This window comes from Cryptomeria japonica, chromosome 1 (assembly GCF_030272615.1).
Source record: "Cryptomeria japonica chromosome 1, Sugi_1.0, whole genome shotgun sequence".
Lineage (NCBI taxonomy): Eukaryota > Viridiplantae > Streptophyta > Pinopsida > Cupressales > Cupressaceae > Cryptomeria > Cryptomeria japonica.
Genome location: NC_081405.1, coordinates 173,384,874 through 173,529,052, shown reverse-complemented (window position 1 = coordinate 173,529,052; position 144,179 = coordinate 173,384,874).

The following is a 144,179-nucleotide window of genomic DNA, read 5'->3' as shown; positions in this document are numbered from 1 at the left end:
TTCTTTCTTCAATCTCCTTGGTCAATCTCATCACTATAGCTTCCATCTCATTCTTTTTAACTGTATTATCCCTGGCAAGTCTCTCACATTATTCTATCTTTTCCTTCAGGGCATCTTCATCAATGCTTTGACTCTCTTTCTCCTTTAACTTCTCAACAAGTTCCTTTCGCTTATCTCTAGACTTGTTCAGCTGATCTTTCAATGATTCAATAAAGTTCTCAGCATGTTTCATATTTTCCTTCAATTTCTTGACCTTAGCTTTGGACTAATCTAGATCAACAAGTGCAAGAAGTATATATTCTCTAAGACTTCTGGAATCTATTGATTCACTTGCAGGATCCACCTCGAGCAGTTAGACTTCTTCCAAGGATCTTAGCTCTGATACCAATTGTTGGAATCAATGAACACTAAGAGGGGGGGAGGTGAATTAGTGGTTTGCAACTTAAACCTCCATAAACTAATTCTTAATTCACTTCAAGAAACTAAAAGAAATTAAGGAGCAAAAACACAAAGAAAAAAACAACAACACCATAACACTAAGATTTTTATGTGGAAACCTGGTTAAGGGAAAAACAATGGTGGGATTCAAACCCATAATATTGATATACTCTATTAAAAGTATAAAAATATTACAAGAGGGGAATGCACATGCATTTAGGCACACTGGTCAATTACAAATAAGGGCAAAAACCTGGAAGGCTCACTTCCTTACAAATGCTTGTAATAGATTACAATGAAGTCTTAACTATTAGATAGCATCTACAAATGGTTGAATATATTTCTGGTTAAGTACAAAACACTATATCTCACTCAACTCTACAATACTACTTTATTTTGATACTTTGCTCCAATCTGGAATACCAATATAATGCTTGTGCACGTGAAACTGTGCACAATAAACCATATCCACCTCTCATGCATCCACATCACACCAAAATGATCAATTAAACCTTACTTATATATCTACATCACAAATTATGTCACCACATCATGTCGACTTCAAGAAAAAAATACAAAAAATGAAACATGCAAATGAGTTGGCTCAAATCCACCTTCAAAACATATGCGGACCAAAACAAAATTTCCACATTCTTTCCACAGGACAACTCATCAACCTTGAACACACAATCAATGACCAAAATTAATCCGCAAGATCCACAAAGCAAATCACCACACGCTATGGCTGATATGCACTGTTCATACAAAAAATGTGGTTATCGAATCTTCTAATTTACATGAAACATATTATCGGAGGCCATAATACAAGAACTTGGAAATTACACATCCACAAACCTTCTCCAAAATCCGCATATAAAAATATACTATCAAAATAATTCACAAGACAAAACTATTCACTATTGGATGACCTACTCTGCTTACTGGATCATACTGGATTGAATCAATCTTCACACAATCTACTAGAATGGTGAAAACATGAAGTGCTGATACCAAAACTGATATGAGTACTTTCCATCAATGACAACATCTAAACATACTTGCAGTGTCTCTTGCCAACATCTTGATCTATTAATGATTGGGAAAGGTGTATGGTCATAGCTACTTCTTCAGTGCTGATGTTTATTGATTATGTTGGCTCAATCAATATTGAGGATCTTTCTTGATAATGTTTAGGAAGAGTGTCAAGTCTCTCATCTTTTAGTACCTTAGAGAGGTTTCAATCATCATATACACCCTTACTTTTTACTTTTTTTATGATCTAATACTGCCATTGAGTGGTTTTCACCATTAGATAATTTTTTTAATTTATTATTATTGCAACTAATAGACTTGGCACTCTCTTGATTGAGAGCTTCATTATGAGATTCACTGGTGGAACACATTTCCAGATTTACTGAACAAAGGTAATGGGCAATGGTTTCATCATCTTGGAAGATAGGGATATTAAGTGGTTTTGTTTGTTCCCAATCAATGAGTTGGGGATGTATCAATGATAAGGAATCATCTAGTGGGTTAAGGTCTAAAGTAGTAAGGGTTATGATAGAAATATTGTCTAGGTTTGTAATAGCAAAGTCGAGGTCGATGATAATACTCTTCTTAGAACCGTCTATCTCACTCTAAATCTGATCATCTTCTCTAGAGTCATTGATATGTTGTGATCCAAATTCAAATGGTCTAGACCCTGAGACTTGTCCTTTGTAGAGCATTGGCATATAAGTTTGTATTACATCAATCTCTTTCCCATCATAAGATATTTCATTAGGTGAATCCCACTCCCATTCATTTGAGTCTGTTTCAAAACAAGCTTGCAATTTATGGATCTATTCATAAAGATTTTGAGTAGCTTCTTTTTTTATGGCAAGTTCTTCTTGTTTTAGTTCATACTCCTCTTCTTTTTGTTTACATGCTACTTCTTTATATTGTTGTTTCTGAGCTATTTCTTCTTCTTGTCTGGAAACTAAAATGTCCTGACCAAAGCCTAGTCCTGATTTATCTTTAGCATTTTGAGAAGGAAGTTGAATTGGTTCTAGGATACCTTCTTTTCTTTTTCCAAGAGGACCATTGCCATTATATTCCATGTTTTGCATGATTTTGAACCCTTTACCATATTGTTTTGTTTGGACCTTGGTATTAAAACCTACTTCTTTTTTTTCTACATCCTTGTATAGCCAATTTAGGATGTCTTTGTCATCAGATTCATCCTCTAGAGTTCCTTCTTTCACAAATGTGCCATCAAGGAGCTTGATGGGTTGTTAAATTTTTTGTTTAGATGTCGAGGATTGTCCATGGGATCTTGGTGAAGCTGGAAATTTTGATAGACATAGAGCATTTTCAAAATAATATTCTCACATACCTTTATCCATTAGTTTCATCTTCTTCTTAAAATCTATTGATAAGGAATTGAATTGGGTTCCACTACTTGATGACATAGAAGCTAGAGATTCCCTATTGTGTGGTACAAAAATATCTTGAACTGCCTTGAGATCATTGCAATACTGAAAGAGATTTGAATCTGATGAGATTGAGACCTCTTGTCCATTGTAGGGAAATTTCAAACATTGCTGATAGGTAGATTGTACTACCTACATTTCATGGATCCAAGGTCAACCCAAAAGTATGTTGTAAGACAAGTCCATGTCCAAGACTTGGAGAATTTTATCTTTCTAAATTGGTACCACTTGAATGGGAAGTACTACTAATCCTTCAGAAGATCTCTCCTCATCATCATAAGCCTTGATAGTTATCTTTTTCTTGGGGTCTATAGCATTTTATGAGAAACCCAATGCATATATAATCTTTAACATACATATATTTAAACCAGCTCCTCCATCTATTAGTAGATGTTTGACCCTATTGTAATCAATGAACACTAAGAGGGGGGTGAATCAGTATTCTGCAAATTTTGAATTTGTTAATCTGATTCTTCAACCATTGGATGAACAACAAAGAAAGAAAAGTGCAGAAACATAAAACAAGTAACCGTACAACCATAACACGAATATTTTTACATGGAAACCCAAATGGGAAAAACCAATGTGGGATTTGAACCCACAATATTATTCCACTATGGCTAGTAGCAAAACAATATTGCATAAGGGGAATGCACTTGCATTCAGACACACTACCTAAAGCTCATTGCTCAAGTTATAGAAATAGGGCTACAACCCCGAAGGAAGGCTCACTTCCTTATAAGAGATTACAAACTGATTACAATAAGTAGTGAACTAGAAATTAGCATCTGACTATGCCAAATATCAGTTTCGGTTGGCACAAAATGATCTACTGCATTATTCTGATAAACTTCTTTGTTTTGCTTTAGTGAATCAACACAATTCAAAGTGTGCACATGAAACTACACTCAATCACTCCAAGATCACCACCCACATTATTTTCGACACCTAACCCATTAACCCAAACAATCTTACATATCCAAACATTCAAAATTAACCTTCGACAAGTCGGCTTCACCAATTATCAAAATGTAAAATGTGTAGCTACAAGTTGGCTTAGATCTATTGCCTAACCATATATTTGACCTAAAATACATGATCACACACTTCCTATAGGTCTCACATATCATTTCAAACATATTTCCAATTAGTGGAATTAACTTAAAGAATCCAGACACACGATACACCATAGAACATGAAGAATACTCTATTTTACTGTTCTACAGGATACCAGACCTTCAAACATGCATAGAAATTAATACTAGAGGGTGGATTGTCATGAATATCTACTTTTATATACCCAACCAATTAATCACTAATCACCAAAATCAAAACTTGCTTCACCAAAAATCATAAAATTGTAAAATAAGTTGCATTGATAGTCTTAACCTAGAAATACTATATTCAAGACATTTGGTTAACCAAAAATCCATATTGAATTAGATTACTAGATTGAGTTTCCATCAATGACAACTCCTAATAATCTACAAGCATCAGGAACCAACAATCTTCACCGGAGCATCACCAAAACACCAAATGCTAACAATATCCCCCTTTGGCATTGATGACAACACAAGTGAAAAATGACAAGTATCCAAAATCTGCAAAACACCAAAAATCTGAATTTTGTATGCTCAATCTGAATGACTCCCCCTAAACCTCCTTCTTAATTTTTCACTACTTTATCTCTCCCCCTTTGAAATCAATGGAAAAGGGTGGGAATCCACCAAAACTTATATACAAAAGAATGAATGAATGAATGCACTTGATTACATGAACTTAAAGATTTCAGAGTAAGTCACCTTTAAGGATTTTAGACACTTCATCCTCTCCAGAAATAATCAAAGACATTTATTAGGGAACTATACATAAATGCATGAATCTCAACACTCTGAATCTCGGATGGCATCAGTTTACATAAGGTACTTATTGCATCTTGTTGCGCTCCCAACAAGGTATCCATCTGGGGGGTTATCAAACTCCTCAGTTCTCCTACTCTACTCAACATTCTACCCTTGTCATGATTCAAAAGCTTTATTTTATCAAAATAATCCAAAATTTGTGCTTGAAGGGTACTTAAGAAGACAGAATGAGGTGTAAAAAAATGACCGATAGCGACTAACTTATCCTCAAGATCTCTTATTTGTCGATCAATGTTTGTAGTAAACTTCCACAAAACAAGACATGATTTGAAAATTTTATTGCCTTCATCCAATGTCTCTTCTACACTCTTCATTGAAGACTTCAGGCTCACTTTATCTCTCTCTACTTCTTTCAACTTTTCCTCCAATCTCATCTCATTAAACCTTTTCTGTACAGATTCATCTACAGCCTTTTCCAATGATACAAAATTGGAGTTAACAACATTTAAGAGGTTCTCAAGCTTTCCAGAGGGAGAAGCACCAGAATCTTGACTAAAACTGGGTAAAAGATTTTCCAAAACCTTAGTTGCAAGAGAGATGACCTCTTTATCTTGAGACTGAGATTTCAACAAATCTTCACTTTCTAATTTTGATAATCTCTCAACTTCATCCCTAGAGATGACTGAACAAGTATTCACCAAAACATGCTCTTGCATTTCTTCATCTTTCCAGCAGGCAGCATTTCTCTAAATATCTAGAATATCATATAGCTCCTTGGGTAACTCAGATGATAACTCAATTAGAGCCCTACTGAAATTATATTCATATATAGTACAACTGCTTCCTCAATTTCTCTCCTCTCCTTATCATCCACATTCTCATAATATACACCAAGATTATTCAAATTTCCATCCTTAATGATTTCATTATTTATATCTTGTAAGGACTTAGGAGGAATAAACTTAATCCTACTAGACTCCAAGGCTTCATTTATCTTAGATTTCTTCTTCTTGGTTCCTCTAGGCTTTCTAGATGTCTCACCTTGAATATTTGTCTTCTTAGAGGGTGGAGCATCACTGAATGGCTTTCTAACTACTCAAGCATAAGTAGCAGTCTTCTTAACTTTCCAAACTTCTTCATCTGACTCTATCTCCTCCTTAGCAACAACATACTACCCTGAAGGCCTCTCCCTTTTCCTTTTCTCATCTCCACTGGTTGATATTGTAGGCTTGGGCTTGGGTGGAGGTACTAATTTCTTCACTCCAGAGATAGGTGCAAACTTACTAGGCTTTTCGCTGGGCTGCATAGAAGGGTTTTCCGGTTTGGGTTGTGGTTTGATTACATCCTCTTCCCTCCAAATATTTTGAGCTCTTTCTCTCTATACAACTTCCTTTGTCAATCCCATCTGCTCTGCAACAATTTCTACTTCCTTTCTAATCTTTCTCTTTCTTCTAGCATCTGTGAACTGTTTATGCAGACTTAAGTCCTTTTCCTTGAAAGTACCAAATATTTCTTCTTTTGGATCTACCGGTTGGCTCAATATGTGCTGAGTATATGCTTCAAGTGTGATAGTGTCAACATCTTACCTCATGGGCATGATCCAAATTGCACTAGGCTCAACCGCTTCCATCTAGAATCGATCTTTGTCAAACATGAAACAAATAGTTTGATCATACTTCTCTACAATCTCCTTAGGGATTCTTTCTTTGCTCTTCATGGAGGCTTGAAATGTCTTGAAATAGCCCCACAATTCAGATATTATCATTGTAGCATCTCCTATGCCCCATAATCCCTCCTTGATTTGCATTGCCACATGTCTATCATAGGCCCATTGGACCTTTCTTTTTATACCAGGGATCTCATTCAAGAAATATAAGGCCAGACAAATAAGAAGAGACCCATAATTAAAAGTGTGCTTCGTATCTTGCTTGATTTTATTTAAATTACTCACCAGTTCATTCAGAAGGACTATGCATAGATCATACATCTTGTCATCCTTGAGCATCTGATATGCTGAATAAGTTGTAGTTCTAGAGATGGAGTTCTGACTACTTGATTGATAGAATTTTTAACCAACCACCATCGATGCAAATCTGACATCATGCTCCAAGATGTCATTGATAGTTATTTCTCTATTGTCAAACTTAGAATTGGTAGTGGCTATCACAGTGTTATTTGATAGCTTTCTCAGGCTATGTACTTCATCGATTTCACCTAGGCATGTCACATCTTGAACTTCCTTCGTAGTGATCTTATGAGGCCTATCAAGACATATGAAATAATTATGGACTCGGATAAGGATATACCGGATCCATTCCACTTCATCAAACAATGAGAAATGGATGAATTGTGAAAAACCTTTATCTTGAAGAATCTTATATTCTAGTTTAAGGTTTCCCAAGTTTTCTACCAAATGTTTGTTGTATAGGGACAACATATCAGTAGTGCCAAGATCCTCAAGATCACAATGGACGTATGCCCTAATATCCTCATTGTGAAGAACCTCATAGGGTACCGAATAAAATGCTCCTTCTGGATCATCTTCAATAGACTTGAAGGGGTGTTTCTTGAAAAAAGGTCTAGCTCTATCCTTAATTTCAACAACCAATAGGGTATAAATTCCATATGTAGATGCCATTTAAATTTAGGGTTTGAAAATGGATAGCTTCACGAAACAAATAAATACCTTTTGATTCAACTCGAAACAAGAAATTTAGATTGCCAAATTTCTTCTCTTTACTACACTACTCTTTTCTCTTGATCGCAATGTGAAAAATAAGCCTTTGAAATGCCGTTTTTAACCTCTGAAAACCTAATTCTGAGTTTTAATAAATGCTCCAACTACTTACCTTAATTTTCATGAAATCTCTTACCGAAGCCTTAAATCTCCTTCATATCTTCTAGATAACATCTACACACATGATTTAAGCCTTTTGCAACCTACTGGAACCAGTTATAGATTACTGAAGAGGGGGTTCTATGAAGCTCCATGTAAAGCTCTCCCTAAGACCAAAAATCCCTAGTTACTAGATGAGGTTCCATCATTGGATTCAGGTGTGGAGCCATTATGCACATTAGAATATTCTTTCTTGACACACATTTTCTTAAGTTGATCTCTAATTTCATCTACTTTTGCTTTTCCTTTCTCATCTGATTTGTTCTTGTTTGTCAGACCATTATTCTTGCTTCTGCAGTATTTTGTAGCGTGACCAGGCTTGTTGCATGCATGTAAAACAACATTTCTCTACATAGGTCTAAAATTCAACTAATTTGGTCTCATCCTGCATTGGTTAGAGATATGTCCAAGCATCCCACAAGCATAAGATCTCATGTTCTAAAAATTATTCATTACTGCTCTGCACATGTTTGACTTGTGACCAAAATTGTTGCATATGAAACATTGACTGGTAAAGGTAGGACCATTGTTCACATTATTCATCTTACTTCTACATTGATTTTCCATATAACCAAATTTATTGCAAGTAAAACATTTACCATTGAATTTATAAGCATTAGGTTGTCTTACCAGAGGATTCTTTCTCTTATGCTTTGCATTGCTCTGTCCAGAACAAGAGGATTCTCCTTTATCATATCCAAGTCCTCTCATGTCTTTTCCATGTCTCTATATTTCCAACATTTCATCAAGCCTTGTTGAGATAACATTAAATTTGTCTTTGTATTCATCCACAGTAGCAAGTTCATCTCTAGTTAAGGCAACAATTTGTCTTTCAAGTTCTTGTCCATCATTCCTTGATTACATCAGCTCAAGCTTCAACTGATCATTTTCATAGGTAAGTCTGTAGTATTCATCTGATCTATCCTTCAATGATTGACTCAATATTTCTTCATTCTTCTTCTGGGATTCAATCTCCTTAGTCAGCTTCATCACTGTGGATTGCATCTCATTATTCAATACAACATTCTCTCTAGCAAGATTTTCACATTTATTAGTCTTGTCTTGATTTTCCATGCTTAGTTCTTCTTTCTCTTTCAGTTTGTCCATATGATCTTTCCTCTTGTCTCTTGAAGTGTTCACTTGATCTTTCAAATCAGTAATGAAGTCTTCAACTGCATTCAAGTTCCTCTTCAAGAAACTTATTTCATTTATTCCTACACCAAGATCTTCAAGAGCCACACAAAGTTGTCTCTGCAAACTGGAATCCATTGATTCAATCTCCCAGACCTTCCTCAAGTGGTTAGGCTTCCTTGAAGGAACTAGGCTCTGATACCAATTATTGGAATCAATGAACACTTAGAGGGCAGGGGGGTGGTGAATCAGTGTTCTACAAATTTTGAATTTGTTAATCCGATTCTTCAACCACCAGATAAACAACAAAGAAAGCAAAGTACAGAAACATAAAACAAGTAAACATGCAACCATAACACCAAGATTTTTACATGGAAACCCAAATGTGAAAAACCACAGTGGGATTTGAACCCATGATATTATTCCACTATGGCTAGTAGGAAAACAATATTACATAAGGGGAATGCACTTGCATTCAGGCATACTGCCTAGAGCTCACCACTCAAGTTACAAAAATGGGGCTACAACACCAGGGGAAGTCTCACTACCTTAGAAGAGATTACAAACTGATTAAAATAAGTAGTGAACAAGAAATTAGGATCTAATTATACCAAATATCAGTTCTGGTTAGGCACAAAATGATTTGTTGCACTGTTATGATAAACTACTATGTTCTGCTTTACCAGATCAACACAATTTAGAGTGCACACATGAAACTACGCTCAATTGATCCAAGATCACCACACACAATATTTTTTAAACTTAATCCATTAACCCAAATGATCTTATATATCTAGACATTAAAAATTAATCTCCCACAAGTCAGCTTCACCAATTATCAAAATGTGAAACATGTAGCTGCAAGTTGACTTAGATCTATTGGTGAGCCATATACTAGACCTAAAATAAATGATCACACACTTCCTATAGGTCTCACATATCACTCCAAACACATTTCCAATCACTAGAATTAACTTAAAGAATCTAGACACATGATACATCATCAGACATGAAGAATACTCTATTTTATTGTTCTATCGGATACCGAACCTTCAAATAAGCATATGAATCAATATTAGATGGGGGATTGTCATGATAATATACTCCATATACCCAACCAATTAATCACCAATCACTGAAATCAAAACCTACTTCACCAAAAATCATAAAACTATATACTAAGCTACATTGAAGGCTTAAACCATAAATACTATATTCAAGACATCCAGTTAACCAAAACTCCATACCGGATCAGATCAGTAGACTAAGTTGTTGTCAATGAAAACTCCTAAGAATCTACAAGCATCAAGAACCACCAATATTCACTAGAGCATCACCAAAATACCAAATTCTAAAAAACCCAATGTTTATAGATTAGAACCTCAATATGGAGAGGGATATTATATGGATGACTCAAAAAGACATCATCATTTTCATAAAATGACAGATTCTGAGGTACAACTAAATGTTCAACCATGGCTTGGAATCGATCAATATCCAAATTGTTTGGTACTATGGTGTCTACAAAAGATCTTTCTAGAATCTCCTTGTGCACAGGTGAGATTTTAAGAACTTCTAGTATGGATGTCCATGTCGGCATCTTCTGCAACTGATCTACTAAGTTGTATTGATTTGAAGGGATATCAAGTGTTTTAGGTGTGTTTCCTTTCAATACAAACTTAGATTGTGCTCGTGTGGTTACATTTTTCAGTTGGCACTCTTGTCTGTCCTTGATCTTAATGACATTTATTTGATTGTTCGATGTGGAAATGTGATTGATGACCTTGTCATAAATGTAGTTCACTTTGTTTCCTTTGTTTCTTGATGAAGATGGTTCTCTCTTGTTATAATTAGGAAGAGGATCTTTGAATGCTCTATGGTCATCATTTGTTTTGTGTCCTACTATTAAGTCACCTTTATCGATCAAGTCTTGAACTAAATGTTTTAACCTTTGGCAATCATTAGTTCTATGACCTTTTCTTATATGAAAGTCACAATGATATGTGTCATTCCACCATGTTGGTTTGACCTTTTGCTCAAAGTCTAGAGTATCCAACAATGTTATGAGTTTGTTTTCCAAGATTTCTTTGAATGTTGATTCAAGTGATTGCCCTAAAGGTGTAAATTTTATTCGATGTGGTGTTGGTGTTGGTTTAGGTCTAGTGTTATTGGGATTATTTACGAGTGTAGTACCTGATAGGTTCAAGATTGGTTTGTTTGGTCTTAAGTTATGCACATCTACTACACCATCATTAACAATATTTTTGTTCCTTGTCTAGAATTTGGATTTTTCATTGTTATTGGGATTGTTGTTGTTGTGATAATTATTGAAAGGACCGACTCCCTCTTTGTAGAGTTTCAACACTTCTCTTTTCATGAAGGCTTCCTCAATCTTGTGGCCATTTTCTATTAACTTTTGAAAAATTGGTGAACATTGTAATTTGAGTTGATAGCTCATTTCATCATTTAGAGTATTAATAAAAAATATCCAGTTTTTCTTTTTTCGGCATAGGATGAGGATATTGTAAAGTGGAAAATTCGGGGCTTAGTAAACTCACCACATGGAAGGGAGAAATCACTAAGAAAATTTTCACTTGGATGACTTTACATTCAAAAGAGGGGGATGAATCTACTAGATCCAATCCTAAATGATGCAAGGAGTAAATACTAAGTAGATTGGTTGTATTTAGAATTTGTTTGACACTCTTTTGTAAGTTGACTAGTTGAACTAATACTAAGTGCTGGAAATGAAGACAAATTATGAGAAAACAATGAGCTATAGATTCAATATTTTGTCGTGCACTTTGATCTAAGAAGTTTGAGATGATTTGGAGTTGTTTTGCAAAATTTGCCAAAAGTTGCAGGGATGGTGTGTCCAAACCAGGTTTCCCCCCTCTTGGTCCTCCAAATTGTCCATGCATCAAAAAACGTTTCTCTGTCTCTACAAATAAAGCTTAACTCTTGAAGAATATTTGTGCACCTACTTCTTGCACACAAAAGGAAAGGGAAATGTGTTGGGAATAGGGGTTTGCCTTTAGGTCAAACCCCGATTTTGGAATTAACTAAGTGGTTGAAATAATGTAATTGAAATAACTGAAAGTAGAAATCATCCTCTTTGAGGGGATGTTGAATTGATTGAAAATGAAATTCTTATACCTCCTTGTGAACTTTTTCTTTCCTCCACATGGAATTATGATTTCATGGATTAGGATGATGATCTCCTCTTCAATGCTTGAAATATTGACTCTATTGTTTCTCTAAAGCTTGAAGGAAGACTAAAAATTATCAATTGCTCTTGAATGCTTGAATGCTTGATCTCTTGAGTGCTTAGATGCTTGATTGAATTTCATGTTATGTCAAATGAGAGGGGAAATCCCTCTTAAATACTTTCTCATAGGATTAATTGACTGATTTTCTAACATGAGCCGACATAGAGGGGATTTTACCACTTCAAATTTGAGATAGGTCAGGGGGAGGGGCCCAAGATAGGTCCCCATCAAGGGGGACCAGGCTCCACACCCTAGTCCTACCCTAATTTGGGGCAGGATTAAGGTTTAGACAAACAACATCATTGAGTTGAATGAGGTTTTTGACATGTGTGAGCATAGTCAAGTATCTGATCAGGCCAAGGGGTGAAAACATTAAGGCAAAGACCCAAATGTAGTCAAAAATTGCAAAGGGTGTAATTTTAGGACATTATAGATACCTAGGAAAGAATATTTGCCACCTTTTTAATAAGGTAAGTAAGTCTTCACTATTTTTCTATTTTGTATTGCTTAAGTCAAGCATGGTGACTTCATATTGAATGTTGTATGAGTATTGAGACACGAATTTTTCTACCAGCTTGTTGAATGCCCTGATACCTAATGCGATTTTTGAGAACCATTCCATGCTTGGTCAATGTAAACTTCTTGGAAATAATCTCATTAAGTGTCATTATGCACAAATTCCAAACTCATGGTGCTAAATTCCCTCACATGATCTTGTGGGTCATTTTTTCCATTGTATTTATCATACCTTGGAATTTCTCAATTGGGTGGAAATGGTATCATGTTTAAAGTTCAGTCAAATGGATAAGGGAAAATGTCTTCTTGTTGGTATTTTGGACATGTTGATATGGTTTTGTCATTGGTGCCAACACTTGTCAACACTTATCAGCAATTGGAGATCTTTGGTTATGTTCACTGGCATGTTCGGTGACTTATGCATAGTCACTGGTATCTGGTTCACTGGCAGGTTATATTGTTCGCCGACACTTGGAATGACTTGGAGATTAATTGGTTATGTCGAAGACATTGTTTGGACACTCAATTTTGGTGATTTATTCATTGGTCTAGTCAGGTTTGCATATTTTCTGTTATCGGCAAATAGGTCTAGGATATGCACCAACAAGCATATCTATTCTAGATCAGCATGACATGTCATGAAGATGATTTATTATTATTGTAAATGCATTGAGCCAACATGATGAATCGCATATTGATTCATTTGTAACTGATTTAATTGTAATATTCTTTGTAAAGCTGACCTACACATTTGGTTTTAGGCTTTGGTATAAATGTAAGATCTCATTTGTGAGATTATAATAAGGAAAGTGGAAGAGGAATATAATAAGGTATATACAAATATAAGAAGAGATATACACGTAGACATCATTCAAGATTGAAGGAAGGTTTAAAGAAGGCAAATCAGAGCTTAACCGATACTGAATCCAGCATATGAAGATGCTATTTTGAGTAGTACATTATCATTGGATTTAACCATCCAATTGTAGTCAGTGTGACTCCCATTTTGTGATTGAGCAGTGAGCTCTAGGCAGTTGGCCTTTCTGCATGTGCAAACTCCATATTGTACACACATACTATCTCCAGTAGTATCATCTAGTTGTGGGTAAGGTTTCCCACCGTGGTTTTTCCCCTTACAGGGTTTCCACGTACAAATAACTATGTTATGTGTTGTGTATGTTTTTGATTAAGTAAAAATAGGTTTTAAGGGACCCAAAACCCGATTATAGTCGATAGATAGCCAAGAAGGAAACAAAACAAGACAGTTGTAAAGGACCAGCAAAAAAACTAGCAGCAGAGAAAGGGACAATAAGAGGCCAGCAAGAAATTGGCTCCAAGCCCAACATTACAAGTTAATTAAAAACTCTTAATAGATTCCTCAACATTCTAAACCAAGAGCATCATCACCTTGGCCACTTCCCTCAAGTTGTTGTTTTCCTATCCCAGCTGGCTCTCTTTCATTTTGGTGTCCTTCTCAGTAGTGGTCTGCCTAGTTCTATGTCTAGGATTCTGGTGGGTGGGGCTAGAGGTTGGAGCATCTTCTATAATTACCAGGTTCTTATCCTAATTTTTCCTTTCCAAATGATCTACCAAAGCATTCATATTTTGGGAAGAAACTTTAAGGACCTGGAGGCTGTGGTTCATGAGGCTTTTCAAAGCCTTCTCATTATAGGTGATCTGGGTGTTGATGTTGTCTTTGTCCTCCTCCGCCTACTCTTTCAGAGTTCTGATAACATCCTCCAAATGTTTCAGGTCCCCTTTGATCAAATCTTTCTCCAGCCAATCCTCCATCTCCATTTCCTCCTCAACTTCACTATTTTCTGTATCCTCATTCTATTTCCCAGAGTCAGAATCCTTAATCAACTTATTAATCTTATCTTCTAGCTCCCTTTGCTTACCTTGCATACTGCTGATGTTTTCAACAACCCATTTCTGGAAATTGAAGGATTCTAGAGTGTAGTTATGGTTGGTGTTCAAGATGGTGTTTGTAGAGTCCTTTCCCTATTCAGTCTCCTTAGAGTTAGGGTTGTCATACTCCTTAGGATTCAGAGCAGCATTCTCACTTTCCGAGCCCTTAGGGTTAGAGTGAGGGTTTTCGGAGTTACCCCCTTCCTCCCCTTCACCATAGTTCTCATCCTTATTTTGCTCCATTTCAGTATTAGTGTTCTTATCCTTTTCCTCTTCCTCATCACAATGCACCTCCTTTTCCTCATGCTCTATTTCAGCTTTCCTTTTTTTGTCGGTAGGGGTGTTGGGCTGATCCCCATTTGAGTCAGAGTCTTTGTAGCTCTCAGAGATATGAGCGTTAGTGATCAAGGGGTCATCTTTGTTTGCCTTGGTCTTGTCCTTTAGATATTCATATATTAGCACTATAAGGCCCTGGTGGGCTAAAGGGTAAGAGTTAGGCATTTTAGCATGGTCTGCAAGGCTCTCATTTAGAGAGGATGCTAAATAGAAAGGCAGGGAAATTTTAGCCCCATGATGGAAATGGTTCAAAATAGAAAAATGGTAGTTATAAATTTTTGTAAATCTACCATCCACAGTCAAATAATCCATTAAAACCCTTAGAACTTTTTTCTCGAAGGGCTTTACCTACTGGGGAGTGTAGTAGGAGATGTTGTCCTCTTCACAAGCTTTCCCTTCTCATCCTTCGATTTCGAGAAGTTTTTGAAGGCTTCAGCTGCATACTTCCGATCCTTGTAGAATTTAGTCCCCTTTGTCTAAAGACCAGTGACCTCTGCAACTAGGTTTTCATCTATTTGCTGAATCTCCCCGAATAGGGTGACTTTGTTGTTAGTCCAACTTTTAGCAAAACCATAAGACATAGAATTTCTCCTTCCATGAAGCTTTTCCATATAGTTAGTAAAGCTATATCTATGGAGCCTTCTCTAGACTTTTCGTTCACTCTTCCAATTTCACATCTTGGAGGCTCATTCCTATTTAGGTTACCACCCATTCTGAGCTCCAAGTAGAGATACCTACTGCTACAATTCACAGTCTGCAGATGAAACCCTGAGAACTTGTTATTTTTGGAATTCCAGTGTAGAGACTCTTTTGTTATTTTGAAATTGTTTCTTATGGCCGCACAAACCCAACAATTATTACTATAATCTTTCTCACACATATGATCTTGGAAATAATGCCAAAAAACACTCATAAGATGACAGTTAATCTGCCCCCAAAATCTATCTTTGGAATTCATTCCCCAAAAACTAATCATGAGATTAGCTTGACCCATTGATGCGAACAAAGTATAATTTCTCTTTAACCTCCCTTTTGATGTGAGTTTCTCCAATGTATTTGACATCCTTCTCAAAATTAACCCCTTCATTGGCTAGGATATCTGCAACCTTATTGCCTTCTCTAAAGGTATGAGTTATACTAATACTAACATAGTTATTTAACATATACTTAGCACTTTTAACTAAATTAGTAGTATTCCAGGAAACAGAGCTTGTACCTTTGAGGGCTTGTATGATGTTTAAAGAGTCCCCTTCGAGCCAAATTTTTTTGAATTTGAATTCCTGAGCTAGCTGTAGGCTCTTTAGCATTGGCAGAGTTTCAGCCACATGGTTATTTTGGGCCCCAAAAGGAGAAGAAAAAGCAGCAATGGAAATTCCTTGAGCATTTCTAATAACTCCTCCACCACTAGCCTTCCCAGGGTTCCCTTTAGTCACCCCATCAAAATTTACCTTTATCCAGTCATAATCAAGAAAATGCTAGACAATGTTATCTCTCCTATTCTTATTTTCCGATCTGTAGACCTTATGTATTAGGTTCCATTTAGTGAGGATGTCTCTTTCCATATCATTCATATCAGTAACAGACCATTGCTAATTGTTCTTGTGAGGAATATTGATGTTCTCCTTTATGGCTCTGCAAATTTTTTCAAAGACCACCTGAGTATTACACTTAGCTTCCCTAAATATCCTATTATTTCTTTCTTTCCAAATGCCCCAGCAAATCATGGGGAGGGTCAAAGACCAAAGGTTCTTGATAAGTTGGCATTTGGTTGGAAAATTCCATTGCTAGATAATATCCTTGATACTCTTGTTCATAACCCAATTAACTTTCCATTTTTCCCATATTTTGCACCAAATATCCCAGGTAAAAGAGTAGTGAAAAAAGAGATGATCAACTGATTCCCCCTCCTTCTGGCATAGCTCACATCTATTAGGGAATTTGAAACCTCTTCAGATTAAATTGTCAAGAGTAAGGGTACTATTATGAGAAGCAAGTCAAAAGAAAATATTGACTTTAGGGATCAAAATGTTGTTCCAAACTTTACTCTGAATGGGATTACTAGTTTGAGAAAAGGTGTTTTTGTAGGCTGAGGCAACCGTAAATTCACCTTTAGGATCACTTTTCCAGAGGAACACATCATCATAGTCTTTGTTAGGGGAAAAGGACAGTAGCTCCTTCTGGAATAAGGAAAATCCAGAATGAATATCATCAAGCCTAACCCACTTGTCCTCCTTCCAGTAGTCACACACCATAAGCCCAAACCTCCTTTTACATTCCTCAATAATTTGACTGTTGCCTTGATCATAAAGAGCTTCATTCTTCATCTAGGGGTCTTCCCAAAACCTTATTCTGTCACCTTTTCCAAGGACCCATCCAGCCCCAGCTTTTGCCACTTTTATGGATTTAGTAATGCTATTCCAGATGAAGGATCCAACAGGGATGTCTTCAGAATTAAGGATCCCTTGGATAGGCTGATTCTGAATGTATTTGTCAAACCAAATTTGATTCCAATATTTCTTAGTATCATAGGCTCTCCATAATTGTTTAGCAAGAAGAGCTTTGTTAAAGGTTTTTAGAGCTTTAATCCCCAATCCCCCTTTGTTCTTTTGTCTACAAAATTTATCCCAAGCAACAAAGGATATTCTCTTTTTTTCTTCCACTCCTGACCATAAAAATCTCTTCTAGATTCTTTCCATTGCTTCAACAAATTTAGCCAGGATACCAAATAGGCTGAGGGCATAAACAGGGAGATTTTGAAGAGTAGCTTGAAGGAGCTGCAATTTCCCAACCTGAGATAAAATTGAACCTTTCCATATAGCAAGCCTTTTATTGAATTTATCAATAAGCATATTCCAAAAGGAATTTGGGGGAGATAAATGCAAGGGAAGAGCCAGATAGGTGGAAGGGAGCATTTCCACTTTGCACCCAATAATTTTAGCAATTTTCTGTTGTCTTATGACTGGAGTATTCAGGAAGTAAATAATTGATTTGTCCCAATTGACTTGCTGACTAGTAGCCAAAGCATAGGAGTTAAGAGAAGTTTTGAAGGCATCAACCTCCTTAACAGAAGAATATCCCATGAGGATAGTATCATCAACAAACTGTTGATGAGAGCAAAAAACATTGGCAGAGGAAGGTTGAAGACCTTTGATAGTTTTGCTCTATTTCAAATTGTGAATCAATCTGCTCATACTTTCAGCCAAAATGGTGAAAAGGATAGGAGACATGGGATCTCCTTATCTGAGCCCCCTTGAAGTTTTAAAAAAATTGGTAGGAGATCCATTAATCAGAATAGAGAACATAGGAGTGGTGATCAGCTCTCTGATTATTTTGGTTACCTTTTCATCAAAACCAAAAGCCCCCATGATTTTGAAAAGAACATTCCACTCCACTCTATGATAAGCCTTTTCCAAATCCAACTTTATCAAGAAGTCTTCTTTTTTAGTAGCACTGAGGGAATGAATGTTCTCATGAACAAGAATAATAGAGTCCAGAATCTGTTTGCTAGGAACAAAAGCTTTCTACTCCTCAGAGATGATGAAGGGAAGCACTACCAAAATTCTAGTGGTCAGAACTTTGGATATGATTTTGTAGAAAGAGTTACATAGGATAATTGGCCTAAAATTTCCCATAGAGTCCGCCCCAACAACTTTGTGGATTAGGGCTATAAAGGTGGAGTTGAGTTCCTTAAGGATTCTTCTAGATCCAAAGAATTCTTTGACCGCATGAACTGTGTCTTCCCCCACAATATGCCAGAATTCTTGGAAGAAAAACATAGGGAAACTGTTAGGACCCGGAGCTTTATCCCCTTGAAATGAAAAGATAGCTTTTTTAATTTCTCTAGTAGATGGGATACCAGAAAGGGCCTTATTCTAAATAGGGTTAATGATCTTAGGAATGATATTCACCAAATTAAGTTGGTGGGTTTGATCAATGTCCTTGTTACTTGTGAGGAACTGATTGAAGAACCTGATAGCTTCATCCCTAATTTCATCCTTATTAAGTAGAGTGTTGTTTTCAACAATCAATCTTGTGATTCTATTCATTTCCTTGTGTTTTAGAGAAGTCATGTGGAAAAATTTAGTGTTTCTGTCCCCTGCCTTCAACCATATAGCCCTAGATCTCTTCATCCAATAGATTTCTTCCCTAGAAATAATGTTGTGGAGTTTGACTAGAACATCATCTTCCATGGCTTTGGAATACTTTTTGTAGCCTTCTTTCCGTATTGAATTTTGGATCTGGTCCAATTCCTCCTTTAGTTTTTTCTTTGAATCAAAGATATCACCAAAGACCTTCTTGTTCCAAATCTTAATATTTATTTTGATGTTTTTAAGTTTTTTAGCAACTTTATACATGACAATTCCATTAACATCAAGATTCCACCAGTTAGCAATAGATTTTTCAAGATTAGGGTGGGAAGTCCACATCTTTTCGAATTGAAAAGGGAAACTCTGATTATTCTTAAAATTCTTAGCAACAAAAGAGATGGGATAATGATCTGACCCAATTCTATTAATAACAGAAAGGGAGCATCTATGAGAAAGAATCCAATCATTAGTAACAAGGGATCTATCAAGTCTTACTTGGATGAGATCTTCACCATCCCTTTGGTTAGACCAAGTGTAGGAAGCCCCATTGAGATCCATATCAATGAGAGCATTGACATTAATAAAGTCCATCAAGTCAGATCTGCTATTTGGTTGAGCTTGACTGCCTCCAAATTTTTCAATGTCTTGTAGAGGAGAGTGTGAAATCTCCCATCACAACCCAGCTATTCAATGGGAAGAAATTTCTTTTATGGTGAATTTTATTCCAGAATTTACTTCTAGCAGATTTGGAGTTAGGGGCATAGATATTAGTGATGACACATTCCTTACCATCAATGATGCTTTTAGCTTTTAGGGATAAAATTTTGCCATCAACATCAATCATATCTCCAGAGGTTGTGCTTTTATTCTAGAAAATAGCAACCCCTCCAGAGGCTCCATTCGAGCTACTGCCACAAGCCCCTCCATTTTTAAAGAACTTTAATTTCTCCACTTTCTCTTTACTCATTTTGGTTTTCTAAACCAAGATAATATCTGGATTTTGATCTCAAATGAGGTTCCTTAATATATCCTGTTTATTGAGACCATTTAGGCCTCTTATATTCCAAGATATTACCTTCATTTGGAAGCTTGAGGGTAGGATTCGTTGATAGTTCACTGCCTTCCATCAACCATGTTTTTCTTGCTCTCCTAATCCCTATGCCATTTCATAGTTTTGTGTCCCGATGGGGATCTTGAAGCCCCAAAATCAGCTTTGGATCTGGTTCTAGTTTTTACTCCATTAAGGCCTCCTACCTTCTTGGTTTTAATTTTCTTTCCATTTCCTATTGTGTTTTCTTCTTCTGCTGCTCTAGACTCATCTTGCATATTGCTCCATAGATCTTCTCTTTTCTAGGATGATGTAGTCATATCGACTCCTATGTTCTGGAATAAGGCATTTAAGTTTACCTGAGGTGATCCAAACTTGTTCCTTCCCAGTTTTATTTCATGTTCCTAAAAATCATCCTTTAGACAGTGTTCATCTTTTTTTTAAGTAGGTTTTTGAAAAGCCTCATGATGAGAATCAGTGATATTCTCAATCTCACCATCTTCAAGTGTCTCTTCACTGATTTCATTCTCCTTCACCTATGTCTATAGAGCCTCAAAGGTATTGGTTGTTTTAATCTCAAACTCCCTAATTTCATTCTTTTTATTCCCCTTCAAAGGGGGGTTCTTAGGAGGGTCAGTGCTATCTGCTTCCAGTGGTTCATATATATTAATTGAGTTTCCACTTTTTCCTTCTAACTTATTACAATCTTTGTTATTATTTTTTTCTTTCCATACTTGTTTATGGATATTTGTGATCATAGGTTTTTTAGGGTTGCTGGGACAAGCCTTAGCCCAGTGACCATCTTTTTTGCAAGAAAAGCAAACAAAGGGGAGAGATTCAAATTCTTTTGACTGTTCCCATAACCCAAGTTTGGAATTTATGTTAGTAGTGCTTGGGAGGTCCATATTCTATGATATGTTGACGCAGATATGCGAATACACCAATCTTTTATGGGCTGCTATCATTGGGTCTATCGGAACAAGCTCCCCAAAGGAGTTAGTGATTCCTGAGAAAACATCCTTCACCTAGTATTCCAATGGCAACCCAGGCAACCTAACCCACACTGGAGTAGATTCAAAGAAAGAATCATTGAGTTCCATGTTCGGAGACCATTTTCTAATAGAAAGAAAAGATTTGCCAAATATCCAAGGGCCACCACTTAAAGCAACTTCCATATCTTCCCCGCAGGAGAAAGAAAAAACAAAAAAACCTCTAGGCAAGGCAGAGACATCAACCTATCCTTTCATTCTCCATTTTCTCTTAACAAAGGACCTAACATCCTCAATATTAGGTTGAGGTCCAACAAACTTCCCCACCAAAGAAAAAGACATTAAAGAGATGCTATGATCAATAACTATATTAGGAATCTCAATCACAAGTTTACCCATTCTATTATCTGATATATCTTTCACAAAGGGGAAAGATGATTTACCAGTTAGTTTACCAGGTGTTTTTCTTGCAAAAAGACTATTCTAGGGTTTAGATATTCGCCCCTCCTTGATATTTTCTGAGTCAAATTTCACCGCCCTGGGGCTCGATTCTTGGGAATCTTTCAAGTTTTTGTGATCAGAAGGAGGGTCCCATAGTGGGTCCCCATCCTACCTCCCATCCTCATCATCAGATGCTTATCCTTGAGTTGCAGTGGATTCAGAACTAGAGGATCCAGCATCGCTGTTCCCTCCATTTCTCGATTTCAAATTTCCCACTGCAAATGTTGTTCCCTCCATTTTTCCTTGTTTATGATTTTATGCTATTTTATTGCTGATTTCAATTATATTTCTCTATTGAATTATGTGTTGTGTATGCTATTGCCTTTCTCTTTCATGCATTAAACCTTACTGGTACTGCAATTAATTGCTAAAACTGTCTACCGACATAAATTCTAGTTTACCAGTATTAAGCATTAAGTTTGGTTAAGTTAATTTTGGTTTGTATTTATTGGACAACTAATTCACCCCCCCCCCTCTCAGTTGTCTTTGGGACCTAACAATTGGTATCAGAACATAGTCCTCTTTTTGCAAAAGTTTAACAGCTTGAGGAGATCCAATGTCTTCTAACTATTTCAGGAAGGACAGTCCAGAACTTGATGGAACTAACTATGGCATATGGAAGATCAGAATGGAGACGCATTTGAATTGCATTGGGAAGGACATATGGGATGTTACAAAGAATGGATATGTTGTTCCTACTTAAGGTCAACCAAATCCACCAACCTTGGCTAAAGATGAGGAAAATGATTGCAAAGCAAAGGAAGCACTTTTGAGCACATTGTCTGATCAACAAATCATGGGATTATCAGATAGATCTACTGCTAAAGCTATTTGGGACAAGTTGGAAACATTGAATGAAAGTGATACCAAATTCAAAATTGAAAAAATGAAATGCTTCCAGGTCAGGTATGAAAATCTAAAAATGGAAGAAGATGAAAGGATTTATGCTTTTATGGAAAGAGTAAATGAAATTGTTTTGGGTATACAATGTTGTGGAGGAACCTTAAGTGAAGATGAAATTGTTTCTAAAGTTTTAAGAGCATTGCCACTATCATATAAAATGAAAGTAACTGCTATTAATGAATTGAGAACAATGCCTAATGCATCAGTATCTAGAGACACTTTGGTTGGAAAATTTTTAGCTTTTGAACTTGAGGAATTTCGTCCTGTTGCTACTTTTAAGATAGATTTAGCTTTCAAGGCATCATCATCATCTAAGAAATTTGATTGGAAAGCATTTTATGCAAGAGAACTTGAAGAAATTAGAAAGGAAAATGAAGAAGTGGAAGAGCTTGAAGCACTATTTGCAAGGAAAATGCCTAAAGGTCCAGTTGGAAGTAAGTATGAAGTTAAAACACCATTTAAATGTTTTAACTGCAATAAAATTGGTCATATGGCATCCAAGTGTCCTGATAGACATGCAAGATTGAAAGAAGAAGCTAAAAGAACATATAAGCCTAACCCTGAATATAAGAGATACAAATTTAAGAAGAATAGAGACAAATCTTGTTACTATGTTGATGAAGGAGTTACTGATGATTCTGATGAAGAACCGACATACAATGGATGGGTTTTTGTTTCTATAATAGAAGATCAACTGACACCTACTGTTCAACTGGTAGAGCAAGCCATGCCAGCTAAAATTGAAGATAAGGTTGAATGGATCATTGATTCTAGATGTTCACATCATATGACTAGTGATAAAAGGAAATTCTTAACCTTTCAAGAATACAATGGAGGTCTAAAAAGGTTTGGGGATGATAAAGCTTGTTTGATCAAAGGCAATATATCTTTTGATGGTAAGCATAATAATGATAATGTTTACTATGTTGAAGGTTTGAAGCATAATATTTTGAGTGTTGGTCAATTAGTTGAAAAAGGTTTTCAATTACAATTCAAGAATGGTAAATGCAAAATCATGAATAGAACTGGTTTAGAAATTGCAACCAGTAATCAAACTAGAGGTAATATCTTTCATTTGAATAACAATGAGAAGGTATGCTTAATTGCACATATTGATGAAAGTTGGTTATGGCATAAGAGACTTTGTCATGTAAATTTTGATTACATTGTGAAAATCAGTACAACTAAGGTAGTAAGAGATTTACCTAAGATTGTTAAACCTCACAATTTGGTATGTAAGGAATGTCAATTTGGAAAGAAAGTTAGAGCATCTTTTAAGAGTATACCAGAAAAATCCAATAATGTTCTTGACTTAATTCACACTGATTTATGTGGTCTAGCAAGAACAAGAAGTTTACAAGGAGATAGGTGTTTTATGCTAATCATTGCTGACTATTCTAGAATGTGTCGGGTTACTTTTCTAAGGGAGAAATCGGAAGCTTTTGGAAAATTCAAACTATTCAAAGTCATGGTAGAGAATGAAACCGGTAAGAAAATCAAATGTTTGAGATCAGATCAAGGAGGTGAATTCACATCTAAGGAATTTAATACATTCTGTGAAGTGAATGGAATCAAAAGATAGTTATCAGCACCTCGGACACCCCAATAGAATGGAGTTGTGGAAAGAAAGAACAAAACTATTTTGGATGTAGCTAGAAGTATGTTATCTGAAGAAAATCTACCTCATGTATATTGGAGAGAAGCAGTGAGTATAGCGGTTTACACATTCAACAAAGTTCACATCAAAGGTGAAACCGGTAAGACCCCTCATGAACTATGGTTTGGTAATACTCCTACTCTTAAATATTTCAAAATATTTGGAAGTAAGTGCTATATTAGAAGAGATGAGTATATTGGAAAATTTGATCCTAGAAGTGATAAAGGAATATTTCTTGGTTATTCATCTAAGAGAAAGGCATATAGATATTTTATTAAGAGATTGCATAAAATTGTTGAAAGTGCAAATGTGAAGATTGATGAAGAATTTAGAGGTAATTCAAGGTACATGGACTCTGAACTGGCAATAGAACTAATATCAAATGAACCTAGAATGAGTACACTAGTACAGAATGTTAACCCAGTCACACCAACATCATCTAAAAATTCCACAGTGACTAAGGAACTGCAGCAAGTGAAAACACCCCGGTATGTAAGATTGAATCACTCTAAAAATCAGATAATTGGGAACAAGTATCAAGATGTTATGACTAAAGGAAGACTAGCGAATGAAGAGGTATGTCTTATTTTTTAAATTGAACCAACATTAGTTAATGAGGCATGTGAAGATAAACACTAGATTAAAGCTATCGAAGATGAATTGGAACAAATTGAAAAGAATAACACATGGACATTAGTTCCCCAACCTAAAGACAAAAATGTAATTGGAACTAAATGGGTATTTAGAAATAAACTCAATGAAGATGGCATGGCAATCAGAAATAAAGCAAGATTAGTGTGTAAGGGATATTCACAGAAAGAAGGAATTAATTATAATGAAATCTTTGCACCGGTAGCTAGAATTGAGGCAATTAGATTATTCTTAGCTTTTGCAGCACACAAGAGCTACAAAGTATATCAAATGGATGTTGAATGTGCATTTCTGAATGGTGATCTTGAAGAAGAAGTTTACATTGAACAACCTGATGAATTTTCATTGACAAATGACAAATATATGGTTTATAGGTTAAGGAAAGCTTTATATGGACTAAAGAAAGCTCCTAGAGCTTGGTATGCTAGATTGGACAAATATATTTTGAAGATTGGTTTCACTAAATGTAATGCTGCCAACAATCTATATTACAAAGTGACTAATAATGACATATTGGTTATAGAAGTTTTTGTTGATGATATAATCTTTGGAGGTGAAGATGCATTATGTAACGACTTTTATAAAAAGATGCAGGAAGAATTTGAAATGTCTATGATTGGGGAGATAAAATTATTTTTAGGATTACAAATTTCATAGACTGATAAAGGTATATTCATTAATCAATCAAAGTACTTGAAGGAATTACTTAAGAAATTTGGCATGGAAAACTCTAAACCGGTAAGCACACCTATGACTGCAACTGATAAACTATAATTGAAGGATGAATCAACACCTGTTAATCTGATTAGGTACAAGTCATTGATAGGAGGTTTATTGTATTTGACACAAACCAGACCTGATATTATGAATGTAGTATGTATTGTTTCAAGATTTCAGAATAATCCTAAAGAAAATAATGAATCTGCAGTGAAAAGTGTTGGTGTAAATAAATATTCATTATGGATATTATTACACTTTACTTAAGTTAACTTAGGATAATGCATCTCTTCGTAGTTTGAATTTAAGACACTTAGGGAAGTGTGCACATAGGGATAGAGCTTGTAGGAGAAATTCCACCTTTTGTGGTCTTATTTTGCTATTACACTCCATATTCAGTGGGTCATCCACCTCTTGTGGAATATTATATTATTTCTCCTACCTACCCCTAGTATTTCTTACCTACCCTTGTTTCTCATTGAGCCACATGTCATAATTGTGTGCACGTACATCCATATGGCCTTGCCTATATAAGCAGGCCTATATTCATTGTATTGGTTAATCCAGTTGATCATTTGCATATTGATGAGAATATAGTTTGTTCTTGTCATTCTATTGTCTCTCTTTTATGCTTTTCATTATGCCCTTGATCTTGGCAAAATCCTACATGGTATCAGAGCCTATAGGGCTTTATTGATTAGTCTTTTGGAGACATTTTGGAGGCTTCAATTTTCAGATTTGGGGATCTTCATTTTTTTGGGGTGTCGTACAGCAATTTGGACATCACGGTTGAATCTAGGAGGCCGTTTCCATGAATTTCGACTATAAAGTCAACCCATTTTAGTGAGAAAGTTTTTTTTTGCCCATTTTGGCTATTATTGTATGGATTTCGAAAAAAATTTTGAAAATCAATTTTAAAAAAAAAAAATTCAAAAAAAAAAATATATATTTCGAAAAAAAAAAAAATCGAAAAAATTTAATTAAAAAAAAAAAAGAAAAAATCAAAAAAATCTTTTTTGGGGGGGTTCACAGACCCCCACCCTGTGCTCTCCATACCTACATGTGTTGCAGGCTCTGCAAGTTTCACCGACCACTACTGACCGTCGTACTCTATCAGCTTTTTGTAGGGCCCGCAACCCACCGTCATCCGTGATCTTCGTGTCGGCCCGTACCTCCATCGGCCACTGGCTCTGTTCCGACAACCGTAGACTGGCCCCTTTGCCGGCTGCTGCTCCCTTTCCGGTGGCACCTAGTGACCCTTCAGACCAATGCCGCTATTGCCTTTGGCAGCCGTGCAGTCTACCCCCACCACTTTCCGGCTCGCCGGTCACTCCTTCCGGCACCTTCACCTCCAGCGATTGCTATACCTCCCAGTGATACTTACCCTCCTGTCGGTAGTTATTTAAACTAGTGGACCCATGCTCACCACGTGGCAGGTAGCCACTGGCCCACGGTCAACATCTATATGCCAGTTCATTGCCCAGTCACATAGTGCCAAATCAGCCTGTCCGTACGGTATGGATGCCATGCAGAGGGGAGATGAAGTTTTTGTGATAGCCAGATAGGCATCAAATTTAGGCCCATCATCTACTAACATCAGCAGTTTTTTGAAATTTTTTGACACCCTCTTCTTTGAGCTTTTTAGTTTTGCAGTTCAACTTTGAAAGGCCATATCTTGCTCATTTTTTCTCCTTTTTTGGTGCAATTTCTTTTGAAATGGGCTAAAATTTCATGCTCTTTGTAGTGGTGTGGTTATTTTTTGATTTTAGTGCATAGATTTTTCAGAATTTTTGGATTCTCTCAGCTGTACCTATCCAATCCCCAATTCTGCAACTTCAAAGGCCTCGTTTGAGCTCATACGACCTCTTTTACAGGTGTCATTTTTTTTGAAAGTGCATGTTTTTTCATCTGCTTTCATATTATATGATCAAATTTTAGAGATTTTGAGTGGAAGTTGTACTTTTAGATATTGGTCTTATTTAGCCTATTAGGTACTTGTAAAGTTCTTGGATCTTAGTTTAGATCTCTTGCATTATTAGTTTGAGTCTTTTTTGGCCTTATTGAGGCAGTTGTAAAATTAAAATTAGAAGCCCACTTTGCCATTTTTTGCAAGTGGCCCATTGTACACGCACTAAGTATAAAGTGTCAAATCATCACTTTTGGGGGGGTTCTTTGATTGAGTGAATTTGGGGGGGTGTCTTGTGTGATTGTGCCTCTCTTTGTGCTCTTTTATTTTTGTTGCAATGAGTCCTCATAAATTTCCACCTTTAACTCCACATAATTATGCATCATGGAAAATTAAAGTATGGAGTAAATTAATGAAAAGGGTCTCACGCATTACATAGATGGAACAATACCAGCACCACCTAATCCTAAGGCTGATCCTAATGCTCAATAAGAATGGATCACTAAGAATTGCATGGCTCTTGGAACTTTGCACAAGTATGTATCAGATGACCTCATCTTTCATATTGAAAAGTGTACTACAATCAAAGATGCTTGGGATATGTTTCGAAAATTGTATGGTCAAGGTGATGAAATCAGAGGTTATAAGATTGACAATGAGCTCACCAACTTGGATCCCAAGAGTTTTGATACAATCCAAGATTATGTCACCAAAGCAAATGAGCTAAGAGCAAAGCTTAAGGATTGTGGAATTGACAAAAAGGATGCTTAGTTGATATTCAACTTGTTGGACAAGCTTGCACTAGAATATGCAGCATTTGTGTCTAGCTTCCAAACTCATCATTTGACAGTGGGGAGTTCCTATGTTATGCCTTCATTTGATGCTTTCATAGAAATGTTGATATTGGAACAATCTAAGTTGTTGAACATGGGACTTCTCAAGTCTTCAAAGTCTAAGGCTTTGGTGGCTAATCAAGGGAATCAAGGAAGTCAAGGCAAAGTTTCCAACAAGAAGAAGAAGCAATCCAAGTCTAAGCCACAATAGGAAAAAGGACAATCATCCTCTCCATCACAAGGCGATTTTTCATCCTCTTCCAAGAAGGGGACACCACCTAAGAAGGATAAGCCAACTTGTGCATATTGCAAGAAGTATGGTCATGACGAGCATCGATGCCACACAAAGCAAGTTGATGAGTTAACTAATCTTCTTAAGAAAAAGAACATCAACTTGCCATCCACCTACACAAAGAAGGATTCATCTCTTTAATCTTCCTCACATTCTAAGGGAAAAGGGCAAGCATTTGTGGTTACAACAAGTTCTTCACAACAATGGATACTTGACTCAGGTGCTTCATATCACATGGGTTCTACAAAGGAGCAGTTTTCTTCATTGGAGCCATCTAAGGTACCTCACATTTACATAGGTGATGATACACAAGTAGAGGTTGAAGGGAAAGGTTTAATTGACATGGATGATGGAACATTTGAGAATGTTCTCTATGTTCCTAACTTGTCTACCAACCTTCTCTCTATCTACCAAATCACTCACTATGGAAATGGGAAAAAGGTTGAGTTTACACCAGATTCAGTTGTGGTAAAGGAACTTGATGATGATGCTTTGGTAGCAATGGGACAAGTGAATGACAACTCAAGGCTTTATTCATTCTCCCACTTTATGCCAAGTTCACCTTCTAGGGCCTTGCTTACTCATTCAAATTCTGAAAGTAAGCTATGTCATGAGAGGTTTGGTCACCCCAACTACCGCTATCTTCAGCAGCTAAGTACTAAAGACATGGTCACAGGTCTACCTCGAATCAGTTTTTTAGAGGGTGTATGTTCAGGTTGTTCCATGGGCAAGCATCCCGAAGAGAAGTTTGATAAAGGGAAAGCTTGGAGAGCTTTGGAAGTTCTTCAACTTGTTCATAACGATGTAGCAGGTCCATTTCCAGCACCTTCATTTAGCAAGGCCTGCTATGTCCTCACCTTCATTAATGACTACTCCCGCTTCACTTGTGTGTACTTTCTTATTCATAAGAGTGAAGTATTTGATAGATTTCAAGACTTCAAGAATCATGTGGAGAAGCAATCTAGGAAAATGGTGAAGATTCTTTGCACAGATAATGGAAGGGAATATGTGAATAAAAGACTTGAGGATTTTTGTACATTTGAGGGAATTGATCTTTAGCATTTTGTCACATACACTCCACAACAGTATAGAGTTGCAGAACGTAAGAATAGAACTCTCAAAGAAATGGCTAGCTATATGATTCATGCACGTTCTCTTGATCCCGCCTTTCGGGCTGAGGCTATCAGTTGTGCCACACACATCCAGAATCGGGTTCCTCACAAAGCTTTGCAAGGTATTACTCCTTTTGAAGCTTGGGCTGGTAGGAAACCGATTGTGAGACATTTCAGAGTCTTTGGGTGTCCAGCATGGGCTCACATACCTCTGCAAAAATGCAAGGCATTGGAACCATAGAGTCGACCTTGCATATTTGTTGGATATCTTGAGGGTGTTAAGGCATATAGATTGATGGATCTTGAGGCACATGAGGTGTTCATTGAGAGGAGTGTTCACTTTGAGGAAAGCTCTTCTAGCTTAGCCTCTCTACCTCCTCCACCTTCCTCCATTATGGATAGTGATGCTAGTGATTCAGATGATGAAACTCCTTCAACTCCAATTCGTAGGGTTACACCTCCATAGGGTCCACTTGTAGTTGAGGAGCCTCGTTCTCCACCTCCACCTAGACCTCATTGGGCTCGACAGACACTTGAGTCCACGGGCTCTCTTGTTGGGAATCCTTCAGATACATGGAGAACTCAATCACAACATCAGGATCTACCACATGCATTCATTGCTACCACTTCTGATCCATAGACATTTAGGGAAGCATCAGGGGTTCCTGAGTGGGACCAAGCTATGGAGGAAGAGTATAGTTCCTTGATGAGGAACAACACATGGGATTTATTGCATCTCCCTAAGGGGAGAAAGATGGTTCAATGTAAGTGGATCTATCGGACCAAGTTTACAGAGGATGGTAGTGTGGATAAGTATAAGGCTTAGCTTATTGCGAAAGGTTTCTCTTAAGTTGTAGGTGTTGACTATACTGAAACCTTTGCACTCATAGCCAAGATGAACTCCATTTTTTTGACACTTGCTATTGTTGGAGCTCATGGTTGGGTTGTACATCAGATGGATGTGAAGAGTGCTTTTCTTCATGGTGATCTTGATGAGGAGATTTATATGGAGCAGCCAAAAGGTTTCATCCAGGATGCTTCCTTGGTTTTTAGACTAAGGAAATCTCTCTATGGCCTTAAGCAGGCCCCTAGGGCTTGCTATGCCAAGATGGATTCCTTTCTTCTCTTAGCAGGGTTCACTAGGTGTCATTCTAATCCGAATGTCTATATTTTTTGACAGGATGACTCTCACTTGATACTTGTGCTCTATGTTGATGACTTGATCATTACAAGGAGTACTGCATCCATCATTAGTAGGGTCAAATCTGCTTTGCATGACAGATTTGCTATGACTAACTTGGGTCTTTTGCACTACTTTCTCAAGATAGAGATTTCACAGTCACCTTCTAGGATTACACTATTGCAGCCCAAGTATGCTCTTGATCTACTTGCACGCTTTCATATGGCTGATTGTAAGTCTACACTGACTCCCTTTATTTTTGGAGTCAAGCTTGAGGCTCAGTGTTCTTCTCCACCAGTTGATGCCACTTTGTATCATCAGCTTGTGGGTAGTCTCATCTACTTGACCCATACACGCCCTGATATTTCATTTGCAGTTGGCATGGTTTCCCACTTTATGTAGGAACCACATGAGCTTCATTGGAAAGTCACCAAATGCATCCTTCATTACATCTAGGGTACACATCACTATGAGATTCACTATGCAGTAGGCATAGGACTTCACTTGGTTGGTTACATAGACTCTGATTGGGTTGGCGATCTTAATGATTGTAAATCTACTTCCAATTACAGTTTTCACCTTGGTTCGGGCCCCATTTGTTGGTAGAGCAAGAAGCAACATGCTATTGCTCTCTCTTTGATTAAGGTTGAGTATCAAGGTGCTGTTAATGTAGCGACTTAGACCATTTGGCTCCAGTAGATTCTCACAGAGTTTGGATTCACCACTCCATGGCCGACAGTTCTACATTGCAACAATCAGAGTGCTATTGCAATCTCGAAGAACCCCGTCTAGCACTAGCGGACCAAACACATCAAGATTCATATGCACTATATCTGAGAGCTCATTTAGGAGCAGGTCATTGATTTGCAGTATTGTCCTACAGTGGAGCAGGTTGCTGACATATTCACCAAACCTTTCACCGAGAGTAAATTCCAGTAGTTGCGAGCTCTCTTGGGGGTGCAGGATGTATCATTAGGGGGGGTCAACTGACTTCTCCTTCCTCTCTTATGGGGGGGACTTTTTCCTCTTTGAGGTTTTGTCCTTCTTCTTTGAGAGTCTTTTTTACATTCATCTCTCTTTTGGGGGGGAGTTTTTTCCCACTGGGTTTTCTCCCTTTTTTCATTTGTGAGAGATTGCATTGCATAGTTTTTCTTGCATTTGCATATTGTACATGGGTACCTATCATGGCCTAGCAACTAGGACCCATCTTGCATTGTTGACTTGAGTCTGCATTCCCCTAAGTTGCACTTAAGGGGTGTTTTCGGGAATAATCATTATGTTATGTTATATTATGTTTATGTTGTCGTCGGTAATAATGAGTTACGACAGTCAGTTAGTTAGCCAACGGGTAGGTAGTTGGAGTCGCGACAGTTGTGTCGTACCCCTTCGAGTATTATATATTGTGTACCTTTTCTTCAAAGTGGGATCATGTTAGTCATGTCAGATGTAATCTTATAAGCACTTATTGTACATGGACTATGGAATTAATACAGAGGCTGGTTATTTAATATATTTCCATTATGTTCTGTGCATTTACTTTCTACATTTAACCGTTTACCCGAGACGGAAAACATTTGGCGCCATTGCCTAGAGGTACTCGGGAACGGAAGACACAGATGGTGCACGGACACAACGGGCCTACCCGTTGATGAGATTGACCCAGAGGCCGATGACGCGCAAAGGGAACAATCATTGTGGGACGCAGAGCATGATGGCAAGAGGCGAAGGGGAAATTGAACCTTGTAATAATCCTGACACACTGCTGATATAAATTGTGGCCAAAAGGCAAAATAAAAAAAATAAAAATAATAAAAGTTTTGTTTTTTTTGTGTGTACATGGCGTGTGTTTGCTGTGCATGGAAATGACTTATGCCCAATAGACTAAATAAGGTCAAAAATAAAAAGATACAGAGTGACGAATGGGAAGTTGCACAAACCGCGTTGAATCTCAGACAGCAGATAGAACGAAGGCATAGGCTAAGGCAGCTTTCCAAGGGACGACTAGCTGAGGGGTTGCCCGAAGGGAACCCAAGAGGTGTCACGGAGGTTGCAGAGGCAGAGATAGATGGAGAGAACTACACTGTCTACACTGTTGTAGGGCTGCTAGAAGGAGTCACAGAGGGTGCCAAAGGAGAACTCTACAATTCGCCAGAATACCACCGTAGGGTAAGAAGCCGCGAAGAGTTGGTGGAACAAACAAGGTGAAGTCTAAACCTGATTGATGCTACCAAAGACTTGCTAAAGAATTTGTCCATTTCAGAGGACAACCGAAGGGAGACAACCAACCGGAGGGAGACAATGGAAGGTGACGGTATGACCAAAGGTGCCGAGGGAGCACAAGGGTACCGTAAAAGAAACAATTTGTTCAGTTCGGTGTCACCAACTTTTTCTGAAGGACCCATGAGTGGAGGTTCAGTTGCAAGAGGTGAAGGATCGCTAGGTACAAGCACACAAGGAATTAGAGGAGCGAGACCCCGCGGTGGGATGGCAAGTAAACAAAAATTGCCAAAATTCACAGGGGAGGGCAAGGAAAACCCCTTATGACACTGCCGTACATGTGAAACCATTTGGTCCACCAACGGAGTAACAGACCAGGATGACTGGGTACAACAGTTCCCAGCCACGCTATGAGGAGTTGCCATAGATTGGTACTCTGATGTGGACAAGCAAAAAGTGGCCACGTGGGCCAATCTACAGAAGGAATTCATGGGGGAGTTTCGGTTGCTCCATGATGACAATGAAATTGTAACGGAGATATACAGTACCAAACAAGGTACCAGGGAGATAGTATGGGCATATAGTCAGAGGCTGAAAGAGCTCTTGGGTAAAATGGAAAGCCAACCCATAGATGGATTGAAGAAATGATGGTTTGTTGAAGGGTTGAAATCCTCCCTATGGAGGAAGATGAAAATTGTACCCCCGATGTCATATGACGATGCTTATAATAGGGTGATGGACCTGGAGAGCGAACAAAAAATGTCAAAGAAGAAGAAAAGTAATAAATCCTCATCCGAGGACGATGACTCTTCACAGGAAAGCAGCAGTGACGATGAGGCTGGCAAACGGGTGAAAGTGCTCCAGAAAGACATGGAGCGAATGAGAAAGGAATTCAAAATAATGAGAAGCATTGGTTGGAACGAAGGGGACATATGGTGCACTGAGTGAAAAGAGGAAGGGCACACAAAGGGTACTTGCCAAAAGAAGGCATTCTGCGAGATTTGCCAAGTGATGGGACACTCCACCAGGGAGTGCCCATACAACATGAAAACCTGAGGTACGCAAATGAACCAGGTGATGTTCACGGAGCAGGCCACAACATCCGCACCAGCGGGTACTGGCCAACATACTAACACAATGACATCATCTGGAGGATACCAGGACAACAAACGCGGCGGTGGAAGGAATAGCAACAATACCAATAACGGAAGCCATATCCAGTATGATGCCAAGGGCCGGCCAATTATCCAATGTAGGGCCTATAATCAGTGGGGGCACTTTGCCCGTGATTGCACGAAGGAAGCCACCCCTCAACACCTCTGCCGTTGGTGTGGGCCAGGCGACCATGAGGACACAAATTGCCCGAAGGCAGGGGTTAATCTCCTCAAAATTGAGAAGGCTGAGAAGACTGGTGAGAAAGAAGTACTGGCGATCACCCACACCTAGATGGAAAAAGCCACTTATCCCGACCCCCATACGAAGAAGGAGAGATTACGAGAGGCAAAGGCCAATATTGAACGTGAGATGAGAACTGAACGACGAGACAATGAGGTGGCGAGTACATCATTCTGTACGGAAGCAAAAAATAATATCATTGGGCAAATCTTGCAGATAGAGGTGCCGATAATGGTAAAAGACCTTCTAGACTCTATGCCACAATTGAGGACTACCACCCTCACCAATGTGCAAAGCACCACATCATTGAGTGCACCATAGGTAGGGGTTCCCGCCACTGCATCGTCGAGTGCACCACAGGCAGGGGTTCCCGCCACCGCTTCGAAGAGTACACCACAGGTGGAGGTTTCCATCAGCCCTTCGACTGACCCGATGTTACTAGCCTTGAGCAGTGGTAGACACCCAACTGTGGTAGAAATGGGTATCCATGGGACCATTCTGAAGGACACCATTGTGGACGGGGGATCTGGGGTGAATGTACTACCAGAAGAAACATGGAAGCGGCTGGGGAAGCCCACCCTATGGCCACCCACATTCAACCTAGTGGGAGCAGACCAACATGACATTAAGCCACTCGGCCTGTTGATGGCCCAACAAGTGACAATTGGTACGCAACCATTCTTGTTAGATTTTGTGGTTATTCCCTCGAAGAAGAAAGGCTATGACGCCATCTTGGGGAGAGCATGGTTGATCAATGCAAGGGTAAACCACAATTGGAAGAAAAATACACTTTCCATGGAGAAGGGAGGGCAGAAATATACCATTGACCTACACACCCAAGATGTCAGCGAAGAGCTCGCCTCTTCCGAGTCGGACTCAGAGGACTCTAATAAAGGGGAAGGGAGTCCTGATGAAAGCAAGGGCAAGAACATGATGGAGCCGAACAGTGAAGGGGTGCTTGAATTGGAGGGATGTTCTGAAGATGAGGTATGCTCACTTAACGGGTTCTTCCACTAGCAAATGGAGGATTATGAAATGTTCCAAACCTATAGGCTTGAAGTAGAGGAACCAGAGCAACCAAAAAAGGTGTACCTATCGGAATACAAAGAATATTGGAAGGGAGACACCCCAAACCCTAGCGACGTAGATAATCCAAAGAGTGTTGGCAACGATTGGAACCTTGTGTGGAAGACCACAATCTTCAAAATCTTTATTATCCTTCTTCTTCTTATGTACGGGAAGGAGACCATGGTCCCTGTAGAATTTGTAGTTCCAGGTCTTCAGATGGCCATGGAAAATAAACTTGCCACCAATAGGTTCAAATTGAAACCCTACCATGAGAAGTGCGTAGGGGACCCGAGAGGTCGAGAGTCAAGAGGGGGACCCGAGAGGATGGAAGGGGACCCAAGAGGCTAGGCAGGTGACTCGCTAGGCACAGGACCAAAACGGGAGACTCTCGAGCGAGGTAAACCGAGAAGGATGAAGGGAGATCCCAGAGATAGGGGACCTGGGCCGAATACTCTCTAGACAACTAAATTAGGAAATTGAAAAAAAAAAAAAACAGAGAGAGTACTGTATGGCCGTACGAATCCGTACGACAGTTGACCGTACGACTGAAAAAGTTATATAAAAATTAAAAAAAAAAAAAAAATTAAAGAAAAAAAGAAAAAAAAAAAGAAAAAAAGAAAGAAAAAGGAAGAAATCCATAGTGGAACCACCATACGGTAGCACCACCGTGCGGTGGCAACACTGGCGGTGGAACCACCGTGCGGTGGCAACATCGACGGTGGGGCCACCGGTGGTGGAACCACTGTACGGTAGCACCACCGTGTGGTGGCAACACTGACGGTGGAACCACCATGCGGTGGTAACACCGTGCGGTGGGACCATCATGCGGTGGCAACACTGACGGTGGAACCATCGTACGGTGGGACCATCGTATGGTGGAAACACTGATGGTGGAACCATCGTATGGTAGCACGTCCACCACCGTGCGGTGGAAACCACCGCTATTGCGGAGCATGAAGACATAAACGTAGCCCTCGCACAAACAAACACAGTCGTATTGTGGAGGGGTGTAGGCTGCATGGGAAGGTGGCCGCATGATCGAAGGTGGCAATGCTGTTGTTGACTGTACAGGGAGGTTGTATGGCCGGGGTGCCATCGGTGACATTACAATGCAAAAAAAAAAAAAAAAAAGATGATGACCAATGATTCGCTAGAGTTTGAAGCCAGGACACACTACTGCCCCAGGACCCCGCAAGGGGCGCTACCCCTCGACCCCACGGGGGCGCTGCCCCTTGTCCCCGTTGGGGGCGTTGCCCCCAGACCCCCAGTTTATTTTTGAGCTACAGAATACCACAAGAAGTGTTGTGCTTGTCTGTACTGTGAGAAAGAAGCCTGCAGCTAAGCATTGGCGGGGAAGCCATAAGCTATAGAGGGAGACGGATTTGGAGGTTGGGAACAAACAGAGTTTGAGGGAAGGCATTGCAGGTCCGTGCAGTTGTATGACACTAGGGAGTTATTCAGTTCAGTTTTTAGCCTTTGGAGAGTGTGATGGAGGATTTGAGGTGTCTCCTAGCATTTGTGCCAGCGGATTGTGGCCACCTCTAGGCATGACTGGTATGCTTTGAGGAACTCAGAGTATGTCTCGGTTGGACGTGAGGTTTCCTTGGTGGATGCACTGAGGGCTTGGGAGGAGCTGACCACCAGGTTGGAGGCAATAGTCACGTGAGACTTAGTTTAGCGTACCTAGGAGTTGGATGTCGGGAGAGCAGCACGGGTGGCTATCGAGGACAACTTGGCTAGGGAGACAGTATCATTTGAGTAGCAGTTGGTGGAACCTGAGACTGAAAAATGTGTTTTGCAGACAAGTTTGGGTTAGGCACAGGAGGACTATGATGGCAAAGGAATAAATATTGGTGAAATCCGCACTTGAGCATCGGATGGTAGCAGAAAAGGGTTTTTCAGGTGAGGACGCAACAAGTGTATAAGATCCGAGCCCGACTGGCATCAGTAGTTCCTGTCGTTCATCTCTATTTTGTATTAAGTCATCGGAGTCGACTTATTTTCTTGGGGGGGATGATGTTGCCGGGAATAATCATTATGTTATGTTGTTATATTATGTTTATGTTGTCGTCGGTAATAATGAGTTATGGCGGTCAGTTAGTTAGCCGACGGGTAGGTAGTTGGAGTCGCGATAGTTGTGTCGTACCCCTTCGGGTATTATATATTGTGTACCTTTTCTTCGAAGTGGGATCATGTTAGTCATGTCAGATGTAATGTTATAAGCACTTATTATACATGGACTGTGGAATTAATACAGAGGTTGGTTATTTAATATATTTCCATTATGTTCTGTGCATTTACTTTCTGCATTTAACTGTTTACCCGAGAGGGCAAACAAGGGGGGTGTTGGTGTAAATAAATATTCATTATGGATATTATTACACTTTACATAACTTAGGATAATGCATCTCTTCGTAGTTTGGATTTGAGACACTTAGGGAAGTGTGCACATAGGGATAGAGCTTGTAGGAGAAATTCCACCTTTTGTGGTCTTATTTTGTTGTTACACTCCACATTCAGTGGGTCATCCACCTCTTGTGGAATATTATATTATTTCTCCTACCTACCCCTAGTATTTGTTACCTACCCTTGTTTCTCATTGAGCCACATGTCATAATTATGTGCGCATACATCCATATGGCCTTGCCTATATAAGTAGGCCTATATTCATTGTATTGGTTAATCTAATTGATCATTTGCATATTGATGAGAATACTATTTGTTCTTGTCATTCTATTGTCTCTCTTTTCTATTGTGCCCTTGATCTTGGCAAAATCCTACAAAAATGATCTTTCGGTATCTACAAGGAACTACAAATCTTGTTTTATGGTATCCTAGAGATGAAAAGTTTGATTTATGTGCATACACTGATGCAAATTGGGTAGGAGATGTAGATGACAGAAAAAAAACCACCAGTGGAGCATTCTTTCTTGGTAGTAGATTAATCCCTTGGTTAAGCAAGAAACAAATTTGCACATCTTTATCAATAGTATAATCAAAATATGTTTCAGCAGCAACTAATTGTACACAAGTATTATGGATCAAGCAAATGTTGAAGGACATAAAGGTAAAATGCAAGGAACCTATAGCAATTTACTGTGATAATATGGCAGAAATTGATATATCTAAGAATCCAGTATTTCACTAAAAAACTAAACATGTTTCTATCAAATTCAATTTTCTAAAAGAGAATGTTGAAGCAAAAGAAGTGAAATTGGTTTATGTGAATACTATAGTGCAGATTGTAGATTTTATCACTAAGCCTTTGCCTAAAGAATCTTTTGAGTATCTTAGAGAGAAGCTTAGGGTTATACCCCCACCGGTAGAGACTTAGATAGTTGATGATTGTCATCAACTGATAGAATTAACAGAGAAATCTTTTTCCATCTTTGATGAGGAGAGCTACTTCTCAGGGGGAGTAGTTGGATAAATTGATAAGTTGGTATTTTGCAATAAGTTCTATGAACTATTTGTATTTGGTTTTGTATTGCTTTGGCATTTGATGTCAAAGGGGGAGAGATATCTATGGAAAAAAACATTATCTTTGGGGAGAGATTATTCCTAGGGGGAGAGATATAATGTATTTTGATTTTTGGTTAATGATCTCTTTGGGAGATTGTTGGTTTTGGGTTTTTGGCATTTCTGTTTTGGCACTTTGATGGTTTTTTTATCTTGTGTTGCCATCAATGCCAAAGGGGGAGATTGTTTGTATTTTGGATATGTTGATATGGTTTTGTCATTGATGTCAACACTTGTCAACACTTATCAACACTTGGAGATCTTTGGTTATGTTCATCGGCATGTTCAATGACTTATGGATAGTCACCAGTATCTGGTTAACCGATAGGTTATATTCATGTTCACCGGCACTTGGAATGACTTGGAGATTACTTGGTTATGTCGAAGACATTTTTTGGACACTTGGTTTTGGTGATTTGTTCATTGGTCTAATTGAGTTTGCATATTTGTTGTCATCGACAAATAGGTCCAGGATATGCATTGACAAGCATATCTATTCCAGATCAACATGACACGTCATGAAGATGATTTATTATTATTGTAAATACATTGAGCTGACATGATGCATCACATATTGATTCATTTGTAATTGATTTATTTGTAATATTCTTTGTAAAGCTGACCTACAAATTTGGTCTTAGGCTTTGGTATAAATGTAAGATCTCATTTGTGAGATTATAATAAGGAAAGTGGAAGAGGAATATAATAAGGTATATGCGAATATAAGAAGAGTTATACATGTAGACATCATTCAATATTGAAGGAAGGTTTAAAGAAGGTAAATCAAAGCTTAACCGGTACTGAATCGAGCATATGAAGATGTTATTTTGAGCAGTACATTATCATTGGATTTAACCATGCAATTGTAGTCAGTGTGACTCCCATTTTGTGATTGAGTAGTGAGCTCTAGGTAGTTGGCCTTTTTGCATGTGCAGACTCCATATTGTACACACATACTATTTGCAGTAGTATAATCTGATTGTGGGTAAGGTTTCCCACCATGGTTTTTCCCCTTATAGGGTTTCCACGTACAAATAATTTTGTTATGTGTTGTGTATGTTATTGCCTTTCTATTTCATGAATTAAACTTTACTGGTACTGCAATTAACTGATAAAACTATCTACCGACATAGAGTTTGGTTTATCCGTATTAAGCATTAAGTTTGGTTAGGTTAATTTAGGTTTGTATTTATTGGATAACTGATTCACCCCCCCCCCTCCCACCTCTTAGTTGTCTCTGGGACCTAACACTTCTAAGGTATATCTCTTGTTTGTTCCCCTTTGCATGTCTTGCATTCATTGTTAGAGAGCTTGGATTTCTTGAGTTAAAGCATTTAAGGGATTGTTGTCATTAGTTCTTGTCTCAACTTGTGTTCTCCTAGGCTCTTCTCTAAGAAGGTTTATATCAAAATTGGTGGGTAGTTTGGCACCTTGAATTTCCAACATCAAGAAGTATTTTTTTTGGTTAGTTTCGAGAAGCTTTTCCATAAATTTGTGGAACTTGGGGTCTTGTTGAGCTTCTTGAATTAGCTCCTCTTCTATTTTGATATCTTGATATAGGTAAAATGGATCATCCTCTCTTTTTGTCTCTAACATGATTGTTTATGGTTCTATTGCCTTTCATTTGAGTTTCTATTTCTGGGCTCTAGTTGAAATGGGCATGTGTGTGGTTGAGTCTAGCTATGTGAATGACTCAATAGGTGATCTCTTGTTGAGGTAGATATGATAATGAGATTGGACAATGCATCTATTGATATATTGAGACAAGGCAAATCTTTGTTGAAAGACACAATCTTGTATAGATTCTTCGACAAACTCAGTTCCACGACCGTGTAGATAATCACGTAAATGATGTAGGACTATGCGTTGTTTTAGCAAGAGTTTGCGGTTTATGTAGAGAAATATTCTCCTTTTCAAGATTGCCTTTTGACTAAGTTTTCTCTTCTTTGATTGATGGGGAATGGTCATACAAGTGAAGGTTTAAAACTTTGATCATTGTTGTTAGTGCTAATTGGATATGAGATATCTAAGTTGAAATAGGAAAGATCCTTCCTATTGATAAGACTAAGGTAATATGATTTGTAGATTTGTTTCATGATGAAGGATGATGTATCCTAATAAATGAAACTCGGCTAAATATCAGAATTATAATTGCACTATTTTTTATTGATCTAAGTTTAGTTGAAAAATCACACTTGTGATAACCTGATTCTCCTAAGCTGGAAGTGATGTTTCTGATGACTAAAAAGGACAACTCAGAAAAAGGTATTTGAAAATGTTTTCAATTTTCTAAGAAAGTTTCTAATCTGATCTCTCTATGAGGTTTTTTCTTTATGATGCACTAAAACAAACAGAGCATGCACTAAAATATCAGTTTAATTTGCTACCCTGATCCTCCAAAGCGCCAAGTTATCATGTATATGCACTAAGATGTTTTGAGTATGCACTAATCTTGATTGCTTGGACTATGTTGGAGTTCTGAAAATCTTACTGGACCTATGCACTATTGTGTTCACTTTATGTGCTAATGTTTGCTTCTGAAGTGCTACCAAATAGATTGTATGCATTGCATTGATGATACAATGTGCTAATACAATCTGTTTATGCCCTAGACTACCCTGTGGTTGAAAATTTTGACAAACTTGACTATGTTTTTATGAAAATTATAATTTGAAACACCACAACAAGAAAGAAGACAGTTTGTTTTAGTCTATAATCTAAACATTGAGTGTATGTTTGACAAGATCTTTTCAAATCCCCTCTTTTTTTCACTAGTTTAAATGAAAAGACATGTCAATCAGACTATTTAATCTCAAGGGTCATTAATAATACCATAGCTCACATCCTAATACTCCTTCAACTCAAATAGTTGTGTCACCCTCGAGGGTGTGCACATTTTTTTGCCTTTTGCCAGAAGTTGAACCAAAGATAATTACTTCTCAATTGGATTATTTTCTTGGGAGATGTGTGGTGATTGTCTTGTGGGCAGATTATTCCCCACCCTTGCACTATGATATTAGAAATGTTTGTATAACTGACTTGGAGAGGCTCCTACTCTTAAATATTTTTAGTAAAGATTTTGTTCATTCTTCAATGATAAACTCCCTCAAGAGGCTTCCCAACCTTTAGAAAAAAGTCTTTACATATCACAAGGATACTGGGAGAAGGCTAATCAGCGAGAAAAACTATTGGATGTGATTTTCATCATAATCCACATTTGATTATAGTGGGTTGGAATACTTGGTGTTAGTTATTCCCCACTTAGGTCATTCCTCTCTCACCGAACTTATGGGCTTCTCAGGAGGGCAGACTTGCTAAAAGATTGTATCCTAATTGAAATAAAAGAAAGAAAGCAAAAGAGTGAGTCTAGCTTTTTGATCACCCAATTAAGGGAAGAGCATATTGTTACTACTTATCAAGTTGCCATTAGTTTTATGTTCAAAGTTATTCTATATACTCTAGTCAGTTATCTCTACCGAGATACTCAATCGGTATGCACAATCTAGTCGGTTATTGAAGAAAGTAGTCTCAGAGCATAGTATACACCAAACTATCTACCGAGTATCATTCCATGTCTATTGAGCAGCAAAGATGACACATCGAGTGAAACGTGTTACCAGATTCATTGAACCTAGACATACATATGAAAACGTGTTACAAAATCGAGGAACATCTAACCATTATCACATTGGAAATTGCACTTAAAGATTGTGTATGATTTTTAGGTCATCTAACCAATGAAATATTTTGCATGGTTATTCATTCGATAAAACATGTTTGTAAGATCGAAGCAATGAATGGATCACCGACATAAGAGATCTATTTATACAACATGGATTAAGATCAAAAATATACATGTAGCATGACAGAAAGGAAGATATAGAGATATATGAAGCAAGACATGTGAAAGCACTAAATGTTATGACTGTTACAGAGACACAGAGGTCACCGAGAAGGATTTCAGAGAACAATCAAAGAACAAAGTAAACAAAAGGGTTTACCGAGTTACTATATGGGTTACCGAGGTATGCTATAAGAAACGTAATCTATTCTGAGTACATAGAATTTTCTATAACATTCCAGATGTAAAGTTGCAGATATTTGTAATGATTTTATTGTAATATTTTGAAGTTGTAAGAAAAACCTTTAACAGGGTAAAAGTTTCTAATCAAGTCTATAAATTGTAAAGCTTCTAACTAGGTGCAACATTTAGTATAAGTGTTGTAAAATCCTTTAGCAAGGTAGATCTAATAGATCTTGATACTCCTAGAGCTATCAGAAAGAGCTAAACATGTAGCTCTCACTAAGCAACCTTTATTATTGTAGTAGTGAAGTTGTGGGTGCCATCCCCACCATAGTTTTTCTCTCTAACTAAGAGTTTCTGTGTAACCAAAATATATGTGTTATGGAGTGAATCATGTCTGATTGTTATCTATTTGTTTTAGCTTTATATTATGTTACTGCACTATTCAGTTTATGCATAATAGTAAAGTTATTGTTGAAGAAAAGTTTTTTGGAGTACTGATTCACCCCTCCCCTCTTAGTACATTAGCTTTCAATATTGGGCCTAACAATTGGTATCAGAGCCTCAATCTTGGAAAAGGGTTTAACTGCCTAAAGAGAAAGATATTATCAATGGAAGGCTATAAACAATCTCAGAGGATTGTGTATTTGCAAGAAGAGATGGATCATGCTAATCAAGTGATTGCAGACATGCAAAGACAAATGCAAAAATCTCTGAAAGTGAGAAGAAGATTATCTGATGATTTGCAGGACTCTAAAGAGTTAGTGGAACAAATTGAGACATCATCTGAGAACAGTATATCTAAAGAGACTGAAGAAATGATTGGAGTATTGAAAGAAAAGAACAAAGCATTGGTTGATCAACTAAAAGCAATGAAAAGAGAACATGAACATTTCAGCACACAGATGACTGAAAATCTTGATTCATTGAGGACAACTGAGGATAAAGGAAGAGATCTAGAAAGAGAGAAACAACAAATTGAAGCCTTAGTATCTGATAAGAATGATGAAATCACAAGGATGACTGGAATTCAACAAAACCTGTCAGATCAACTAGGTTATGCACATCATGAAGCAAATCTGAAAAATGATGAGAATCAAGCATTGAAACTTGAAGTATCAAGGTTGACCGATGAACTTGAATCAGAGAAGAAATCCAAAGAAACACTAAAGAAGAGTTATGAAGCATCAAAGATGTTGGATGAGCAACTGAATACAAGAAGACCCAACAAAGATGTAGGACTCGGTTACAAAGGAAAAGACTCTACCCAGAAGGGAATTCATACTACCGAGAGAGGAGAATCATCAAAGCAAGCTGGAAACAAGAATAACATCAAAGGAAAGAAGCTTAATTGCAACTACTGTGGAAATCAAGGTCACACTACCAACATGTATCAAATCAGAAAAGGTAAGCAATTGAATGTCACTAAGTCCAAAGGTTATTGTTACAATTGCAATAAATATGGTCACACGTCTAATCAATGTAGGACAAAGTCTGTTAGCAATTATCAGAAGGCAAAATTCAAAGGGTTTTGTAAAAACTACAATAGATATGGACATAGTACCGAGAAGTGTTGGCTTAAGCAAAAGAACTATATGTGGTATGCACACCGAGAAAATGCTAGAGGTTACCGAACTCACACAAAACCTTACCGATAGTATTCTGCAGTACCATGGGACTACAATACAAGGATATGGTGTGAATGTTGTGGAAGATATGGACATATAAGTGCCAACTATTTTATAAGGTTTGGAATGAACAACCGAAGATCATGGAGAAATCCTAGTATGACATGTTTTCATTGTCACAAAGTTGGACACTTGGCTGGAGATTGCAGAGATCAACCTAGAAAAGACACTGAAGAAATAAAAGATAAATTAAAGATGATTTGGAAAAAGAAGGAAATTGTGTCAAATGAAGAAAGCACCTTACCTACTGAGTTAGGTTCACCTATTCCAAATTAATCCGTAAAGGTATGAAGGGACTGCATTCTCTCAAAATCTACATAATTAAGATGTAATAGTAAGTTTGAAATTCTATCAATGTCTTTTGAAGCACTATACAAGAAACCTGTCAAGTCGATGTATACAGGAAACCTGTCTAGTCGGTGAATGAAGGAAGTTTGGTTACTCGATCAAAGCAGAAAAAGGAAAGAAAGTTAAGTGGAACCGAGTGCATTTAATGTTTTTGACCTAACCCGCATGGAGCCCAATAAGGCATATTGTGTACTTAAAAGCATTTTCATGATCATTTTTACTTACCAAGTTTTCAAGAGAGTAGAGCAAAGCAAATCTAAGGTGATCAAACCTCCTACAAAGCAAATTCAAGGTATTTACATCAATTTCAATGCATTGTTAAGCCAGTTTACCAATCTTATCAAGCTATTATTATCTGCTAAGTGTGAAATGTCAGTCGTTTGAAAATCCTAAAACCCTAAGGATCCTTTGTTAGCTTTTATCTAAAATCTACAATGGCATCTAAGATCCAAGATCCCATCATTGTTAAGAATGTAGAAAATCCTAAATACTCTTTGACTCCCAAAGTTACATTTGAATTGGATGACAAAACCGCTTTTTCACTCATCCCGGATAGAGTGTTGTTAGTTGGGGATGTGAGATTCTTCACCAAATGTCGTGTTGAAGAACTTGGTCATGTTGAAATTAAAGACACCTATGATGAATTATGCACAGATGGTAAATTGAATAGCAAGTATGAGCACATTAAGATCAAGAAATTAACTTAAGCCCTAACCTATCCCCATGTGTTCAAACCCCAGTGGGTCAATTTTGTTCTGAGTAGAGTTCACGATGATTTCATGTGGCTAGAAGAGCAACCATTTAAGATTACCAAGGAAATCATTCATCTGATTACCGGTTACCCCATTTATGATCAAGCCCGAGCCCAAAAGATGATATCACAGAAGGAATTGATCAGTTTAATTAGAGTGGAATTTGATTACAGAGGATTGAAACTGAATAATGTCATAGATGAAGAACTAAAATTTTCCATTAGAGTAATTGGTTACTGTTTCTTCCAATCGGCAAGGGAAAACTGTGTACCCTATGCAGTAGTAGACCTAGCATACAAAATTGTGAAAAAGGGAATGAAAATTGATCTATGTGAGGTGTTGTTGAAGAACCTATTTGAGAATTTGAACACCATTAGGAAGCCGAAGAAGAACAACTCAGTTAATACACTAAAGTTTGGATCATTACTTGTATGCATGTTTTTCTATTTTGAAAAATTCTTTCCATCAGTCGGTAAAGTTGTTTGGGAACTACACCGACCGATCACCCATCAGATCAATGACTTCATTAAGAAGTTAGGTGATAATTTCAATGATATTATGGATGATTACTTCAGTAAATTTCAAGAAAAAATGCATAACAGGTACCAGATTCCACCCCAGCTAGTGGAGAAATACAAAAATGACATATATTTTGAAGTAGACACTGATTACTATTATGTGAATGCCGTGGAACTGAGAACTCAATCTTTGTCACCTATGGGATACGAGATTGATTTTGACATCACACAACAACAAATTGATACTTTTCTCTCATTACCGAGGCATGCTACCGAGCTAAGGTATGGAACCTATGAGGAAGTGAAGGAAAAGGTAAAGATGAGCATTGTAGTACCCAAAGCTACAAGAAAGGCAACAAAGATGATAAAGGCATTATCGAAGAAATTCAGAGAAGACTCTTCCTCTACACCTATCAAAGGCACCATTACCATTACTGAAGAGGAATCTGAAGCTCAAGAGGCAGCTATAACACTGAGCACTCAATTTCCTAAGGGCAAAGTGTTGAAAAGAAAGAAAATGGATTCATCAAAGGCCTCACCGACTTCACCTCCAAAGAGACCTAACACTAGAGCATCTACAGCGTCACTGAGTAAGAAAAAAAAGAGTGTTACTATTCCCAAGGTAACAAAGACCTACAAGAAATCTACTCGGAGACTCATTTTGGCAAAAGAGTCTAGTGATACCGAATCAGAGGATGCAAGCAAATTTCAGATTGTCAAGAGCAAGAAGGTAAATGTACATAGTGTTGAAAATTTTTGTGCTAATCTAAAAGAATATGGAGGATTTGGATCATTCAGATATGTAAAGTATGAAACCAGAAATAATGATGAGAAGAGATAAATTGAAGAAGATGTCATCTGCACACTTCTAAAATTCCAGTTAGCTCCATTGGAACTAGCTAAGTCACTTCTGAATGAACTTTATTTGCATATTGATAATAGGTGGAAGTATGCAATGGACTCAAAGAAATAGATCAGAGAAAGAAGTCTGGAACATCTCTTTCCTGACATGTCAATAGCTAAAATAAAAGAACATATAACAACCTACAACTCAAAGTTTCTCATCAAATAGAGAGCTTTAAAACTAATGAATGGGCTGTATATTGAAGTAGAAAATGAGACAAAAGCAAAGTGGCAGGAAATCTTTAAAATCAAGGATGCCGGTGAGCAAGCTACATTTGAAATTGTTGATGTCACCGAGCAAGATCCTGATGTTACCGAGCAAGACCCTACTGACACCATTCAAATAGATGAAGATGTCATGGATACAGAGGCACCGGAACAGGAAATGATAGAAGGCAATGCATATGCAAAGCTTGTATCTAGTGAATCAGTCTTGGAACAAGTTCAACCTTATCCACTGGTCAAACAACCCATCTCAACCGAAACCCCTCATGACACAGATCAAGGCATCGAAGGTCACAAGTCTACAGTAGGAGAAGGTACTACTCAAGAACAAACATCTCAAGCACCTTCTAGCATTGAGAATGTTGCAACTAAGACACCAAGTACTGAGACACCAAAGGACTCTACAGAGGCAAAAGAAACCGACCAAAGTGTTGCCTCTATTGAGCAACCTATCGAGGGTCATCAAGCCTCACAAGCCATTGTCTTAGTTCCATCGGTGAAAGGTAAAGAAAAGAAGATGAAAAAGCATAGTTTTAAAGTTGATTTGTCAACACTAATAGTGTTGCCCAATTTAGACATATCAAAACTAAAGGGGCAAGCACTCATTGATTTCGGTGAACTATGCAAAGCAAAGGCCAAACAAGAGAAGCAAATGGTGATTCAAAAGAAAAATAAAGTACTTCAGAAGGTGAAAGCACTCTTAATAGATATGCTACCTAAAGCTACAGTGTAAATAGATGCGGCCATCCACATTCAACTAGATGAACTCCTAACAAAGATAGAGACATCTGGAGTAAATGCATCAGAATATTTGAGCAAGCTAAAAGACAAGGAGCTCACTACAAAAATGATAGAAGAGGTACAGAAAGCTATAGCTATTGACAAAGTTAAACTTGTCAAATTTATTGCTGAGTTGACTCCTCAACTCAAGCACATTCTTTATTTATTTCAAAAACTCTACACATTTTCTTTATTCATTAAAGACATCAAGAATAAAATAGAAGCAATTGAGAAAGAGATCACCGATCTCTCAAATAAGTTGACCGCAGAGCCAAATTCAGTTCATAATTTTTATACAAAGTTACAATAGCTCATGGCTCAACAGTTGGACCTAAGAAATGAAGAACACAAGACTAGGATGGACATAATGACACTTTAGACATTATTCCTTCCTCATCTTTCAGCCGTCCAAGAACAGATCAATCGAGCCACCTCCTTATCTACTACACAAGAGGGAAGCACTCTAGATGGCTTAATATCATTATTGGCTGATATTAAAGCATATAATTCTTTAATGGATAGTGTAAAGGATGCCCTCTCTATCTCTCTCACCAAAGCACAGACCAAGTACAAATCCATTTTTGACCAGTTACCTCCACCAAATGGTAACTAAGTCTTGATGTTTCTCAAAAAGGGGGAGCGATATAGTATTAGAGGAGTGATATAGTATTCAAAGAATCAAAGTATAAAATCAAACAACAAGAGTATAGTATACAGGGTGAGTATACCGAGCAGAGCAAGCAAAGTATCCAAGAGAAGTGTACCGAGCAGTGAACAGTATAGTAAGCAAAGATCAAGAGCAGCACACAGAACATTGATCACCGAGCATGCAAAATCAGAGTTTTGTACAATATATCGATAAGGGGAGTATATCTGGATTTACTATTTCATTGACTATTGTATATACTGTTAGTATAGTCAAATTTTGCAAGTATATAGATTATTGAGTTATAACTTTGAAAGTAGTTTTTGTCAAACATCTCAACTAATGTCAAAAGGGGAGATTGTTACTACTTATCAAGTTGCCATTAGTTTTATGTTCAAATTTATTCTATATACTCTAGTCGGTTATCTCTACCGAGATATTCAGTCGATATGCACAGTCTAGTTGGTAATTGAAGAAAGTAGTCTCAGAGCGTAGTATACACTGAACTGTCTACCGAGTATCATTCCATGTCTACTGAGCAGAAAAGATGACACATCGAGTTGATATACACCGAGTGAAATGTGTTACTAGATTCATTGAACCTACACATACATATGAAAACATGTTACAAGATTGAGGAACATCTAACCATTATCACATTGGAAATTGCACTTAAAGATTGTGTATGATTTTGAGGTCATCTAACCAATGAAATATTTTGCATGGTTATTCATTTGATAAAACATGTTTGTAAGATTGAAGCAATGAATGGATCACCGACATAAGAGATCTATTTATACAACATGGATTAAAATCAAAAATATACATGTAGCATGATAGAAAGGAAGATATAGAGATATATGAAGCAAGACATGTGAAAGCACTAAGTGTTATGACTGCTATAGAGACACAAAGGTCACCAAGAAGGATTTCAAAGAACAATCAAAGAACAGAGTAAATAGAAGGGTTTATCGAGTTACTATATGGGTTACCGAGGTATGTGTAGCATCGTAAATTGTACGCACTTGCTAGGGTGGTACAATTTCACACCTAGTTTAGCACCCGCCTTGGCGCATTTTGCATTTTGCATTGCATTTCCCCTTTAGCACTTAGTTAATCAAATTAATTAGGTCTAAGGTTTTATTTCATCATCGTCCACATCATAAAGTTGGGCCCTTTCATTAAAGTGTGCCCTTTTCATTTTATTTCTCAAATACATCATTTAATCAAAAACCCTAATTAGGTCCTATTTTGAAATTGGGGGCTTGATTTTGGGGGTCAAAACATCTCGAAATCACCTATAACTTTGGGATTCTCTCTAAAATCATCATATCCGATGGCCCTAAAAATTTGGTGAAAAATTGTCGAGACCATGGCGCCCGGAGTGCACACGGTCCCGAACATTTTTCCCAAAATTTTAGGAGCACGATCCAATCATAAAATAAAGCTTAACCCCAAGAAATTGGTGGGAGATTCAATCTCTAAGGCAGCCTAAAGTTGAAATTAAGACCTAGGGTTTCATATATAAGAGCTCTCTTTCTTCATTTGAAAGGATCCGAATTTTGGTTTCAGGGACCTTCTATGCAGCGAAAGAGCAGATCTTTGAAGACTTCAACAACATTCAACATCCATCCATCAAGAATTCATCAATTTCATTCATTCATTTAGGGCTTTGAAGACATTGAAGAGCAATAGGGGATTACCAACTGAAGATTGGCTTGTACCCCTCCCTTGGGGTTGGGTATGATTTCATGTTGTTTTCATGTCTTTGCATAAGCTTCATTACATCATTTGTATTCATGCTTTAGATCACTTTGCATCTTGATTTGGAGCATTTACATTATCATTTACAAGCAATTAGGGTTTACTTTCTAGGTTGCTCTAGTTTGCTTACTTGCATTTTAGGATCTTGCACACACACAAGGTCTGCACACACATTACTATTACAATACAACTTGGCTATTCGTGGAGGTGGAAATCACCAAAGCGGGGGTTTGACTAAGGCAAAACCCTATATAGCCACCCACCATACCCTTTTTAGATATAAGTGCAGGTTTCGGGATTTGGATGATGCCGCAAGTTGCAGATCCGACGGAAGCAGACTGAGATGGAACTTCACACCAAATTTCAGAGAAAAAGACTAGGACAGGGGCATGGGGTGCCCTGGTCCTGCCAGGACAGGGGCGCTGGGCACCCTGGTCCCTAGGATAGGGGTGCTTGGCGCCCTTGTCCTCCTGACAGACAGCAGTTTTTAGCATTTTTGACAGCTTTCTAGGTTGCAAAATAGCAGTTTCCGGAGCAGTTTCAGGGGCAGAATCAGGACAGTGGCACCCGTGCCCCCGTCCCGAACATTTTCACTCAGATTTTGACTCCGAGTATGCATTTACATTCTTTTCTTGTCCTTGTGTTTACAGCTTTCCATTGTTTAAGTTCAATTCTGCAATCTTGTTATTAGTTCATACTTGCACTTTGGGGTTAGGGATTGAACTTGCATCATTTTATCTTTCAATTGCAACAAAAGAATAGAAATCCTAATAGGTAGCCCATGGCTCTCTCTTCCATAAAAATAAGTATCCAATTGTGTGATACCTCTAGGCTCTTTCGTATTCCACAAGTGTGTGGTTGAAAGTGAGATTAGGGCATGTTTGCTTAGTGTCACTTTTTCTCCTACACATTTTGGTGAACCCGACGTGAACTCCAATCTTCTCTAATTCTGATTTATGTTTTCAAATTTGAGTGTTTATGCTATTTCAAATTCAAATTTGTATTTACAAGTTTTAATTTCTTGCTAGATTCAAAAATTTAGAGGAAATTTTTGCTAAAACCCTAATTTTTCAATTCAAAGTTGAACTTGTGGATAGCTTAATTGGGATCAATAATTTCAAAACTGATTTAGGAACTCATTTGAATCATAAATTTCATTTTCTAAATCTACATTCTAAGTGCTTGCATTGGTTAAAATTAAACATTTCCTTCTATTTTGAATGTGTTATCATTTGAAAGAGGAAAATTGTTGTCATGATGCATTCATCTCATAGATGTGATAATGGGTTAGCTTCCCTTGTTTCAATTTTTCCTTCTCCTCAAGAACCTCCCCCCATCTATAGCAACATTTTAGTGCTTAAAATAGTTGCTATCAATCCCTTTGAGACTCTCCCATGCTCTAAGGATGAAGACTTTAAGAGTGATCTTGACAATTCTCCTAAAAAGTGCCCTTCCTATTTAGCTATCCTAGAGGAAGAGAATGATATCATAAACATCTTTCTTAATGTTACTTCACCTTCCCTACATGATGCCTCTCTAAGTGAAAAGGTATTGATGGACATTTAATTATTTTCTCCTAAAGTTTGTCCTTCCAATGGGGGCATGTTAGTGCAACAAGAGGTTATGAACACTTCTTTCAAAGATCTCCTTCCTAAGCATGAATCTTTGGAGAAGTCTGTTCATGTTCCTCCTAAACAACACTCCCTTCATGAGGATCCTTTTGTGCAAGAAGATGACATTATCCCTAAATTTACTAGTGATGGCATTTTCTTTTCCAACAAAATTCCCACTAGAGATGATGAATTAATGATAAATGCTTACCCTTCTCCTAAAGTTTGTCTTACCCATAAGCATCCCTTAGAGAAAGAAGATGAAATAATAAGCAATTTCCTTAATTCTATCTCCCCTAAAGATCATATTGAACATATTTTGAGGAAAGAGGATGAGTTTAACACATCTATTGATGCTCTCCCTCCTAAGGATGAGGAATTAATAAACAATGTTATCTCCTCTCCCGAAATTAACAATACTTCAAACATTCCTTTCGACAACCTCACTATTTGGGATACACCATTAGAAGAAGGTGTAGATTATTCTCTATCCCATGAGAGAACCCTATCCAAATGAGGTGAAATCAATATTGAAAACTCCCTTGATAGTTTCTCACCTTCCTTGAATCTCAATCATTCTCCCTCTAAAAATAAAGCATCTCCCTCTCCTCAACTTGGTTCTACTCATAAGGAAACCCTAGTTCAAAACAAGATGGTTAACATCTCTTTCAAAGATCTCCATCTTAAAAGTGAGACTTTAGAGAGTAATGTTGATCCTTCTCCTAGAGAGTTTATTCCCCATGTAGATCCTTTGATGATAGAGGATGATATGACCTTTCCTAGTATTACTCTTCCTACTAGAACATCAATGCCTACCCCTTATCTCTCTCCTAAAATTGATTTAATCCATGATGAGATTTTAGTGCAAGAGAAGACTATCAACAATTCTTCCAACACTTTTGTTCATTCCTCTAAACCATCCTCAATCAATTTGATACATGTGAATGAGACACCTAACAAACCTCTCTTCACTATCCAAGGTGCTTGTCCTTCTCAAAATTCTCAACCTTTAAATAAGCCTATCTTAGTGGTTCAAGGTGGTTATGCTAATGATTCTTTTTGCACTCCTAAGAAACCTATTATTACTGTGCAAGGAGGTTATTCTACTAAGAGCCCTTATGAGTATGCTAAGAAACTGACTAGAGAGAGTTATCATGCGGTTGCTCATACCTATAACACAAGAAACAATAGGCGACCTAATCCTCCTCTAGTTATCCCAACTTCACTTCCTCCTTCCCAGCCTCTTCTTCCTCAAGCTCCCCATATTTCGCAAGTTATGGGTAAGGAATATGATCTCATAGAACAACTTAAAGCTACCCCTGCTAAGATATCCCTTTGGGATTTGATCCAAACTTCTTCCGCTCATCATGGAATGTTACAAGATGCCTTGAAAGATTTGAATGTTCCTCCACCTAATACATCTAGTAATATAGTGTCTTTGGTTAACTCTGTGATGAATCCTAAAGCTCAAATTGTGTTTACTCAAGATGAGTTGCCTACTAGCGAAATTCAACATCAATATGATCCCTTGATGATTGTGGTTATCATAAATGACACTGCTATAAGACGAACACTGGTAGATAATGGCTCTGGCCTTAATGTGTGTAGCATTAATCTATTACATAATATGAATGTGGATACATCCCTTATTGAGCCTGAATCTCGTCCCATTCAAGGCTTTGATAATGTGGCTAAGTCTTCATTAGGTATTATCACCTTATCCATCATAGTGGGACCTGTTACTTTGCCTACTCCTATCCATGTTATGTCAGGAAATCTAACATACAACTTGTTATTAGGGAGACCTTGGATTCACAGTATGCAAGATGTCCCCTCTACATTGCATAGAGAGGTTAAATTTATTTATAATAATAAGACATATACCTTGATAGGTGATACTAATTTTCAAGCTTGTTTGCAAACATCTACTTCCAAAGGGAGTTCTTCTAAGCCTTCCTCTTCTAGTGATGATGCGTTAAACAAGATACCTATGGATGAATCATCACCCTTTGATAATCAAAATTCTTTGGATGAGTCTGAAGTTCCTAAAGAAGATTCTTCTCAACTTGAATCTACACATGAAAAGGCTTTTGATCCTGAGAAGGTTCTCGTAGAAGATGATTGGGGATCTCTTGATTTCAATCCCACCTTTGTAGGTGAGTATAGGGTTCCTTCTAGAGAGCTTAAAGTTAAAAAGAAGGAAAAAACTAGAGATCAATCAGTCTTACCTAAACCTATGAGCAATAATTTTGTGGCCACTTCTCAAACTTCTTCTCCTCACACCTCTAATTCTAAAGAATTTGATTCTTTGTCTTATGAAAAACCACCTTTTCTTTCTGAAATGGCTAATCTTTATGGTCGTGGTTTTCACATTTTGGCTAAGAGTGGCTATAGTGGAAATGGTTGTGGCACAAATGAACAAGGAATTAAAGTTCCTTTAGAACATAACATGCATGAATATTCATTTGGACTTCGATATAATCTTTCTAAGCCCACTAAAGCATCTAAAAGACCATCTCTCAATGTGAATGCTATATTTAGTAGTGATGATGATCTCACTTCAACTAAATCATCTTCTACTTCTATCAACTCTCATTCCCCTCATAAGGAAATCTCGGCGATGAACAAATCTCTTTATGACTGCCCTCAAATTTCTAAATCCACTTATGAATCTTTATCTCCTATTCATCATAAATTCCTTTCCTCTAGGGATAAGGCTCTAATAAATTACACTCATCCCTCTTCTAAGATTTCTTGTGACTTCTCTTCTTCAATTTTATACATGTTTTTTATCTCACTTACAGTTGAGCATTTAGCATGTCATATTCAAATACCTCATTCAATCTATCATGTCTTTAAATAACATTAATGGCTATTATGTTGCTCATCATTATGTGACATTGGTAGCTCATTTACTGGGGGCTCATTGTCATTCATGATGGTACAATTTCAAGTGCAATCATATTTTTGAAGCAACATAATAGCCTAATTTTTCTATGTTATCTCTTGTTCCTATGGGGTAATAGTGTGGAAATATTGATCATCTTTGCTTTAGAATTCTCTTTTCCTAGATATGGGAGAAGATGAGTATTCTATTTCTTATCCTACCCACTTCTTGTGAGGAGAATTTTACATACACTAATGTCTTGCTTGCATGAACCCATGTGAGTATGTAGTACATTTTGTTTATGTCTAAATCTCTCCCTAGAAGATTGTGTAAGTCCTTCTCATTGACCTTATCCTTGGGAGGCAATGATCTTTTCTTATTTTTATCTAAGGATCCACTTTTTCCTATTTCGTGGATGGTGTGAACTTTATTACTTGATGTTATTCCTTGTATGCATTTGTTGTTGTTTGTTCAAGGATTCTCTCTTACAAGAGGTGTAAGTCCTTGACTACAACCTCTTTTGCACTTGGTCAAATACATCCACAATGAATTCACTCTCCCAATTGGGTTAAAAAGAGCGTCATCCTTCATTAAGAATCACTTTCACCTCGCAAAAGAAGGAAGTATTGCATTCTTATTCTCTTCTTTGTTTTATTCTAGAAGATGTTATATTTATCTAAGATAATTCCTCTCAGGGATAGGTGTCTTTTGTACAAAGATCTCTTCTGCTCTAGGGATCTCCTTTACACATACTACAAGATATCCCTTTTCAACTATCTTATCCTTGCTTAAAGAGTGCAAAACTCTCTTGCTTGGATCTATGACATTGTTGCATTTTTAAAGTATCTTCTTTTGTGATGAAGGTAGGTATCCTTGTTCTACTTTGCTTATGACATAAACATTACACTTTTTGAGCAATGGGTCATTCTCGGAACCAGAGCACAGACTCTTAGAGCAAGATGTCTCCATTTTTCTTTTATGCAAGGTGATTATTCTCGGAACCAGAGCACAGACTCTTAGAGCGAGATGTCATGCTTTTGTACTATACATATACAGGTTGTAGCATACTCAGGCATGGACTCCTATGAGGTGCTTCTAACCTCACTTACACACACATGCACGAGCTTGAGTGGAACTAGCGGCATAAGGATAGACTTTCTCACTCTCCTCCCTTACATGGATCACCTGGACAGACTCTAGGGGCTAGTTTTCCATGTCCTTTTTCCCATGGATCACCTAGACAAGATCCAGAGGCGAGAAGTCCATGTTTTCTCTCTCACTATTCTTCTCATGGATCACCAATGTGTGTATTCATGCTTTTTTCCTTTCTTTTCTTCTCTTTGCATTTTGTTTCCATCTTGTGTTAGAGAACTCTCAAATCCTCACACTCTTTGTTGTGTTGGAATTGAGATTTAGTCCTCTTTCTTACCAAATGATTCTCCATTAGTTTTTTATCTCATATGAAATCTTCTTGTGAGCATTTGTCATCAATATTCTTTAACAATTCGAAGTGGTAAACATGATACCCTGTTTCAACTCACTAAAATTAGCAAGCCAAAACAGGGGGGGCATATAGCTACCCTCGAATTTTCATCACCTTCCTTAGTAAGCATTAGGTGATTTTGTGATCTAACCTGTGGTTTTGTAGGTTGTGGTTCCTAACTGAGTACTGCAGATACCGTTGGGGGCTTCATTCGACAGACTTATGGATATATCCTTTTTCAAATAATGTTTACTTTTCTGTACTTTAGCTTGCATATGCACGTAGTGTTCATATGACCGCTAAAGTGGGGGCTAAATGTAGCATCATAAATTGTACGCACTTGCTAGGGTGGTACAATTTCACACCTAGTTTAGCACCCGCCTTGGCACATTTTGCATTTTGCATTGCATTTCACCTTTAGCACTTAGTTAATCAAATTAATTAGGTCTAAGGTTCTATTTCATCATCGTCCACATCATAAAGTTGGGCCCTTTCATTAAAGTGTTCCCTTTTCATTTTATTTCTCCAATACATCATTTAATCAAAAACCCTAATTAGGTCCTATTTTGAACTTGGGGGCTTGATTTTGGGGGTCAAAACATCTCAAAATCACCTGTAACTTCGGGATTCTCTCTAAAATCATCATATCCGACGACCCTGAAAATTTGGTGAAAAGTTGCCAGGACCATGGCGCCCGGAGTGCACACGGTCCCGGACATTTTTCTCAAAATTTTAGGAGCGCGATCCAATCATAAAATAAAGCTTAACCCCAAGAAATTGGCGGGAGATTCAATCTCTAAGTCGGCCTAAAGTTGAAATTAAGACCTAGGGTTTCATATATAAGAGCTCTCTTTCTTCATTTGAAAGGATCCGAATTTTTGTTTCAGGGACCTTCTATGCAGCGAAAGAGTAGATCTTTGAAGACTTCAACAACATTCAACATCCATCCATCAAGAATTCATCAATTTCATTCATTCATTTAGGGCTTTGAAGACATTGAAGAGCAATAGGGGATTACCGACTGAAGATTAGCTTGTACCCCTCCCTTGGGGTTGGGTATGATTTCATGTTGTTTTCATGTCTTTGCATAAGCTTCATTACATCATTTGTATTCATGCTTTAGATCACTTTCCATCTTGATTTGGAGCATTTACATTATCATTTACAAGCAATTAGGGTTTACTTTCTAGGTTGCTCTAGTTTGCTTACTTGCATTTTAGGATCTTGCACACACACAAGGTCTATACACACATTACTATTACAATACAACTTAGCTATTTGTGGAGGTGGAAATCACCGAAGCGGGGGTTTGACTAAGGCAAAACCCTATATAGCCACCCACCATACCCTTTTCAGATATAAGTGCAGGTTTCGGGATTCGGACGACGCCACAAGTTGCAGATCCGATGGAAGTAGACTGAGACGGAACTTCACTACAAATTTCAAAGCAAAAGACTAGGACAGGGGCATGGGGAGCCCTGGTCCTGCCAGGACAGGGGCGTTGGGCGCCCTGGTCCCTGGGACAGGGGTGCTGGGCGCCCTGGTCCTCCTGACAGACAGCAGTTTTCAACATTTTTGACAGCTTTCCAGGTTGCAAAACAACAGTTTCCGGAGCAGTTTCAGGGGCAGAATCAGGACAGTGGCACCCGCGCCCCCATCCTAAACATTTTCACTCAGATTTTGACTTCGGGTATGCATTTACATTCTTGTCTTGTCCTTGTGTTTACAACTTTCCATTGTTTAAGTTCAATTCTGCAATCTTGTTATTAGTTCATACTTGCACTTTGGGGTTAGGGATTGAACTTGCATCATTTTATCTTTCAATTGCAACAAAGGAATAGAAATCCTAATAGGTAGCCCATGGCTCTCTCTTCCACAAAAAGAAGTAGCCAATTGTGTGATACCTCTAGGCTCTTTCATATTCCACAAGTGTGTGGTTGAAAGTGAGATTAGGGCATGTTTGCTTAGTGTCACTTTTTCTCCTACACAGTATGCTATAAGCAAGGTAATCTATTCTAAGCACATAGAATCTGCTATAACATTCCAGATGTAAAGTTGCAGATATTTGTAATGATTTTATTGTAATATTTTGAAGTTGTAAGAAAAACCTTTAATAGGGTAAAAGACTCTAATCAAGTCTATAAATTGTAAAGCATCTAACCAGGTGTAGCATTTAGTTTAAGTGTTGTAAAATCCTTTAGCAAGGTAGATCTAACAGATCTTGATACTCCTAACAGGGTAAGCTATCAGAAATAGATAAACATGTAGCTCTCACTAAGCAACCTTTATTATTGCAGTAGTGAAGTTGTGGGTGCCATCTCCACCACAGTTTTTCTCTCTAACCAAGAGTTTCTGCATAACCAAAATATATGTGTTATGGAGTGAATCATGTATGATTGTTATCTATTTGTTTTAGCTTTATATTATGTTACTGCACTATTCGGTTTATGCATAACAGTAAAGTTATTGTTGAAGAAAAGTTTTTGAGTATTGATTCACCCCTCCCCTCTCAGTACATTAGCTTTCCATATTGGACCTAACACATATACCTATCACTTTTGAAATACAGTAGATAATTCTTCTTCTTTTTAACCCATCATTGTAATTTGATCTATTTTCTATTTGGAAATGTTGTTCCAACAAAAATGTTGTTCTTTTTAACCAAGATAGAAAAATGAATTGTTTTTTTAAGCCAAAAATTGCAACAGTGAACCTTTAGAAATTTGGAAAACTTTGCAAGAAAAAGAAGAATTGAAACTTGACAAAGATGGCTTGTTATTTGTTACTTTGTAAATGAAATGTGGCTTGTCTTCTTTTATCTTGTTTTAATAAAAAGAAAATTTTTTTTGTGCTTTTTAATTTTGCACCTAAGGACAATGTGAGCTAACTTGCAAGAAAGAAAGGTTTGTTTGTTTATTTTAACTTTTTGCAAGAAAGAAAGTGAGATCCTTTTTAAAGAGCCAAATAAGTGATGAATTTATTTTTATCCTTGCAAGAATGAAGAGGATTATTTTTACCCTTTGTAAGATGAAACTTTTGAAAAATAAAGCAAAAACCTACTCTATCTCCCTTAGACCTAGAAAACCTTTGAAAAAGTTAGTCAAGATTGTGGGCTTGCAAGCCTAAATTTTTTCATTTTTGTATTACAAAATTTTGCATTTTTTTTGTAACTGATGTGCTAAAACACAAATCAGATGCACTAGAAGATGGAACAAATGCACTATTTTTGAGAGCATAAGAACTACTCTAGAGCAAGTATGTGCTACACTGGTAATTCTATGTGCTAATAGAGAGTAAGACATAATAGATTAGAAAAGGTCTCCTATGCACTAGAAAAAGTGTACATGTGTCGTTCTGGCCTTTAAATGCATTGTAGTAGAGGAAGAATGTGTTGGATTATCAGTTGTATGCACTACGATGTTTCACAGATGCGCTATTCTGAAATTCTTTTTGAAAATTGTCTTCAACCTGTGTACAAAACAATTAGAAATTTGGGGACAGGCCCCACAGTGGGCACCAAAAATGTATGCTATATTAGTGGAGTCAACCCATCAATTAGAAAAACAAGAAACTAACATACCAATGAAACATTAGATATAAAGACTAACTTAGTAAACTAATTAAATAGGCCAATCCTTCAAAAGAGTCTCATTTTTCTCTATCTCATAGGATTCCTCAAGTCATGGTTGCTCTCAAATCATTGAGAAACCGACCTTTAGAATGACAACTCCAAGAACAAGTGATATGTGATGAAAATGATCTATATGAAAATGCAACTAAGATCTATATGGATTGTAAATATGCTTGCTAAGATGAAAATTATGCTATGATAATGACACTAAACATGCTATGATGTTAATATTATGCTATGCTAACAAGATATATTCTATGCTAATGATAAAAATGGTTCTTAATGTTTAAGATTGTGATTGAAACAAAGAGAGGCAAAATTAAGACTTGGTGACCTTGATAGACCATAACCTGGATATATAAAAAACTTGGGATCCTGATAATGAGGAAATGAGGCCTATTTATAAAAGAAATGGGCAATTGGATGGTCAAGATTAGATTGGACTATGGAGGGTTAGGATTGCTTGAGAATTTGGTGATCCTCAATCCATGTTTTCAATTTTCACCAATGAAATGGTGACAATTGTCAACATGAAAAGTCTTGAGAGGAGAAGGGAGAGGCAATAAATGCTTGAGAAGACATGATGGTTACCCGAGGGGGTTTGGTTAGGGTTAGTTAGTGGATAAAGATTTTATCCAAACGATAAACTCTTGTGCAAGGGTTAAAGGATAACCATGGTCAAAGAAATGATTGCTTGAAGAAACTCATGAGTTAATTGGATGGTTGAGCAAGAGGGAAAGTCTCTAACCACAAAGGTGAGTTAACCATAAATGGTTTATGATGACTTTGGAGGTTAACTTGTAGAAGGGATAAAGCCTTTAATGGTTTATGAAGAATTTGCATGTTTTTGAGAACTTGAGGAATGTACAAATGTTTAGGAGGGAATTAGGTTAATTAGAAGGGATTAGAAGAATCTAGAAGATGGGTTAGTAGGCCAGTGGATTTTGTAGGAAAATACAAGTGGGAGGGATTTTAGGATTTTAATTGGAATTAATTTAAAAAATGTTTTTCATGCAACTTGCATATTGATAGATTTTTAAATAAATATTGATTTATTTAAATGGGAGAAGGATATTTAATTAAATGTGAAGGGGGGATTTGATTAAATAAATATGATTTATTTAATTAAAAGTTAGAATTTGGCTAAATGAATTAAATCAAATAAATTGAATAATCTATTTAACTTAATATAAGAAGGGAATTGGGGTGAATTAATTAAATATTAATTTAATTAATAGAAGAATTGTTAGTGAATTAAATAAACATTAAATATTTATTTAATTTGGAGGCTAGATTGATGTGTCTAGAATACTCATAAAAGAAACTATATAATCAATCCAAGTAGCCCACTTGGAGGGTTAATCTTTTTGCACCCATTGATTGTTATGCAAAAGCACTTTGGGGAAGTGTTGAGCACTTATCAGAGATGGCATAGGTCATCTTGTAACTTTCCATGATCAGATTGGATGCATTTTTAAGTACTTGATTTAAGGGGTCAGCAAAGATTCATTGTGTGGATATTTTCAAAAAAGTTTGAGTAGCCTACTTTAGAGGCTTGCGTTTTGCACCTAGTTGATTGTCATGACAAAATTCTTATCCCCCTGTAGTCCTAGAATTTTTGTGTACCCCCTTGTCCATTCTAAAATTCCCAACATCTCATTTGATATGTTTTCCAAGCCCAACCATTTGCAATTTGTCTTGTTTTGCAGATTGCATAGTAAAAGTTTTTCAAGAGAGCTCACTTTGAGCATTCATATCTTCCATCTAGATGTTTTCTATAGCCAACTCATATTTTTTTCTGATTCTTTGCATCGAGATGAAATTATGTGCCGGTTGGTAGGGCCCCCAGACTTTGTTTAATGTCTTTTCCAAGTCAAAATGAAATGCAAATCATTCAAATTTACTGGCAAAATCAGTGTTAAACTGATTAAATTTGCCTTGCATTTCAATTTTTATTTCTCAGCTCAATGACCTGTGCATCAAACCAACCAATTCCCATAAATCTTGGTAGTTCAATGATCTCCTTTGCAAGTTTTCAGAACCTCGTGACATTGTTTGCTATTTTTTCATAATGGATTTGAAACAGTTTGAAGATGATTCTGACAAGTTACAGTACAAAACAACTAAGTTGTCATCTTTGGCTATTAAAATCTCGCACTCTAGGAAGTTTCATGAGAATTTGTTTTGCAGTATGGTTCACAGTATATCAGTTTATGCTTTTGTTAGTTGCCATGGTCTCATGAGGTCATTTGGTCAATTTTTGAAGGTAGTTTTTAGAGGTTCTGAGCTTGGTTTGGCTATTTTGCAAGAGGTTGAAAAATAAAAATTTAGTGATTGCATCCTACATATTTTTCATCTAAAATGATATTGAAGTGGTTTCATGTCATTTTCAGGGCTCAGTGGTTTGCAATCGAAAAAATTTTAAGTCAGACCCATAAGGGACCTGACTTGCTTTATCAAGTTGTATTTTCAAAATGGATATTAGTCTCTTGTTATTTAAATCATTTTATGATTTAAATGATAGCGCATTTGTAAGAAATATGAGCATGGTTTTAGAATGTGTGGGATACATTTTTCATATCATATACCAAGTTTCATGGGGTTTAAAATAAAATTGAAAGCTATTATTTAATAATGTTTTTAAGCATTATTAATATGTATCACAAGTGCAGAGTGATATTTTAAAATTTTGGGCCCTTCAACCCTAATGCACAACAAGTGGTTTTCTTGGATGCTCAGCAAAGGTGTTTTTTTATCTCAGCGAGTGCCAAGGAGAAAGTTTAAAGGTAAGTTTTGTGGGCCCATGTCAAAATCCTACAATAGAGTGACAAAATTGGAAGGTGAATGTTTTAATTATTAAGTGAAATATTATTTCCAATGTTATATGTGGGGCTTGTGCTATTATTACATGGAAAAGTTATTTCTCCTCATGGTTGGTGAAAGAAGAAATGAGCCCTGAGTGGAAAACCAGTTCAGCAAGAGGTAAAAGAAAATTGTGTCAACAAGAACAATTATTCTTGGGATTCAGTGAATTGGGAAAATGCAACTCAGTGAGGCCCGAGAAAGTGAATGATTTTTCTCTAATTTGGTAGCGAGGAGAAAAGGTTAGGGTTTTGAGCTTTTTTTTAAAAATGCGATCTTAGAAGTGCTATGATTGCAACATATGCAAAAATAACTTTATAGACAATGCTTTAGAAGCCTCCAAACAAATTAATGGCAAGATACCTCACGCCTTTCTCAGCACCTCCTTAGGCTTGTGCCAACTTGATTTCAGAAATATAATATTCACACAAGTATGAAATGGATTTGTTGGATGCAATATGAGAACTTTGAAATAGGGAAGGTGCATCCATCAGAGTATTGAAGGGTTTTGTTAGATGATGTAGCAACTTGGAAGATATGAAAGAAAAGTATGGAATCATATATAAGGTGTATTGAACAATTTAAATGCCTCAAATGTAAGTCATCTCATGATGTCAATGACTGCAGGAAATGCATAAAATGTATTATCGATAAGGCTGTAGAAACTCTAACACATGCTATTGGCAGGTGTAATGTTGATTCATCCAAACTTTGTTATCATTTTCTGTGCTTATGTAAATTGATATGAAAGCTAAGGAATGGGTATGGACAACCATTAAAACAAAAAGTGATGATTGATTTTTGTTAAAGAATGTGTTGGTAGAAATAAGATGCAAAATGTAGAAGTATAAATATCACGCATGAAGTGTTACACCCTTCAGAAACATGCTCCTATGGGATTTGATGATTGGGAAATATAAACAAAAGAATTTGATGCAAAAGGTTTAGAAACTCCAAGAAAATGTAGATGGTGGATGTAACATCATAACCCACGATCTCTCACAACGTGCTCCATGCCTATGCCAATATAAAGGGAGCTCTCGAATGGGGTATTTACATCTACCAAAGCACAAATAATAAATGAAGTTCATCAAATTTTGTAGTTGCAACACTAATGTAAAATTTTGAAATGAGGTAGGGTGTTGGCATATGGACACTCCAATGAGACACTGTGTGTGATTGAAGGTTTTGTCATTGATGGCAACCTTGCAATCCTATGGCATCGACAAAACATTATACCAGCAAAGCATTACACAGGCAACCTTGCAATCCTATGGCACTGGCAAGACATTATACTAGCAAAGCATTACACAGGCAACCTTGCAATCCTATGGCACCAGCAAGACATTCTACCGGTAAAGCATTATTCAAGCAAGACATTATACCGGCATCAACAAGATCACTCTACATCGGCACCGACACAGAAGAAAAGATGTATACCAGCATAGAGGCCGACATGATTTTTGATATGTAATATTTTGTTTATTATTGTAAGCCGACTTGGCAAATTGTAAAATGACTCTTGTATATAAAAGAGATCATTATAGACATTTGTAGGATATGGATAGAAAAGCATAAAGAAAATTACAAGGCAAACCTAATGTGCGAATTATAGGTCAAGGGTATATGTAAAGAACAGAGCAAGAACTGGTACTGAATCTGGCATTGAAGATGCTATTGTAAAGCAGTACAGATCATTGGATTTGCATAATCCTCATTGTAAGTCAATGTGACTTCTTATTGAGCAGTGTGCTCTAGGCAGTTGGCCTTCTTGTATGTGCAGGCCCCTATTGTAAGTAATATTCTCTCATTGGCAAGTAAGTGAATATTGTGGGTCACAAATCCCACCGAGGTTTTTCCCATGCTGGGTTTCCTCGTTAAACATCTTGTGTTATGGTGTTCTTTTCATGTGGATGTTTTTTGTTCTGTTAATTACATTAATTCTTGCATATTGGTACACTGTCACTTTATGTTCTGCATGTTCTGTTTTAAGAAAATCACATTACCAGTCAGATACTGATTCACCCCCCCTCTTAGTATCTGTGGGAACCCTAACAATTTGTATCAGAGCCTGGTCCTCTATTTTCAGAAGCCTAACAGCTTGAGGAAGATCTTGACACTGGTAAAGATGGAAAATCTGATGAGGCAACTTGAAGGAGCTCTTACTGACTATGATGCAGAAAAGTTGAAAAATATCAAATTAGAAGATGATTTAAAAGCAGCTCAGGACATTATTCAGGCACTTCAAGAAAATCTTACTATTACAAGAAATAAGAGAAGAGAACTTTGTGAAAAATTGCAAAATGAGAATTATGAAAAGGAATCATTAAATGATATGATAAGCAAATTGAAACAAGAGATCATGACAACAAAAAATGAAATGCAGGATATGACTATGAGATTTTGTAAAGAGATTGAGGACAGAAAGAAGAATGAAGAAGAATTGACCAGAAGACTAAGTGATGCAGCAAATGAGAACACAAGACTTAGCTATGAAAATGACATGTTGAAAACAGATTTGATGCATACTTAGAGTGACTCGAATGAACTAATGAGATAAAAAGAAATCTTGGAAAGGGAATTGGAAATTGCAAATCAACACAAAGAAAATTTCAAGAAAAGCTCAGAAGAACTTGGTACCTTATTGAAGAATCAAAAACCCAAAGGTGACACTTATGGAATTGGATTTGAAGTTGGAAAAAGCTCTGGTACTGCAAATACCCAGGATCACAACAAAGTGGTAAGACCTTCTAAGACTTACAAATTCAATGGAAAATGCTTTAATTGCAATAAATATGATCATAGGGAAAATGAATGTAGATCTAGGAATTATCAGAATATCAATCCTCCCACCGGTCAATGCTCCAAATGCAACAAAATTGGTCATAACTCTGAAAATTGCAAAATGAATGTAAGATGTTATGCTTGTGGAAGATTTGGTCATTTATCAAATCAATGCAAAACACAAACTAGCATAGGTTATGGGAAAGCTATTCAGAAAAATAATGTAACTTGTTATGCATGTAACAAGATTGGTCATATTGCTAAATTTTGTAGAAGTAAAGGTACACTGGTAGACAACAAAAGTACTAGTTTGAAAGGTAAAGAAAAGGTTGAAGAGGTTAAGCAAGAATTCTCAAAGCAATGGATTAGAAAAGGTGATCTAAATATTAGGGATACTCCTCCACCGGTAGAACCAACAAATGCCCCACCAACAGGATGTTCTTCATCTAATTGAAGAAAATTATCTTGAGGGTTTGGCAATCTAATGACACATGTGCTATTATTCCCTCGATTAGAGAAAAGAAGTTGAAAAATCACTCATTACCGGCAAATAAAGTTAAGCTAATACATTACCGACAAGCAATTAATGTGGTAGGTAGCAGAAAAGACTTTATAAAATAAGGTTTTGGCTCCATTTCACTACATCGAGCATTCAAACTTTCAGAGAGCGTGAAGATTTCCGAGCTAAGGCATTTCAAGCAAAAAGGCAAAGCACTTCAGCAATCAATCCATCCAAAGGCAGAAAAAGGTATTTATCATCATGGCATCCTCCTCTGCACCTGAATTCATAGCAAACCCTATAGTAGTCAAGGTTATAAAATGCCCTAGGCCCGTGTTTGAGCTAGTTCCCGAGGTAGCTAAGAAAGATGACAATACAAGTGCTTTTTCCCAAATTCCAAAAGGTGTTTTTTACGCAGAAGACCCTAGAATGTATATTCATTGCAACATAGAGGAATTAGGTGATGAAGAAATTAAAAAAATATATAGGACTGTTATATGTGACAATTCTGGAAATGTGAAACCTGAATATAAAGTTGTTGAAACCCTAGGATTCATTGAAATCCTCTGCATTCCTGAATTTTCCAAGGAAGTGATTAGGATAGTTTTAAGTAGGGTACATGGTTCATTCTTTTGGCTTGATTCAGTGCACAAAATTACAAAGGAAGCTATGAAAGCAGTAACAGGGTTACCTTCCACTAGTAACAGACTTGACAAGACTAAGAAGGTCTCTAATGACCTAGTAATGAAGTTAACTGGTGCAACATCAGACAGAAGGTCTCTGAGGGTTAATGATGTGACCGATACAAATGTTAGATTTGTTAGCATGATTTTAGGGTGCAAAGCAACTCATGCAAACAGACTTAACTTAGTCTCTAGTTTATGCATTAAGAGTGCTCATGATATGGTAAAAGAAAATGTGAAAATTGATGTATGCAAATGGTTAAAAGATGAGTTGATTAATAACTTAGCCAAAATCAAGAAGGATAAGAAAGGAACTTTTAGATTTGGAAATTTACTTGTATGCATAATGCTACATATAACCAAACAGGTTCCTAGTATAGGCAACAAAGATTTTGGATTTGACTTACCGGTAGGAAAACAATTATCAGACTTATTCAACAACATGGGTGAAAACAAGGAAAAGAATATCAATGAGTATTTTCAAGCATTAAAGGTCAGAATGAGCAAAAGAATCAGACTATCATAGGAAATTGTCAACAAATACAAGGATAATATATGTTTTGTAATAAAAAAGGATGAGATCTGGATGGAAGCAGTCATCCCAAGGACAATTTGGGTAACAGAGATGGGTTATGAAAGCAGTCATCCCAAGGAAAATTTGGGTAACAGAGATGGGTTATGAGACCGATGATCATATCATTGAAACTTATGCTAAAGGACTTCTGGAAGCACCTAGGGAACCAAAGGAAGAAGTATTTGGTAGTGCTGAGACCATAGAAATTCAAATTCAATCTAAGAAGAGAGTGAAAAAGGTTGAGGCATTTGTGAGAAAAGGATCCAGACAAGCAAAAGCCATAAAGGAAGATGTATTAAAGAAAATCAGCATAACTGAAGATGAGTTGGCAGCCCAACAACTTGAAGCTCATCTATCACCGGTGGGTACTTCCTCAGAAGGAGATATGCCAACAAATTTCAAAAGAGTTGTTAGGAAAAGAGACCCCTCACCAGCAACCATTCCTTCACCTAGAAGGACAAGGCAGAAGCAACAAGTTGTGAGATCTCCGGTCAAGAAAGTCACACCTAAAAAGAAGCTGACACCTAAAAAGAAGAAAAAGACAAACACAAACTTGGCCCCTCTTGACATACTACTGAATGAGATCACAAAGGAAGGTAAACTAAAGAACATAGGGAAAATTTATGGCACCCTATCAGATGATGAGAAAGGGCAAGTTGAGGAGAGTGTAATATTACAAATGGACATGTATAAAAAGTTTTTGATGCAAGTCTTAAATGAAATTCTTGATGAACTATACAAAAGACTTGAGGCCAGAAGGCAAGGAATAATTGAATTAGATAAGAAAATTAAAATAGAAAAACTACTTGCAGTATACCCAGTTAACTCACCTAAACAAATTGATGATCTGATAGCTCAGGCCAACCGGACAGTTTTTTCCACTATACACCAGCAAATTTCACTGATGGCAAGTAGAGTTACAGAGGTTTCAGAGGAAACAGAAAATGGTTGGGATATATTCTTCGTTGAAAAACAAAAACAAGAAGAATATAGGAATCCCAAGCCCATTCTGGTATATCAGAAGGACAAAGGGAAAGGTAAAGTTGGTGGACCACCAAGTATCAAGATTAGAGACAACTTACCCTCACCTCCTCTAAATACTCCACCGGTAAAAACAACAACCACTTAAGATCAATTGACAGCTAAGAGTATGGATACAGAGGATAATAATCCTAATCCTGAAGTCTTATATACTGTGAATGTTGATACTCAGAAGATCAACATAGTGGTAGATAAGGATACAACAGATAAATTAGGTATAGCCAAAGAGCCTCCAATAATAGGAAACATAGAGCAACCGACAGTAGATACAGAGAAAAAGATGGAATCTGAAACACAAACAGAGGAACCAATAGAGCTAAAGGCTTCAGAACAAATGCCACCAGTAAGAAATGAAGCAGGAAAACCAGTGCCTAAAGAAATGCAGACACAAACAGACCTACCAGAGGTCAATACAAGCTTGGTCACTGCCACCAGTACTCAGTTTGTTGGGTCACCATCAAATGTGACTAAGGTATTACTTGAAACTATCAAGAAAATAATTGATTATAGCTCACAAGCTTATAAAGCAATAGATGATTCAATTCCATTTTTGAAATCAATAGCTCCTAATTGTAATATAGACAATAAAGATTCTTTAGGCCAGTTGGATACACTTTGTAAATATATTTCTCAAAATTTTGAGCAAACAAAGGTAGAATCTATAAAGGAAATTGTAGAAAAAGAGAAATAGAAATTCTTTGAGGAAGGAATAAAGAAGTGTAACAGGGAATTTGACACACTTCTACCGGAACTGTGTAATTTATTGAAAGAATACAAAACTCTGTACAAAGACACCTGTAAGACAAACTTTTTGACCATAGATGTAGACAAAAAGATGAGCAAGGTACAGGAAGAGATCAATAAACTTGCAGATAATTTTGTTAACTCACCTGATACATTATCAGTTTTTGAGGAAAAGATAACAAATTTTGAGGAAGAAGTACTCAAATTGGAAAGAGGAAAAGAGAATAATAAACAAGGCAAAACTCTTGAGATCTAAACTAAGTCCAAGATTGGACTATTTAGCATCTCTGCAGAAGGAAATCTTAGAGGCACTAACATAGGGAAGCAAAACACCAGCAGAGCACTTGTAGTATCTCACCGGTACAGTAAACAAAACTAAGACAATAGTAAAAGACAGTAAGAAGTTTATGGATGGCATAAACTTAATTTTGGGAAATCTTCTTCAGATAATAACTACCCAACTACAAGGTTGAGGTTATGGATTGGTACAACTACAAACTCTACTAACCCTTGTCATTTATGCCAAAGGGGGAGTAGTAGGATGAGAAAATTCAAAAACATAGGGATCATATGCTCAGGGGGAGTTCTCACATTTTTGGTAACATTTTTGGTCTACACATTTTTGGATATCTTTTTGAAATTTCTCATGAGTGTTTCCATCAATGCCAAAGGGGGAGATTGTTGGCATATGGACACTCCAATGAGACATTGTGTGTGATTGAAGGTTTTGTCATTGATGGCAACCTTGCAATCCTATGGCACCGGCAAGACATTATACCAGCAAAGCATTACACAGGCAACCTTGCAATCCTATGGCACCGACAAGACATTATACCGGCAAAGCATTACATAGGCAACCTTGCAATCCTATGGCACCAGCAAGACATTCTACCAGTAAAGAATTATTCAAGCAAGACATTATACCGGCATCAACAAGATCACTCTACACCGGCACCGGCACAAAAGAAAAGATGTATATCGACACAGAGGCCGACATGATTTTTGATATGTAATATTTTGTTTATTATTGTAAGCTGACTTGGCAAATTGTAAAATGACTCTTGTATATAAAAGAGATCATTGTAGACATTTGTAGGATATGGATAGAAAAGCATAAAGAAAATTACAAGGCAGACCTAATGTGTGAATTATAGGTCAAGGGTATATGTAAAGAACAAAGCAAGAACCGGTACTGAATCTAGCATTGAAGATGCTATTGTAAAGCAGTACAGATCATTGGATTTGCATAATCCTCATTGTAAGTCAGTGTGGCTTCTTATTGAGCAGTGTGCTCTAGGCAGTTGGCCTTCCTGCATGTGTAGGCCCCTATTGTAAGTAATATTCTCTTATTGGCCAGTAAGTGAATATTATGGGTAACAAATCCCACCGAGGTTTTTCCCACACCGGGTTTCCTCATTAAACATCTTGTGTTATGGTGTTCTTTTCATGTGGATGTTTTTTATTCTGTTAATTACATTAATTCCTGCATACCAGTACACTGCCACTTTATGTTCTGCATGTTTTGTTTTAAGAAAATCACATTAACGGTCAGATACTGATTCACCCCCCCTCTCAGTATCTGTGGGAACCCTAACATAGGGCACATGAAATACTTATGCACCTCATAGATTTCTCATCTCTCAACAATGGTAATTGACATTCATTAAAGTATAAAGGGCAGGGGATATTTTAACAAATATTATAGTTGAAAATGTTTTGGCTAAGATATATGCAAAACATGGAAGTAGTGATTAAATGTATGGACTGATTGGAAAATGCCTTAAAGAAATATGGTCTTATTGGTGTAGTCACTGGTTAGAAGGGACCTCAAAGAGATCATTTTGGACCAGGCAAAAAGAGTAAACATAATGGAAACAAGAGAATATAATGGAGGCAATGTAGAACTGAATGAATTAGATCATGAAAACTGATTACAGATAACCGATAACATCCAGAATACAAGATTTGGCTCACTGGCCTGCTACATATATGCTCAACTATAGAATTGGTCAACTTCGGACCTCTAAATCTTAAGATATGCCTTCTATATTTTTCCTAACTAAATTATGATTCTCAATTACATTGATTTATATGGTCTAGAGGGATCTAGTAGGCCTAAGAGGGATCAAATGTCAAAGAACAAGATCAAACATGAAGAACCATTAGGCCGGCCTCTGCCAAAGAGATTCCTTCAAAAAATCCAAAGGATGAAGTGCGGATCAAAGGGAAGGTCAGACACACACCAATGAACATCAATATCAATGAACCGAGGCTCCACAAGCTACAAAAAGGGTCCGCAAGATTCACCAATGCAAAAAGGTCCAAGCAGTTCCAGTGCCAGAAAATTGTCTCAAAATTTGGAATCGATAACTTGTCGGTAAATGATCCAAATGCTCCATGATTTAGGAATAAGGAAGATGATCATGTCCTCAAGAAAAATCTAGCTCCACAAGATCCGGTGAGCCAATGCATGAAAATCCAGAAATAAATGTTGAAACTATAAAATAGAAAATAAATTGGAAAGGAAACATTTTTGGTTGATACAATATTGCCAAGAACTGGGGATGCTCCTGCATCAAACATCCGGGGTTGTTGAGAAAGTGATTTTGTCACTTTGCTAGAGTCAGAGGAATACCAAGGCAGTCCACCTCTACCTAACAAATCCAAGATGAATCTTCAACTAGTTTGTTCTTCCATTTCACAAGATACTCCATGTACTCTGCTCTGAGTACTATGTCCAATCCTATTATAAAAAATGTCATCAATCTTCTCTGGTTCATTCTAGGGCAACTATTTCTCCAAGTTTGCAATATTGTCTTCACTGAATTCTGATTCATGATACTACTATAGATCAACAATGTTGAATATACTTGAAATAATCAAAATATTCGATAATTCTACTTCATATGCATTTCTGAAACTAAACTTCCTCAAGATCTTACAAGGTCCAAACTTCCTCATCTGTAACTTGTTATATGATCCAACTAGAAATATTTATTTTCTTAGATACACCATCACTTCATCACCAACTTCAAATTCCTTATATATGTTAATACTTACTAAGTTGCCATTAGTCTTATGTCCAAAGTCATTCTATATACTCTAGTCGGTTACTACTACCGAAATATTCAGTCGGTAAGCACAGAGCAGTCGATTATAGAAGAAAGTAGTCACAGAGCCTAGTATACACTGAACTGTCTATTGAGTAACACTCTATGTCTACCGAGCAGCAAAACTGATACACCGAGTTGATATACACTGAGTGAAATGTGTTACCAGATTCATTGAACCTAGACACACATGGGAAACGTGTTACAAGACTAAGGAACAAAGAACTGTTATCACATTGGAAATTGCACTTAAATATTTTGTATGATTTTGAGGTCATCTATCCAATGAAATATCTTGTATGGTTATTCATTCAATAAATCATGTTTGTAAGATCGAAGCAATGAACCAGATCACTGACATAAGAGATCTATTTATACAGCAGGAATTGGGATCAAATAGAAGAGATGAGAGGTATATGAAGCAAGACATGTGTGATACATAAGGAAGCACTGAGTATTGTGACTGTCAAAGACATAGAGGTCACCGAAAAGGATTTCAGAGAATAGTCAAGGAACAGAGTAAATAGAAGGGTTTACCGAGTTACTTTATGGGTTATCGAGGTATACTATATGCAATGTAATCTCATTTTGAGCACATGGAATCTGCTATAACATTTCAGATGTGAAGTTGCAGATATTTGTAAAGATTTTATTGTAATATTTTGAGTTGTAAGAGAAACCTTTAATAGGGTAAAAGACTCTAACAAAGTCTATAAATTGTAAAGCCTTTAACCAGGTGCAACATTTAGTTTAAGTGTTGTAAAATCCTTTAGCAAGGTAGATCTAACGATCTTGATACTCCTAACAGGGTAAGCTATCAGAAATAGATAAACATGTAGCTCTAACTGAGAACCCTTAATTATTGTAGTAGTGAAGTTGTGGGTGCCATCCCCACCGTAGTTTTTCTCTCTAACCAAGAGTTTCTGCGTAACCAAAATATATGTGTTATGGAGTGAATCATGTATGATTGTTATTTATTTGTTTTAGCTTTATGTTATGTTACAATAGTTTTTGGTTTATGCATAACAGTAAAGTTATTGTTGAAGAAAGGATTTGAAGTACCGATTCACCCCTCCCCTCTTAGTACACTAGCTTTCCATATTCGGCCTAACAATTGGTATCAGAGCTTCAATCTTGGAAAAGGGTTCAACAACCTAAAGAAAAAGATCTTATCAATGGAAGGCTATAAACAATCTCGGAGAATTGTGCATCTGCAAGAAGAGTTGGATCATGCTAATCAAGTGATTGCAGACATGCAAAGACAAATGCAAAAATCATTGAAAGTAAGAAGAAGGTTATCTGATGATCTATAGGACTCACAAGAGTTAGTGGAACAAATTGAGACATCATCTGAGAATAGTATATCTGAAGAGACTGAAGAGATGATTGGAGAATTGAAAGAAAAGAACAAAGCATTGACTGATCAGCTGAAAGCAATGAAGAGAGGAGATGAACATTTCAGCACACAGGTGACTGAAAATCTTGATGCATTGAGGATAGTTGAGGATAAAGTAAGAGATCTAGAAAGAGAAAAACAACAACTTGAAGCATTAGTATCTAAAAATAATGATGAAATCACAATGTTGACTGGGATTCAACAAAATTTGTCAGATCAATTGGGTTATGCACATTATGAAACAAATCTGAAGTGTAATGCCCCGCCAGGAAACCCCGAAGGGATAAGCCAAAATTACAAGAATAGAGTGCAAATTTTTTTTTTTTAAAGTTACAACACATAAGATGCAACAAGATAAACAAGATTCAGATTACATAGCGGAAGACATTAACAACAATCTCCTAAAGAGTTTCCCAACGAGATTACTTAATTCACAATTCATTTCACTCACACCATTAATCCAATAAGATGATTGTTTTAATAACGAGATAATTCATAAACAGGATAATCTTCCTTCAAAGGACGGAAATATAAATCACAACAAAGATTCATCATTTAAGATTCATTCATAAATTTCATTCAATCTTTTCATTTAAAATTACAAACCATACATATAACATTCTAACACACTAGGATTTTCATCGAAAACATAAGAGATCTTACCTAGCATATTTAAATTCCTTAACATCAACTAAGTACAATTCATTACTCTAAGATGCATTATTCCATGTTCCAACTTATTGCATTAAACGGACGATTTCACACATGCATTACGATAAATCGCATCTCAAGCAATTATGCATTCGATCCACATGGCATTCAAGATAGAACTGAATATAAGCATTTAAAGTTAATTCCAATTATCCACTTAATCATTTTACATAAATTAATCATACATGATAAAGCTGAGTAAAGAGACATAAGAGAATACACCACATAACACCATAATGATCTCGGAGTTCACCCCTAAAGGGCTACATCTCCGGGTCTGCTCAACTGCAAGACCCCCTCGGATAAATAATAAGGTTAAGAGTACAAGAGGTTACACTATACAATCCAGCCATCAAGGCGATACATAAACATTATACAAGCGACCACATCGGTCAATAAATACATAAACGATCCTTACAAGGAACAGGATCCAGCTGAACATAATCAATGCCAATAACATAAGAGTTCATGAGAGCATCCATAAAACTAAACCATCACCACCCAAGGGTCTAACATGAAACCGACACTCACAAGGGCAGAGACAGAAAGGACGACTCACAAAGGTACTCAAAACAGGACAAACGACAACCCACTAGCGAACGTAGGGACAAGTGTCATCACACAACCTGGTATGGATACCATGGCAAGTCTTCATAGGTCCCGGCCCATACACTGGTAACCCTGGCAACCTAATCCGAACTTCCGGCCCATCCAAGCCTCATGTGGACCCACACATCCTCTCGTGAAGACAAGGAAGGTAGTTTGCCATTTCAGGCCTTCTCACAGCATGTCGAGTCTATGCTAGCACTCGTCCCATGTGTGAGGCACATTATCTTATTTAGAGATTATTTTCTAATCTACTTAGGTTATCACTTATTAGACTCACTTTCGATGGGTTACCCAGCAGCCACTTTGGGCGCGGCCCCCAATCGAAAGCCACTTTCCCATACGACACTAGACTGACTCAAACGAACTCAAACCACGGAATACACATGGTAAGACGAACGGAGTTCAAGAAGGAGAACAATCATCTGGTCAAACACGACTCAACGGTAATCACTTACTGACGGTACTCTAATCTAGATACCTGACAACTAAGGTTAACCACGAATCATTATTCGACTCACTCAAAGAGGATATAACCAACTAAGTCAACATCACAATCCAAAGTCAACTCAAAATTCGAGGACTGAAACAGGAACACCAAATCATCCATACGACAGGGTCCTACTTACAAAGCAAATCATGTCATTTCATAATTAAAGCGAATACAGTAATTAAACTCGCAAGGCAATAATCAGAAAAGACATTATTCCCTCAAATTGATTTAAACATTTAAAACGATCAAGTTTTCTACATGATCTAAAAACATATTACAGTTATCTACCTTGTCAAGGGATAAGTTATACTTGGTTTTCTAGCTCTCTAAAGTTCAAGGCATCGAACAGACATATAAAGCCATAAAGAGTCTTAACCAATTCATTTTAATAAAATTGACAACCATTAAGCAATTAAACAAGGTATTTAATCTCCAATCAAAACGTCATAGACATACTGGTTCGAAGTCAATCTCTACAGATTCATATTTATTTTTAATCCCAGATGCACTATACGGATCACGTAAATTTAAATATAAAAAGGTAATCCAAATGAAGATAATCATTATCAAAAGCATATCGTTAAATATCTAATGCCCAACGATAAATATTTCACTACTTTTCAATTACTCAATAATATATTCTACGATCATATTCAACGTCATCAAGTAGGATTACATCGCCAATATTAAATTGCAAAAATACCAGTTCCAGAACTTAATTAGAATAGGTATCAAAGGCGTGAAATGAAACTGGATACTGATTAACCTATAACCCCGTTATAAAATTAACCAATACCAATTTAACATTTAACATGACATTCTACCTTTATTCATCATCAGGAATCTAACTTAAACTTAACATTAATAATACTTCCATTTAAGTGATATAAGTATCATATGCATTTTTTTCTTTTTTTTAAAAAAAGAAATACATAAAAAAAACAACTTTGATAAACTACGTTTAAAACAAACTACGTTCCAAAAACTACGTTTAACTAAAAAACGCGTTTAAATGAAACTATGATCTTTTTTTTTTTGAAACAAAAAGTAACGCCCTAAAACGCAGGCTAGGGCGGGCCGTGCCCTAACCCTAGCCGCAGGCGCGGGGAGCACGAGCGGCGCCCACGGTGGTGCCCGCAGGTGCCGCGGCGCCCTGCGGCCACCGCGGCCCCTGCGGCCACCGCCGTGAGCCGCAGGCTCTGCAACGGCGAACGGAGGTGAACGGGGGAGTACGCGCAGGGAGATAAGGACACGCGGGGTGCGGGCGGGGAAGAGGGGAGGAGGAGCGGGTGGAGCTCCGCTCCCCGCCCTCCACTCCAAACTTCGGTTTCAAATTTATTTATTTATTTTTTTTTTTTATAAATTCGACCTCGCCCAGTCGGTGATGAAGCGTTAACACAGCGCTCATCAAAATAAAACACAGCTCTAAACATAAAACATAATTCGAAATCTCCCCCATTGATTTTTGAAACAACAACACAATTTCTTATAAATTTCGGTTTAACATGAAATTCGTTTTCAACGAAATTAGTTTGGCCTCAAGGTTCTTGATGGAATTCATCCATTCCAAAACAGAACAAATAAGTTTCCAAACACCATACAGCAATGAGGAATAACACTCCTCAATAAAAATCCCAGCCAAACACATAATGGACAATCAAACTGATTTTATTTTATTTTGGAATCGAATGGTTAAACAAAGCCTACCTGATCTCGCATTCCTGGCAAGATCTGTCGAAGAGTCCAAATCTCTAGCTCCCAAATCCTTCCTCCTCCATCCAAAATCCTCCAATTCCATCTCCAAAATCTCCAAAATTCCTTCCCAACCAAATCTTCTCCAAATTTTTTTCCTCCTCTCCAATTTCCCCAAATTGGGTAATATGGAAGAGTTGACCCAAAAATTCCATTTTTTGGAATAAAAATTTTATTTACAAAATAATTCATAAAATTAATCCTTTCAACAATATCCACAAAATAACTTGCTTTTCCAATTAAAAATCGACTTCTTCAATTAATTAAATTTAACCTTTCAAAATCAGAAGCCACAGAATACAATCAATCCATTGCGATTAAATACAAATCCTTCTTTTTCATCAGCATATATAAATAATGCATTTAATAATCGAAATCAGTCATTTAATTCAAATTTACTTCCAATCTAAAACGAGCAAATCAATATCAATGAAAATTGCCTAACGGAAACCAGATTAATTAATCCATTAATCATCAATGCACTAACGCATATTTAATCAAGAAATTATTAAGGACTAATTAATCAAATTAACCAACACATCAGGCACGCAAATCGAGAAGATCAACCAAACAGACGACTCGCAAACCCAAGCAAGAAGGGATTACCGACGACGACTGGCGATGCTCACTTGAGCACGACTAAGGTCGACTAGGGTCTGACGACCACCTAAACCAACTCTAAGGCTTAAAAAAAGTATGCTCAAACCTGCAAAACCAGGTGACGACGAACCTCGCAATCATGCGACTTCGTACCTGAAATCTCCTGCAACAAAAGATCATACATGCATACATATATATAAAATTTACTGAAAGCGTTAGCTCGATGTTAATACCACGAAATAGGTACACTAAATAACCTGCATACAACTAGTGTGAGAACCACATCAAAAGCTCTGCGATAAATCAAACATCTGACACTAATCATAATATTACGATAAACTAATCCAGATTAAACCAAGGTTAGAAATAGACTAGGGTAGGGGTACTACATGAAGGATAATGAGAATCAAGCATTAAAACTTGAACTATCAAGATTGACCAATGAACTTGAAATAGAGAAGAAATCCAAAGAAACACTAAACAAGAGTTATGAAGCATCAAAGATGTTGGATGAGCAATTGAATACAAGAAGACCCAACAAAGATGCAGGACTCGGTTACAAAGGAAAAGACTCTACCGAGAAGGGAATCCACACTACCGAGAGAGGAGAATCATCAAAGCAAGATGGAAACAATAAAAACATCAAAGAAAAGAAACCTATTTGCAATTACTGTGGAAATCAAGGTCATACTACCAACATGTGCCAAATCAGAAAAGGTAAGCAACCGAATGTCACTAGGTCTAATGATTATTGTTACAATTGCAATAAATATGGTCACACATCTAATCAATGTAGGACAAAGTCTGTTAACAATTATCAGAAGGCAAAATTCAAAGGGTTTTGTAAAAAAAATAATAGATATGGACATAGTACCAAGAAGTGTTGGTTTAAGCAAAAGAGCTATATGTGGTCTGCACACCGAGCAAATACTAGAGGCTACCAAACTCACACAGATCCTAACTGACAGTATTTTGTAGTAGCATGGGATTACAATACAAGGATATGGTGTGAATCTTGTGGAAGATATGGACATATAAGTGCCAACTACTTTATAAGGTTTGGAATGAACAACCGAAGATCATGGAGAAATCCTGGTATGGCATGTTTTCATTGTCACAAAGTTGGACACTTGGCTCGATATTGCAGAGATCAACCTAGAGGAGACATTGAGGAAATAAAAGGCAAATTACAGATGATTTGGAAAAAGAAGGAAATTGTGTCAAATGAAGAAAGCACCTTACCTACCAAGTTAGGTGCACCTATTCCAAATTAATTGGTGAAGGTATGAAGGGATTGCATTCTCTCAAGGTTAAATCTTAACAATTCCTATTTTATCATGTACTTAATTCAAAATCTGCATAACTAAAGATGCATTAGGAAATTTGAAATTTTATCTAGTCTTTTGGAAGCTTGTCTAGTCGGTAAATACAACAAGTCTGGCTACTCGGTAAAAGCATTAAAAGGAAGTGGTATCGAGTGCATTTAATGTTTTCTGACCTAACTCCACGAAGCTCGATAAGGTATATTGTGTACTTAAAGCTTTTGCGCAATCATTTTACATTTACCAAGTTTTCAAGAAAGTAGAGTAAAGCGATTCAAAGGTGATCAAACCTCCTCCGAAGCAAAATTCAAGGTATTTACATCAATCACAATGCATTGTCAAGCTAGTTTACCGATCATATTAGTTGTGAATATATGTTTTACATTTGCTAAGTGGGATGCGTCTGTCATTTAAAAGTTTTCAAACCCTAAGGATCATTAAGTATTACTCATTCTGGATAAGGTTTTACTAGTTGAGGATGTCAGATTCTTCACTAAGTGTTGTGTTGAGGAACCAGGTCATGTTGAGATCAAGGACACATATGATGAATTATGTACCAATGGGAAATTAGATAACAAGTATGAACACATTAAAATCAAGGGATTGACCAAAGCCCTAACCTATCCCTGTGTCTTCAAACCCCAATGGGTCAAGTTTATTCTGAGCAGAGTTGATGATGATTTCATATGGTTAGAGGAGAAACCATTCAAAATCACCAAGGAAATCATTCATTTGATCACCGGTTACCCTATTTTTTATCATGCCCGAGCTCAGAAAATGATATCACAAAAGGAATTGATCACTTTAACCGGAGTTGAATCTGATTGCACAGGACTGAAAAATGAACAATGTGACAGATGCAGAGCTGAAGTTTGTCATAAGAGTATAGGTTATTGTTTCTTTCAATCAACAAGGGAAAACATGTACCGTGTGCAGCAGTCGATTTAGCATATAAAATTGTGAAGAAAGGAATGAAAATTGATCTATGTGAGGTATTGTTGAAAAACCTATTTGAGAATATAAACACCATAAGGAAGCCAAAGAAGAACAACACAGCTAACACACTGAAGTTTGGATCACTTTTGGTATGCATGTTTTTCTATTTTGAGAAATTCTTTCCATCAGTCAGTGATGTAGTTTGGGAGCTACACTGACCAATCACCCATCAAATCAATGACTTCATCAAATGGCTAGGTGATAACTTTAATGATATTATGGATGATTACTTTAGCAAGTTTCAAGAAAAGATGCATAACAGGTATATAATTCCACCCTAGTTAGTGGAGAAATACAAGGATGACATATGCTTTGAAGTAGAGACCGACTACTGCTATGTTAATGCTGTGGAACCGAGAACTCAATCTTTGCCACCTATGGGTTATGAGATTGATTTTGACATCACACAACCGCAGATAAATGCTTTTCTTACATTACCAAGGCATGCTACCGAGCTGAGATATGGTACATATGAAGAAGTTAAAGAGAAAGTTAAGATGAGTATTGTAGTACCCAAGGCTACAAGGAAAGCAACAAAAATGATCAAGGCATTAATAGAGAAATTTGGAGAAGGTTCTTCCTCCACACCTATCAAGGGCACTCTAGTCATCACCGAGGAGGAATCTGAAGCCCAAGAGGTAGCTATTACATTGAGCACCAAGTTTCCTAAAGGGAAAGTTTTGAAACGGAAGAAACATGATACATCAAAGGTATCAACGACTCCTTCAGTAAAGCGCCCAAACACAAGATCATCTGCAGCATCACCGAGTAAGAAACCAAAGAATGTTGCCGCACCAAAGGTAACAAAAACTTATAAGAAATCTACTCGAAGACTCATTTTGACTAAAGAGTCCAGTGAGACAAAATCTGAAGATGCAAGCAAATTTTAGATTGTTAAGAGCAAAAAGGAAGAAGTACATAATGTTGATAACTTTTGTGCTAATCTGAAGCTATATGGTGGATTTGGAACATTTAGATATGTAAAATATGACTCCAGATCTAATGTAGAAAAGAGACAAATTGAAGAAGCCGTAATCTGCACTCTTCTGAAATTGCGATTGGTCCCATTGGAAGTAACTAATTCTCTTCCAAAAGAATTGTATTTGCATATTGATAATAGGTGGAAATATGCCATGGACTCGAAAAAGAAGATGAGAGAAAGAAGTCTAGTACATCTCTTTGCAGACACGTCGGTAGATGAAATAAGTGAACATCTGAAAAACTACCACTCAAACTTCCTAGTCAAGAAAAGAGCCTTGAAACTAATGAATGACCTTTATTTGGATGTAGAGAATGAGACCAAAGAAAAATGGTAGGAAATCTTTCAAATCAAGAATGATTGTGAGCAAGTTGAAGTTGAAATAGTTGATGTCACCAAGCAAGATCCTGATATCACTGAGCAAGACCCTGCTGACACTATACAAATTGATGAGGATATCATGGACACCAAGGCACAAGAATAGGAAATGATAGAAGGGAATGCATATGCCAAATTGGTATCCAGTGAGTTAGTTTTGGAACAAGTTCAGCCCTATCCTCCGATCACTCAGTCTGTTTCAACCAAGGCCCCTCGGGATACTGAACAAGGAATAGAGGGTCACAAGTCTACAGAAGGAGAAGCTACTTCTCAGGCCATCGAGGAATAGAATTCTCAAGCCCCTTCTAGCACTAAAAATGTTACAACTAAGACCCCAAGCAAGGATTCACGGAAGGCTACATCAGAGGTTAAAGAAATTGATAAAAATGTTACCTCTACCAAGCAACCTACCGAGAGTCAACAAGCCTCCCAAGACATTGTATTAGTTCAACCGTTGAAAACTAAAGAAAAGAAAATGAAAAAGCATAGTTTCAAATTAGATTTGTCAAAACCAATAGTGTTACTGAATGTAGACATATCCAAATTAGAAGGTCAAGCACTCATTGAATTTGGTGAACTATGCAAAGCCAAAGCAGAACAAGAGAAGCAAATGGCTATTCAAAAGAAAAATAAAGTGCTTCAGAAGGTGAAAGCACTATTAACAGATATGCTACCTAAAGCTACACTGACAATAGATGCAGCCATCCATATTTAATTGGATGAACTCCTAACTAAAATAGAGACATCTGGAGTAGACGCATCTGAATATTTGAGCAAATTGAAGGACAAAGAGCTCACCGTAAAAATGATTGAAGAGGTACAGAAAGCCATTGCTATTGGCAAAGTAAAACTTGTCAAATTTATTCCTAAGTTGTCCCCTCAACTCAAGCACATTCTTTATTTATTTCAAAAACTCTATACATTCTCTTTATTCATTAAAGATATAAAAAATAAAACTAAAGTGATTGAGAAAGAGATTACCGATATGTCAAATAAGTTGACCACTGAGCCAAATTCTATCCAGCATTTCTATACAAAGCTACAAAAGCTCATGGCTCAACAAATGGAACTCAGGAATGAAGAGCACAAAATAAGGATGGACATTATGACTCTTCAAACCTTATTCATTCCACACTTATCCTCTGTCCAAGAGCAGATCAACAAGGCTACCTCTGTATCCACTCAACAAGAGGGAAGCACCTTAGATGGACTAATTTCACTGTTAGCTAACATTACAGCTCATAATTCACTCATGGATAGTGTTAAGGATTCCCTCTCTGCTGCTCTCACCGATGCAAGGACAAAATATAAATCCATTTTTGACCAGCTGCCTCCACCGAATGGTAACGAAGTTTTGATGTTTGTCAAAAAGGGGGAGTGTAGTATACAGGGGGAGTATATAGAACAGAGTATCCAAATGCACAGTTGAATTTGACAGCAAAGCAGTGACAACTGAGCAGTTAATATAGAACATTGATCACCGAGCATGCAAAATCAAAGTCATGTATAGTATATTGATAAGGGGAGTATATCTAAATATACTCTTTTATTGACAAATGTATATACTATCTGTTTAGTCAAATTTTGTAAGTATATAGATTTTTGAGTTATGACTTTGAAAGAAGTTTTGTCAAACATCTCAACTAATGTCAAAAGGGGAGATTGTTACTACTTACTAATTTTCCATTAGTTTTATGTCCAAAGTCATTTTATATAGTCTAGTTAGTTACTACCACCAAAATATTCAGGCGGTAAGCACAGAGTAGTCGGTTATAGAAGAAAGTAGTCACAGAGCCTAGTATACACTGAGCTGTCTACCGAGTAACACTCTATGTCTACTGAGCAACAAAAAGGATACACCAAGTTGATATACACCAAGTGAAACGTGTTACCAGATTCATTGAACCTAGACACACATGGGAAACATGTTACAAGATTGAGGAACAAAGAACTATTATCACATTGGAAATTGCACTTAAAGATTTTGTATGATTTTGAGGTCATCTATCCAATGAAATATCTTGTATGATTATTCATTCGATAAATCATGTTTGTAAGATTGAAGCAATGATCCAGATCACCGACATAAGAGATCTATTTATACAGCATGAATTATGATAAGATACAAGAGATGAGAGGTATATGAAGCAAGACATGTTTGATACATAAGGAAGCACTGTGTATTGTGACTGTCAGAGACACAGAGGTCACCGAGAAGGATTTCAGAGAACAGTCAAGGAACAGAGTAAGTAGAAGGGTTTACCGAGTTACTTTATGGGTTATCGAGGTATGCTATAGGCAAGGTAATCTCATTTTGAGCACATAGAATCTGCTATAACATTTCAGATGTGAAGTTGCAGATATTTGTAAAGATTTTATTGTAATATTTTGAGTTGTAAGAGAAACCTTTAATAGGGTAAAAGACTCTAACAAAGTCTATAAAATGTAAAGCCTTTAACTAGGTGCAACATTTAGTTTAAGTGTTGTAGAATCCTTTAGCAAGGTAGATCTAACAATCTTGATACTCCTAATAGGGTAAGCTATCAGAAATAGCTAAACATGTAGCTCTAATTGAGCACCCTTTATGATTGTAGTAGTGAAGTTGTGGGTGCCATCCCCACCGTAGTTTTTCTCTCTAACCAAGAGTTTTTGCGTAACCAAAATATATGTGTTATGGAGTGAATCATATATGATTGTTATTTATTTGTTTAGCTTTATGTTATGTTACAATAGTTTTTGGTTTATGCATAACAATAAAGTTATTATTGAAGAAAGGATTTGAAGTACTAATTCAACCCTCCCCTTTTAGTACATTATCTTTCCATATTGGGCCTAACAATATATCCTCTTCTCATCTACTTTCTCCTTATACTTATTGTTCATATGATCAAAATGTTTCTTAACCTGAATATGTAAGGCTTTCATGTGATCTTCAAACTCTTTTTCTTCTGCACTCCTCTTTTTTTCAATACTGATATCTCTCAATTCTGATATACCTCTATGGTGTGCTCTGGTAACAATCTTTAAAGGTGTTCTTGTAGTACTCATGCTAACTGAATTATTTTAGGCAAACTCTTCTTGTGAAAGAATAAAATACCAACTTCTAATTTTCTCTCCAACTAAGCATCTCAACAAATTTCCCAAGCTCATGTTTACTACCTCTATCTATCCACTAGTCTGTGGGTGAAAAGTAGAACTGAACTACATTTTATGGATTGAAACAAGCTTCTAGAGCCTGGTATGCTAGGTTAGACAAATACTTGCTAAATTTGGGATTTATCAAAGATGTTGCTGATAGTAATATGTACTTTAAGATTGAAAATGATAACATTTTGATTGTTCAAGTCTTTATTCATGACATTATCTTTAGTGGTGATGATGATATGAGTATGAAGTTTGTCAGTGATATGTAAAAGGAATTTGAGATGTCTATGATTGGTGAGATGAAATTTTTCTTTGGTTTGCAGATTGCACAGACAAGAAAATGTATCTTTATATCTCAAACTAAGTATGTGAAGGAATTATTGAAGAAGTCTGGATTAGATGATTCCAAATCAGTCAGAACTCCTATGATGACTGGTTGTAAATTATCTAAAAATGATGAATCTCCTAAAGCTAATCAGAGTTTGTACAAATTTATGGCTGGTGGACTATTATATCTCACTCAAACTAAGCCTGGTATTATGCATGTTGTGTGTATGGTTGCTAGATATCAAGCTGATCCAAAGGAAAGTCATGGAACTGTTGTTAAAAGAATATTCAAATATCTAAAGGGAACTGTAGATTATGTTATATGGTATCCAAAGAATGATGATTTCATGTTGTGTTCTTACATTGATGTAGACTGGGCTAGTGATGTTGATGAATGGAAGAGTACTACCAGTAGAGCATTCTTCTTAGGTAAGAACTTGGTTTCATGGGCTAGCAAGAAACAAGATTCAATATCTTTATCTAAGGTTGAAACTGAGTACAATGTTGCTGCTAGTAATTGCACTAAGATAGCTTGGATGAAGCAAATGTTGAAAGATATCGGAGTTATTTATGATGAGCCCATTGTTATATATTGTGATAATTCAAGTGCTATAAACATGTCTAAGAATCTAGTGCAACATTCAAAGACTAAGCATATATCAATTAAATATAATTACTTGAGAGAGCAAGTTAGTGAACAGAAGGTGAAGCTAGAATATGTATCTACAAAGGAACAAATTGTTGATATTTTCACTAAGCCTTTGCCTATAGATACATTTGTCTATTTGAGAGACAAGTTAGGGGTATCCACCCCTCCTAATGAGAGTTATATGCCTTAAGTTGCATCGATCCGATGGAATTTAGAGCCTTATTCTTTTATCCAGATTGATGAGTTGGTGCAACTCCTCCGCTAGAGTAGTCTGTTGATTTGGTTGTGTATCCCAAGGAGAGAGATTCATGATTCTGTATTGAGAGTTTGATTTTCTATTTTGAAGATCTTTGGCATTGTTGTCAAAGGGGGAGAGAGATCATGTGAAAAATTTCTTTATCTATCTTGATATTAGGGGGAGTTTGCTGGTGATATCTTCGTTCTTTGGATTGACTATTTTTCACATTCATATGTTTCCATCAATGCCAAAGGGGGAGATTGTTGGATTATTGGGGAGATAGTTTGATTTGGTTGTTCATTGTTGCTGCTACAATATGTTGTTGTAATTGATTTCAACATATTCCTGTGAGTTATTCCAGAGAGCATGGGAAGATTTTTTGATCCAGTTTTCAGTAGCTTGGTTTTGTTGATCACCGTTTTATAGAATCCAATATTTTCTCTAGTATATTCTGGTGTGATGAGATATTGTGCTGAGACTTTGGATTATTGTTTGGGATGATCTTGTGTATCTTAATTTCAGATGGTTCATGATTTTTTGCTCTTCTTGTTAACTTTTCTCGTGACAATTGCTGATTGGTTATGTTCTTTAGCTTTGAGATGTTGATCGATGAAGATTTGAAAAGAGGTGTTGGTGCAGTTGTTCCAGATGATTTTAACTTTCTTGTTAGTGTTTCCTAGTCATGTCCTATTTATTTTGGCAATCTGCATTGATCGTTGTATAATTTTTTAGTGATTTCTATGAATCAGTGATGATTTTTCATGTTATATGGTATTTTCAGTGGTGTAGCATGTTGCGGTTGATCTTGATGGTATTTTTGGTGGATGTAATCATTTGGGAATTCGAATTAAGTCCATGCTATGTAATTAAATCATATATTGGTCTAGTGGTTGATCTTTGTATCGTGCAATCTAATTTTTGTAATTGTTATCAAGGTTGATGATTTATATATATAGGTGAGATGATTATGTAATTTATGTGTCGGTATTATGTCTGCATTATCAGAGAGAGGTGATTGTGCAAAAAAGAGAGTTATCATTTTGTGAAGTGTTGAGGTGAAATTGGTGTTGTAGAGAAGACAATTATGCTTAACCAAAACTGTCATCAGACATTTCTAGATGCTATCATTACAGTTCATTCCTTCTAGATTGTAGTCTGAATGATATTGTAAGTCAGTGAGACTTCCCTAAGGCTTGTAGCCTTCCGAGCATGTATCTTTTGAGTAGTGAGATCTAAGCAGTGTGCCTGAATGCATGTGCATTGCCCATTGTAATATTTTCACATACTGCTACAGAGTATCATCTCACTGTGGGTAGGTTCCCACCATGGTTTTTCCCTTAATCGGGTTTTTCATGTCAAAATCTTGGTGTTGTGTGTTGTGCTATTAATTTGCTTGTCTATTTGTTGTTGCAGTTTATCATTTTATGTTTTGGAGTTTAGTTATCTATATCCGGTGAAGGCTGATTCAAACCCCCCTCTCAGTCTTCCTTCTTGATTGCTACTAACAATTGGTATCAGAGCTAGATCCTTTGATAGAAGATTAATTGCTTGAGGAGATCTAGGATGGAATGATAGTTTGAGGTTTGATGGAAGCAACTATACTATGTGGAAGAGATAGATGAAGGTGGATTTGAAATGTCTTATAGAAGATTATTAGAAGATTACTAACAATACCTATTTTGTTCCTCATAGTGGACCATCCACTCACGATGAGGTTAAGGAAGCTGAATATAACATTAGAGTGAAGAAAGCATTTCTTAGTTCCCTGACTGATTCTGAAAGGACTAATATCATGGAACTTTAGACCATAGATGAGATTTGGGTAAAGATTGAAATCCTATATGAAGGTGATAATCAAGTGAATATTGCTAAGTTGCAGAGTTTGAAAGGAAAGTATGAGACATTGAAGATGGGAGATGATGAGAATATTAATTCATACATGGCTAAGGTGAATGAGATTGTCCTTGGTATCAGATCTATCAGTGGAAATATTGAAGAAAATGAGATTATGTTGGAAACCAATAACACTTAGACGGGGGGGGGGGGAGGGGGTGATGAATCAGTGTTCTACTAGAATGGAGAAATTTAACCTTATTAACACAATAACTCAAAAATCAGTAATAAACATAAAATCATATAACAATAAGCAATAATGTAACCACAAAGATGAACACCATAGCACCATATATTTATACGTGGAAAACCTCAAAGAGGAAAAACCATGGTGGGATTGGAGACCCACAATATCTATCCACTAATTAGATGACTAAATATTACAATAAGGGGCTTGCACATGCAGGAAGGCCAATAGTCTAAAGCACATTGCTCATCATAGAAGGAGTCTCATTGACTACATATAACATCGAACAACAATCCAAAATGAAGATTGAACTGCAACTATAGCATCTCCCATACCTGAGTACAGTTTCGGTTGAGCTGAATACCAGAGGCCTAAAACCTCTTCCACAAACCCAACTCGATCACCTATGATCGACCAAATCCTCTGCATATAATTACAACATTATTCCTTTTCATACCTCCTTGCATATCCATACATGATCTACAATGAGATCTTACATCATATTTATACCAACCTAGGACCTAAATAATTAGGTCAGCCACCTAAAAGATAACACAATAAATTCATAACATAAACCCATTATGAAATGATCAACCAAGTTGGCTTAGGCCAAAAAAAATGTAATCTAATCCTTAAATCACATCGGTAACGCATTAGGAACATCATCCAACATGTTACAAAAACTAGTTCATAACCTAGATAAATCAGGACCCAATTTAGGTCCACACACGCCAAAGAAATAATCCCAATTAGCCAAGTTTCGAACACGATCACCATTAGTGTTAGATTCAATGAAAGTCCCAAAGACACTGAGAGGGGGGGTGAATTAGTGTCAAACTAGTGTAAGGAATATTTGAACTTATTTATAATTTTGTAACCCAAATCAATGTATTAGTAAACAAGAAATAATGCAGTAAAGAGAAATAATAGAGACAGCTTAAATGCACACCATAACACAAGATATTTTAACGAGGAAACCTGGTGTGGGAAAAACCTGGGTGGGATTTGTGACCCATAATATTTACTCACTGGCCAATATGAATAAATACTATTTACAATAGGGGCCTACACATGCAGGAAGGCCAACTGCCTGGAGCACAATTCTCAAAAGAGTCTCACTAACTACAATATGGATAATTAAATCCAATACAATGTACTGCTCAAAACAGCATCTCTAATGCCTAGTTCAGTGCCCGTTCAAGCTCAGTCAGATACCTTAACCAAAACCTTTCATTGTCTTTACATATACCAATAATAATCACCTTTCCATTACATTACAAAAATTATCTATGAGATCTCATACATATATGAGTCCTTAAAATATACCAAGTCGGCTTACAAATAATTAATTATATTTACAATACAATTCATATAAGCAAAACTTTATCCCATGTCGGCCTGAGTACCGATATACTTCATTTCCAGTGTAATATGGATGCTGGTGAAAGTGTCTGCCAGTGTATGATGTCTGTGATGTTGGTGCATGTGTAGAAACCTATTGCCGATTGGTTACTAATTGGTTTCCATTAATGACAACATCAACTATTCTCATTAGAGTGTAGAATCCTAACAATGAGTATCCTAAATCCATACTAGAATCCGCACCAACACCACTTATGCATAACATCAAACATTTTCAACAAAGCTCTACTGGTGAAACCCTCACCGATAACCAAAAAGGCTTACAAGAACAAGTGATAGCTTCTGGAACATCAAATCAATACTAACTGACTGTGATAGACATTAGGAACACACGAATGACCAATCCAAACAAATTCCTCAGACCCAAGCATACCAGATCATAATCCAACTAGAAACCAATCATCCTACCAGGACCAACCAGATACCGATAAACATCCAAAGCAACTAGTGTTGCTGGTGTCGCCATCAATGCAACACATAATCAATTCCTCCAAATTGCCAACAATCTCCCCCTTTGGCATTGATGGCAACACTAGATATGAAAAACATCCAAGTGCAAAGAAATGCCAAACAAGTCTCTCCCAATGGAAGACAACCAACAATCTCCCACAAAATGATATGACAATGAAGTTCTGAACAAAATATATCTATACCAATTAACCATCCATAGACCTGAAACAAACTCCCCCAATGGGATACAACCAATTTGAAATATTGTTCCTTCAATAATCTCCCCCTTAGACTGATATCTCTATTAAGCTCTATATTAAAAATAAACATCTCTCCCTCTAATGTATATAAATCCTTATGTTTTTCACATGAATATCTCTCCCCCTTTGACATCAATGCCAGAAATTTGACATAAATATGAAAGAAAAAATAAAAAACCACTGAATCACAAGACTAAATACTCCCCTAAAATAGTAGCATCACCACTCAAATCTAGAATGAATGATAGCTCTAATAATGCATACTGGACAGATGCCAAATAGCATCACTCAAGTCTCTACCGGAAGGGTGGAAACTTCCAACCTATCACTCAACTACTCAAATGATTCCTCAAACCAATCTGACCTCATTTGCTTCCACCAATTCCTTCAGAAAATTATACATGATAGAAATATCACATGACAATAGCAATAGAGTTATTACAGTGAATAACTACAGGTACATTACAATCCAGCCATAAATTCCTCAACATATGCTTCACCCATAGAAATTGTGTATAGTTAGTAACAACAACAACATGCTAAGCTTCAGTAGTAGATAAAGAAGTACATGATTGTTTCTTGTTGATCCATGATTTAACTATCTTTCCAAGAAAGAAAGCTTCACTAGATGTGCCTATCTAGTTACCTGTATCTCTAGTCCAATCTACATCTGAACAATCTCATGGTGTAAAGTCATCATAAAACAAAAACCATACCAAATAATCCTTGAAAATATCTGATATTCCTAGCTAGTAGAGAAAGGATTCAACATAATCAATTCCTTCCTTCTGAGAATATCTATTACAAACTAATCAAGCCAAGTTCCAATAACAACCAAGACCATGTGTTGTCTTTATCTAGTTGATCCAATTCCTCTTCCATAGAATTCATCCAACATTCATCCTTACAAGCTTCAATAACTGATGTCGGTACAGATAAAGAAATTAAGCATACCTCGCCAGCCACCAACCTTCTTCTTGTCTAAATATTTGATATTCTCAATGATTCAGCCTTACATACCTATAAATCTTCAGACTCTCTATTCCTGTTTCTTGTTCTTTAGTTACTGTTGAATTTTTTGATACTGCCGAAATAACTGGTTCAACATATTATTTTGGTAAAGGTGTTACCAGTTCAGTTAAGACCATTTCCACTATCATTTCTTGCTCATAAATTTTGATTTGACTTCTACTCAGCTCATCCACCTTGACATTACAATTATCTCTACAATTCTCTACAATCTTTTGTTATAACATCTATATGCTTTGCATTCATTAGAATAACCAAGAAATATTCCTTCATCACATCTAGGATCAAATTTTCCAATGAAATTATCTCTCTTGATATAACATTTACTACCAAAGATTATGAAGTACTTAACTATAGATGTATGACCAGACCATAACTCATAAACTGAGTTACCGGTGAACCAAACTAGATCCAAGATCCAACAAATCTTTGCTGATTAACCATCAAACTGACTTCCAAAGATCTGAAATAGGCTTTCAGACCATTACTAGGGGCAGTGCAAGATCTGTCATCAATTTGCCTTCCCCTAAGGTGAATGCCTTAGTTATCAGATGAGTTTCCTATTGATGTAGGAACAACTTGCTCTACCGGTTGAGTAACTGGGTTATATCCTTCAACCAAATGAACATCTGGGGCAATTGATTTTGCTGGTTGAGCCTCATATTTCATAACCCACTTCTTCTCATGATCCTTCCTAGTGTCATCAACCTTTTTCTTTCCCTTCTCATTAGATTTATCACTTCCTATTGGTGGATTCTTGCTTCTGCAAAATTTAGCAATATGTCCCACTTTGTTGAATGCATAACAAGTAACATCATTCTTCTGAATTTCCTTACTGTAACCTTTACCATTCCTCATCCTGCATTGATTAGTCACATGTCCAAACTTTCCACATGCATAATATTTTACATTCATTCTACAATCTTTTGTCTTATGACCATACTTCTTACAATTTGAACATTGACTGAGAACTTTATTATTATTTTGATTTGCTCTATTTCTACAATTACTAGCCATATGACTGAATATATTACAAACAAAGAATCTACCATTAAATTTATAAGTATTGGGTTGCCTTACCGATGACCTCTAATTCCGGTTGACCTTCTAATCTTCATTTGCAGCACCAGAGCTTTCTCCATGCTCAAATCCAAGACCTCTAGTGTCTTGAGTGTCCCTTTGATCCTTCAATAATTGATCAAGCTTAGCAGGACTAACCTTGAACTCATCTTTGTATTCATTTTTAATAGTCAGATCATATCTTAGGATTGTTACCATTATTTCCAATTCTTGTTCATTGTTCTATGATTGCACCAATTCAGTTGTCAAAATATCATTCTCATGAACCAACCTAATACATTCCTCAGATCTATCTTTCAGAGATATAGCCAGATTTTCTTATTTCTTCTTTTGGTCTTCAATCTTCTTTGGCAGCCTCATAGTTAGGGCTTGCATTTCATTCCTCATGACCATATTCTCTTGACTTGGCTTCTGACAATATTTCTTAAGGGCATCCTTCTCTTTATCATCCTGATTTTGTAAAAGTTCCTTCCTCCTAGATTGGGTAGTTGACAACCTCTCCTGTAGAGTAATAATATATTCCTTCATTGATCTCAACTCAGCTTGCATCTTCATGCTCCTCAATATTTCAACATCATAGTCTTGAAGAGCTACATGAAGTTCCTTCCTTAAACTAATCTCCATAGATTTTGAAAACAACATCTTCCTCAAGCTGTTAGACTTCCTCCAAGGCACCAGGCTCTGATACCAATTGTTGGAAACCAAGAACACTAAGAGGGGGAGTGAATCAATGTTCTACTAGAATGGAGAAATTTAACCTTATTAACATAGTAACTCAGAAACCGGTAAACATAAAAGCATATAACAATAAGCAATAATGTAACCACAAAGATGAAAACAATAGCACCAAAGATTTATATGTGGAAAACCTCAACGAGGAAAAACCATAGTGGGATTGGAGACCCACAATATCTATCCACTGATCAGATGAATAAATATTACAATAAGGGGCCTACACATGCAGGAAGGCCAACAACCTATAGTACACTTCTCATCACAAAAGGAGTCTCATTGACTACATATAACATTAGACAATAATCCAGAATGAAGATTGAATTGCAAGTATAGCATCTCTCATGTCTGAGTACAGTTCTGGTTAAGTTCAATACCTGAGGCCTAAAACCTCTTCCAAAAACCAACTCAATCACCTATGATCGACCAAATCCTCTACATATGATTACAACATTATTCCTTCACATACCTCCTTACATATCCATACATGATCTACAATGAGATCTTACATCATATTTATACCAACCCGAGACCTAAAAAATTAGGTCGGCCACCTAAAAGATAACACAATAAATGTAGAACATAAACCCATAATCAAATGATCAACCAAGTCGGCTTAGGCCAAAAAAATGTAATCCAATCCTTAAATCCTGCCCGTAATGCATCAGGAACATCCTCCAACACGTTACAAAAATCAATCCATAACCTAGATAAACTGGGACCCAATTTAGGTCCATACATGCCAAAGCAATGATCCCAAATAGCCAAGTCCTAAACACGATCACCATCAACATCCTGAATCCATACTAGAAGCTACACCAACACAACTTATGCATAACATCAAAGATCTTCAACAATGCTTTGCCGGTGAAACCCTCACCGATAACCAAAAAGGCTTACTAGAATAAGTGATAGATTCCAGAACATCAATCAATACCAACTGACTATGATACACATCAGGAACACATGAATGACCAATCCAAACAAATTCCTCAGAACAAAGCATACCAGAGCATACTAGATCATAATCCAAGCAGAAACCAATAATCCTACTGGGACCAACTAGATACCAGTAAATAGCCAAACCAACTAGTGTTGTTGGCATCGCCATCAATGACAAACATCAATGTAACACATAATCAGTTCCTCCAAATTGCCAATAGATTGTTGCTAAGGTATTGAGATCTTTGCAAATGATTATAAACATAAGGTTGCCGCTATTGATGAGATCTAGAGTATAACTACTATGAAAAGAGATGTGTTGGTTGGGAAACTTGCTGCATTTGAGTTGAGCGAATTTGGAGTCACATGGAAAGTTTGAGACAACATTCAAAGCATTAGCATTTGTGTCTGATAAGCAAAAATATGATCCTGATGAGTGCAGGATATCGAGATATGAACAAGATAGAAGAGAGATAGCATATCAAGAAAGAGATCTTGATGATCTTGAAGCATTGATTTCCCGAAGATTGCCTAAAGGTGCTGGTAAGTATGATGGAAAGTTTCCCTTGAAATGTTTTTCTTATAATAAGATAGGACATTTTGCTTCTATATTACCGAAGAGAATGGCTAAGTATTGCATACATGATAATTTTGATAAGCATAATAGGAATGATAAATATGAGAAGCATGAAAAGTATGATAAACCTTATAAGTCTAACTAGAAGTTTAGGAACCAAAAGAAATGTTATTATGTTGCAAATGAAGGTGTTACAAATGATGAATTAGAAGGAGACGAAGTTGTATTTATCGTCATTAAAGAAGATAGGCATGTGCCTATTGATTCCACTAGTTGCTCTATTGAGGAGAAAGCTTTGGTTGCAAAGGTAAAAGAAAAGGGTGAATGGGTGATTGATAATAGTTGTTCACATCATATGACTAGTGATAAAAGAAAATTTGTAATCATGGAAGGGTACAATGGTGGAATAGTTAGATTTGGAGATGACAAAGCTTGTGTAATCTGTGGGAGAGGCTCTATTTATTTTGATGGTAAGCATAATACTGATGATGTTTTGTATGTTGAAGGTTTGAAGCATAATCTTTTTAGTGTTGGATAGATGGTTGATAAGGGTTATAATCTACAATTCAAAGATGGTAAATGCAAGATCTTGGATGCCTCCAGTATAGAAATTGCATCTGGAACTAAGACTGAAGGTAACATTTTTCATTTGAATGTTGGTGAGAAAATTTGTTTGATTGCTAAGATAGATGAGAGTTGATTGTGGCATAGAAGAATTTGTCATGTAAACTTTGATTCATTGATCAAGATTAGTTCTACACAAGCTATTAGGGATCACCTAAGATTGTTAGACCTATTAATCTAGTATGTCAAGAATGTCAGTTACGTAAGCAAACAAGGATTTCTTTCAAGAGAAAATAGTATACATATGATGGATTGTTAGATCTTGGGCATATTGACCTATATGGACCTACAAATTTTAGAAGTGTGCAAGGTGATAGATATTTTATGCTGCTAATTGATGATTATTCCAGAATGGTTTGGGTTGTCTTTTTGAAGGAAAAATTAGAAGCATTTGATAAATTCAAGATATTCAAAGATAAAGTTAAAACTGTCTCTGATTGAAGTTGAGGTGTCTGAGATCTGATAGAGGCGAATAATTCTATTATGGTGAGTTCAATTCTTTTTGTGAGATGCATGGAATTAGAAGACAACTATCTACTCTTAGGACCCCACAATAGAATGGGATTTTTGAAAGGAAGAACCATATTATTTTGGATGTTACAAGAACCATGTTGATTGAAGGAAATATTTTGAAGGTCTATTAGAGAGAAGATATTAGTATTGCACTCTATACATTCAATAGAGTTCATATCAAAGGTGATACTGGTAAGACCCCTTATGAGATTTGGTTTGGTCATGTTCCTACTGTGAAATATTTCAAAGTTTTTGGTAGCAAATGCTATATCAAGAGAGATGAGAATATTGGAAAGTTTGATGTTAGAAGTGATGAAGGTATCTTTTTGGGATATTCTACAAATACCAAATCCTACCGGTGCTATAACAAGAGACTAGGAAAGATAGTTGAGAGTGCAAATGTGAAGGTGTATGAGAACCTTGGAAAGGAGATCAGGGTTTATGATGATGGTCAACATGTTGTTTTAGCTCCTATTCAGCCTAATGAGCCCAAGCATGATGATTTAGTAGAGACTATTAATCCATGTGTTTCTGCTACTAGTGATGATGTGTAGGAACCTGCAGATCAGAACATTCAGAAGGCTCCAAGTTATGTAAAACTAAATCATTCTAAGAATCAGATTATTGGTGACAAGAATAAAGGTGTGATGACTAGAAGAAGGTTAGCTACAAAAGAAGTATGTTTAATTTCTAAAGTTGAACCTAACGATGTTTTTGAAGCCTGTAAAGATGATAATTGGATAAGAGCCATGGAAGAAGAGTTAGATCAAATTTAAAAGAACAACACTTGGGAACTTATGCCTAGACCTAAGGATAAAAATGTTATTGGTACTAAATGGGGTTTTAGGAACAAATTGAATGAAGTCGGTGAAGTATTCAGAAATAAAGTCTGACTGGTTTGCAAAGAATATTCATAGCAAGAAGGGATTGATTACGAAGAAACTTTTTCTCTGATTTCTAGAATTGAAACTATTAGATTATTGCTTGCTTATGTTGCTTATAAAGATTTCAAGGTATACCAGATGGATGTCAAATTTGCATTTTTGAATGGTGATCTAGAAGAAGAAGTTTACACTAAACAACCTGATGGATTTTCATTGTCAGATGATGGAGACATGGCATGTAAGCTCAAGAAAGCATTTTATAGATTAAAACAAGCTCCTAGAGCTTGGTATGCTAGGTTAGACAAATACTTTCTTAAATTGGGATTTATCAAAGGTATTGTTGATAGTAATTTGTACTTTAAGATTGAAAATGATAATATTTTGATTGTTGATGACATTATCCTTGGTGGTGATGATGATATGAGTTTGAAGTTTTCCAATGATATGCAAAAGGAATTTGAGATGTCTATGATTGGTGAGATGAAATTTTTCTTAGATTTGTAGATTGCACAGACAGGAAAATGTATCTTTATATCTCAAACTAAGTATGTGAAGGAATTGTTGAAAAAGTTTGGAGAGATGATTCCAAACTAGTCGGAACTCCAATGGTGACTGGTTGTAAATTGTCTAAAAATGAAGAATCTACTAAAGCTAATCAGAGTTTGTACAAATCTGTGGTTGGTGGACTATTATATCTCACATAGACTAGGCCTGACATTATGCATATTCTGTGTATGGTTGATACATATCAAGTTGATCCAAAGAAAAGTCATGTCACTGTTGTTAAAATAATATTTAGACATCTAAAGGGAACTGTAGATTATGGTTTATGGTATCCAAAGAATGATCATTTCATGTTGTGTTCTTACACTGATGCAGACTGGGCTGGTGATGTTGATAAACAAAAGAGTACTACTAGTGGAGCATTATTTTTAGGTAAGAAGTTGGTTTCATGGGCTAGAAAGAAACAAAATTTAGCATCTTTATCTATTGTTGAAGCTGAGTACATTGCTGCTACTAGTAATTACACTTAGATAGTTTGGATGAAGAAAATGTTGAATTATATCAGAGTTATTTATGATGAGCCTAATGTTATATACTATGATAATTCCAATCCTATAAACATGTCTAAGAATCTACTACAACATTCAAAGACTAAGCATATATCAATTAAATATAATTACTTGAGAGAGAAAGTCAGTGAACACAAGGTGAAGCTGGAATATGTATCTATAAAGGAACAAATTGCAGATATTTTCACTAAGCCTTTGCCTACAGATACATTTTTCTATTTGGGAGATAAGCTAGGGGTATCCACCCCTCCTGATGATAATTAGATGCATTGAGTTGCATCAATCTAGTGGAATTTAGACCCTTGTTCTTTTATCCGAATTAATGAGTTGGTGATGCTCCTCTACTGGAGTAGTATGTTGATTTGGTTGTGTATCCTAGGGAGAGAGATTCATGATTCTATATTTAGAGTTTGATTTTATGTTTTGGAGATCTTTGGCACCTCTATCAAAGGGGGAGAGAGATCATGTGAAAAACTAATTTATCTATCTTGATCTTAGGGGGATTGTTCTAGTGATATCTTCTTTCTTTGCATTGACTATTTTTCACATTCATATGTTGCCATCAATGCCAAAGGGGGAGATTGTTGGATTATTGGGGAGATTGTTGGATTTGGTTGTTCATTGCTATTGATAGGATATGTTGTTGTCATTGATTACAATATATTTCTGTGAGTTATTCCAGAGAATTTGGGAAGATTTTCTGATCCGGTTTTTAGTAGTTTGGTTTTGTTCATCACTATTTTGCAGAATCCGATATTTTCTCTAGTATATTCTAGTCTGCTGAAATCTTGTGCTGAGACTTTGGATTATTGTTTAGGATGATCTTGTGTATCTTCATTTAATATGGTTTGTGATTTGGTTCTCTGCAAGTTATCTTTCCCCATGACAGTTGTTGATTGGTTGTGTTCTTGAGCTTTGAGACCTTGATCGATGAAGATTTGAAAAGAGGTGTTGGTGCAACTTTTATGGATGATTCTAACATGCTTGATAGTGTTTCCTAGTCATGTCCTATTTATTTTGACAATCCACATTAATCGTTTCATGAGTTATTGGTGATTTCTATGAACTGGTGATGATTTTTCTACTATGCAGTATTTCTGGTGGTGTAGCGTGTTGTGGTTGATCTTGGTGGGATTTTCGGTGGATGTAATCATTTGGGAATTTGAATTAGGTCCATGCTATGTAATGTAAATCATAATATTGGTTCAATGGTCAATCTTTGTATCGTGCAATGTAATTTTTGTAATTGTGAGTTGAGGGTTGAGGGTTTACCCAACCTTGTTATCAACGTTGATGATTAGTATATATAGGTGAGATGCTTAAGTAATTTAGGCATCGGTATTATGTTTGCATAATTAGAGAGTGGTGATTGTGTGAACAAGAGAGTTATCATTTGGTAAAGTGTTGAGGTGAAATTGGTGTTTGAGAATAGACAATTGTGCTTAACTGGAACTATCATCAAGCATTTGTAGATACTATCATTTCAGTCCATTCCTTCTAGATTATAGTCAGAATAAATTATAAACCCTAATTATTCTTATTTTGACATTTAAGGCCCAATTTCATATAACAAAACATCTCAAAAGCAGCTGTAACTTTGGGATTCTCTCTAATATCATCATATCTAATAGCCATAAAAATTTGGTGAAAAGTTGATTGGACCGTGTGCAAGTGTTGTTGGTATTTTGGATATGTTGATATAGTTTTGTCATTGATGTCAACACCTGTCATCACTTGTCAACACTTATCAGCACTTGGAGATTTTGGTTATGTTCACCAGCAAGAAAGTGACTTATGCACAGTCATCGGTACTTGGTTCACCGACATATTACATTGTTCATCGGCACTTGGAATGACTTGGAAACTACTTGGTTATTTCGAAGACATTATTCGATCACTTGGTTTTGGTGATTTGGTTAATTGTTTATTTGGGTTTGCATATTTGTTGCTACCAAAAAATAGGTCCAAGATAAGCACCAACAGACTTATCTATTCCATATCAGCATGACATGTTATGGAGATGATTTATAATTATTGTAAATGCATTGAGCCGACATCATGCAAAAGATATTGATTTTATTATCTTTAGTGAGCCAACCTATTCAATTTGGTCTTAGGTTATGGTATATATGTAAGATCTTATTTTTAAGATCGATATGCGATTAAAAAAAAAGATTGTAATAGAGTATATGCAAAAATAAGCAGAGCTATACACACAGATATCATTTGAAGGTTGAAGGGGGATTTTGTAAAGGCAATCAAAACTACATCGGTACTGAATCTAGCATATGAAGATGCTATTTTGTGCAGTACATTATAATTGGATTTAACCATCCAATTGTAGTCAGTGTGACTCTCATTTTGTGACTAAGCAGTGAGCTCTAGGTAGCTGGCCTTTTTGCATGTGCAGAATCCATATTGTAAACACATACTATCTGTAGTAGTATCATTTGATTGTGGGTAAGGCTTATGACCCTAGTTTTTCACCTTACAAGGTTTCCACGTACAAATATTGGTGTCTTTCTATTTCATGCATTAATATTTGCCAGTACTACAATTAACTATTAAGACTGTCTACCGGCATAAAGTTTGATTTACTGGTATTAAGCATTAAGTTTTGGTTAAGTTATTTTTGGTTGAATTTATTGGACAAATGATTCACCCCCCCCCCCCTCTCTCAATTGTCTCTAAGACCTAACAATTGGTATCACAGCCTAGTCCTCTTTTTGCAGAAGTTTAACAACTTGAGGAGATCCATTGTCTTCTAACTATTTCAGGAAGGACAGTTTGAAACTTAATGGAACAAACTATGGCATATGGAAGATCAGGATGGAGACACACTTGAATTGCATTGGAAAGGATATATGGGATGTTATAAAGAATGGTTATACTGCTCCTACTCAAGGTCAACCTAATCGAGCTACCTTGGCTAATGATGAGGAAAATGATTACAAAGCAAGAGAAGCACTTTTGAGCGTATTTCAGATCAGCAAGTCATGGTATTATCAGATAGATCTACTCCTAAATCTATTTGGGACAAACTTGAAACATTGAATGAAGGAGATTCCATAGTCAAAATTGCAAAACTTTAATGCTTCTAGGTCAGGTATGAAAGTCTGAAAATGGAAGAAGATGAAAGAATTTCTTCTTTTATGGAAAGAGTAAATGAAATTGTTTTGGGTATACAATGTTGTGGAGGAACCTTATGTGAAGATGAGATTGTTTATAAATTTTTAAGAGCTTTGCCACCGGCATATCAAATGAAAGTTACTGCTATAAATGAATTAAGAACAATGTCTAATGCATCGGTATCTAGAGACACTTTGGTTGGAAAACTTTCAGCTTTTGAGCTTGAGGAATTTGGTCATGTTACTACTATCAAGATAGATCTAGCTTTTAAGGCATCATCATCAACTTCAGTAGCATCATCATCATTATCTGATAAATCTGATTGGAAAGCCTTCTATGCAAGAGAAGTTGAAGAAATCAGGAGAGAAAATGAAGAACTTGAAGAACTTGAAGCACTATTTGCAAGGAAAATGCCTAAAGGTCCAATTGGAAGTAAGTATGAAGGTAAAGCACCCTTTAAGTATTTTAACTATAACAAGATTGGTCATATGGCATCTAGATGTCCTGATAGACATGCGAGATTAAGAGAAGAAGCTAAAAGAACATATAAGCCTAACCTTGACTATCAGAAATACAAGTTCAAGAAGAATAGAGACAAATCTTGTTATTATGTTGATGAAGGAGTCACTGATGATTATGATGAGGACCTGACAGACAATGGATGGGCTTTTGTTGCTATAACAGAAGATCAACCGTCACCTACTATTCAACCGGTAGAGTAGGCCCTGGCAGCTAAATTTGAAGATAAGGATGAATGGATTATTGATTCAGGATGTTCACATCATATGACTAGAGATAAGAGTAATTCTTAACCTTTTAGGATTACAATGGAAGTCTAGTAAGATTTGGAGATGATAAAGCTTGTTTGATTAAAGGAAAAGGCACTATATCTTTTGATGGTAAGCACAATACTGATAATGTTTACTATGTTGAAGGTTTGAAGCATAATCTTTTGAGTGTTGGTCAATTAGTTGAAAAAGTATTTCAGTTACAATTCAAGAATGGTAAATGCAAAATCTTAAACAAAACTGGTTTGGAAATTGCAACCGGTAATCAAACTAGAGGTAATATCTTTCATTTGAACAACAATGGGAAAGCATGTTTGATTGCACATATTGATAAAAGTTGGTTATGGCATAAGAGACTTTGTCATGTAAATTTTGATTGCATTGTGAAAATCAGTACTACTAAGGCAATTACAGATTTACCTAAGATTGTTAAACCTCACAATCCTGTATGTAAGGAATGTCAATTAGGAAAGCAAGTTAGAGCAACTTTCAAAAGCATTCTGAAAAAGTCTAACAATGTTCTTGATTTAATTCATACTGAATTATGTGGTCTAGCAAGCACTAGAAGTATACAAGGAGATAGATATTTTATGCTAATCATTGATGACTATTCTAGAATGTGTTGGGTTACTTTTCTCAGAGAAAAATCTGAAGCATTTGGGAAATTCAAACTATTCAAGGTTATGGTAGAAAATGAAACCGGTAAGAAAATCAAATGTTTGAGATCAGATCAAGGAGGTGAACTCACATCTAAATAATTTAATACATTTTGTGAAGTGAATGGGATCAAAAAACAATTATCAGCACCCCAGACACCCCAACAGAATGGAGTTGTGGAAAGGAAAACATAACTATCTTGGATGCAACAAGAAGTATGATATCAAAACCAAATCTACCTCATATATACTAGAGAGAAGAAGTCAATACAATTGTTTATACATTCAACAAAGTTCACATCAGAGGAGAAACTGGTAAGACCCCACATGAACTATGGCATGGTAATACTCCTACTCTTAAATATTTTAGAATATTTGGAAGTAAATGCTATATTAGAAGAGATGAGTATATTGGCAAATTTGATCCTAGAAGTGATGAAGGAATATTTCTTGGTTATTCATCTAAGAGCAAGGCTTATAGATGTTTTAACAAAAGATTGTAGAAAATTGTTGAGAGTGCAAATGTGAAAATTGATGAACAGTTTAGAGGAAATTCAAGGTACACAAGCTCTGAACTGGCAATAGAGATAATTACAAATGAACCTATTATGAGTACACCAGTACAGAATGGTGATCCAGTGATACTAGAATCATCTCGAGATTCAACAGCCACTAAAGAACAACAACAAGTAAAACACCCCAGTATGTAAGATTGAATCATTCTGAAGATCAGATAATTGGAAACAAATTTCAAGGAGTTATGACTAGAGAAAGATTGGCAAATGAGGAGGTATGTCTTATTTCTCAAATTGAACCCACATCAATTGATGAGGCATGTGAAGATAAATATTGGATTAAAGCAATGGAATATGAATTGGAACAAATTGAAAGGAACAATACTTGGTCATTAGTTCCCTGGCCTAAAGACACAAATGTAATTGGAACCAAATAGATTTTTAGAAACACACTTAATGAATATGGCATGGTAATCAAAAAACAAAGCAAGATTTGTGTGTAAGGGATATTCACAAAAAGAAGGAATTGATTATAATGAAACCTTTGTACCGATAGCTAGAATTAAGGCAGTAAGACTTTTATTGGCTTTTGTAGCACACAAGAACTATAAAGTATATCAAATGGATGTTAAATGTGCAATTTTGAATGGAGATCTTGAAGAAGAAGTTTACATTGAGCAACCTAATGGATTTTCTTTGACAGATAAAAAAGACATGGTTTGCAAGTTAAGGAAAGCTTTATATGGATTGAAATAAGCTCCTAGAGCTTGGTATGCAAGATTGGACAAATATCTCTTGAAGCTTGGTTACAAAAAAGGTAATGCTAATAGCAATCTATACTACAAAGTGACTAATGATGACATCTTGGTTATTGAAGTTTTTGTTGATGATATAATCTTTGGAGGTGAAGATGGTTTGTGTAAAGACTTTTCTAACAAAATGCAGCAATAATTTGAAATGTCTATGATTGGAGAGATCAAATTCTTTTTAGGATTGCAGATTTCATAGACTGATAAAGGTATATTCCTATGTCAATCTAAGTACTTGAGGGAATTACTAAAGAAATTTGGCATGGAAAATTGTAAATTGGTAAGCACACCTATGACTACAAATGATAAATTATCTTTGAAGGATGAATCAACAATTGTTAATCTGACTAGATACAAATCTATGATAGGAGGACTACTATATTTGACATAAGAAAGACCTGATATTATTAATGCAGTATGTATTGTTTCAAGATTTCAGAGTAATCCTAAAGAAAATCATGAATCAGCAATGAAAAGGATTTTCCGGTACCTACAAGGCACTACAAATCTTGGTTTATGGTATCCTAGAGATGAAAATTTTGACTTATATGCATACACAGATGCTAATTGGGTAGGAGATGTGGATGACAAAAAAAGCACCACCAGTGGAGCATTTTTTCTTGGCAATAGAATAATTTCATGGTTGAGCAAGAAACAGAGCTGTACAAGTCTATCAACTGCAGAATCAAAATATGTTGTAGCAACAACCAATTGTACACAGGTATTATGGATCAAGAAAATGTTGAAGGACATAAAGGTAAATTGCAAGGAATCTATAACTATTAACTATGACAATACAACAACAATTGATATATCAAATAACCTGGTACTCTACTCTAATACTAAACATGTTTCTATCAAAATAAACTTTCTAAAGGAGAATGTTGAAACAAATAAAGTGAAATTGGTTTATGTGAATACTAAAGAGTAGTTTGTAGATATTTTTACTAAACCTTTGCCTAAGAAAGCATTTGAGTATCTCACAGAGCAACATGGAGTCCTACACCCACCGGTAGAGACTTAAATAGTTGATGTTTGTCATCAACCGGCTAAATTAACAAAGAAATCTTTTATTCCGTCTTTGATGAGGAGAGCTACTTCTCAGGGGGAGTAGTTGGTATATTGAATGAGTTGGTATTTTGTATTGCTTTGGAATTTGATGTCAAAGGGGGAGAGATTGATATGGAAAAACACATGGAAAATATATTATTCCTAGGAGGAGAGATTGTTACTTTGGAGAGATTGATTACTCTTTGTATTAGTATTTTCATTTCTGGAGATTGTTAGTTTTTGGTTTTTGGCACTTTGATGGTTTTTCCATCTTGTGTTGCCATCAATGCCAAAGGGGGAGATTGTTGGTATTTTGGATATGTTGATATAGTTTTGTCATCACTTGTCAACACTTATCAGCACTTGGAGATTTTGGTTATGTTCATTGGCAAGCAAGTGACTTATGTACAGTCACTGGTATTTAGTTCACTGACAGATTACATTGTTCACCGACACTTGGAATGACTTGGAAACTACTTGGTTATGTCGAAGACATTATTCGATCACTTGGTGTGAGGTAGGAATTCGGAAATCATCAAAGCATATATCAAAACTAACCTAGCTCAATCACAAAAGCTCAAATGCAATGATCTATCCTAAAACACACTCAATAGAGACATGAAATAAAAATCATTCAATACTAAAGATCATGCAAACTAGATGTAGAATTGAATGCTCCTTCATGCAGCTCCATTGTCCTTATTTCTTCTCCAAATAGCCTTTGTTTGTGGATATCACCTTCAAGTGCACACACCTAATGTGAAAGCAAGATGAATATTGGCACAAGAGTACTCAAAGCGTGATTGATTAGAAATTCGATAACCTGATTATTCTCATTCATTTCGATTCAAGAAAAACATCCAATTTATAGAAAAATTGGAGAAAAGATCAAATTAGCATGAAATGGATATTAGAAGCAATTGATTTCAAAAATGGCACAATTGAGTGAAAAGAAGAAGGTTGTGACACCTTCTATGTCATGAATTATGACATATTGCCAATGCAAAGACTAGAAAACTAGAACCTTATGACATCTTGCTATGCCAAGAGTATGACGCATGAGAAATTCATGCTTCCACCGAAGCACAAAAATAGGGAGAACTAGAGACAATTTAATTAGGTGGAATTTAGAATTAAGAAATTAGAAAATAGGTGGAAAATTAGAAAATTAGGTAAATTAATTAACAATTTGTCATTTATTAATTAATTCACAGAAAGAGGAATAATTAGCCAATTAAATGAATATTTAATTGCGATGAGAAGACTTTAGGATAAATAAATAAATTATTTAACCTAGAGGAAGAAATGACAAATTAGGTTAAATGAATAAATCATAAAACCTTAGAAGAAATGCAAGGACGACAATTAGGTCTTGACAAGAGATAATTAATGTCGATTTGATTTGACTATGATTTTGAATTAATAAATGACCAATGTGATAAATGATTTGATTGACAAATGCGCCAATTGATGAGGAACAATGACTAATTGATCCAAACTGACATGACAATGATTGATGATAAATTGATCGCAAAATGACAAAATTGACAAGAGGACAAGGATCGATGATGAGATTAAAAATGACCACGATCGATGACAAAATTGATCGCAAATGACAAGATTGAAAATAGGACAAAACCCTAATTAGGATTGATGATGTCCAAAATGATAACAAATATGCACACACATTGATACGACAGGATAATTTTGACCAAAATCGTGATTGAAAGTTGTTGTCGACAAGATCGAATTTGAGAACGAAATGATTGAAGAATGTAGAAGAATGACTCGATGCTCGCAAATAATAAAGATCAAGTTCAAATCATAGGAGAGATGTTAATGCGATGCAAAAACCTAAAATGAGGCAATGCGCAAATGTTAAAGTATGACTCCGCAAGCGTTGACCATTTTTAGGTGCCTACATTTTACCCCTCTTTGAGACAATGCGATTTTAAGCGTTGTTTCAAAGAAAAATACTGAAAATGCCCCAGACAATAATAATGACATATGCATGCCCCCTCGAGGAATTGGTCGGAAACATGCAGAAAAGAGGCCAATTGATCGATAAAAATGATAGGATCTAATAGACTGACAATCAGAGATCGGATGCACGAAGGACAAGCAATTTAAGGTGCAAACGACTGTGACCAACATAAGATGGAGAGGGTGCACATCCATCTATGCACTAACAAAGAGCTATAAATGGGACCAAGAGAGTGAAAATTGCTCATTTGCACTAGCCAAAGAGGAGGATTTATTGCTCTAGACAAGGACACTTGCAGAGAGATGGCGAAGATTCCAATGGTGGATCACCTCAGAGAACGTGTACGTACTTACAGATGATCGAATGATGCAGGAGTAGCGGTATGTATCACGAAAACCCATATTTTCAATTTCATGAATTTTGATTGCTTGTGGGACATTGCGGGGCCCACAGAAACTGCAAAAATTGACTTCTACACTTGTGTAGGGCGAATCTTGCACTTGTGTCATGTCTTCTATGCTTGTGTAAGGGTACACAGGTGCAAGTTATGTGACACAGACACAGGATACACAACACAGGTGCAGTTGTGCCCTGGATACTCAATTTAGGTCAAAAACAACATGCCAATGAGCCAGAAAGGGGGGGTAAGGGTAGGATAGGTCAAAATAGATAAAGAACACCCTAATTTGGCCATGAAACAAGGAAATGCAGCTCGTAGGAGAAAACCCTAATACTGACAAAATTGTGCCCCAATTGTGATGCAGAGTCGACAGTATCCGTTGATCACACGGGAGAACCGACTAGACTGTTTCATGCTACGACATAGACTCAGGAGCACGGACAGAGATATCTTAGAAGGACTTGGCATATATTATATCACATTCATGCCTAAGATTAGGGAAAACATAGGATTGCTTACCGCATTGGTAGAGCGATGGCATTCAGAGACCTCCTCATTCCATCTATCGACTGGCAAGGTGACTGTGACATTAGAGGATGTATGGAACATCCTCCACATTCCGATACATGGGGAGATGATAGAGTATGACCTAGTGACAGGGAGAGACGCGTTATGCAAGCTATTTGAGTGTGACGCAGATGATCTGGACATCGTCGAGAGGGAGATCCGCTGGGAGATGATGGCAGTAGAGTATGATCAGTGATATGTCGTGATAGCATAGTGATAGCATGTTTACTAGCAGGGGACAGATGAGGACATGGATTCCCTATTGGATGGGGAAGAGTGCTAGAGCAGATCGTGACAGAGGGGACGGTATATGCATGGGGACCATGTGTGCTAGCTATGCTATATTTTCAGCTACATCAGATAGCATATTAGGGGGTTCAGACTCTGAGCTGTGGAGTCACATTGCTACAGGTATGGGCATTTGAGCACATAGCCATATGTCGACCAATTACAAAGAGACAGGTTTTACCACACTGACCATATGTATACTACTATGGGGGAGCACTGAGATAGGGTCCATTTGGATACATATTGTACTGGCGACATGAGCTAGATAGACTGAGAGAGTTCACATGGAGGCCATATCTTGATTGCCCGGGATGGTCAGATGATCATGATGAGCTATCATATTGCTAACAGGAGAGGTACTTGATTGGGTGACTAGTGAATCGCCAAAGAGTGATTGAGATGTACCTACTAGAGAGGGTCAGACGACAGTTTGGAGAGAGGCAGGATGTACCTAGGAGGATGGCATGCTTTGCCCGATCTCACAGAGAGACGAGTCAGTGGGGGAGTATGATTCAGCCACACATAGCATATGCCAACTTTGCACAGCTACAATAGAGATAGTGGGATTGGAGGTTAGATGTGGTAGATGCTGAGACAACAGAGGAGTATGAGATATGGTTTGCACGATAACGGCCAGTGCCTTTGACTGATCCTGATATTCTAGTACTGAGGAGACAGGAAGACTTCCCACTTGCAGAAGAGGAGGGAGATAAGGATGATGAGGAGGATGAGGATGGGGATGAGGAGGAGGGGGATGACGAGGACAAAGATGATGGTGGGGATGATGATGATGAGCCAGAATCAGCTGATCAGGAGACATTACAGGATATATCGATAGAGCCGGAGACAGCTAGCATAGAGGAGATGGAGATGTGTAGGGCTACCATAGCGAGTCAGCAGGATCACATTGTGACATTAGAGAGACAGCAGGATCAGTTCAGAGCAAAGATAGCCAGACTCACAGTGGCTCAAGATACAGCAATAGCTTAGGCACAATGAGAGGAATAGAGAGTCACTGAGTTCATTGGGTCAATTAGGGATGCAAGTGCATGGGAGATGGCATAGATGCTGGTAGAGACTGGAGAGGAGATAGGCCATTGGAGGACACTATATGAGGGTGTCATTCCACTAGATCAGAGGGCAGCTTCATATCAGGCATGATCGAGGACAGAGAGCAGGGCACACTCTCGGAGGTTATTGAGCAGCATGGGAGTGAGTGGACCTATGAGACCACCACAGCCAGGACCAGGGGTAGGAGGGACATCATCCTTGAGACATGGCAGGGATGAGGAGGATAGAGGGAGCACCCAGTGATAGAGGCACGTACTCCTTTATGACATATGTAGCTTGATATTATGTAGTCAACCTGTAGGCCATACTTAGGACAGACAATCCAGTTTTGTACTTTGACATTATTATGATATGTGATATGATATGCATCGATATGATGGGATGCAATGTGTTATAACTTATGGTTATTTGTCTATGTATGGATGACCTATGCATTTGTTTATGAACATGTATGGATGTATTTTTATGTATTTTTTATGCATTTATGATATGAAATGAAAAAAATGCTTGATGTAATGCATGAGATGATATTTGATATAAATGCAAATGTACTAACCAATGAATGCAGGATGCAGCATATGTGTTTGGAGATCGGAGTACTAGACCAAACTGACTATCCAAACTGTCGGAAGAAATGTTAGTAAGAAGAAATGAGACAGAGGATAGTTAGAGATGAAGAAAAACTTGCTTTCAGTAATGCACTTTGTAGGTGAGAACCTTTATTTTTATGTAGCAAAATGGATGCGTAGCATCATGGCATTGAAGGCTAGAGCTGAAATGCAACCCTTTTTTGCAAAAGACAGACACATCACAAACAAATGACAATCACAATCAAAAAAGAAAGGGACCATGAGCCATCCCGGTCACTCTAAATCACTCAGTGACATCATCAAGCGACATAGGACCATGATCGAAGCCAAAGATAAATCACAAAAGATAAGATGCACAAATTTCAAACAAATCAAACACACATCTTGATCTTCATTGTCAAAAGTTGAAAGTGCTGATAAGACAATCATGCTGTCTGGTTTCAGGACATGCGGTACCCCATCTAAGACAGGACACAGTCTAGTTTCGAGTATACCACACCTTGTATAAGACCCATGATAGTGTGAGTGATATCAATGTTGATGTTCGATTGATAAGACAATTTTAATCAGTTTGAATGTTTGATTTGATTGAAAAAGGTCATCTGTTAATGTGTGATTCCATTAAAGCACAATGTGTGATTGTGTGTCATTGGAGGGATGCTCACCAATATGTCAATGCTCAAAGGGGATTTTTTTTTTTTTTTGCTTTGCTTTTCAAATTTTTACAATTTTTTTGTGTTCATTTTTTTTTTTTAAGGACTTTATTTGACTTTTTATGGATTTTTTCAGGACTTTTTTCAATTTTTAGAGATTTTTTCAGGACATTTTTTTAAATTTTTTTGGATTTTTTCAGGACATTATTCAATTTTTTAGAAGTTCCAGTGATTGATCATGACAAGGGGAATGCACTCAATGCACATCTAAAGGACATATAAAAGAAACCGGGGTATGCAAGACAATGATGTTGACCAATTGTAGGCCTGGAACAAAACATTGGGTCAGGACAAGGATAGGCATGATAAACTGGCCGAGAGAAAGCATAGCTAGAAGGTATGATAGATGACGAAGCAATGATCTCTTTACTCATGGTGCCTGATTGCCAGGTTTTCACCATGGTACTTGCCCAAAGCGCCTGTTTGCCAAGTTTTCACTAGAGGGTGAATCATTTTTCTTTATTTTTTTTTTTGGCTCTTTTTTCGTTATTTTTTCACTTTTTTTTGGTTTTTTTTGTATTTTGTGTTTTCTCATTTTTTTTGTATTTTGTGTTTTTATTTTATTTATTTATTTATTTTTTCAGGATCATATTTGAAGAAAAATTGATAAAAAATTATGCCCAGTATTTGCAAAGATGCATGCTGTTTATAGGATCGGACAAAGGTTCACCTTCTAGAGTGGCAAGCTGATATGCCCCCGAACCATAGGCTGCAGTCACTATGAAAGGCCCAACCCAATTAGGTTCAAACTTGCTTTTGATGATGTCAGTAGACTGTGCATTCTTAGGGTTTGCCTTTAAAACTAGGTCTCCCACTTCGAAGTGTCGCCCTTTGACTTTCTTATTATAAGAGCGATGGAGACAGTTTTGGTATGCTTGCAAATGTGTCAGGGTTGTCTGACGTTTCTCATCTAACATTTCAAGCTGATGCAACTGAGAGACTCTATGCGTCTCATCATCAGTCAGAGGTTGCAAAGAAACTCGCAAGGAAGGAATCTCCACTTCCAAGGGTAAAATAGCTTCCACACCATACACCAAGGAATAAGGTGTTGCGCCAGTAGGTGTGCGGATAGAAGTGCGATAGGCCCATAGTGTTGGATTCAACTATACATGCCAATCTTGACCAACATCATTGACAACCTTTTTTAGGATCTTGATAATGGTTTTATTTGATGCTTCAGCTTGACCATTACTCTGTGGATAGTATGGACTGGAGAAACGATGTTGGATATGAAACTTTTCACAGAGTTCCTTGACATCTTTATTCTTGAAAGGTCGACCATTATCTGTGACTATGGCAAGGGGTACCCCATATCTGCATATGATATAATTGAGCAAGAATTTGGAAATTTGGACACCGGTGATATAGGTCATGGGGATGGCCTCGATCCATTTTTTAAAATACTTTGTGGCTATAATGATGAACTTGTGTCCATTTGCAGATGTCGGGTGAATCCTGCCAATAAGATCCAATCCCCATTGAGAAAAGGACCATGGAGATATGATAGAATGAAGTTCTTGGGCTGGTGCATGAATATAATTTCCATGGATCTGGCACTTGTAGCACTTCTTAACAAAATTGTGAACATCTTTTTCTAGAGTAGGCCAATAATACCCAGCACGAATCAACTTTTTGGCTAAGCTTAGACCATTGAAATGGCCCCCACATATACCATTGTGGACCTCGTGTAAAGCCGTTTGTGCTTCATCAGAATCCAAACACCTGAGGAGGGTATGGTCAAAGGAACAGCGGTAAAGGGTGTTGGCAATGATGACATATTTGGCCATTTGTCGGATGAAGGCTCGACGTTGGTTAGTGGAAAGGTTAGGTGGTAAGGTTTGGGATTTCAAATATTGATATATATCATTGTACCATGGGGAGTTGGGACCAACAAGAATGCACATCACATCTGTTGTCAGAATGTCAAAAGAAGGGACAAGCAATTGTTCGACCAAAAGTTCACACTTGTCCATATCGTGGGGCATATTCAACATGGAAGCAATCATAGCCATTGCATCTGCGGACTTGTTTTGCATTCTTGGCACTTGACTGAAATGGATAGCCATGAATTTTGTCTTGAAGAAATCTACCATGTGCTTATAGGGAAGCAGCTTTTCATCTTTTGTTTTGTAGTCATCATTCACTTGTTGGATGACTAATTGAGAATCTCCATAGACTTGTAAATGTGTGATGTTCTAGTGGACCGCTACTCAGAGTCCTGTGACCAGTGCTTCATACATTGCAATGTTATTGGTACAATGGAAATTTATTCTATAAGACTTGGGAATAGCGTCACCTTGAGGGGTGACAAACAAGATACCTGCTCCAGACCCGAACTTGGTATGAGACCCGTCAAAGTATAACTTCCATTCATTAGAAGATGTAAGAGCAAAGACTGATTCATCTGGAAAATTAGTCAACATGGGGTGATCATCATAAATAGGAGCCTCTACAAGCTGATCAGCTATGACTTGTCCTTTTATTGCCTTTCGCTCCATGTATTCAATATCAAATTCACTGAGGATCATCACCCACTTTGCCAAGCGACCAGTTAAAGTTGCTTTGCTAAGCAAGTATTTTAAAGGATCAATTTTTGCAACCAGCAATGTTCGATGATTTAACATATAGTGCCAGAGTTTCTGCATTGCAAAAACCACTGCTAAGCATGCCTGTTCAATAGTTGAATAGTTCAGCTCATAGCCTACTAATGTCCAGCTGATATAATAAATAGCTCTCTCTTTGCCATTTTCATCATGTTGGGCCAAAAGAACTCCTAATGTCATTTCAGTTGCAGAAATATACAATATTGTAGCGTCGTAAATTGTACGCACTCGCTAGGGTGGTACAATTTCACACCTAGTTTAGCACCCGCCTTAGTGCATTTTACATTCTGCATTGCATTTCTCCTTAAGCACTTAATTAATCAAATTAATTAGGTCTAAGGTTCCTATTTCATCATTCTCTACATCATAAAGTTGGGCCCTTTCACTAAAGCGCGCCCTTCGCATTTTATTCCTCCAATACATCACTTAATCAAAAACCCTAATTAAGTCATATTCCGAACTTGGGGGCTTGGTTTCGGGGTCAAAACATCTTGAAATCACCTGTAACTTTGGGATTCTCTCTAAAATCATCATATCCGATGGCCCTGAAAATTTGGTGAAAAGTTGCCGGGACCGTGGCGCCAGGTGCACATGGTCCCGGACATTTTTCCCGAAATTTTAGGAGCGTGATCCAATCATAAAATAAAGCTTAACCCCAAGAAATTGGTGGGATATTCAATCTCTAGGTCGGCCAAAATATGAATTTACGACCTAGGGTTTCATACATAAGAGCTCTCTTTCTTCATTGGGAGGGATCAGATTTTGGTTTCCAGGAACTTCATATGCAGCAAAAGAGCAGATCTTTGAGGACTTCAACAACATTCAACATCATTCTATCAAGCATCTATCAAATTCATTCATCCACTTAGGGCTTGGAAGACATTGAAGAACAATAGGAGATTACCGACTGAAGATTGGCTTGTACTCCTCCCTTGAGGGTTGGGTATGATTTCGTATTGTTTTCATGTCTTTGCATAAGCTTTTATACATCATTTATTCATGATTTAGATCACATTGCATCTTGATTTAGAGCATTTACATTATCATTTGCAAGCAATTAGGGTTTACTTTCTAGGTTGCTCTAGTTTGCTTTCTTGCATTTTGGACCTTGCACACACACTAGGTCTGCACACACAATACATTTTACAAAACAACTTGGCTATTCGTGGAGGTAGAAATCACCGAAGCGGGGGTTTGACTAAGGCAAAACCCTATATAGCCGCCCCTCCCCCTTTTCAGATATTATTGCAGGTTTCGAGATTCGGACGACGCCGCGGGATACAGATCCGGAGAGAGAAGGTTGGAACAGCACTCTGTGTGAAATTGCAGAGCAGGAGACTGGGACAGGGGCGCTGGGCGCCTTGGTCCTGCCAGGACAGGGGCGTTGGGCACCCTGGTCCCTGGGATAGAGGCGTTGGGCGCCCTGGTCCTCCGGATAGACAGTTTGCAGACAGTTTCTAGACAGTGTTTCAGAGTGCAGAACAGTGGTTTCCGGTGCAGTTTTCAGGACAGTGGCACCCGTGCCCCCGTCCCGAACATTTTCAGTCCGATTTTGACTCCGGGTACATATCTGCATTCTTATTTCATCCTTGTACTTACAGCTGTTCATTGTTTAATCTCAATTCTGCAATCTTGTTATTAGTTCATACTTGCATTTTGAGATTAGGGTTTGAACTTGCATTACTTGATCTTACAATTTCAACAAGGGAATAGAAATCCTAATAGATATCCCGTGGCTCTCTCTTTCACCAAAAGAAGTAGCCAATTGTGCGATATCTCTAGGCTCTTTCGTATTCCGTAATGTGTGTCAAAAGGTAGGATTAGGGCATGATTAACCTAGTCTCGCTTTTTCCCCTACACATTTTGGTGAACCCGACGTGAATCTATCATTGCTTCCTCTTGCATTGCATTTATTAGATCTAGATTTAGATTTAGTGTGTTTTCATTTCATTTTATTAAAAGAGAAAAAAAAAAGAAGAGGAGTGTGTTTCTTTGCATTGTGTGTTTAAATTTTATGCGATCTTTTCAAAATGTCAGATTTTTATTTGCAAAATGTTCATACTTTTGATGATTGTTATGAGTATAGCTAAGATGAATTAGATGAAGCATTAGATGAGTTTTTGAACCCAAAGGATGCTAAACCTTCATTTTACCAAAAACTCATAAACCTTGTTACTATGCCATTTAGGTGTGATGAGAAAGATAAGTCGAATGGTTCCTCTCAAGGATACATTCCTATCCACTCTTCCCCTGAATCTAGTAACATGGTTGTTTTCAATAATCCCCTCTATGAGGAGATGTCTCCTTTTGAATCAAAAGACAAACCTTTTAACCGATATGATCATGCTTTGTTGGATGATGCTCTTGATGACTTTGTGGCTTTGTCGAAACCTTTAAACAAAAACAAGACCTCTAAATTGGTTAACATGATAAATTTGAATGAATATAACAACCCTTTCTTTGAAGTCCAAGGTGCTTATCCTTCTCCCACCTTTCAAATTCCTAAAACTCCTCTCCTTACTGTCCAAGGAAGGTATGATCATGATTCCTTTCGTACTCCGAATAAACCAATCATCACCGTGCAAGGAAGAAAACCTATAAGTCCTTACAATTATGCTAAGCAAATAACTAGAGAGAGTTATCATGCGGTTGCCCATACCTATCATACCAAAAATAATAGGCAACCTAATCTTCCTCCTGTTATTCCAGTCTCTCTTCCTAATCCTCAACCAATTCTTCCTCAAGCTCCCCGTATTTCGCAAGTTATGGGTAAGGAATATGATCTCATAGAACAACTCAAAGCTACCCCTACTAAGATATCCCTTTTGGATTTGATTCAAACTTCTTCCGCTTATCATGGAATGTTACAAGATGCCTTGAAAGATTTGAATGTTCCTCCACCGAATACATCTAGTAATATAGCATCTTTTGTTAACTCTGTGATGAATCCTAAAGCTCAAATTGTGTTTACCCAAGATGAGCTGCCTACTAGTGAAATTCAACAACAATATGATCCCTTGATGATTGTGGTTGTCATGAAAGACACTGCTATAAGACGAACACTAGTAGATAATGGCTCTGGCCTTAATGTGTGTAGCATTAATTTATTGCATAAGATGAATGTGGATACATCTCTTATGGAGCCTGACTCTCATCCCATTCGTGGCTTTGACAATGTGGCTAAGACTTCATTAGGTATCATCACCTTACCTCTCACAGTGGGACCTGTTACTTTGCCTACTCCTATCCATGTTATGCCTGGAAATTTAACATATAACTTGTTATTAGGGAGGCCTTGGATTCACAGCATGCAAGCTGTCCCCTCTACATTGCATAGACAAGTTAAATTCGTTTATAACAATAAGACATACACCTTGACGGGTGATACTAATTTTCAAGCTTGTCTACAAACATCTAATTCCAAAGGAGATTCTTCTAAGCCATCCTCATCTAGTGATGACTCTTTAAACAAGAAACCTATCGATGAGTCTTCGTTCTCCGATGATCAAAATCCTTCGGATGAGTCTGGAACTCCTAGAGAAGATCCTTCTCGACTTGAAAATACACATGAAAAGGATTTTGATCCTGAGAAGGTTCTCGCAGAAGATGATTGGGGATCTCTTGATTTTAACCCTACCTTTGTAGGTGAATATAAGGTTCCTTCTAGAGAAATTAAAGTTGGAAAGAAAGAAGAAGCTAAAAATCAATCAACCTTACCTGAATCTATGAGTAATAATTTTGTGGCCGCTTCTCAAACTTCTACTCCTCACATCTATAATTATGAAGAGTTTGATTCTTTGTCTTATGAAAAACCACCTTCTCTTCCTGAAATGGCTGATCGTTATGGTCGTGGTTTTCGCATTTTCGCTAAGCATGGGTATCATGGAAAAGGTTGTGGTGCTAATGAACAAGGGATAAGAGTTCCTCTAGAGACTAATTTTCACAATTATGCCTTTGGACTTGGCTATAATCCCTGCAGACGTACTAAAGCTTCTAAAAGACCATGCATTAGTGTTAATGCTATTTCTACATCTCTATCAATACAACACCCTGAGTATATTGACGAGGATTCTTTGGGTGATTGTGCTTTGGATATTTTCCCTACCGATGATGCTTTAGCTGAGTTCTTGGGAGCCTATGACACTCTTCCTCGTTATCATCACAATAGGGGACTCCCTTATTGTTTGAACACCGAAGCCTATTTTGGAAAAGAGATTGATAACGATAAGATTGTGAAAGAATTCCCTCAGTTAAAGGATACTCCTCAACAAAGTAATCTTCTCATAAGTGACACCACTGATGTTAAGATGGATCCTTGCAATAAAGAGAAAGTCATTAAAATTGGGAAATGTTTGGATGAAGAAGAACAGAAACAATATGAAGAGCTATTGCATGAATTCCATGAGATCTTTGCTTGGGCATATTCTGACATGCCTGGTATAGATCCTAAGATCATTACTCATAATATTGTCTTAGTTCCTGACACTAAGCCCGTGAAACTAAAGATTCAAAAAATGAATCCTAAGGTGGCTCTGCTTGTTAAGGCTGAGATTGAAAAATTATTGGAGGCTGGATTTATCTGCCCTATTGACTATTCCCCATGGATTTCAAATATTGTCGCTGTGGCTAAACTAGACAACAAAATAAGAATGTGTACTGACTTTCGAGATTTGAATAAAGCTTCCTTGAAAGATGATTTCCCTCTTCCAAACATTGACATGATAGTTGATTCTACGGCAGGACATGCCTTGTTATCCTTCATGGATGGTTTTTCAAGTTACAATCAAATTTTTATTAACCCTCAAGATCAATTCAAAACTGCTTTCACCACTCCTTGGGGTACGTTTTGTTGGATAATGATGCCTTTTGGACTTAAAAATGCCGGTGCAACTTATCAACGAGCGATGACCCTTATCTTTCATGATTATATGCATAAGATTTTAGAGGATTATGTTGATGATATTTTGGCCAAATCTTTTCTTCACATGGATCATGTTAAAATCCTCTGACAAATTTTTGAAAGAATTCGTAAATATCACATGCGCTTGAATCCCCGAAAATGTGTTTTTGGTGTGGATAGTGGAAAACTATTAGGATTCATAGTTTCGCATCGTGGGATTGAGGTGGACACTAAGAAAATAGATGCTATTGTCAACATGCCACCTCCTAGAAATGTGTCTCAACTTAAAAGCTTACAAGGAAAGATTCAAGCTATTCGTAGGTTCGTGTCTCAGCTTGCGGATCGTACCTTTCCTTTTACTCAACTTCTTAAAAAGGATATCACTTTTCAATGGAATGAGGATTGTCAGCAAGCATTTGAAGATTTAAAAGTGTATTTAGCTAGTCCTCCTATTCTTCAACCTGCTGAACCTTCTAAACCCTTCCTTCTGTATACAGCTGCTTCCTCTCATGCTCTCGCAGCATTGTTGGCACAACATGATAAAGATGGTAAGGAATGTCCGGTTTATTACATAAGTCGTACCTTACTCGATTATGAGACCCGATATTCTACGATAGAAAGACAATGCTTGGCCTTGGTATTTGCAACTCAGAAATTGAGACATTATCTTTTAAATTCAGAAGTCCATGTCGTGGTTAAGTTTGATCCTTTGAAGCATCTTTTCTCTAAAACTGATTTATCAGGACGTCTAGCTAAGTGGGTTATGATGTTAACTAAATTTGACCTTAAATTTGTTTCACAAAGAGCAATTAAAGGACAAGCGTTGACCGATCACTTAGTTGAGGCCCTTTCACCTTTCTCCTTCCCTAATCCTGAATCCTTTCCTGACGACTTCATTCTTTCTATAGAGAAAGATGAAACTTGGGAGTTGTACTTTGATGGCTCTAAGTGTCGTACGGGATCGGGGGCAGGGGTTGTTCTGATTTCTCCTACAAAGAAACCTATTCCTTTATCATATCGTCTAAATTTGCTGTGTACCAATAACATTGCTGAGTATGAGGCTCTTATAGCGGGAATAAAAGCAGCCTTGGCTCTGAATATAAAACACATACATATCTATGGAGATTCGCAATTAATTATAAGACAAGTAACAGGAGTGTATCAAGCAAAACAAGACAAACTATCACAATATAAAGATCTTGTTATCTCTTTATTACAAAATTTTGATTCTTATACCATGGAACCCGTTCCTTGAAAAGATAATCGACATGCGGATGCAATGGCATGTGTGGCTTCTCTAGTATCTTTAGAGGACCCTATGGTCGATCTTAACTTCGTTATTCACAATCTTATTTCTCCAGCTATTGAGGATGATTCTAGCTTGATAACATGTTGTGACTTTGTAGACTCAGATGAATGGTTCTCGCATATCATAAGATATTTGACCGATGGTACCTTTCCTGATTCCGCTAATAGGAACACTAGGGCTAGAATCCGCAAGTTGTCTGCTAGATATATCATCCTTTCTAATGTCCTTTATCAAAGGGGTTATGATGGTCTTCTCCTCCGTTGTCTTAACAAGTCGAAAATCCCTGTTGCTCTTGAAGAGGCACATTCAGGTGCCTGTGGGGGGCATTTTGGGGGCAAATCCCTGGTTCATAGATTGCTTCGTATGGGATACTATTGGCAAACTATGCAGAAGGATTCCTTTTCATTTGTTAAAAAATGTCATCAATGTCAACAACACAATAATTTGATTCATGCTCCTGCCCAAGAACTTCGTTCTCAAGTAGCTTCTTGGCCTTTCTCCGCATGGGGTTTGGATCTTATTGGAAAAATTTCTCCTCCTTCATCTCAAGGACACACCTTCATTATAACTGCAACAGATTACTTTACGAAGTGGGTAGAAGCTATTCCTCTTTGCTCTACTACTGCTGAAGTGATTTGTCAATTTCTTCTAGAAAACATCATTTCTCGATTTGGGATACCTTCCACTATTATCTTAGATAATGGGACATCGTTTAAAAACAAGGATGTGAAGAAATTCCTCGAGAAGTATCATATCAAACATTGATTTTCTACACCATATTATCCTCAATCAAATGGCCAAGCCGAATCATCCAATAAGATAATTGAACAAATTTTTCGTAAAACCGTGAATAAGCATGGTAAGGATTGGAGTAACCAGCTGATCTATGCTCTTTGAGCCTACCGAACGAGTGTACGAATTGCTACAGGAACTACTCCTTATAATCTTGTTTATGGTGCTGATGCTATTATGCCCTTAGAGTTAGAAATTCCATCACTTAGGGTTTCTCTCAAAGGTATAGTAGATGATGACTCTTATAGGGAACAACGACTTCAACAGCTTGAGATGCTTGACGAACAGCGCATAAACGCTCTTGAGCATATTCAAGCGTATCACAAAACTCTACAACAAAGCTATAATGACAAGGTTATTCAACGTTCCTTCTCAGTAGGTGACTTAGTCCTTTATGAGAATCAGCGCAATGTGAATGCCTTACCTGCAGAAAAGGGAAAATTTAGTCCTAATTGGCTTGGACCATATATCGTTATTGAGGATTATGGATTAGGTGCTTACAAAATAGCGGATGTAGACGGTACACCTCTTAAAGAACCTATTAATGCTATGCACTTGCGTAGATATTATGTTTAATTCTTCATTTTTCATCTATCTTCTTTTTCAATTCTTCAACATTGGATAATATGTTAGTATTTCTTAATTAAAGCAAAATAGAATTAAATGTTATGTTAATCTATATTGCTTCGTTCCTGACAAGCATGTCTTCTTACTTTATAGTTTGTCTTGAATTCATTTATGTAAATTGTAAAAGATTTACATTTTTCATTATGCTAGCATATTATACAATGTCTTTATGTGTTAAGTAGAATCGTATCATGTTGTGTTTAAGTTCAAAATTAAATCACATTAGTTATATGATTCTTAGACTTAATGCATATTTCTTCCTTATCATCAATGTCGTACTTGATATTTTAATTAAGTCACACATGTATCAATTTAATCATGGAGCATTGAGAAGTCAATCACATGGAAATTAAATTCTGAACATACATGTACATTTACCAAATGTATTAGATTTAATCAAAACAAAATGTACATTATTTTAAGCATTAAAGATAACACATTTGAGACAAAAGAGAAGCATGTATATATACATATATATATGTGGATCGTATACGAATCTAGGTCACTATACATCCAAAGTGTGACCTCTCTTTTACATCATAAAATCATCTCCTATCCCTAGGGCTAGTGGCTGGAGAGTGTCGACTGGACGCTCCCTCCTGATCTGGCCGTGAAGGTGGACCCATGGGTGTGTAGCGCAATACAGATCGTGAGTGACTCCGAGAGGAACTCCTACGATCCCTATCCATAAGGATCGCACGGTAGGTGGTAGCCTCGGTCTGAGCCGCTGCTAGATCTCACCGCACCTACTGGAGGTCCTCTGATAGGACTCTCTCTCTCTGCCGCGCCTACTGGAGGTCCTCTGATAGGACTCTCTCTCTCTCCCTCCATATATCTACCTGTACTCGGAATGGGAAAAACAAATCCTCATGCTGACTCGCGTTCCCCTGAGGCCTATAGGCAATCTGTGAGGAACTGGGGATCTGTGCTATCATGGAAATGTCTGTCATTGCCTGTTGAATCAAGGAACGCCATTCCTGCACATTAGCTGTGGCAGTAGAACAGATTTTTGTTAGTACCATTCTTTATCATCAAAACATTAATCAATCAATATAAACCTACTATACCTGGATCTCCCTCGCGCCAGTAGGGATCATGATATGGTAGTATCTATGACTGAGAACCGCTAGGCTCCCCTCGCTCATATACTCTATCCATGATGGGTGTAGGATGGATGGTACTGGTGACAGGTCTCTGTATCGCCTCCTGTTCCCCCTGTTGGAGAATAGGAGGTGGATCCAGAGCTATGGTATCATCTCCTGAATGGTGGGGAGCTGCATCTGACTCCTCCTCATCATCTCTATCCTCCTCCTCCTCCTCCTCCTCATCATCATCATCCTCGTCCTCATCCGCATCATCACCTGCATCCTCCTCATCCTCCTCTCTATCTGCATCCTCATCCTCCTCCTCCTCGTCACTGGGCTGATCGCCTGTAGGTGGATCAGGATCTTTTGCCTCCTCATGATCCTCTCCCTCCTCTGGCTCCTCTGACCTGGATCCCTCATCCTCGTCTCGGTCTCCATGTCTCCATGGGCCTGGATAGCCTGTCGGATGATCTGGTGGAAAGATAGGACCTAGATATGATCTCATGAACCATGAAACATATCTACGCTGTGCTCCAGGCTCTGTAGAATAGTCAGTGACTACATCCTGATCAGATCCCTCTAAATCTGTCGTCTCAATATCATCTACCGTCGGTCTCGCTACTGCTCTAGGTATGGGAAGGACCCGTGAGTGTCGAGTATAGATGGGCACATTGGCTGGAACACACTGCTCTAGTCTGAACTACCTCCGTACTCAGTCAAAGTAGAAAGGGACTATGATGTGTGCATATCATCCTCGCAGTAGGCGGTTCCTCTGTAGACATGCTAACTGTCTCTCCATACCATCCCATCTGTGCATCAGTAGGTAAGGTCTCCACACTATCACCTCGGTTGTCAGTCTGTCAATAATCACTCTCCAATACAACAAATCGCCAAATCTCCACTCTCTGGTAAGTGGATAAGCGAACACCCTAGGTCGCTCGCTCGCTGTACTCAGTGGAAAGCCGACGGGCCAGGTGCATGTCATCAAGTGTGCATGTCATCAAACTACAACCCTGTCCGAATACATACTCCCCAAGGTCGTGATAGAGATGCGCAAGCATACTCTGACCCCAAGCATACACTCTCCTGTGTCTCTCCATCGCTCTGATACACCATGTGAGGCCCCCATGCATGTGTGTCCCCCGCCCATTAGGGCAGACGGATAGTGCTATGATGGCTATCATAAGGCATCTCAGAAGTGGTACCTCCCCTGTAGGATGTAAGAGCCAGCTGACCATGATGCGACCTCTCATCTCGCTCGGCATGACTCTCCCTATGCAATACACTTGCTCTCTCTGATGATCCTTTGCTGACCGATCGGTCGCATATGTAACTGTCGCTCCTCTGATAGGAAGATGAAATATAGGGTACACATCCTCGAGTGTGACCGTCAGCTCTCCTACTGGAAGGTGAAAGGTGCATGTGTCAGGATCCCATCGCTCCATCAAGGCCATCAGCATCGTAGGATGAAATCGAATGGCCGGCATCAAAATCACATACCACAATCCTACAATCGATAGTGTGTCTCTCTCTGACTGAGTCAGCCATGGAATCTGATCTCACAAAGTGCGAAGAATATGTCCCGCTATGTGCTCTCTCATGTACGGGAGACCCTGCAACATGAAAACATGACGATAATCAGTACTCGATCATCGAAATCGCAAATGCAAACCATCGCACATCGTATGCTAGCCCCGGAACCTCTCGCTAGGCCCTGATTGGGGACCATGGCGCCCTGTCAGGGACCATGGCGCCCTGAGGGGACCATGGCGCCCTGCAGGGACCATGGTGCCCTGGGGGGACCAGGGCGCCCCTCAGGGACCATGGCACCCTGGGTGGGCCCCGGTCAGCCTTCGAGGCCTGCATACGATCACGAAAAAGTCAAACATGCGAAAAATCAAAAGTCAAACGTTCAATCAACTCACCTCGTCCAGTGGCTCGTCGTCGATCACGGCCTGGCGCAGGATCTCGATCCTCGTGGGATGCTCCGGTCGTCGTGAAGGCATGGTGATGGCTAGGTGGGCTCTGCTACACTGAATAGTATCCTAAAATTGACAAAGTGACGAATACAAGTGTCACTTTCGAGGTATATACTCTCATTTGCTTGTTCTTACTTTTTGAAACCCTAATTTTTCCTCTGTCATTCATCTTATCATAACTTGAGTTTGGGAGATGCGATTTTCAAGCCGTTTGTTGCATTGGAATCGTACTTTCCTTCCCCTACTCTCGGGATGTTCCAAAAAGTACTCTGATGAAGCCTATTTAGTGAACACCCCTCATCAATACTCTCTTACACAATTTGTCGCAAGTAAACATGCTACCCTGTTTCACCTCCCTAATAAGCAAGTCGAAACAGGGGGGGCATACAGCTACTCACAGATTTCATCACTTTCCCTAGTAAGCATTAGGTGATTTTGTGATCTAACGTTTATTTTGTAGGGTACGGTTCCTAACTGTGTACTGCAGATACCGCTGGGGGCTTCGTCCGACAACTTATGGATATATCCTTTTTTCAAATGATGTTTACTTTTCTGTACTTTAGCTTGCATATGCACGTAGTACTCATATGACCACTAAAGTGGAGGCTAAATGTAGCATCGTAAATTATACGCACTCGCTAGGGTGGTACAATTTCACACCTAGTTTAGCACCCGCCTTAGTGCATTTTACATTCTGCATTGCATTTCTCCTTAAGCACTTAATTAATCAAATTAATTAGGTCTAAGGTTCCTATTTCATCATTCTCTACATCATAAAGTTGGGCCCTTTCACTAAAGCGCGCCCTTCGCATTTTATTCCTCCAATACATCACTTAATCAAAAACCCTAATTAAGTCATATTCCGAACTTGGGGGCTTGGTTTCGGGGTCAAAACATCTCGAAATCACCTGTAACTTTGGGATTCTCTCTAAAATCATCATATCCGACGGCCCTGAAAATTTGGTGAAAAGTTACCGGGACCGTGGCGCCAGGTGCACATGGTCCCGGACATTTTTCCCGAAATTTTAGGAGCGCGATCCAATCATAAAATAAAGCTTAACCCCAAGAAATTGGCGGGATATTCAATCTCTAGGTCGGCCAAAATACGAATTTACGACCTAGGGTTTCATACATAAGAGCTCTCTTTCTTCATTGGGAGGGATCAGATTTTGGTTTCCAGGAACTTCATATGCAGCAAAAGAGCAGATCTTTGAGGACTTCAACAACATTCAACATCATTCTATCAAGCATCTATCAAATTCATTCATCCACTTAGGGCTTGGAAGACATTGAAGAACAATAGGAGATTACCGACTGAAGATTGGCTTGTACTCCTCCCTTGAGGGTTGGGTATGATTTCGTATTGTTTTCATGTCTTTGCATAAGCTTTTATACATCATTTATTCATGCTTTAGATCACATTGCATCTTGATTTAGAGCATTTACATTATCATTTGCAAGCAATTAGGGTTTACTTTCTAGGTTGCTCTAGTTTGCTTTCTTGCATTTTGGACCTTGCACACACACTAGGTCTGCACACACAATACATTTTACAAAACAACTTGGCTATTCGTGGAGGTGGAAATCACCGAAGTAGGGGTTTGACTAAGGCAAAACCCTATATAGCCGCCCCTCCCCCTTTTCAGATATTATTGCAGGTTTTGAGATTCGGACGACGCCGCGAGATACAGATCCAAAGAGAGAAGGTTGGAATAGCACTCTGTGTGAAATTGCAGAGCAGGAGACTAGGACAGGGGCACTGGGCGCCCTAGTCCTGCCAGGACAGGGGCGCTGGGCGCCCTGGTCCCTGGGACAGAGGCGCTGGGCACCCTGGTCCTCTGGACAGACAGTTTGCAGACAGTGTTTCAGAGTGCAGAACAGTGGTTTCCGGTGCATTTTTCAGGACAGTGGCGCCCGCGCCCCCATCCTGAACATTTTCAGTCCGATTTTGACTCCGGGTACATATCTGCATTCTTATTTCATCCTTGTACTTACAGCTGTTCATTGTTTAATCTCAATTCTGCAATCTTGTTATTAGTTCATACTTGCATTTTGAGATTAGGGTTTGAACTTGCATTACTTGATCTTACAATTTCAACAAGGGAATAGAAATCCTAATAGATATCCCGTGGCTCTCTCTTTCACCAAAAGAAGTAGCCAATTGTGCGATATCTCTAGGCTCTTTCGTATTCCGTAATGTGTGTCAAAAGGTAGGATTAGGGCATGATTAACCTAGTCTCACTTTTTCCCCTACACAAATATCAATGGCTTTCCTTCTATAGGAGGCATTAGGATAGGTGGCGATAATAAATAGTCCTTGAGAGCTTGAAAGGCTAATTGACATTGCTCAGTCCATTTAAAAGTGACTCCTTTATGTAATAGGTGACGGAATGGATGACATTTGTCTGCCAACTGAGCTATAAAGCGACGGATTGACTGGAGCTTTCCTTGTAGACTTCTTAGTTGCCGAAGATTGGAAGGAGGAGGCATATCCGTTATTGCTTTAACCTTGGCCGGGTCAACTTCGATGCCTCTGTGAGAAACAATATACCCTAGTAATTTGCCGGCAGTGACACCAAAGACACACTTCTTTGGATTGAGTCTGAGCTTGTAGGTCACCATTTGGTCAAAGATAGGGCCCAGGATGGCTAGATGACTATCTCTTGTGACAGATTTGCATAGTAAGTCATCAACATAGTCCTCCATCAAAGTATGCATGAAATCATGAAAAATTGTCGTTATTGCTCTTTGATATGTTGCGCCTACATTTTTAAGACCAAAGGGCATCACATTCCAGCAATAGGTACCCCAAGCACATGTGAATGTGGTCTTATGTTGATCTTCAAGAGCGATGCAAATTTGGTTATAGCCGGAGAAACCATCCATCAACAAGAGAATGTCATATCCAGCAGTCATGTCAACTATGATGTCTATGTTTGGCAGTGGAAAATCATCTTTAGGGCATCCTTTATTAAGATCCCTAAAATTTGTATAGATTCTGATGCCCCCAGTTACTTTACTAACTGGTACCAAGTTTGAAATCCAGTCTGCATAATCAATGGGTCTAATAAAGCCCACATCTAGTAATTTTTTCAGTTCCACTTTGACCAAAAGAGCCACCTGAGGATGCATCTTTCTAAGTTTCTGTTTGACAGGCTTGGCATCCGCTTTCAATGGCAAGTGATGTAGGAATAATTCTAGATCAAGGCCAGGCATATCTGCATAGGACCATGCAAAGCTGATCTTCTTCTCTAGAAAGAAATTGATAAAATCTATCTTTTCTTATTTTGATAGTGAGGCAGCAAAATGAATGACCTTAGGGTTGTCAGGTGTACCCAAATTGATTTCCTCGGTCATTTCCACAAGCAATGTTGATTTTTCCTAACTTGATAGGGGTATGTCCATTCTTCCACCTTTGGGCGCCTCAGAGAGGTTTTCACCCGTAGGTACGTCTTTTATTTTTACTGTTGTATGATCAGAGAGTGCCTTATGGTTTTCACTCAAAGATCTATTCTTTTGATTTTTTTCTTTTCCTTTTCTTTTCTCATTTTGATGACTAGAAGAGGGAGTTGACTCCCCAAAATATGCTGTGGAATCTAGATCAATAGTGAATCATGCCTTATGATCACCTTATGGTATGCCTTCCCGTAGTCCAAGGAATTCTATGATTGCTTCATCATTTTGAAAATAATCCAATGTGAGTGGTTCTTGTTGGTCATGTTGGATAAGCTAGGGATAAACGAGGGGCATGTCATCATCGGTTTTAAGGAGGGCTAAGATGGTAAAGATGTGAATATATGTAGTGTCACTGTCTGAGCTACTGGAATCCGATTCAGAGCTTGGGTCCCAGAGTGACTTTATCCAAGCATGAGGACATGTTTTAGGAAGAGGAGTTATTTCATGTTTGTCTTCCATGGGCAAATTATTAGGGTCAAGGAAAATATTGTCAAGGGCATAGGAGCTAGAAGAAAAAGAACTCCACTCCCATTCATTGGAATCAGTTTTGGGTCGGGTATCCTCAGGTGTTATTTCATCATCAGAGTTACGCCCTTTTCCACACGTGGTCACTTTCGTAGATGAGGATCCAATTCGCAATGGTACAAAACCTAACCCTAAAGTTGGGGGTCGCATCTCGGGTATAACAAGTTCTAGCCTTCCCTTCTTGTCCGGGCCTAAGCCACTGCAGCCATCATATCCTTTCTTTTGTAGCATAGTAAATCCTTTTCCGTACAGTTCCACTAGCAACTTGATAGGTGGGGTCTCAGTTGGATCCTTATAAAGCCAATCTACGACATCATCATCCACAGTTTCTTTGTCAAGTTCACCCCATCTTGTGAATGTAGTGGGAGGTTGATATTGGATAACTACCTTAGGTTATTTTTGCAATAAATGTGGCTTGCCATATGATTTTGGAGATATTGGTAAATTCCTGATGAGGAATGTTTGATCCATTGAATATTCTCCGCATCCTTGGTCCTGTATCTTCAACTTTCCTTTGACAGCATCTAATAATGCATTAGGATCCACATAACTATCTGTTTTGGCTTCTCTATTGACTGGGACTTGCTGTTGCAAAGAATCCTTTAAGGCCACACAAAATTGAAATGGATTAGGATCTCTTGGAATTGTTATCTCAGTTCCATTATAAGGATATTTCAAACATTGATGATAGGTGGATGGAACTGCTTTCATGGCATGGATCCATGGATGGCCAAGAATCATATTATAAGGGAGATCGAGGTCTAAGACCTGCAAAAAGGTGTTTTCTGTCACTGGACCGACTCTAATAGGCAATGTAATTATCCCTTTTGAGGGGCGCTCAGCATCATCATATGCTTTGATGGTTATTCTTCTGGAAGCATCAATGTCATTTTCTGTATAACCAAGGCCAATGACCACTCTCAAGGTACAAATATTAAGACCCGCTCTGCCATCTATCAAGACTCTTCGGATTTTGCAATTATGGATGAAGACTTCAAGGTGTAAGGGATCATTATGAGGAAGCTTGCCAGGGGAGATATCATTATCAAAAAATGCGACACTTTGGGAAACAGCTAGATGTCCTATTCGGGCTTGGAACTGGTCAACATCAATGTTTGTCGGGACAGTAGACTCAGTTAGAGATTTATCTAAGACTGCACGATGCATAGGGGACATTTTCAACAACTCGAGGATTGATATTTGTTCAAGTGTCTTTCCTAGATGATCCAAGAGATTATACTGACTTGCAGGAGTTGGTTTGGGAGGAGCTGCAGGAGCTCCTTTTAGGACTATTTTGGATCAACGAGTGGTGACTGCACAAGAAGGATCTTGTCCCTTTATTCTTAGAGTAGCAACATATTCATTTGATGCTCGAAAACAATTGATAACATTGTTATAACTAGTACTTGCATAATTTGCTGGTTGGGTAGAGTTTGAAGAAGATGCTTTACCCTTGTCATGATCAAGCAAAGGAGTTTTAAAAATTGTATGATCAGTATTAGAAGTCACGTTGGGTGGATCTATCTCAATGACTCCTTGCTCCAACAAGTCTTGAATGATATGTTTCAATTGAAAACATGAAGTAGTTTTATGTCCTTTCGACTGATGGTATTCACAATAAGCATTATCATTCCACCAATGTGGTTTCACCGCTGGTTTTGCCTTGATATATGGTAGCTTAATAAATTTTGCTTGTATTAATTGTTTCATTACCGATTCAATAGGCTCTTTCAATGGTGTAAATTGTCGAGGAGGTCCATCTCTTGATCGGAAAGGTTTGCATTGCTAGTTTTGTTGCTGACCTTGTCGTTGATTGTATTGTTGCGTGTATTGTTGAGCATGTTGTTGGTATTGCGGCTGTTGAGTAACATTGCTTATTGGTGTTTGATTTTGTTCTACAGTTGACATATGAGGAGCACTCGATTTCTTGATTGTGAATGGGGGTTGATTTGCATTCACTGCTCGTGCGTCAACAACTCCATCATTAGTGACATTTTTGTTTTTTATACCAAAATCTATTTCGGTCCCCTGAACTGTTTGTGTTGTCACTGTCTTTGTTAAGCTTAATGATTCCCTTGGCTACAAGAGCAGTCTCAATGTTCATCCCTTTCTTGATGAGTTTCTCAATAGTACTAGGAATTTTCATTTTGAGTTCGTACATCATTTCTGGGACCAAATTTTGGATAAACAGATTCACTTGTTGTTCTTCAGGTATATCTAGGGAAGAACGACTATACAAGCTTCGCCATCATTGCAAGAAAGTCACCAATGGCTCGCCTTGCTTTTGCTTGGTATTACATAAATCTAACATGGTCACATCACTATCGATGTTGAACGCAAAGTGAGATATAAACTTTTGGGCCAGTTTTGACCAAGTCTTTATATTTCCTGGCAGATGCGAATACCAATCCATGGCTTGTCCCATGAGACTTCGTGCAAATAAGCGCATTAAATATGTTTCCTCATAACTGACTTCAGTACATGCTGTGAAAAATGCTCGAATGTGATCTTTTGGATTGCCACTCCCTTTATATTTCTCAAAATTAGGTGCCTCAAAATGTTTAGGGAAGGGAGGCATGTACAAGCTCTTGTCAAATGGATTAGGATATAAATATTGGTCTATATACAGCTTCTTTGTTCCTTTGGTTTCCAATGCGTCAACTTGTCGTTGTAATTTCTCAAGTTGTTGCACAATTGTATTAGATTTTGGAGGTTCATCATTAATCCTGGTGGGTACTCTTTGTTGATACATTGCATTTCCAATTGGTTGTTGATACTCTGAAATTGCCATCTTTGGTGTCTCTGGCATATAATTTTCTTGGTACACCTCTTGTTGTTGTGGTTGTGCCATGCTTTGATATTGTCCTTGTTGTTGTGGTTGTGCCATGCTTTGATATTGTCCTTGTTGTTGTGCTTCTTGTAACCTAGGTTGATATTGCAATTGAGGGTGTTGTGAATATTGCACAGGCGCCAATTGCAGTTGTGGATGATAGCTTGTTTGTCTTGGCACATATTGAGGCACATGTTGTTGTTGATGCTGACGAATCAAAATTTGCTGACCTTGTGCCATTTTTTGTCGTCCCGATGTAAATCCCATCATTTGCAAAAAAATTTGTTTAGGTGGTTTTTGTTGTGTCTCCCTAAGATGGGGTATGGCACTTACATTAACTTGCTGTGTTGTTTGTCCAATCCATTGTGGTGGTTGCAAGTTTGTATTAACTTCTAATGAGGCAAAAGGCGCTGCAATTTGTTGTTGAATGCGATATGGTTGTTGTTGTGCATTGTTTGTTTGCACATTCGATTGTGTCTTTTGTGTATTACTCAATCATTGCAACATTTGTTGTTGGTGCAAACCACTATCCATAGCTCTTTGTGTCGCCATTATTGAAAGATCTGTCACCATAGTGTTTGGCAAATTTATTGAGCTTAATGGGACATAAGAACTTTGTTGCACTATAGAATTGTTTTGGACATTTGTAAGATCAGGCATTCCAATCGTAAAGCTTTCTTGTATCTTGGATTTTGATCCAATTTTATGCATGTGAGGAACCACTTCTTGTTGAGGGACAATTGTCAATGTTTGCGTAGTCTTCATTTGATCTTGCATTACAGGTGTTGTGTTGAATAATGGATTATATATTGTCTCAAATGGTGACGGCTTTTGAGGAATAGTCACTGTCAATTCCTTTGAAGCACGTTTACTCATCAAGGTAGGTTGAAGTTCCTGTTGCACATTTTTTTCATTTGGATGCGAAGAAAAACTTAATAGCTCACTGCCTTGTTGCGATTGCACATTAATTTGTTCATTTGAGGAAGCCACATTACTCATCATATTAAGATATGTTTGCGGGAACATTTTAAAGACCTTGTTCAAGAATTTGTCCATCTTTTTTGTCAACTTTGGATCTTGAAGGAACATATCAACATCATCAGAAGCATCAAAATCTGATGAAGAATCTGGTTGGACATATGGATTTTTTTCTTGTTGAATGCCTTGATCTAAACCAAATCCTTGTGAAAGAGTTTGTTCCTCATGTAATCTTTGAGTTTGAATGTCATGTTGCAGGTTTGGTTGACTCCAATTGAAAGGTGCACTTCCTTTTGGTGTTGGTGGAACACTCCCATGTCTTGGTTTCATGGGTACAAATACTAGTTCATATAATGGAGGTGGTCCAAGTTGAACCATTCCATATGGTGGTAATGATGTGTTTGATGAACCTTCAACTTGCACTGTTTGACTAGTTTGAAACTGCGAATTTGCTATGTTGTCCATGGGTTGATACATTGGTTCTCCCATCTTCTTAGATTTTGACCTTGTCTCAACAGGCATGTCACTTATGCAAATGCAATATTTTTGGAATTTTTGAAGGATAATATATATATGATATGCCACTAAATGCAAACTAAATAGATGAAAATGCAATCTATGTTTTTGGTTGTTTTTCAAGATTTTGACAAACTTTTGAATGCAAATCTAAAAGAGACCTTTAGGAAATTGAAATGATGTCTAGACCTCAAAGGACAAAAGGACCAAGTGACAAAAGGACAAGATGACAATGTCTCCCCTATATGCTTGGATACTAAGCTCGGTTTGACGAAATGATATTGATGACAAAAGGACAAAAGGTTTGATAAGATTTGGATTACCCAAGTATGACAAGACCTAGCTTTGACACTATATGCAAAGGGACAATTGCTATGCAAATGATCCTAAGATGATATGATAATGACTTAGGCTTAATAATGGGACCTAGGGTATTGCAAATATGAATGTATGAAAATGGTATTTACTCTAATGCAAGAGGACGCATGCAAATGGATGACCCTTATTGGTATGCAAAGGAGTATGACTTAGATGAAACTTAACCTTGACAATGAACTTGCAAAATGCAAACCTAGGATGAACCTAAATCTAAGTGACATGAATGTTGAGACAATATTTTGACAAGTGTTTGACAACCATGTTTGAAGGTGTTTTGAACTTTGTTGGACGAAATATCTCTTTTGTTTAACCTTGTTTTGAATCAATTTTTCTTGTTTTAAAGTGAGATGCAATTCAACTTTTGACAAGCAAAGAAGACAAGATATTTCAACTTAGACCCAAGACAATCATGCTCATTCACACATTTCTTATGGTAGGCAAGGACATTAGGTACTTGAGAGGTAGACTCATTATGGGATTCAAGGAGAATACATAGATGCTTGACCCCATGGGCTCCCCTCCAAGACACTCACTTCTCAAGGCAGCCAAGCATCAGTCCCCATGGAAATCTCCCCATGGTGAACTTAGTATCTCTTCCAAGTATCCAAACTTGTCCTTCTCAAGCAACTAGAAGGGTTTTTGGCCTCTAAATACAAGGTGTTTAGTAAGGATTTCTGTTAAGCATTACTCCTTGGTGTCACGCAAGCGTGATTGAGACATTAAGCCCACCAAGATACCAAACAAATGTAGTCGCGCAAGCACGATTTAGACCATGACGTCCTACTTAGATGTTGATATGAGAAAGAGTTCAAGGGTCATCACTTCCCAAGTAACTACAATTCCCATGTAACCCTTCCTTCAAAGCTTTCACTCATCAGTTGTTTGTTTATAGTGAGTTAGAATGCCAAGGTATTCTAGCTGTACTCACTTTGGGTCGTTCCCTTCTCACGATTGTCACTTGCTTACAAAAGCAAATGGTCGGGAAGGCAGGCCCTCTAAAGGTGACACACAATCAAAACAATGAGCATGGTATCGAAGATCTGGATTTCTGATCACCCTAAGAAGGATGAGAGCATACTCTCCTACTCCAATGTCAAACTCAATAATCAAAGCAGACATACATTCATTCCATCCTATTTAGAAATCATACTAGGTGCCTAAATATTAATTGCAAACACAAAGTTTAGTTATTTCTCCAAGGCAACCTGCAAAACCCAAGTTAGAAGTTTGATACGCTTATTCTTTGACTATCGATGTTGCATAAAACATATTAGTAGTTTCATTTTTTGTCTTTGCCATGCATATGCCAAGATGCTACATAGATAATTAGTACCAAAAACTAAAAAAATAGAAAGTAGAATGCAAAAACAAAACAAATTTTTAAGCAAAAACACTGCCTTTTTACCTCTGTTCTGGACTTTACACAAGCACAAAACTCATGATACAAGTGCAGAATGTCATTATGACAAGTGCAGGTTGTCCCACACAGGCGCAGAAGTCCCTAGAACACCCTACATTACCCTGTTTCTTGGGTTTTTGACCTGCAAAACATCTCAAAAGCACTCAAAAGCATAATTAGGGGGTTAGTTCACGTCGAGTTCACCAATTAATGTGAGGTAGGAATTGGAAATCATCAAAGCATATATCAAAACTAACCTAGCTCAATCACAAAAGCTCAAATGCAATGATCTATCCTAAAACACACTCAATAGAGACATGAAATAAAAAACATTCAATACTAAAGATCATGCAAACTAGATGTAGAATTGAATGCTCCTTCATGCAGCTCCATTGTCCTTCTTTCTTCTCCAAATAGCCTTTGTTTGTGGATCTCACCTTCAAGTGCACACACTTAATGTGAAAGCAAGATGGATATTGGCACAAGAGTACTCAAAGCGTGATTGATTAGAAATTCGATAACCTGATTATTCTCATTCATTTTGATTGAAGAAAAATCATCCAATTTATAGAAAAATTGGAGAAAAGATCAAATTAGCATGAAATGGATATTAGAAGCAATTGATTTCAAAAATGGCACAATTGAGTGAAAAGAAGAAGGTTATGACACCTTCTATGTCATGAATTATGACATATTGCCAATGCAAAGACTAGAAAACTAGAACCTTATGACATCTTGCTATGCCAAGAGTATGACGCATGAGAAATTCATGCTTCCACCGAAGCACAAAAATAGGGAGAACTAGAGATAATTTAATTAGGTGGAATTTAGAATTAGGAAATTAGAAAATAGGTGGAAAATTAGAAAATTAGGTAAATTAATTAACAATTTGTCATTTATTAATTAATTCACAAAAAGAGGAATAATTAGCCAATTAAATGAATATTTAATTGCGATGAGAAGACTTTAGGATAAATAAATAAATTATTTAACCTAGAGGAAGAAATGACAAATTAGGTTAAATGAATAAATCATAAAACCTTAGAAGAAATGCAAGGACGACAATTAGGTCTTGACAAGAGATAATTAATGTTGATTTGATTTGACTATGATTTTGAATTAATAAATGACCAATGTGATAAATGATTTTATTGACAAATGTGCCAATTGACAAGGAACAATGACTAATTGATCCAAACTGACATGACAATGATTGATGATAAATTGATCGCAAAATGACAAAATTGACAAGAGGACAAGGATCGATGATGAGATTAAAAATGACCACAATCGATGACAAAATCGATCACAAAATGATAAGATTGAAAATAGGACAAAACCCTAATTAGGATTGACGATGTCCAAAATGATAACAAATAAGCATGCACATTGATACGACAGGATAATTTTGACCAAAATCGTGATTGAAAGTTGTTGTCGACAAGACCGAATTTGAGAATGAAATGATTGAAGAATGTAGAAGAATGACTCGATGCTCGCAAATAATAAAGATCAAGTGCGAATCATAGGAGAGATGTTAATGCGATGCAAAAAGCTAAAATGAGGCAATGCGCAAATGTTAAAGTATGACTCCGGAAGCGTTGACCATTTTTAGGTGCCTACACTTGGTTTTGGCAATTTGGTTAATTGTTTATTTGGGTTTGCATATTTGTTGTTACCGGCAAATAGGTCCAGGATAAGCATCGACAGACTTATCTATTCTAGATCAGCATGACATTTTATGGAGATGATTTATAATTATTGTAAATGCATTCAACCGACATCATGCATTGGATATTGCTTTGTTTGTAATTGATTTTATTATCTTTAGTGAGCCGACCTATTCAATTTGGTCTTAGTTTATTGTATATATGTAAGACCTTATTTGTAAGATTTATATGTAATAAAAAAAAAATTATAATAGAGTATATGTGAAAATAAGCAGAGCTATACACACAAACATCATTTGAAGGTTGAAGGAGGATTTTGTAAAGGCAATCAGAACTACACTGGTATTGAATCCAACATATGAAGATGCTATTTTTTGCAGTACATTATCATTGGATTTAACCATCCAATTGTAGTCAGTGTGACTCTCATTTTGTGACTCAGTAGTGAGCTCTAGGTAGCTGGCCTTTCTGCATGTACAGAAGCCATATTGTAAACACATACTATCTACAGTAGTATCATTTGATTGTGGGTAAGGATTCCCACCATGGGTTTTCCCCTTATAGGGTTTCCACGTACAAATATTGGTGTTATGTGTCGTGGATGTTGTTGTCTTTCTGTTTCATGCATTCATCTTTACCAGTACTGCAATTAACTGTTAAAACTGTCTACCGGCATAAAGTTTGGTTTACCGGTATTAAGCATTAAGTTTTGGTTAAGTTCTTTTTGGTTGAATTTTTTGGACAATTGATTCGCCCCCCCCTCTCAGTTGTCTCCGAGAACTAATAATTGCAACATAGTCCCCAACATTTTTCCCAAAATTTTTAGAGCATAATTCTATGATATTGTAATTCTTAAACCCAAGAAATTGGCAGGAAATTCAAATCCTAGGTCGGCCTAAAGATGAAATTAAAATATAGGGTTTCATACATAAGAGCTCTCTTTCTTCATTTGAAGGAAACTAACTAAGAGCTACGAACAAGGAGTTTTTGGCGAAAGGAGCTAGCAAGAATAAACAAGCCTTCTATGTAGTGAAATAGAAGCCTATTTGGAGTCTTCAACAATATTCAACAATATTCAACAATATTCATCAATAATTCATCAATTATTCACCAAGAATTCATCATCAATTAGCAGCCTTGAAGACATTGAAGAATAATAGAAGATCACTGACTAATGATTGGCTTGTACCTCTCCCTTAGGGGTTGGGTACGATTTCATGTTGTTTTCATGTCTTTGTATGAGCTTCTTTACATCAATTTGCATATTTAAATTCATGCTTTAGATCAATTTGCATCATTGATTTAGAGAATTTACTTTGTCAGTTACAAGCATTTAGGGTTGCTCTAGATTGTGTGCATTCATCCTAGGGTCTTACAAACACACAAAATTCCTATACACACTTTTTTACTATACAAATTGGCTATTTTTTAAGTTGGAAATAACCAAAATGGGGGTTTGAATAAGGAAAAACTCTATATAGCCACCCAAAATCCTATTTTTAGTTATAGGTGCAGGTATGGGATCTAATCGTCACTACAAATTTTAGGTCCGACAGAGCACACAAACACAGTCCCGAAGATCAAATTTGAACAAAAATAACTAGGATAGGGGTGTGGTACCCTAGTTCTATGACCTATTCCCACCTAATTTCCCTAGTCCTCTCTAGGCATCCTAGTCCTTTCTGGGTGCCCTAGTCCTCTCTGGGTGTCATGGTCCTGTGCCCTGGTCCACCCAGTTTCAGATGAAATTTGGTAGGGTGGAAGCTTGGAACATCAAATTTGTAGGTCTTCAATTGCATCTTTCTTTGAATCATTTTTCAACACTAGGTACACATTTAAATTCTTCCCCCTTCTTTTCTTTTAGTATCTCAGTTCCATTTCTACAAGTTTATGCAATTCCTATTCATATATGCTTCATTGTTCATCTCCTAGTTTAGTTGATCAATCTTTCATATTTTACCTTCATTTACAACAAGAGGAATAGAAACCCTAAGAGATAATCCTTGGCTCTCTCTTTCTCACAAGAAGTAGCCAAAGTGGGCTATCTCCCTAAGTTCTTTCATATTCCCAATGTGTTGGCTAAAGTGGGATTAGGTCCTAGTCACCCGGTCTCACTTTTTCCCCACCATAAAAATAGTGCTATGATGCAATTGATGAAGGAATCATTGATGAAGAATTTGAGGATGAAGACAATGAGGAGATTATTTTTGTTCATGTTAAGGAAGATTTGTCTGATAAGTTGACAATAGTGATGAAGGGATTATTGATAGTAGTTGCTCACACCACATGACCGGTGATAAGAACAAGTTTCTTTCTCTTGAAGAATTTGATAGTGGTGTGGTAAGATTTGGAAACACTTAACCTTGTATGGTTAAAGGTAAAGGTTCTATCTCTTTGAATGGTATAAGAAATTGTAATGATGTATTTTGGGTTGAAGGTTTAAAACATAACTTGTTGAGTGTTGGTCAGCTAAATGACAAAGGTTATCATCTTGAGTTTAAAAATGGAGTTTGCAGGATCTTAGGATGCAAAGGAGAATTAATTGTTGTTGGTAAGAAAACTAAAGGTAACTTAATCCATGTGAATGCTAATGTGAAGAGTTGTTTGGTTGCTAAGGTTGAAAATAGTTGGTTACAGTATATAAGGTTTTGTCATGTGAAATTTGATAATGTGGTTAAGGTCAACAAAACTAGTATGGTGATAGGTATGCCACAACTTGTTAAACCAGACAATGTGTTGTGTAAAGAATGTTAGTTGGGTAAGATGACTACATCTTCTTTTAAGAATAAATATTTTTCTTCTGAACATATTCTTTATTTGGTGCACACTGACTTATGTGGTCCTATGAGGATTGGAAGTTTTAATGGTGATAGGTATTTCATGTTGTTTACTGATGATATTTCTAGAATGATGTGGGTTACTTTTTTGAAGGAAAAGTCAGAAGGTTTCTGCAAGTTCAAGGCATTCAAGGCATTCAAGGCCTTAGTATAAAAGGACACTAGTAATAATCGTAAATGACTGAGATTTGATCGGGGTGGAGAGTTTACATCAGATGAGTTTGTGAGATATTGTGATGAAAACGAAATAAAGAGGCAATTGTCTGTACCTAGGACACCACAATAGAATGGTATTGCAGAAAGGAGAAACAAAACCATTGATGAAGTAGTTAGGAAGATGTACCTAAGATGTTTTGGAGAGAAGTGGTCAGTATTGTTGTTTACACATTGAACCGGGTCCTACTGAAGAAAGGTAATGACAAAACACCTTATGAGCTATGGTATGGTAAAATTCCTAATGTTAGTTACTTCAAATTTTTTGGGAGCAGATGTTTCATAAAAAGAGATGATTATACTGTTAAATTTGATGCTAAAAGTGATGAAGGAACATTTCGTAGCTACTCGACTAAGAGAAAAGATTTCAAGTGTTACAACAAAAGGACAAATAAGAGTGTGGAGAGTGTGAATGTTAAAATTGATGATACCAATAAATTTGATCTAGTAGATGATGAACAAAAACTTGTGTTTATTGAACTGGAAGTGCAGAAATATGTTGAGCATAACAATATAGTGGAAGAAACTCAACTGATAGAAGATGAAGATGATGAAGAACAAGAAGAGGTTATTGCACTAGAATAGGTAATTCCTAGATAAGTAAGGTTAAATCATTCTGAAGATCAAATCATAGGTGACAAGAATGCTAGAGTATAGACTAGAAGGAAAATCAGAGAAAGTTCTTGTTTGATTTCTATAGTTGAACTGAAGATAGTTAGAGAAGCTCTTAAGGATGATGACTGGTTAAATGCAATGAATGAAGAACTTGATCAGATTGAGAAAAAAAATACATGGTCACTTGTTCCTAGACATAATGATAAAAATGTAATTGGAACAAAGTACATATTTAGAAACAATTAGAATGAAGATGGTGAAGTCGTTAGAAACAAGGCAAAACTAGTTTGCAAAGGGTATGCACAAGAAGAGGGGGAAGACTATGGAGAGACCTTTGGCTTGAAGGAGTTAGAATTCTACTTGCATTTGCAACTTTTAAAGGTTTTAAATTTTATCAAATGGATGTAAAGTCAACATTTCTTAATGGTATTCTTGAAGAAGGGGTGTGTATTGAACAAATAGATGAGTTTATATTGTCAGAAGATAAGGATATGGTATGCAAACTGCATAAGGCATTATATGGATTGAAGCTAGCACCAAGGGCATGGTTTGAAAGAATTCATGCACAACTGATAAAGATAAGATTTTAGAGAATTAGTAAGGACAACAATATTTATTTGAAGACTGAAGGAGACAAAATGTTGATTGTAGAAGTATTTGTTGATGACATTATATTTGGAGGAAATGATGATATGAGTATGACTTTTGTAGATGAGATGAAGAAAGAATTTGAGACATCTCTTATAGGTGAGATAAAAAAATTCATTGGTTTGTAGGTCCAATAGTTGAAAGGTGGTATTTTTATCAGTCAGTCTAAGTATGTGAAAGAAGTGTTAAAGACCTTTGCAATGAGAGACTGTAAATCGGTTGGAACTCCTATGGTTACTGGTTGTAGATTGTCAAAAGAACATGATTCACCCTTAGTGGATGAGAAGGAATACAAGTCCATGATTTTGAAATTGCACTATGTTGTTCATAGTAGACCGGATATTGCCCATGGATATGGTTTAGTAGAAAGATTTTAGAAGAGCCCAAAGGAGACACATATGACAACAGTGAAGAGGATATTCAGATATCTTAGAGGGATAGTTGATTATGGATTTTGGTATCCATAAAGAGGCAATTTTTATTTACTTGTATTCACTGATGTTGATTAGGCAGGAAATGTAGATGAGCGAAAGAGCACTACCAGTGGCACATTCTTTCTAGGTGGTAGACGAGTAGCTTGGACTAGTAAGAAACAAACTTATATTTCTTAGTCTACATCAAAAGTGGAATATGTGGTTGCGTCAATGAATTGTACACAAGCCATATGGATGAGACATGTCTTGGAAGGTTTCAAGAAAGATATCACAGAATTGATGATCATACATTGTGATAACACTAGTGCTATAAACATTTCTAAGAACCCGGTACTACATGCAAGGACTAAACATATTGAGTTGAAGTATCACTTTCTGAGAGAAAGGGTCCAATAAAAGAAACTGAGATTGGAGCATGTGTCAAGTAAAGAGAAGTTGGTAGATATATTCACCAAGCCATTACCCTAGGCTACCTTTGAATATCTCAGAGGTAAGTTAGGGGTTATACCCCTACCCAAGGTCAACTAAGAATATGTAGAAGCATCAATCTAGTGGACTCATTGAATATATTTCACTATGGATTGATGATAAGTGGGATACTCCCAAGGGGGAGAAGCAGAGATGAATACAAAAGATGCCTTTGCACCTTTGGCATTAGTGTCAAAGGGGGAGAAGATCAATAAAGAGAAAAGGAGAAGAATTGATGACCAGGACATTGATGTACAATAGACATAACATGTTTCATGATGAGATTTTTTGATGAGATATTGATGTTGTAGTTTTTGGTGTTGCCATCAATGCCAAGGGGGGAGATTATTGGCATATTGGCATATTTGATGGAGATGATAGTGTACCGGTAAAGAACTATTGGTGATGATATATTAAAGGATTGTTGGGATGATATATTGATGGACTATTGGTGATGATATAATTATGATATGATGCTTGATGATCAGTTATTTGTGTTACCATTGATGGCAACCATATTTGTTCATGTTTGTGTATGCTTGGTATGTCATCTAAGTCTACTGGTTAATTCTAACCGGTGATAGATTGAATTGGATTGAGTTGCAATGCAAAATTGCCAATTTACAGTGAACCAATAAGTAGGAATAGAGAAGGAGATGGTTGCAGTTGTGATCCATGTTGAGTTAGGTGTCGCGGTTTGGAATGTGTGCTTATGACATCATACTGAGTCTATGACATGAACTACATCATGTTTGGAAAACCGAAAGTCATGTTTTTAATTGACTATTGTATAATCAACCAAGGTTTGAGAACCGGTATCAAGATTTTTGATTGATGATGTTTTATGGTTTGGTGGTGATTCTTTTCATGTTCATAAGTTGATGATGATTGTTGGCATTCTAAACTCTAGTGAGAAATGATGGTGTTCTCATTGATGGCAACCTACCGGTGACCTTCAGGAAACCACTTGACATTCATCTGGTAAAGACATAGGCAGGCACCGGCACTAGCAGACACTTCACCGACAATGACAACAATGTATATCGACACCCCAACCGACAGGAACAAGCTTTTGTTTATTGTATTTAATTGTAAATATCTTTTGTAAAGCCGACATGGCATGCTGTAATAGACTCATATATGTATGAGATCTTGTAAATCATTTTAATGATGATGGAAACATGATACATTATAGAGGAGAAGTGATGAGAGAATATTAAGGCAGATTTTGTATAAGGTTTATGGTTATAGTATGAGCTTAAACTAGTACTGAACCTGGCATAGCAGATGCTGAAATGTAGTAGTACATTATATTGGAATTTCATAATCCATTTTGTAGGTCAATGAGACTTCCATTTTGTAGATGATGAATAATGATGAATAGAAAGTACTCAATAGATACTGAGAGGGGGGGGGGGTGAATTAGTATCAACAAAAACTTCCTTAAACCACTTAAACTGCAAAGATTGAACTAACTAGTAAATAGTATCACCGATCTAAAATAGGGTACTAGCGATAAAACACAAAATGACTGTGAAAGACATAAACCGCTAACACTTAGATCTTCACCACACCTAATATCTCCTTTCCACTTCACCCATATGCATAAACAAGTAATACATCAGAAATATAAAGAGCACTGGATCAACATGCATTACCACTTAACAAAAAATACTAATCATCACATGAAAAAGGCATCACACATAACACACTAATTTTTCACGTGGAAACCCAACTGGGAAAAACCACGGTGGGGATGAATACCCACAAGTTGTTCTTTGAACTCTTATGAAGTCCGCTCTGTTAGGAGCCTAATCTGGTTAAAGACTTTACAATAGGTTTTGCTACGAACCGATCCTGCTAGGGATCACCCGGTTAAGGGATGGCTAAATACCTAGTTAAAGGTTTAGAACCTTGTTAAATGTTACCTCGCAAGAGGACTTGAAGAACTCATTGAATTGAGTCACCCTATGAAAGGATTTACATAAATCCTATTAAAGCTATCTGGTTAAGGGATTTTCCAACTGCTAAAATGGTTAGAAGTCAACAAGTAATACATTGATCTAATAATAACACTCAATACCAAGGCAGATCCACTTTAGTTCCTTTACTTCTGCAATCACACCCTGCAGGTATCAACATACTTCTCCGGTCTAGCGAGAATCAAGTATCTCTTCACTTGTATACACACATAACATTTGCCAACAACTTCACAATGCAAATCATCATCAACCTTATAGGAAACAGATAGGTCGGTAGCATAAACCCTAAACCCTAAACATCTAGGTCATCAATACAATTGGTCCAATCATGACCGTTCAAACACATTGCATTGAATAAAATAGTCTTGAACAAATCTCAAGACTTTCTCCATCATTCATTTGTTGCCACTTCTGGAAGCTGATATCCCATCATGTGTTCTCCATCATTTACTGAGACTTCACACATTCCTGAGGTAGCTAGGATCAATCTTCTTCATGCAAGATCCTCAAGGCAATCCTTCATGCACACAAGGCTGACATGGCAATGCTAACTCAATGCTAACTCATCACAAGATGTCATTGGTCAAATCACACAGACTTGAAATGCATCAACCGAAAACTCTAAAGATGAGACTACCAACTGGTAGTCATACCAAATGAAACTTCGATACAAAACTTTCACATACTAGTTCACATTCCAACATACTAGTTCACTTGAACAAACATACCGCTTAACATTTTCACATATACCGGTTCACATCATCATACCGGTTCTCTTGCCAATTTGCTTACTTCAATATACCGGTTCATACTTCAGCATATTGACATTAATGATAACATACAATATCATCATGTCATAAAACTCTGCACATATGCCAACAATCTCCCCCTTTGGCATTTATGGCAATATACAAAGATATCTCTCCACTTCACATCTTCTCCCCAATACTGTAGATATCTTCTCTGCTTCACATCTTCTCCCCCTTTGACAACAATGCCAAAGTGGCGGCACAAATAGCTATGTTCCACTATGTTGCTCCCCTGAGGAGTAGCATCCTTCAACACACCAATCCTGAAAAAGATTTGACAATGAAATACCTGACTGGTGTGGAGCACAAACCTTTAGTTCACCTCTTGAAGGGGCAGTACCCCTAATTCACCTCTTAAATGCATAAATGTATCCTTTGGTAGAGGCTTGGTGAATATATCTGCTAACTGCTCCTTACTAGAAACATGTTCCAATACAACTTCTTTCTTCTGAACCTTCTCCCTCAAGAAATGATATTTGAGCTTGAAGTGCTTGGTTCTAGCATGCAAAACTGGATTCTTGGAAATATTAATTGCACTTGTGTTGTCACAAAATATAATCACCGATTCAGATACAGGGATTTTGAAACCACATAATACATGCTTCATCCAAATTGTCTGAGTGTAGTTCATAAATGCTGCTACATATTCTGCTTCTGCTATAGACTAAGAGATATAACTCTCCTTCTTACTCATTCATGAAACTAGTCTACCACTAAGAAAGAATGCACCATCGGTTGTGCTCTTTTGGTTGTCCACATTACCAGCCCAAGTGGCATCTGTGAATACTTTGAGATTGAAATCATTACTATATGGATACCATAGTCCATAGTCAATAGTTCCCTTCAAATA